Genomic DNA, 121896 nt, shown 5'->3' with positions numbered 1-121896 from the left:
GCACTTCCTGTCCTGTCCACATGGGGGATGTCAAGATATAGATCCTCAATATAAGGCGGGGCCATTGAAACCAGGGCTTTGAGCAGGGCACATAGAAATATGTTATGTAGAACAAACATGCCTCTGACATGTAGAATAAGGAACCATCTCTCTATTCAGGACATTCCTATCTGCAAAGCTCCACAACATTTACAACTGAAACGCAGTGCACCCCAGTGGATCTCTTCTAAAATACCCTCCTCTTGATTTCAATAAGGATTCACAGGAGTCATGATGTATGTACTTTTGTTTCTTTAATAGTCACAGCTAAGAACAGGATAAAAAAAGAATATCAACTTTGTCTTGTTTAAAATAAGAATAAAGGACGTGACTTACACTTCTCTTCACATACAACAGATACACACAGACAGGCTACCATAGAATCAGTGCAAAAATACTCCCCAGGTAAAAACAACTTTAAAAAAAGATTAAAACAGGAGTAAAGTGCATGTTTTTTGAGAAACAGCCCCCTCATTTTAGTTGTAGAAATTACAACTGTTTTAGAAACCATAAATGGGAGGGGGGAGGGGGGGACGCACCTACAGTAACAGACAAACCTCCACATACTTAGCATTCACCTGAATATACACGGACCACAAGTCCACACTAACAGATTACATAGGGTCCAACACAGCTAGTCAGCGCACACACACACACTACAGACAAGGGCCCAAGGGAGACAGTCTGGACCATAGTGCACATGTAGGGCCTAGGCCACCACACACACACATTCTCGCACACATACACACTCATAGACACCCTCGGCCTAGGGCCGAGTACAGTGAGGTCACATGGTGTTGTAGAGCACAGTGGAAGGCCGTTTCTTGTCTGCAGCCTTGCGGAGCCGCCGCAGCGGGTGACTCTTCCCGCAGGGCTGCTGCTGCGTGGTTGTCATAGTGACGTCGGGAGCGCTCTTCGGGGACTGGTTGCGGGTGAGCCGGGGGGAGAGGTCTGTCTCTAGCTCCTCCTCCCCTTGAAGAACAAGAGATGGAGGTGAGGAGGGAGAGGGGGGATCACTCCCTGCATTCTGGGAGCCCCTATCAGTCCTGTCTGGGTCCAGTGGGTACACCCCCCCTAAGGGGGCCCTGGGGGTGATGGGGGGGCTCCGGGACAACACCCGCTGCTTCTTGGAGACATCGTCTAAGCTGGGATGATGGTGGTAGCGGGAGTGAGGGGTGGGCATCAATGGGGGTCCGTGAGGGCTGGCGGAGGTGGGCCGTAGGTCCCAGTCACTCAGGTCATTGGCTGACAGCTCCAGGCAGTCCAGCTTGGCCAGCGAGGCTGAGCGCTTCATCAGGGAAGGGGGCGTGAGGCCCGCCTGGCGGATCCGCGACTCGATCTCCATGGCCCTCTGCCATACGGGCGTCTCCCTGTGATGCTGCCCCTGACCAGGTCTCACTCCAGTCCCCAGTCCCAGGCCCCCCGCCTCGTACAGGAAGGCCTGCAGCTCCCTCAGGGTCTCCTGGATCTTCTCCAGCTCCTCACTGCTGCGTGCCAGGGCCAGCCTTCCGTGGTGGGGCGGGGGAGGGGAGGGGCCATCCGTGTCTGAGTCCTGGGCCGTCACCCCCTCCAGCCACAGCAGTACGGGGGAGTGGGAGGCCTGAGGCAGGGCCATAGATGGCTCCACAGAAGGGCACACGATGATTGGGATGGGCTCAGGGGTGTGGCGGGCGTCTGGGTAGTGAGAGAAGGGAGGGACTGGGGCAATGTCCATGTCTGAGACGACAAACCCTCCCTGCTCTGTCTCTCTGGTTAACTCTGTCTCTCCTTTGGGCTCTGCAGACACAGTGAAAGTCTCGTTCAGAGTTCTTCCTTGCTCAGGAGCAGGGGTAGGCCTATGCTGCTCGGGGCAGTCTGTGGTAGGAGTGAGGAGGGGTGGGCAGTCAGTGCTTGTCGTATGGAGAGGGGAGCACGTGGGGTGGAACTCTGCACTGGGGGACTGGAGAGGGGAGCGCTGGGTAGACGTGTTGCTGAGCGGTAAGTCCAGCTCCTGCCTCAGCCTTTGCTCCAGCTGTTTGGTGGCCCTGCGCACCGAGCCGGCCGGCCAATCCGAGGGAGGCGTGGAGGGGGACTGTGGATAGGAGGAGGGCGAGGTCAGTGGGGTCTCCTCGTCCCGGTCGTCTGGGCGCAGCTGCTGAGGGCTGCGGGGGGCCGGCTGGGTGAAGGAGAGTGGCGCCGCTGCCGGGGGGTGGCATATGGACTCTATCTCCGTGACGATATGGCGGACTGACACGCCGTTGTCGTGACTGGATCGGTCGCTACCGTCCTCCGTATGGGGGGAACTCTGAGATAGAGACGGAACAGAGAGAATAGTTTGAATGTCTGCTTTTAATGATATCTAAGCACAGTTAACTTGGTATTAATGCTGGAGCGTCACTAAAAGCTACCAAAATACATTTTACAGAAAGAAAGAGAATGACGCCACCATTACAAAGTCTGTAGACAACAGCTGTCTAAAAGGTCTGGGGCCGTATCAAGCGCCTCAGAGTGCTGATCTAGGATCAAGTCCCCCTGTCAAGATAATCTTATTCATTGTGATCTAAAAGACAGAACTGATCCTAAAATCAGCACTCCTAGTCTGAGACGCTTGATACATAGGGCCTCTGATAAACAAGCTTAACATATTAGCAATGGAAACTGATCATATGTAAAGGTTCTTCCAATAGGTGGCAGTATTGTACAAACCATCCCCAAAGACACATCATTGTGTTGCTCCCTCCCTATCTAATGGATTAGTGAATTAGATCACAATCCATTCGATCGACTGTCTCCGTTGAGTACTGTAATCTTGTTAAATCACTCAGTAACTCTCAGCAGGGCTGTGGCGCTCTGAAGTCCATAGATAAATGACACTACAGGAGGCTGGCATTCATCATTCAAAGTCATTTCAGTGTAAATAAAATAAAATGGCCGCCTCACCTTTCCCTGCTCCTCTTCCTCGGGGCTTGGCAGTGGTGGCAGTGCTCCAGCAGGGTTCTCGGGGGACAGCGGCTGCAGCTCCTGGCTGGGGCACCGCGACTGAGGCGTCCGCTGAGCCATCTGCTCGGAAAGAGTCTGGGCCTTTCCGTCTTGGGACAGGCCCAGAAATTTCTCGCGGGCGCTGAAGAAGTCGATGCTGTCCGTGCTGAGGTTGGAGGACGCGGTAACGCATGTGGCATCGACGGGGTTAGCGAGGATAGTGTCTGTGTCACCGCCGCCGCTGGGGTTGTTGTTGTCATCGTTGGCGTAGGGTCCTAAAGACAGAGGCGTTATTGGGGTGAGAGGGCTCACGGCCACGGGGATCCCTGGGGACGCCATACTGACACTGTCCCCCCTCTCGCTCAGCGGGTCTGACAGGGTGTCCGAGTCATCGCTGGACTCCAGGGTGGCTTGAGATACGACTTCAGAGCTGCTGAGGTCAGGCAGATCGAGGGCCAGCGATACACACTGGGCTTTCTGTTTAGGTACAGGACTGGACAGCTGTGTGCTCAAACCTAGATGGAGGGATTTGGCCAGTGGCTGGGGGAAGGGAGAAGGAGGGAGGATATGCAGTGAGGGGGGAGGATGAGGGACGGCAGTGACTGGCACCGTCACGGCCACCAGCGCCGAGTTGTCCATTCTCTCCTCGGGCACCACCGTGGCCGCCCGCGGCCTAGGCAGCGGCGGGAGGAAGGGGTCCTGGTGGGGTCTTGGCCCTCGAGAATATAGGTTCTCCCGGGAGTCACACAGACCGTCGGAGGCTGAGGGGCCAGGAGGGTGGGAGTGTGAGCGGGTGAGTCGGACGGGCTCCGAGTGTGTGTCTGAGATGTGGGCACCCTCGGTCTTGTTGTCAGGGTCATTGGCGGCTCCAAGCGCCTGGAGCAGGAAGTGTTGCAGGTAGGGCGTGGGGCCATTGTTGTTGTGGGGGTCCGAGCGGCCCAGGGAGTGGCTGTGAGGGCCCGTTTTACACAGCGGAGATTCGTGGCGCTCTGAGAGGTCGCTGTCCGAGTGGGAGCGCCACAACTTGTTGTGCCTCTGTTTACTGCAGAGAAAGACGGATGAAAGATGAGAAGAAACAAACACAAATCGTACATTTGTCTTCATTCCATCATGTACACTGAAAATAGTCAATGCAGAGCCAGGTGTCTGTGTGAGAGCTGTGTGTGTGTGTGGCCCAGGTTGTGAGAGCTGTGTGTGTGTGTGGCCCAGGTTGTGAGAGCTGTGTGTGTGCGCGTCTGTGCTCTCCTGTGCCTACCTGGCCAGCAGGATACCCTGGTACTCCTCCAGCTGCTTCATGAAGGAAGGGTTGGGCTTGGTGACGGCGCGGCGCTCCTTGACGTAATCGAAGGCCTTCTCCAGGTCCCAGCCGTACTCCTTCATGGCGTAGGCTATCACCGTGGAGGCAGAGCGACTCACACCCATCTTACAGTGGACCAGGCACTTAGCCCCTGCTTTCCTTATAGGGGGACACAGGGCATTGGGTTAGAGGAGAGGGAGTACACAGGAGGACAAAGACAGGCATGCAGAGGACAAACTGATTATGATATACAGTATTGTATCTTGTATTGATATAATGTCTTATGGTATACACCCTTCCAACCCAACTCAACCTCAAAGCCAGTTCCACTGCTTGTTTTCATTGTTGTCCTCTAATCAGGGACTTATTTAGACCTGAGACAACAGGTGGGTGCAAATAATGATCAGGTAGAACATCAAACCAGCAGGCTCCGGACCTCGTAGAGTCAAAGTTGAATACCCCGTTATAGATAACTTGCTAAAAAGAACAATGCTAAAAACAAATATGCAAAAAAAATTAAACTTAACAAAAACAGTTCTAAAATGAAAGAGAATCCTCTTAAAACCTACTTAATAATACTACATTTCATTCGACAGATGCCTTTCAAGACACTCAAGGACACCTAATTAAGTACATCAAATCAGAGTGCTTACTTGGCCTTGGTGATGAACTTGTAGGTGTCGTTCCAGTACTCCAGCAGGTTGGTGGCCTCCTCGTCGTACACGCGGATGTTGTGGTACTCAAACACGCCTGGGAAGAAGTTGTCAATCTCCCGCGTCACGTTGAGGATGTACCTCACACTGAAGGAGTGAAACGGAGAACGTTACTCGTTGTAACTTCTACTCAGTACTGAAACTGTGCTGTAACTATCACAGTAACCAACAGTCTGACATGATCATAGGCAACTCAGAATGGTCTCTTACCCGCTGTTCTGCAGCTCCTCCAAGTTAGAAGCGTTCCACTCAGAGCCCTGGACACAAAACAGAATTCAGTCAAACTCGACAGATTATATTACGGATATCAGCAGACAGACAAACAGGCAGAAAAAGGGACAAAAAGAGCAAGACGACTTAAAAGTAGTGCACTATATAGGGAATAGGGTGCCATGCAGTCCTTGACTGCGTTCTTACCAGGTAAACATGGTCAAAGATCTCCGTGGGGCTGTCCATCTGGCCCAGGATGACTATCATCTCGTTGTCAATAAACTCCTTGAACTCCCGAAGGTTGCACACCATCTGCATCTCCAGCTCTGTGCGAATCTGAAGAACCAGTAAAGAACCCATTAGAACCAGTAGAGAACCCATTAGAACCAGTAGAGAACCCATTAGAACCAGTAGAGAACCCATTAGAACCAGTAGAGAACCCATTAGAACCAGTATGTAACCTGTTAGAACCAGTAGTGTGTGTGTGTGCCAACGTCTTTCACCCACCTCTTTGGAGGTGACATTCTCCAGGTCTTTCTGCATCATGATCTCTCTGAGGCGAGTCTTGATCAACCTCTCCGTGCGCTCCCTCTCTGTGGGCCTGTGGACACACAAGAAACACACACCCTAAGTACACCTCTCAGGACACACACACACATCAGTCTACCTCAGAAGGTTATGGGGGCTCAATTTACCGCTCACCCAGAACAGCTTCACACACACCACACTAAATATGACTTAGAGGAACTCACTAAAGCCACTTAGCGCCTCTGGTTTGAAAAGAGCAAAAACTGTCTCCACATCATACAAATCCACAGAACTCAGTTGAAGTCCAGATTTTATGTTCTTGTTATAATGACGAGTCCCTGCCCTCCCCTCTCTCTCTAACTGCATTTAGAGGACACATTTAGCCACTTGCGCAGCGCTAAGGGCAACATGCCCTGATTAGGTCCCATGAGACCCCCTTCTGTTCTCCCCCCCTCTCTCGCTCTGTTCCCTCTATCACACTCTCTATCCCTGTCGGTTGCCCCTCTCTCTTTCCCTCTGTTCCCCCTCTCTCTTCCCTCCCTCCATCCCCGTCGGTTGCCCCTCTCTCTTTCCCTCTGTTCCCCCTCTCTCTTCCCTCCCTCCATCCCCGTCGGTTGCCCCTCTCTCTTTCCCTCTGTTCCCCCTCTCTCTTCCCTCCCTCCATCCCTGTCGGTTGCCCCTCTCTCTTTCCCTCTGTTCCCCCTCTCTCTTCCCTCCCTCCATCCCCGTCGGTTGCCCCTCTCTCTTTCCCTCTGTTCCCCCTCTCTCTTCCCTCCCTCCATCCCCGTCGGTTGCCCCTCTCTCTTTCCCTCTGTTCCCCCTCTCTCTTCCCTCCCTCCATCCCTGTCGGTTTCCCCTCTCTCTTTCCCTCTGTTCCCCCTCTCTCTTTCCTCTCTCCATCCCTGTCGGTTGCCCCTCTCTCTTTCCCTCTGTTCCCCCTCTCTCTTTCACTCCCTCTCCTACCAAATCACCTCTCTTCACAATTTACACCGCAATGTAGGTCAGTGGCTATGCTCCCACAATAGTCAACATGATTGTGCAGCAGCAGCAGGTGTGTGTTGGGTCTTTGTGTTGTTGTCCCAGTCTGATGACCCGTCATGCTTATTATGATGACACGTCCTTATTGGAACATCAGAAAGAGCCAGGGGTAGCTTGTTTATAGAAACAAAGACTTGATTGACCTCTTGAGGAAAGGGTTTGGGGACTTGGGGCACTTGAAACTTGTTGCACCGTCCAAGAAGAGACCGAGCTACTGCCGGGGTTGGGTTACTGGCTATGCCAGGAGAGTCTGAGCTCTCTGAATAGCACACGCACGTGCCAATGAACACAAGGATAGGGGTCAGGAAGTACACTCGGAATTGGAATCCATTGGAATTTCAGTTGAACACCTGAATTGAAATGGAATTGACCCCAACACACTACAGTCATAAGCACTACACTGTATGCAACTACACACATTCAACCTCTATCGCACATATTTGCAGGGACAAATGTGGGTCAAATCCTCCACGTCAGAGCGAGCCCTCAATACTGAATAAAATGAATGTGTAAAAAGCAAAGGCAAATATGACGTCTGTGTCATCGACAGGTATCTTAGCTTTGGCAGTGACCCCAACAGGATTGACTAACACTCGCATTGTCTGCCTTTAAGTGTGTGTGCAAAGTACCCAAGCCTAACCAGGGTGTGTGTGTGTGTACATATTTCCACTGCATGGCTAGGCTTAAGGCTAGCTGGGACGTTTGATGTCAATGCGGAGGGAGAGGCTTACTCTCATCTCTCCAGTAAAATACCTTTAAACGGTTTGGGTTTGACCTCTTTCCCCAGCCTCGGTGTCACTCAGTCAATTCCTCTACTTAAAATGTCTTCCAACGTGTTCGAGTGCTATTATTTCTACTCAATTACCCCCCCTGTCATCCTTCCATCCTCTCCTTCGCTCCGACTGCCCTCGGCCACCTGCTTCTGTCCATCCGTCCGCTCGTCTACCTATCTGTCTAGCAACTTTTTCCATGCATAACTAAAGCTGTCACGGAGAGCGGGCTATTTTAGACGCTGCTGGCATGCACGCCTTCTGGCGTTATAGATAGGCCCCCCTAAACGAGCAGGAACACCTGATTGCTTCTGGGTGGGGAATTTCCCCGGTTAATACAGACATAAATCTCCGAGCTGCATCCTCTTGCTACAGCAGATTGTTGATATCTCGGTCATGACGAGGTAATGCTGAGAGCTCTGTGTGTGTTTGACCTCTGGTCTCTAAGGCAAAGATCACAGGGGTCCTGGGAAGTCTGCCTGAAGCTGGGTGTTGTGGCAACAAGGGAAGCAGATGAGACTGCACTGGTAATTGGGCAATGTTGTTTTCTTTGGGAGAGAAGTTGGTATGAGTCCAGGTGACCTAACCCTCACAAGACCTCACTACAGTTGCTTAATATGGAAGTGTGTGTGTGACTGACTGGTACACTCACACGTCGGTGAAGATGACGGGCGAGTTGGCGCGGTGGGACTGGACGTCCTGCATGGCGTTCCACTCGTTGATGCAGACCTGGTCAGAGGAGACCTGGCTCTGGTAGTAGCTGACCCAGGTCAGGAACAGGCTGCCAGGGTAGTAGTTGTGACAGCGGGCCACTTCGCACGCCTTGTGGAGCGACTGCAGGGCAGACCTGGGGGGCACAGGGGGAGGTGGAGAGGTAAGAAGAGGAGGGGGAAGGAGAGAAAGGGAGGAAGAGGGAGAGAGAGAGTGATAACAGGATAAACAACAGATAAAAGAGGGGACAAGTCAGAGTAAACGAGAGGGGGATGAGATGACAGGAGAGAAAGGAGGAGTGCTCACCACATGGCCTGGACAGAGACTGGTTTGAAGACATGGACCCTGTTGACCGTGGACACACTGAAGCCCCTACAGAGACAGACAGAGACAAACAGACAGGTTATGTGACAGTCCCACTGGGCAGAAGAACTACAGTTAATGCAGGAAGGAGGAAACGGGTGTAGTATCGCTCTTCTTACCCATCTCCATCCAAGTGGATCAGTGTGTCGCTCCACAGGGGTAGAACCAGCCCCACTGTGCATGAGCTGTAGGAGAAGAATACACAGCTGTTAAAGATGTTACACACACCTCCAAAGAGGTGGGTCTCTCTAACACACACACACACACCGCATGCAGTGGTACTAACTACTAACCTGTCTGAGGAGCCAAAGTCCATGCCCAGCACCACACTCTCCTCTGTGTCCTGTCTCCCATTGGTGGACACCACCACCATGTAGCGCGTGCCCTGAGGCTGAGCGTATGCGCTCTCCAGGCGCACAGCCTTAGGGAAGACGAGAGCGAGAGAGAGAGAGGGATGAGGGAGGGAGAAGAATAACCCCTGATCAATCCCTCTGCTTTTGGAACTATTCATCAGAATAGTTCTAGACTCATTTATCTGCCATGTGAATGAATATGAATGTGAAGCGAGAGTGAGATGACGTACCAGGCGGATGTTGTCTTCTGGCCGCAGCACAGTGAACATGGTCTGCAGGTGCTGCTGGAGGTCACCTGAGGAAGGAAAGAGAAAGAGAGAGCGAGACAAAGAGAGTTCAGTTCACTAGCAGTATCGTACACATTGCACGCCATCTGCTCCTACTCATTACTCCTCTGGGTGAAGTTAGTCCACCTTATGCAGACATACAAAAAGACAGTGTGTCTGATTAAACGCTTCTAGAAACTCCAAATACAGCTCGGAAAAACATTTACATTCAAATGCAGCCGAAGTAACAGAAAGTGTCCTTCACTTGAGAGCGTTTTCCCACAATTACTACTACAAGGGCCAAAAGGACATTTGTCACTAAAAACAAGAAAAATAAAATGCATCTAGGGCTGGTACATCCCACTAACAGAGTTGGGAAAATCTCCTAGCAAACCTAGCAGAGCAGAGAGTAGCCTTCCCACAAGTACAGGCACACACACACTTACAACAATTATCTCTGCCCTTGAGCACGAGGACACTGGTATGGAAAAACACACGCCTAAATAGCAACTCCATGGCAGCATGCAGTCAGTGGACCACCTGTGTCATATTGTAACAGATATGGGGTCAATTGAACTGGACAGCTCTGCTCTGGTGCAAGTGTTGGTTCGCTCAACACTGTAGAATGCCTGCTGCATTCCAATGATAAGCAGCACTATGGTTTGGCCTCATGTTGGGGCAGTGTCAGTTTCCCATGAGTCTGTGTTGAGTATTGGGGTGCATTCAACACGACAATGTTGTGGAACATTTCTATGTTATAAAGAGCTGAACAGACAGGCCTCTCTGACATGTGAAGTAAAGTATCATGTTGGCTCTATTTGTGGCATTTCTATCTGCAACGTTCCATAACTTTTTCCTACTGAACTCACCCCTGTCCTATGGTTGTCTGTTTGTTGGTTGGTTTATTGTCAGTCAGTCAGTCAGTCCATCCATTAGTGGGAGGGCATACCTGTGTGTTTATTCCGCCGCTGGCTGATGTTGGGCGCCGAGGAAGGGGAGGAGCCATTTCCCCGAGGCAGGAAGACGGCGGCGCCCTTCACCGTCAGGAAGCTCTCGCTGATGCTAATTGGAGAGAGAAAACACAGGGTCACAGATGGGCCAGAGACAGACGCTAACAGAACGTTCCGGGCTAGGGATTCACACACACACAGAGCTTTAATCTTCATAAGTCAGTTTGAAGAGCAACAACAGCATGTGGTCCAGGCGGCAGCTACTACTCAGTCTGTGTAGCTACATGTAATAAACAGCCACGTGCACTCCAACACAGAACACAATGTTCCCCTCTGGCCAGGACGCATCCCCCTAACAGCTGGGGGCTGGAGGCTGGAGGCTAGGGGTAGAGCTGAGGGGCAGTTAGAGCCCCCCCACGCTCCTCCCCTGCACAGCTGGCTCAGACAGAGCAGAGCTCCCGCTGTGGTGCCACATAATCACATTAACTATAGTACACAGCACACCATCACACTAGAACAATTGGCGAGGTCACACGATCTACAGGGGATACTAGCTGATGGAGATTGTGTGTGTGTGTGTGTGTGTGTGTGTGTGTGCACGCGTACACGAGTGTGTAGCCTATATCTCCACAACACAGAACATAAACTCTACAGAATCTCACACGGTGGCACACTGACCTTAACTCAAATCATTAAAGGGCGAGGAGACCTACTGAAGACTTAAAGTGACAGGTGACTGATATAGGCCTTGGCTAACAAAAAACACCATGTGCCTCATTGGCCCTCATGTGAAGTGTGTCTTGATGAAGAGCTGCTACTAGGCTAAACCTTCTGTAACAACCCTGCCCCAAGTACTGCTCTACATCTACAGTCAGCCTCATTTCCACCACACAATCACATCTACCGTGGATGATTGGGAGGCACAGAGTCAGTACTGTCTGTGTACTCCGGTCCTTCCTCACAGACAGACACAGGATGGGGAAATTTGCAACGATGAGCCGAATAGCAGAAGCATGGGGGTGACGTGCTAGAGAGGCTGTGCAATCTGAGGAGTGAGGGGACACATCTGGACCAGAAGCAGAACGAAAACAAACCAAGAGCGAGCTCATTTCCCTTCCTGACCCACTCACCCCTGACCCAGCTGTTTCCTCCTTCTACTTCACCCTTCCTCTCTCTTTCGTCATACCTCGCTCTTTCGTCATACCTCGCTCTTTCGTCATACCTCGCTCTTTCGTCATACCTCGCTCTTTCGTCATACCTCGCTCTTTCTTCATACCGCTCTCTTTCTTCATACCTCTCTCTTTCGTCATACCTCTCTCTTTCGTCATACCTCTCTCTTTCGTCATACCTCTCTCTTTCGTCATACCTCTCTCTTTCGTCATACCTCTCTCTTTCGTCATACCTCTCTCTTTCTTCATACCTCTCTCTTTCTTCATACCTCTCTCTTTCTTCATACCTCTCTCTTTCTTCATACCTCTCTCTTTCTTCATACCTCTCTCTTTCTTCATACCTCTCTCCGTTTCACGCATACTGTACAGCTGTATCTAATAATGTCTGAACCATGGGGTTTAGCACACACCCGCACAGGGCAGGAAGGAGGAGGAGGAGCGCAGCACCTCACATGGTGTGTCCAGTATGTTCGTGAGTGCGTGTGCGAGAGAGAGAGTAAAGCATTCACCTTGCGTTTTCCACTACGAGACACTTGAAATTGATGAGTAGCTTTCAGAAACAGACAGACAGAACCACAGGCAGCAGACAGACAGTGCAAAGCTCCAGCAGGCAGCAGCAGCACACAATGCCAAGTGTAATACAACACTGACCCCTTAGCGGAGAGCTTTGCTTTGCACCTCCCGCCAGCGTAGGAATCCAAAACTAGGTAGCCAGACATACAGTACCAGTCAAAAGTTACACATCTACTCATTCAAGGGTTTCTCTTTATTTGTACTATTTTTTTATTTTGTAGAATAACAGTGAAGACATCAAAACTATGAAATAACACATATGGAATCATGTAGTAACCAAAATATATTTGAGATTCTTCAAATAGCCACCCTTTGCCTTGATGACAGCTTTGCACACTCTTGGCATTCTCTCAACCAGCTTCATGGAGGTAGTCACCTGAAATGCATTTCAATTATAAGGTGTGCCTTCTTAACAGTTAATTTGTGGAATTTCTTTCCTTCCTAATGTGTTTGAGCCATTTAGTTGTGTTGTGACAAGGTAGGGGGGTATACAGAAGATATCCCTATATGGTAAAAGACTAAGTCCATATTATGTCAAGAACACCTAAAATAAGCAAACAGAAACAACAGTCCATCATTACTTTAGGACATGAAGGTCAGTCAATACGGAAAATGTCAAGAACTTTGAAAGTTTCTTTAAGTGCAGTCACAAAAACCATCAAGCGCTATGATGAAATTGGCTCTCATGAGGACCGCCACAGGAATGGAAGTTACCTCTGCTGCAGAGGATAAGTTCATTAGAGTTACCAGCCTCAGAAATTGCAGCCCAAATAAATGCTTCAGAGTTCAACTAACAGACACATCTCAACATCAACTGTTCAGAGGAGACTGTGTGAATCATGCCTTCATGGTCAAATTGCTGCAAAGAAACCACTACTAAAGGACACCAATAATAAGAAGAGACTTGCTTGGGCCAAGAAACACGAGTGATGGACATTAGACTGGTGGAATTGTGTCCTTTGGTCTGGAGTCCAAATTTGAGATTTTTGGTTCCAACCGCCGTGTCTTTGTGAGACGCGGTGTGGGTGAACGGATGTTCTCCGCATGTGTATTTCCCACCATAAAGCATGGAGGAGGAGGTGTTATGGTGTGGGGGTGCTTTGCTGGTGACACTGTCTGTGATTCATTTAGAATTCAAGGCACACTTAACCAGCATGGCTACCACAGCATTCTGCAGCGATATGCCATCCCATCTGGTTTGGGCTTAGCAGGACTATCATTTGTTTTTCAACAGGACAATGACCAAACACACCTCCAGGCTGTGTAAGGGCTACTTGACCAAGAAGGAGAGTGATGGAGTGCTGCATCAGATGACCTGGCCTCCACAATCCCCCGACCTCAACCAAATTCAGATGGTTTGGGATGAGTCGGACCACAGAGTGAAAGAAAAGCAGCCAACAAGTGCTCAGCATATGTGGGAACTCCTTCAAGACTGTTGGAAAAGCATTCCATGTGAAGCTGGTTGAGAGAATGCCAAGAGTGTGCAAAGCTGTCATCAAGGCAAAGGGTGGCTATTTTGAAGAATCTCGAATATAACATATTTTGATTTGTTTAACACTTTTTTGGTTACTACATGATTCCATATGTGTTATTTCGTAATTGTGATGTCTTCACTATTATTCTACAATGTAGAAAATAGTATAAATAAAAGAAAAAACCTGGAATGAGTAGGTGTGTCCAAACTTTTGACTGGTACTGTACATCACTGTCAAGTGGCTCTTTACCGTTGCTAAAAATATATTGTCATTTTCTAAATGACTATAAATAACTATAGACTAGACTGCCTTGATCAGCCACTGTACCTCACATTCAAATGAAGCACATGAAATCCCCTTCAGGTGTATCTTTACTGTGTAAGATAAACCCAACAGTCAGATCAGTAGACAAAAGAGGCATTGTTGTCCACTAGCTAGCTAGAACACTCAGTGTAACTGGTTCCAATGTGAAATATTATCCACACCTCAACAACTGATAAGGCTACTGCTGATCATTTCCCCAATATAGTTTGAAACTCATACACGGTCCGTCGTAAATATTTCAGAACTATTCTGACTATGCTACAGTGTTCTGAATCACCACTATGGCTGAGTCCCAAATGACACCCTATTCCCTACATAGTGCACTACTTTTGACCAGAGCCCTATGGGTGCAGACCCTAACAGCGGAAATAACAAGTGTGGCTGTATGATGGTAGAAAGTGAGCCACTCTAGACTAGAGCCACTTTGGCCCTGATTCATGTCTATGGGCAGCAGGACAGCAGCAGAGGGCATTGAGGCCGAGGCGACACTCCGGAATTTTGCCCTGGCTGACATTTTACTGTACAGACATGTAAGGGAATACTCTCCTCTTCCCGCAGACAGACAGACAGACAGACAGACAAGTAGGGAAGGGAGGGAGGGAGGGTCATCTTTTGGCATGCAGCACAGGGCAGTACTTGTTAGGGTACAGACACAATCATCACTATGTAAGGGGCCGTTCTCTGATAGCCTAGCGCCCCACTCTCCTCCCACTCCCAAAAAGATGTGTGTGGGACTGACATCTCCCCCCCCTGTCCCTGCCCATATTAGTCCCACTCTAACTAAAGGAGGGATAAATATAGGCCCAGGCTGCAGAGGCCTGGCCGGCGCTGCTGAAGGCTCTATGAGGTCAAGCCAGAAAGATAAGGGCTGTGGTGGTGGGAGAGAGAGAGGTGGGAGGCGGTGGACAGCAGTGCTGCATTCTAGCACTTCCTAAGGTACAGATTAGGCAATGAGAGACATGTGCATGCATGCACTCACACAGAGATGTGAATTAGCGAGCTATGTTTAAATACAAAGCAAGAGTAACCTAACGGACGAGGGGAGATAATTATGAGAGAGAGAGAGAGAGAGAGAGAGAGAGAGAGAGAGAGAGAGCGAGCGAGACCCTGAGAGAGAGAGAGCGAGAGACCCTGCGAGAGCGACAGAGAGAGAGACCCTGCGAGAGCGACAGAGAGCTAGACAGAGAGAGTGACAGAGAAAGTTACAGAGCAAGGCTAAAGATAAACTGACAACCTGTGAGTGTGTTTCTAGAGCTGGATTGGAGTTGGAGTCTCGAGTCCGAGTTTCCTAGTAAGTTCAGTCAGGCTCAGGACTAATTCCGGTAAGCAGACCTAGCTTCCTCATAGGGCTGCATCACAGGGACAGAGGCATTCAGTTAAAGGCCTCAGGACTATTCTGAGAGGAGTAGCACCACCTACATCTAACTCCAATCCACTGGAATTAAGGTGGGGTTCCATCAACGCTGAGATGTTAGAAAGCAGCCTGTGTTCAAATCAAAACTACGTCCCAAATGGCACCCTATTTCCCTACTCGGGGTGTGAACGTTTAAACATTGGGATCGTTGCCAGTTACAAAAAATCCCTAAACGAAAAACAGTGCATTTATCACAAAACTAACACCAACAGGTCTTGATCATCATCATAAAGGAAAAATTCTACAAATACCTTATGCAACAATGATGTAACATTACTAGGAGGAGATATGAATCTTTCAAATGATTTGCTTGGTTATAAAGCGCTTCGCACTTCTTCGTCGTAAACAGTTGGAAAAATGTCCGAGTGAGACAGGGAAGTGACAGCAGCGAAGTTCTGTATGGCAATACTTTGATAAAGTTAAATGAAAAGGTGGTGAAATAAATGCTAACTTTGCAAGGTGAAATTGAGCTACAGGGGCAGTACAACCATCTGAAAGGGAGTCACCATGAAACCCGTTTCTGGCAGTAGTGAGAAAATCACGGTGCTGATTACAGAAATGATTGCAGTTGATATGCAGCCATTGTCAATGGTAGAGGATGTCGTCTTCACTGCCCTGATAGCAGTGGTCTAAGGCAGTGCATCGCAGTGCTAACTGTGCCACTAGAGATCCTGGTTCGTATCCAGGCTCTGTCGGTGCCGGCCGCGACCGGGAGACTCATGGGCGGCGCACAATTGGCCCAGCGTCGTCCAGGGTAGGGGAGGGAATGGCCGGCAGGGATGTAGCTCAGTTGATAGAGCATGGCGTTTGCAACGCCAGGGTTGTGGGTTCGATTCCCACGGGGGGCCAGTATAAAAAAAATATGTATTCACTAACTGTAAGTCGCTCTGGATAAGAGCGTCTGCTAAATGACTAAAATGTAAATGTAAATATCTAGAACAAAGACCGATGCCATGTCGAAAAACCGTGACGGCCTGGATGGAGAAATTGTACAATGATTGTTCTGCAAGTATAAAGCGCAAACATTCAAACACCATACGTGGCGTTGACGACAGATTGTAGGATTGCTGTCATACATCACAACGAGCCATCACATTGATGAGAAATGGGACATGAAGTCCCATGGGCTAACAACTGAGAAAATGGAGGAGAGGGACACAGCAGAGAACCTAAAACTGCATTACTACCATCGTTTCTGAGGGGTGGGGGACAGCAGTAAGGTGCGCGCCGTCTGGTAAGTTGCCAGGACTGCGGTAGAATGAACTGCATTGCCCCCTAGCGGTCATACGCAGGATCACATCTGAATTGTGAATTCACGTAATTTTGGGATTTTTTCTTATTGTTTAAACAATATAAATGTTTTTGCAGTTTAAACATTAAGAACAATTGTACATTTGTCACATCCCCATTCTCTAGATAGTGCACCACTAGTAGCACCGTCATGGTAACATCTCACTAAACTGCTGATGAACCAGACCTGTAACATCAATGTCTCCTGTTCTGTTTAGTGTTTACCGATGTTCATGGATACTACTAATGACAAACAATCACATCACACACACACAACTTAAATCTGGCTTCCTTGTATGGCTGCCAATCTTTACATACACCCTTAAAGCGAGTCACATTCATATTTCTTTTCCCCAGAATAACAGTAAAGCAGCATATGTGTTTGGTATACAGCGAAGGGGGGTAGCATTCTAAATTATTAGTGGGACAATACCTCTTTAGGATTTCAGGTTTCCAGCAGGTAGCCAAACACTGTAAACCTGCAATTAGCCCAGCCCATGGTTAAACATTAAAAGTATTTCTGACACACAGGCATTCCTCTGTCTATTTCTAGCATGGTTACACACTATTAACAAATCGGTTTGTAAATCAAAATACTGTCAAAACCCAAAGATTTTCTGGATCGGTTGGTTTGACAGAGATGTCGAGGAAAGGAGGCCATGATGCCATCATATAGCCAATAGGTGGTTGTTTGCCCACCCTGAAAAGGCTAAGAGAAAACATACTAAAACCTGGCCAAAGTTTTCCTCCAAAACAAGGAAGTTTGCTTTCTTACATCTGGTGCCGTTTATGGCATACAAGTGCCTGTGCGCGTCAGCGAGAGAGCGAGTATGTGTGTTTCAGATGAAGACAAACAAAGTCTAGGCTATTCAAATGACAAACTAGTCTAGGCCATAAAATAAGGATAACTGCCCTTGTCACACACCCATACAGTGAACTAGTGAGTGAGGAAATACAAGGCATCCACTCCTGAAGTACCCAATGATATCTAATCTCCCCCATAAGCAAATAAGTAGTAATACTACCCATGTATGCCATAGAAACCAGTGCAAAGTGAGTATATGGACAGCATACAACACATTTGCATGTCTTCATTTAGCAGACTCTCAGAGCAAAATGGTCAATCAACGCAAAATCAGTAGGGTCTGACCAACATGGTCTGAACAGCCAGTCATTGTCACAGGGGAATGTGATATGTGATTATTATTATTTTTAAACGTTTTCATTGCAGCTTTGATGGTACGGTATTTGCAACGCAGATATGGGCTTTTTGAGTCAAGCATATAGCGTTGGTTCATCCAAAAACACTGATCAGGTCCGTATTGATGGACTACTACTACTAGCCTAGACTAAAACTATGGAGCAAGGGTGTCTAGGATAGTCCCAACATATTAACACTAACAACTTGACTAAACTTGTATTCATCTGATGGATTTACACCTGTAAATACAAGTACCCTTACTTGAGTGCCTTCCTACCCAACAATCAAAACACATACAAATACAACCCACTAACTACCCTTCATCAGGTAGGTTATTTCTCAGTATTCAAAGCACTCCCTTTAACGGGTGAGTTCTAATCATTCCTGTATTATGTTCACACCTGTACTACAAGCCAGCTATCAAATCAGTCTCTGGGACTGGTCTCACACTGTATAAAACAGAGGCCCAAGTAAGAACACCTCAGCCAATTAGCCTAGTTAGAATGGCTGCAAGCTTCAGAACAAAGAGCTTCAACTCAAAAACATGGATGGATGGATAGATACGCTATAGAATATTTTTTCAGGACACGTAATACAACAACCAGAAAACACATCAGCCAAAATATAATTGATAATAAGCTATAAATCAATTTGATTTAATATATCTCTATGTGTTATTAAAGAAGCACAACATCAAAGGGGGGGGGGGGTCAAGTGAGACTGGCAGGCTGATTCTCTGGCTTTATAGAGCAGACACTGTTGCTTTATATGGATATCTGACTGACTGACTCACAGGATTTGTCAGACCAGTTTGTAGACAGCCAGGTAGATGATTCAGATCTCGCGCCACGCAATTATCAAGGATAACCCATTGTGCTATAATTTCTCAACCAAGAGAGGAAGACCTGTCAAGATTACTTGCATCCTGTTACGTCACTCTCGGGAAATACATGCAGTCAGGATGGACTGTCACACAGTTATTAGAAATGTGTCAGATTCCTTCACAACAATGTTGCAACATCTGAGACTAGTGACAACTGAGCTAAAGTAAATAAATCTGAAATGTATTCATACATCCTTCGATATCCCATGTCCACTACATGGGGAAATTAATCTAGTGGGGAATTATCTTAATTTTAACCACAAAAATGTTCGTCGCAAAAATTTACAACTCACAGTTGGTTGATCTGGTTCTGAGACACAACTCCGTTGTCGGAGAAGTAGGGCATCATCTTCGCTCCGCAGCAGGAGCAGAAGCAGCCCTCCGCCGAGCTCCGGGTGGCAGACACACTACCGAGCGTCATGACTGGACCACCGAACAGTAGACCGATACTTTGATGAGACCGGCGGCGCCAAATATCCTCGAAAAGGCTCACTCCACTCCGACCATGGTCAACACTTATTAGTCCAACGAACTCAATAGATATTCGACAGTATGTTGTCGACCTATCTCCTTCGCGGCATTATAAAATAGGCAGCTAGAAAATAAAGTATCCTGTTCGTAAAATAAAAACGCGTAGCCTATCATACAATTATGAAACAAACGTTTTACTGTGTATCAAGTACAGTATCCTCTAATTGCAACACTGTTCCCATATTCTGTAACACATTCTTGCCGTAGGATCCTTCACGACCTATAATCATTATTTGTCTATGAAGAGCACTCGTGTCCGTCCTCTTACAGTAAAAGCTTTCAACTTCTGAACAGTAGACAGGCAGGCACTACAAACTCAAGTCGTGAGAGGGAGGAGTTGCTGACGTACTTAGAGGGGCCAAATGGAAAGACGAGGGGAGAGCGACAAGGAGGCACAACATATTAGGCACCCCTGCAGCGACAAGGTCGTGGAAGAGCAAGACAGCCATATAATGTGATGACTGACAAGTACACGGAGGTGTTGAGGTAAAGAGTAAAAGTACAGAAGGAACATACGTGTAATTGCCAAAATAAAGGAAACACCAACACAGAGTGTCTTAATAGGGCGTTGGGCCACCATGAGCCAGAACAGCTTCAATGCACCTTGGCATAGATTCTACAAGTGTCTGGAACTCTATTGGAGGGATGAGACACCATTCTTCCCCGAGAAACGCCATCATTTGGTGTTTTGTTGATGGTGGTGGAAAAATCTAAGTCGCAGCTCCAGAATCTCCCATAAGTGTTCAAATGGGTTGAGATCTGGTGACAAGACTGCAATGACATATGGTTTACATTGTTTTCATGTTCTCAAACCATTCAGTGACCACTCATGCCCTGTGGATGGGGGCATTGTCATCCTATGGGGACATAGCCATGGTAGCCAATATAATTTTTATACATGACCCTAAGCATGATGGGATGTTAATTGCTTAATCAACTCAGGAACCACATCTGTGTGGAAGCACCTGCTTTCAATATACTTTGTATCCCTCATTAACTCAAGAGGTTCCATTATTTTGGCAGACCTGTACATACCTATTGCAACCACATGTTCTGTGACAGCTATGTGTTTACCAACAACTGCCTCCTTGGAACTGTGCTTGTGCACACTGCTTCGCCTTACTGAGTACAACCAGACAACTTGTCTCAAATAACACTGCTAAATAACTGAGTAAATTGGATTTGGGAACAGACTGCAAAATGAGCTGTACCTTTGCCATTTCGATCAGATGTAAGAAGGTGAACCATATCATATGGTTCATGGAGTGGGAGACTGATCTCATTTCTCACACTGACCAGGAGACAGTGATGTTACGCAAGGGGCCCCATGAGAGGAAAACCAGGCACTCTCAGTGTCAGTAAGGGACAAGTGCACAAAACTTCTAGACTGGCATACCGTTTTTAAATAGGAAAGTGAGAGATCTATGAAGCAGTGTAAATAGGCTACATGAGGGCACAGTGTTTACAACCCAACTGAGCTTTGTTCCACTCCACTGGGGGTGAGACCATTTGGATGGATTTGGGCTCCACTCGGCTACAGTGGATGAATCTCAATTGTGTTCCTTGTTTCCTCGTGTCCTCTCTCCCTTTTCAAAATGCATTGAGGAGAGGGTCAGATTCCTCCTCTAGGACCTTCTCCTCCAATGGGTTTTGAGGAGACGGCAAGGAGGAAAGAGGACATGAGTCAAGGAAATACAATTGAGACGCACCCAATGTCATATAAAAGGCTAGCTGGTTAAGGGATTGTTATTACCAAGAATGTACTTATTTTTCTTAATTCGACTTAGACAGTTTGTGCCTATTTCAGACTTGAGATAAGTGTGCAACTTGGACCTTTGCATATATCACATATTCATGTAAATGGGAGACGTTAAAATCGGAGCACAGATCTCAAGTGCGAGTACCGATCTTCGCCACTGATCACAACAGTATCACGAGAGCCAAGTGACAAAGCAGACTCTGGAAGCTATTTTAGTGTGTCTAAGTTGCTGTACTATTACTGTACAAACAAGGCAGGCAATTGTACAGTTTTTCCAAGGTCTGCTCTACAATGAGTCCCCAGAAAGTCAACAGCTCAGTCTCCTCTTCCTGCTCCCCATTGTCCCTCGTCTCCGAACTAAGAGAAGCCAGTCCTGGAATTTCACTTAACACGACCTGGCCTTGGATAGAAGAATGAAAGCGGTAATTCGTGTACACAACAAACGTGACGGTTCTGAGAACACAGCTCTTCCTCTGTCCTTTACTTCCTTAATTCCTGGGCCGCTTGAGCCAAAACAAACATTGTATAGGCTAGGCCTACATGGCTAAATGTCCACCTTATAAACAGGCCATAGTCCATTGAAAACTAAGCTATAGCTTCATTTGGTCTCACTCATATTGGAACGCTTCAATGGTGGCGGCCAATGTACTTTCACATGCTCCCCCATGGCTCGTTCCTTGGTTCCAGAGAGGCTAGGTCTGTAGGCTGTATTATGTATTATGTAAATGTGGTGCTGCCTGAGGCTTGGAATAGAAGAAGTCATACTCCAGGGGTCAATTACACCTGACTACAGGGGCTCAATCAGAGGTCACTTAGTCAAAACACTCCATTGATGTTTCCACTCCCCACGGTCCGCCATTACCCAAGACACTACATTACACAGGCAGCCTGTACACACAAACAGGCAGCTACTATGCAAGTTCCCCTTTAAAGTTATAAAACCTAAGTGGCCAAAGAAAAGATGAGAAGACTGGCCGTGACGGCGTGGGACATGGTTACACTCAGTGTTTACAAAGTATGTGTAACACTTGACTCCTCGTGCACTCCGAATAACATGACAGGGAAGGAGACGTAGAAACTCACACATACCTGGGTGTCTTCGGTTACAGGGCATCGTCACATGGTCTTCTCCATTCCATTCAGCCTCCTCTCCGGTCATGAGGTTTAGCCAGTCACCCACTGTGTTATCATCGCAGCCAACGTTCAACCAACCAACACACATTAAAGCACCATCTGTGCGACCAGCATCTGTGCTAGTTATGTGGCACAGAACGTTTTGCACATCTTTTAATAGGCTAGACCACTACTAAATCACATTGTTTTGTTTTGACTCTGGTAATAGGGTCCAACATGTGGGGGCAACATGTGGGTCCGATTGCGCAATGGCTTGTGTCTCGCTCTCTCTCTCTCTCTTTGAATGAAAGTTACCAGAAAAAGGTCACAAATTGTTGCAGGCAGCAGTCAGTCACTGGGTCTCTGTGTACTCCCCCAAGTTACCCCTTAACATCCTGCTCACTACAAGTGAGCAGCTGTTTCCTATAGGCCTGCTGCACTGGAGCTAGTTGGAGGAGTAGTGGGGTCTGAAATGAGACCAGCCAGGACACTTAGCCTACACTAACTGCAGCACTAGTAACAGACCTGGACATAAACGCTACAAGGCCAAGCACAGGGCAGGCTAATGCATGCCCCGTCAAGCTAGTGTTTTTTACTTACCACTTAGCCTATTTGGTTGTTATCTGAGCACCTTGGGACCTAAGTGAAGGGCTAAAAAACAACAGAGACACTTAAGGCACCAGGAATTAAGAGGAAAACAGTGAATCAATCAGGAAAATCATTGTCAGTTGAGGTTAGAAGGGTGGTGCTGGTAGCCAGGAGAGATGTTCCAACTTGACAGACAGGTGTGAGAAACAGGCTGCAATGAAAGACGATGACTCCAGGCCTGGGGTTTGAGTCAGCATGTACAGCTAGCTGGCTGCGTCTGCCATTCCCTTTCCTCCCAGCAACCGGTAATGGGACTGGGTGAACACTGAGCACAGGGTAACCAAAATCCAGAATAACCTGCTCTGCCAGCCACATCTGAGGTGCAGCAGCAGGCACATACACAGATGGGAGTCAACCTGTGCCCCTCCCACTCGCCAAGTGCCCTTTTGGGTTGTGGTAATTTATATATATATTTTTTATAAAAGTTTGTCGTTGTTGTTCTGAACCCATTGCCCGCAAGTCGTTGTGACGTCGTCAAGTTCGCCACCCCGTCCGTTGGTTGCGCCTGTTGGTCTGCCCTGTACAGACCTTGCGTGCGCCCGGTTGCACCTGTTCCCGAGTCTGCCCTGTACTGGGATTGTGCACACCCATTATCCAAACATGCATGGCTTGAGATGTGGTCACCGATCGAGTGTGTGTGTAGCTATCTACCTAGTTTAAATATCAACAGTACTGCCACAGAAGCATAACATTTGATTAACACTTGATTTTCATCATCATCAATATTCGGTCTGGTTGGCGGAAACGCGCAGCAGAGAGGTAGAAAGACCGAGGATCGGCTGCATCATCGACCCTCCGACCCAACGCCATCCCTTCTTCAGTCGGCAGCAGTAACACAGGTAGTCTAGACTCTAGCTAACCACCATATGCTAAAATATCTACATAGCCAGCCATATATCACGAGTTAGAAGATTAGGAATATCATATTATGAAGTTACTTGATACGAGCATTGAAGACAAATCACAATCAGTAAAATCAAATCGAGAGCTAACTTGCAGATTTCATCAATGATCAGCTGATCGCCCACCCTCTTTTCCCGACGTCAATCATGTCTTTAGGAGGCACTGTAACTACATGACCAAAAGGCATGTGGACACCTGCTCGTCGAACATCTCATTCCAAACTCATGGAGTTGGTCCCCCCTTTGCTGCTATAACAGCCTCCACTCTTCTGGGAAGGCTTTCCACTAGATGTTGGAACATTGTTGCGGGGACATAAGAGCATTAGTGAGGTCGGGCACTGATGTTGGGCGATTAGGCCTGGCTCACAGTCGGCTTTCCAATTCATCCCAAAGGTGTTCGATGGGGTTGAGGTCAGGGCTCTGTGCAGGCCAGTCAAGGTCTCCACACCGATCGACAAACCATTTCTGTATGGACTTTGCTTTGTGCACGGGGGCATTGTCATGCTTAAACAGGAAAGGCCCTTCCCCAAACTGTTGCCACAATGTTGGAAGAACAGAATCGTCTAGAATGGTCATTATATTATGCTGTAGCGTTAAGATTTCCCTTCACTGGAACTAAGGGGCCTAGCCCGAACCATGAAAAACAGCCCCAGACCATTATTCCTCCTCCACTTAACTTTCAAATCAAATCAAATTTTATTGGTCACGTGCGCCGAATACAACAGGTGCAGACATTACAGTGAAATGCTTACTTACAGCCCTTAACCAACAGTGCATTTATTTTAAACAAAAAAAGTAAAAATAAAACAACAAAAAAAAGTGTTGAGAAAAAAAAGAGCAGAAGTAAAATAAAGTGACAGTAGGGAGGCTATATATACAGGGGGGTACCGTTGCAGAGTCAATGTGCGGGGGCACCGGCTAGTTGAGGTAGTTGAGGTAATATGTACATGTGGGTAGAGTTAAAGTGACTATGCATAAATACTTAACAGAGTAGCAGCAGCGTAAAAGGATGGGGTGGGGGGGCAGTGCAATAGTCCGGGTAGCCATGATTAGCTGTTCAGGAGTCTTATGGCTTGGGGGTAGAAGCTGTTGAAAAGTATTTTGGACCTAGACTTGGCACTCCGGTACCGCTTGCCGTGCGGTAGCAGAGAGAACAGTCTATGACTAGGGTGGCTGGAGTCTTTGACAATTTTGAGGGCCTTCCTCTGACACCGCCTGGTATAGAGGTCCTGGATGGCAGGAAGCTTTGCCCCAGTGATGTACTGGGCCGTACGCACTACCCTCTGTAGTGCCTTGCGGTCGGAGGCCAAGCAGTTGCCATACCAGGCGGTGATGCAACCAGTCAGGATGCTCTCGATGGTGCAGCTGTAGAATTTTGAGGATCTGAGGACCCATGCCAAATCTTTTAAGTCTCCTGAGGGGGAATAGGCTTTGTCGTGCCCTCTTCACGACTGTCTTGGTGTGTTTGGACCATTATAATTCGTTGGTGATGTGGACACCAAGGAACTTGAAGCTCTCAACCTGTTCCACTACAGCCCCGTCGATGAGAATGGGGGCGTGCTCAGTCCTCTTTTTTTTCCTGTAGTCCACAATCATCTCCTTTGTCTTGGTCACGTTGAGGGAGAGGTTGTTGTCCTGGCACCACACGGCCAGATCTCTGACCTCCTCCCTATAGGCTGTTTCATCGTTGTCGGTGATCAGGCCTACCACTGTTGTGTCGTCGGCAAACTTAATGATGGTGTTGGAGTCGTGCCTGGCCATGCAGTCATGGGTGAACAGAGAGTACAGGAGGGGACTGAGCACGCACCCCTGAGGGGCCCCCGTGTTGAGGATCAGTGTGGCAGATGTGTTGTTACCTACCCTTACCACCTGGGGGCGGCCCGTCAGGAAGTCCAGGATCCAGTTGCAGAGGGAGGTGTTTAGTCCCAGGATCCTTAGCTTAGTGATGAGCTTAGAGGGCACTATGGTGTTGAATGCTGAGCTGTAGTCAATGAATAGCATTCTCACGTAGGTGTTCCTCTTGTCCAGGTGGGAAAGGGCAGTGTGGAGTGCAATAGAGATTGCATCATCTGTGGATCTGTTGGGGCGGTATGCAAATTGGAGTGGGTCTAGGATTTCTGGGATAATGCTGTTGATGTGAGCCATGACCAGCCTTTCAAAGCACTTTATGGCTACAGACGTCAGTGCTACGGGTCGGTAGTCATTTAGGCAGGTTATCTTAGAGTTCTTGGGCACGGGGACTATGGTGGTCTGCTTGAAACATGTTGGTATTACAGACTCAGTCAGGGACATGTTGAAAATGTCAGTGAAGACACTTGCCAGTTGGTCAGCACATGCTCGGAGTACACGTCCTGGTAATCCGTCTGGCCCTGCGGCCTTGTGAATGTTGACCTGCTTAAAAGTCTTACTCACATCGGCTACGGAGAGCGTGATCACATAGTCATCCGGAACAGCTGGTGATCTCATGCATGCTTCAGTGTTGCTTGCCTCGAGCGAGCATAGAAGTGGTTTAGCTCGTCTGGTAGGCTTGTGTCACTGGGCAGCTCGCGGCTGTGCTTCCCTTTGTAGTCTGTAATAGTTTTCAAGCCCTGCCACATCCGACGAGCGTCAGAGCCAGTGTAGTACGATTCAATCTTAGACCTGTATTGACTCTTTGCCTGTTTGATGGTTCGTCGGAGGTCATAGCGGGATTTCTTATAAGCGTCCGGGTTAGAGTCCCGTTCCTTGAAAGCGGCAGCTCTACCCTTTAGCTCAGTGCGGATGTTTCCTGTAATCCATGGCTTCTGGTTGGGGGTATGTACGTACGGTCACTGTGGGGGACGACATCATCGATGCACTTATTGATGAAGCCAGTGACTGATGTGGTGTACTCCTCAATGCTGTCTGAAGAATCCTGGAACATGTTCCAGTCTGTGCTAGCAAAACAGTCCTGTAGCTTAGCATCTGAGTCATCTGACCACTTTTTTTATTAACCGAGTCACTGGTGCTTCCTGCTTTAGTTTTTGCTTATAAGCAGGAATCAGGAGGATAGAGTTATGGTCAGATTTGCCAAATGGAGGGCGAGGGGAGAGCTTTGTATGCGTCTCTGTGTGTGGAGTAAAGGTGGTCTAGAGTTTTTTCCCTCTGGTTGCACATTTAACATGCTGGTAGAAATTAGGTAGAACGGATTTAAGTTTCCCTGCATTAAAGTCCCCGGCCACTAGGAGCGCTGCATCTGGATGAGCGTTTTCCTGTTGATTAATGGCCTTGTACAACTCATTCAGTGCAATCTTAATGCCAGCATTGGTTTGTGGTGGTAAATAGACAGCTATGAAAAATATAGATGAAAACTCTCTTGGTAAATAGTGTGGTCTACAGCTTATCATAAGATACTCTACCTCAGGCGAGCAAAACCTTGAGACTTCCTTAGTATTTGATTTTGTGCACCAGCTGTTGTTTACAAATATACACAGACCGCCACCCCTTGTCTTACCGGAGTCAGCTGTTCTGTCCTGCCGATGTAGCGTATAGCCTGCTAGCTGAATGTTATCATTGTCGTCGTTCAGCCACGACTCGGTGAAACATAATATATTACAGTTTTTAATGTCCCGTTGGTAGGATAACCGTAATCTTAAGTCGTCCACTTTATTTTCAAAAGATTGAACGTTGGCTAATAGGATTGATGGAAGAGGCAGTTTACTCGCTCGCCGTCGGATCCTTACAAGGCACCCCGATCTCCGTCCTCGATATCTCCGTCTCTTCCTCACGCGAATGACAGGGATTTGGGCCTTGTCGGGTGTCTGTATGATATCCTTCGCGGCCACCTCGTTGAAGAAAAAATCTTCGTCCAATACGAGGTGAGTAATCGCTGTCCTGATATCCAGAAGCTCTTTTTGGTTATAAGAGACGATGGCAGAAACATTATGTACAAAATAAATTACAAATAACGCGGAAAAACACACATAATAGTACAATTGGTTAGAGGGCTGTAAAACGGCAGCCATCTTCTCCGGCGCTGTTTATATACACAATACAGTTGGCACTATGCATTCAGGAAGGTAGTGTTCTCCTGGCATCCGCCAAACCCAGATTTGTTCGTCGGACTGCCAGATGAAGCGTGATTCATCACGCCATAGAACGCATTTCCACAGCTCCTGAGTCCAATGGCGGCGAGCTTTATACCACTCCAGCCGATGCTTGGCATTGCGCATGGTGATCTTAGCCTTGTGTGCGGCTGCTCGGCCATGGAAACCCATTTTATGAAGCTCCTGACGAACAGTTCTTCTGTTGACATCGCTTTCAGAGGCAGTTTGGAACTCTGTAGTGAGTGTTGCAACCGAGGACATACGATTTTTACACGCTACATGCTTCAGCACTCTGTGGTCCCGCTCTGTTAGCTTGCTCCTAGACTATACACAATAACAGCACTTACAGTTGACAGGGCAGAAATTTGACGAACTGACTTTTTGGAAAGGTGGTATCCTATGACGGTGTCACGTTGAAAGTCACTGAGCTCTTCAGTAAGGCCATTCTACTGCCAGTGTTTGTCTATGGAGATTGCATGGATGTGTGCTCGATTTTATCCACCTGTCAGCAACGGGTGTGGCTGAAATAGTCGAATCCACTAATTTGAAGGTGTTTCCACATACTTTTGTATATATAGTGTAGCTTGCTTATATAATTTGTGATGAGTGAATGTTGTTGCAGAAATAAAAACAGGCCTATGCTCAATATATATATATATATATATATATATATATATATATGTTAAAATAAAAAAAATCTATACAGAGGTATGTTATGAATTTCTAAAGGCGTTTTTTTACATTCTTTTTTTTAACCTGCCCCTTGAAAGGTCTGTGCACGGCCCTGCACATCAGTGTGTGTGTGTGTGTGTGTGTGTGTGTGTGTGTGTCTACCGACTCAAATCTTACCAGAGCCATGTTGAAGTTAGCAGTTGAAAGGAAATGCCTACCGAAAACAAATGGATAGACAAGGTCACAGAAAGGACCCTGAACATCCTTTAGCCTCTCTTCTCCCCCTCAACAGGTCTGCAGTCCAACAGCCCTCTCCTTACTATTAACAACAATCAAGTAGGCCTGTACTATATAGTATGCTGTCCTTGACATTCATTGCAGTACATACACGTCACACAGCCAGAGCACAGATTAATGCATTACAGTATGTTACACTTAATCAGAGCCGTGGGACCAACAGCTGTTGTGTATTTCCTGTGTGTGTGTGTGTGTGTGCGGCACAGAATAGATGACATTGGCAGTCTTCCCATAACTGGTAAGGACTGAGCAAAACGTTGAACATGGAGTACTGCACAACTTTCCCCATCAAAACGTAGCCTCTAGTTCTCTGACAGCCAATTAGATTCAATGTATTTCTAGTACTGGAATCCTTATGGAGGTGTTTGTAATACATTTAATTTGGGCTTCTTGTTAATTAACCAGCGAGGGGGTCAGGCTGTTTCAAAAAGGGGGTTGGGTGAGTAGGATTTGGGGGAGGAATTGGCAAAAGAGGGAGCCAAATGACAAAATAGCCCAAGATCTGAACACTCTCACAGAGGACATTGAATGGGCAGGGTGGGGGGAAATGACCTCACCATCGCCATAATATTACCTAATAGATAATTGAGCCCACATGTCCTGCAGCATTGGAGTTGCCTGGTGAAGTCAGTGCAAAGCATAATGGGCGTTAAATGTTCTGTTATGGGGTTGTGCTGGCCAAATGCACATAATGTCATGTTGGCTCCTTCTCAGCATGAAGCCAAACAGTTTGCAGTGGTGGACCCAATTTGTTTGCAAACTAGCACCAACTGTAATGGTATGGAGAACGCTGACTCCTACCTTGCATTAGCAGAATTCAATAGACTAATTCCTGACCAGAGAAGTCTAATTAAATCAATGTACAGAAAACACCCTACATTGCAATGGTTAGTTCTACATAACCCTGTCATAACAGTAACATAACCCTGTCATAACAGTAACATAACCCTGTTATAACAGTAACATAAAACTGTCATAACAGTAACATAAGAGAACAGAACATAATAAACAGCATGATAGCAATTACAACAGACTTTATAGTGCTGTCTTGATGCAAGCCGACTAGCTTACCAAAATAATGGTGTTTGCCATGACTGTGTAAAGTTAGGCTTGTTACAACAATCAACTCAGTCATCAAGTAATGCTATGTAATATCATTATCATGACGTTGTTATGAATATATGAAGGTCGTAGGATGGAGAGTTCAGGTGAAATGCTACTGACAAGAACTATACTTGATGTTAGGCCAAGCTAAGGGGAAGTGATACCCAAACCCAGACAAACACGCCCTTGTTTGTCAGTTCCATGTATACTATAGCCAGGTCCTAATAGCCTATAGAAGGGTTCACCAACCAATTTGGCCCGCATGTGCTTTTATTTGGCCCCCCAAGTTTTCTGAGAAAAAACAAAACATATATATATATATATAAATAAAACAAATTGTGGAATTTTCATTGTTGGACATAAAAGAATGCAAAAACACCAGGGAATCAACTCCATGTGATTTTAATTTAAGCAATCTGTTCCCAAGTATTCCCACGCATAGTAGAGAGACAAGTGATTGTATACAAATGTAAGCAAGGTTTGAAATGATTGTTTTAGTCTAACATTGTATCTGTTTGGGATTCTTGCGGTCAATTTGCAGTCTACAAATTATTTGTAATTATGTTCTGGCTCCACGACCATCCGCTCCAGAACATTAAAAAATTTTTAAAAAATCGGTCCGCGGCTGAATCTAGTTGATGATCCCTGGCCTATAAACGATACTATAGGTTAGCCTATAGGCTACTAACCTATAGGCTAATCTATTATAACCTATAGGCTATGTGAACGGGCCATAATCCAAGAGACACTACTGATAAACCCAACTGCCAAGACAAGTGAACCAACACAAACAGGAACAACAATAACAAGAACAGTGACGTCCTGTCCTTCTATAAACACACACTGACGTCAAGTGGCAGGTAACACAGATATCAGATTCAACCATGCAAATATATCAGCAGGAGTAAACAATTGGAGTAGTCATACACGAGTACTACAAACCAACCCAAATACATATATAGGCTAACTAATTTGCATTTCCAAAATAGCCTAGTGTTTTGGTGGTGCAAAATGGCAACCATTACTCCTTTCCTACCTTTCTCTTGTAAGAACCTAAAACTAAGTGTAAATACAAATTCTGACACAACGATGCTAGTCAAGAGCGAGTCTACATGTTGATAGAAATGTCATTTTCAAGATACTTTAAAATATCTTGTGTGAGATATACTGTAAATTGAAAGGAGATATGCAGTCACTCTTGTTTTGTGCATGGGTGTGTGCGTGTATATGTTTTGGCAATGTACAGCCATTATAATGTTCCTGTTCTGTTCAAGTGTTTACTGAGACCCCTCTGTCAGTCATTGTGCTGCCTGGGTCTGTGGCTAAATGAGAGTCAGTTGACTCTGCAGCAGAGTATGTGAGCGGAGTTGATCCAAGAGACATTATTGATATCAAACCAAATGCCAAGACAGCACATCAACTCTGGTCAACACACTCCCCCTGGTGGACAGTAGCCGGAACTACAGCTGAGCTTCCAGAGGTCCAATGACAGATTTGTCTCAGCTGACTCAGGCACTGAACAACAATAATAATTGAGGAGAAATTCAGCTGGGCCTGGAAGGTTGTCAGTGCAATGCCCAAAAATACTTCATAGTTGTTCGATTACAATACGGTGAGATTGTTTTACTGCTAACAGTAGGCGTCAGCCAATCACGTTAGAGTGACTGGTAATGGTCTAGTCTTACCTCCGGGGCTGGGAGCGACGATCATCCTCACCACTGTCTGCCTCCTGCGGAGAGAGCAGAGAACCAGTCAGAAACCATCATGCACGTACACACTCTAACGTATCCATAAATGGCCTATAGTAATGACACATTTACAGACAGACATACATACATACAGCTGCGGTCACATGAATAGACAAGGTTGCTTTTTCACAATAACCGGCCTGAACAAAGAGAACCATATGAATCAAGTCAAGTGACTCAAATGACTAACAATGAGCCAAACAGATTCCCAGTACTACAGCGATATTAGGAGGTGTGCCACTGCCAGACGTTTTGAACAAGAATGACACATCCAGACAAAACAAGCTTTTAATGTTTAGGCTTGTTAGATTTAAGTGTATAGCTATCTATTAAAGGGAGATTTTGCAACATGTTTTGCACCTAGGAAGAGCGAATTAACCTTATTTTAAAGAGGATAATGAATTCCACATCGGCTAAATGTGCCGCTAAATGTCCACTTTCATCCACGTCATGGAGTTGGCCGTCGTGATATTTCCCAAAACAAGGCAGAATAGATAAAGGTTGAAATGGCTGCCGGCCTGTTTTGAAGCGTCCCTCTCTCTCCTCCACCCCCACCCACCCACCCAGGCCAGGCCCAGCAGTCTGTTGTCCCTGCTCAGACAGACAGGCAGGCCATAATCCCAGTCTGTTCTGCTCCAGTAATCCCCAAACTCAGGGAACTTTCTCCCAGGGATCAGGCTGTCAATCCTGGACACGGCAGCTCTAGCAGATCACCCCCCCCCAAACGGTCAGAGAGAGACTGAACTGGGTTAATAAAGCCCAATGCACCACACACTGGCTACATTCACCATGTCCTATACAGACACATGATGTACATGACACACAGGGGATGGTAAGAAGTGGTCCAGAGAATGCATCTTCATAGAGCAGAGCACACACACAAAACCCCAGACAGAGCCCTATACTCAGGAATACAAAAATGCTTACATTTAGGAATAGTCCATGTAAAGAGATCAACTTGTTGGGTTTGTGTGCATGAACATGCACAAATCAAAAAGCAGACATATCAGTTCATGCTGGACTGTCACACTGAATGTAGCCTACTACAATGGAGGCAAAATGCCTTGGTATAAGCCCTCACACATCAGATGATGTAAATCAGCAGCTGCCACAGCCAGGCAAATGACATTTGAGAAATGCAGTTAAGAAACATGGTGATACAGGATAAATATATGACTCGAGGGAGCCACCAATCCCTTTCCAAAACACTTGACCCACTGTTTTTTCAATGGCAAAAGCAACAGAGGCCAATAGGCTGCTATAGAAAGGTGTTTTAGTGGTGAAGTGGCGGAGAGACCCGCAAGCTTCCTCCTCTCCCCGTGATTAAGTCACCATACATGTTATACTATGTACGGCCCGTCTCCATGGTTACCATGCCACCACATGGAGGAAGGGTGTACAGGGGATTGCATCAAGCCAATGAGAGGGGAGGATTTAGTGTGCTACTAGGCAGATTCCCCCGTCCAGCAACCCCTCTCTCCGATTCGATGTTCAGAATACAGAGTAGGCTTAATTAATAGGCGAGTCAATATTTGACACTTCAGTCTGTGCTGATACTTGCCTAAACAACAGTTAGTGGTATGGGTGAAAGATAGGTCTAAATCAAATAGGCTAGGCCTAAATCTTCCTTGCATGGTGTTAACATCTCTGCTAAAAATGTACTTCAAGTTGGAGCATCAGTGTCCAATGGGATATCAGACACGTGGAGCTAAAGGATATGGTAACACTATGTCCACACACAGCAAAGGCAGTCAACTATAATGCTTTTTCATCATGACCATACATCGTTCCAAGGACGCCAGCCATAATAACCCTGACCTCCATGGCATCTTGCTGTGGTAAACACTTGAGTAAATGAGGGATACAAAGTATATTGAAAGCAGGTGCTTCCACAGAGGTGTGGTTCCTGAGCTAATGAAGCAATTAAAACATCCCATCATGCTTAGGGTCATGTATAAATATAGATTATTTTGGCTACCATGGCTAGAAAAAGAGATCTCCGTGACTTTGAAAGAGGGGTCTCAAAGGAGCATAGGGAAAGGGAAAAGGGGGATACCTAGTCAGTTGCACAACTGAATGCATTCAAGTGAAATGTGTGTACCGCATTTAACCCAACCCCTCTGAATCAAAGCAGTGCGGGGGGCTACCTTAAATCGACATCCACGTCATCGACGGCCGGGGAGCAGTTGTTGTTGGGGGTTTAAAGGGTGTGTGTCTCAGTCATCAGATTTCAACACAATTTAACACTTATGGGAGATTCTGGAGCGGCGCCTGAGACAGCGTTTTCCACTACCATCAACAAAACACCAAATAATGGAATTTCTCGTAGAAGAATGGTGTCGCATCCCTCCAATACAGTTCCAGACACTTGTAGAATATATGCCAAGGAGCATTGCAGCTGTGGTGGCCCAACGCCCTATTAAGACACTTTAGGTTTCCTGTATTTGGGCAGTTACCTGTAAATAGGCTATCTGCTCCTTTCACCTACATAACCTGATTTCTCGGTCTGACTGCTCTTAACACATCATCTCTACATTTCTGTGTTGACCTTTGCTTTAGTTGTTTTCATGGCTGTTTCCCTCATGGTCCTCTTCCCCATTTATACTGGCCTAATGTGATTCAGGCATTGACAACTCACACAGAGATGTCACAGCAAGTATTTTTTCTTTCTCTAGCCCCAGACTGCTCTCAATGGGTACATCCCAAATAGCACCCTATTCCCTATATAGTCCACTACTTTTGACCAAAAGGGAATAAAGTGCCATTTAGGACGAAAACAATATCTAGGGCTAGGCCGGGGGTATGCAACCCTGGTCCAGGAGTGCCGCAGGCACAACATGTTTTTGATTTAACCGACCTGGAAGACCAGGTGTGTTGAATTTAGGCAATCACTGAACTGATCAATTAGCTCAGTTGGTTAGGTGTGGTGCCTAGTTGGGACAAATCCCTACAGTACCTGCGGCACTCCAGGAACAGAGTTGCCTACCCATGGGCTAGGCGTCCAGCTACAACTCTTATGTGGAATCATCAGCTAGTGTATCAGCCAGCCAGGCAACCCTCGATATGTCATAAGGAATCTTCCACAATGCGGGTCATCAAATGTAGTGAGACAGCCATGTCATACTAACCCAGTTTTCATGCAAAACATGAGAATAGCTTGAGCCTAGTTGATGTGGAACTCCATTACATTGTTTTAGCTAGGTCTGTTGTAATAAAATGTACACGTTTTAACTCTATACAGTACAAACATTTATGGCAGTGACTGATTGCAACATTATGATCAACTAGCTATGCTTAGGTAAACTTGTCAACAAAGATTGACACTGACAGATAGCTAAGCTATTGATGAGCTGGCTTCTTTGAGCTCTTTAAGACCATGTATATCATTGACTTGGGGATAAACAGGTCAGATATGCATTGGAATTATTTGCATTGCAAAACAGTCACTATACCTTGCTAGCTAACTACAGTGAGGGAAAAAAGTATTTGATCCCCTGCTGATTTTGTACATTTGCCCACTGACAAAGAAATGATCAGTCTATAATTTTAAATAGTAGGTTTATTTGAACAGTGAGAGAAAATAACAAAAAAATCCAGAAAAACGCATGTCAAAAACGTTATAAAATTATTTGCATTTTAATGAGGGAAATAAGTATTTGACCCCTCTGCAAAACATGACTTAGTACTTGGTGGCAAAACCCTTGTTGGCAATCAGAGGTCAGACGTTTCTTGTAGTTGGATTTTGTCCCACTCCTCTTTGCAGATCTTCTCCAAGTCATTAAGGTTTCGAGGCTGACGTTTGGCAACTCGAACCTTCAGCTCCCTCCACAGATTTTCTATGGGATTAAGGTCTGGAGACTGGCTAGGCCACTCCAGGACCTTAATGTGCTTCTTCTTGAGCCACTCCTTTGTTGCCTTGGCCGTGTGTTTTGGGTCATTGTCATGCTGGAATACCCATCCACGACCCATTTTCAATGCCCTGGCTGAGGGAAGGAGGTTCTCACCCAAGATTTGACGGTACATGGCCCCGTCCATCGTCCCTTTGATGCGGTTAAGTTGTCCTGTCCCCTTAGCAGAAAAACACCCCCAAAGCATAATGTCACCACCGATAAATCTACAATAATCGAGAATTTCAACAAGCATTTTGCTACGGCTGGCCATGCTTTCCACCTGGCTACCACTACCCCGGCCACCAGCTCTGCACCCTCCGCTGCAACTTGCCCATGCCCCCCCGCTTCTCCTTCACACAGCTGATGTTCTGAAAGAGCTGCAAAATCTGGACCCCTACAAATCATCTGGGCTAGACAATCTGGACCCTTTCTTTCTAAAACTAGCTGCCGAAATTTTCGCAACCCCTATTACTAGACTGTTCAACCTCTCTTTCGTAACGTCTGAGATCCCCAGAGATTGGAAAGTTGCCGCGGTCATCCCCCTCTTCAAAGGGGGTGACACTCTAGATCCAAACTGTTACAGACCTATATCCATCCTGCCCTGCCTTTCGAAAGTTTTTAAAGCCAAGTTAACAAACAGATCACCGACCATTTCGAATCCCACCATACCTTCTCCGCTATGCAATCCGGTTTCCGAGCTGGTCATGGGTGCACTTCAGCCACGCTCAAGGTCCTAAACGATATTATAACCACGATCTATAACAGACAGTACTGTGCAGCCGTCTACATCGACCTGGCCAAGGCTTTCGACTGTCAACCACCACATTCTTATTGGCAGACTAAATAGCCTTGGTTTCTCAAATGACTGCCTCGCCTGGTTCACCAACTACTTCTCAGATAGAGTTCAATGTGTCAAATCGGAGGGCCTGTTGTCTGGACCTATGGCAGTCTCTATGGGGGTGCCACAGGGTTCAATTCTTGGGCCGACTCTTTTCTCCGTGTATATCAATGATGTCGCTCTTGCTGCTGGTGACTCTCAGATCCACCTCTACGCAGACAACACCATTTTGTATACATCTGGCCCTTCATTGGACACTGTGTTAACAAACCTCCAAACGAGCTTCAATGCCATACAACACTCCTTCAATAGCCTCAAACTGCTCTTAAACACTAGTAAAACTAAATGCAGGCTCTTCAATCGAACGCTGCTGGCACCCACCCACCCGACTAGAATCACTACTCTCGACGGGTCTGACCTAGAGTATGTGGACAACTACAAATACCTAGGTGTCTGGTTAGACTGTAAACTCTCCTTCCAGATTCACATTAAGAATCTCCAATCCAAAGTTAAATCTAGAATCGGCTTCCTATTTCGCAACAAAGCCTCCTTCACTCATGCTGCCAAATGTGCCCTCGTAAAACTGACTATCCTACCGATCCTTGACTTTGGCAATGTCACTTACAAAATAGCCTCCAACACTCTACTCAGCAAATTGGATGTAGTCTATCACAGTGCCATCTGTTTTGTCACCAAAGCCCCATATACTACCCACCACTGTGACCTGTACGCTCTTGTTGGCTGGTCCTCACTACATATTCGTCGCCAAACCCACTGGCTCCAGGCCATCTATAAATCACTGCTAGGCAAATCCCCGCCTTATCTTAGCTCATTGGTCACCATAGCAACATCCACCCGTAGTATGCGCTCCAGCAGGTATCTCTCACTGGTCATCCCCAAAGCCAACACCTCCTTTGGCCGCCATTCCTTCCAGTTCTCTGCTGCCAATGACTGGAACGAATTGCAAAAATCTCTGAAGCTGGAGACTCTTATCTCCCTCAATAACTTTAAGCATCAGTTGTCAGAGCACCTTACCGACCACTGCACCTGTACAAAGCCCATCTGAAATTAGCCCACCCAACTACCTCATCCCCATATTGATATTTATTTTGCTCATTTGCACCCAAGTATCTCTATTTGCACATCATCTCTTGCACATCTAGCATTCCAGTGTTAATACTAATTGTAATTATTTTGCACTATAGCCTATTTATTGCCTTACCTCCATAACTTGCTACATTTGCACACACTGTATATATATTTTCTGTTGTATTTTTGACTATGTTTTGTTTTACCCCATATGTAACTGTTGTTGTTTTTAATCGCACTGCTTTGCTTTATCTTGGCCAGGTCGCAGTTGTAAATGAGAACTTGTTCTCAACTGGCTTACCTGGTTAAATACAGGTGAAATAAATAAATAAAAATATAAAAGTTTCCACCTTCATGTTTGACGGTGTGGATGGTGTTCTTGCGGTCATAGGTAGCATTCCTCCTCCTCCAAACATGGCGAGTTGAGTTGATGCCAAAGAGCTCCATTTTGGTCTCATCTGACCACAACACTTTCACCCAGTTCTCCTCTGAATCATTCAGATGTTTATTGGCAAACTTCAGACGGGCCTGTATATGTGCTTTCTTGAGCAGCGGGACCTTGCGGGCGCTGCAGGATTTCAGTCCTTCACGGCGTAGTGTGTTACCAATTGTTTTCTTGGTGACTATGGTCCCAGCTGCCTTGAGATCATTGACAAGACCCTCCCGTGTAGTTCTGGGCTGATTCCTCACCGTTCTCATGATCATTGCAACTCCACAAGGTGAGATCTTGCATGGAGCCCCAGGCCGAGGGAGATTGACAGTTATTTTGTGTTTCTTCCATTTGCGAATAATCGCACCAACTGTTGTCACCTTCTCACCAAGCTGCTTGGCGATGGTCTTGTAGCCCATTCCAGCCTTGTGTAGGTCTACAATCTTGTCCCTGACATCCTTGGAGAGCTCTTTGGTCTTGGCCATGGTGGAGAGTTTGGAATCTGATTGATTGATTCCTTCTGTGGACAGGTGTCTTTTATACAGGTAACAAGCTGAGATTAGGAGCACTCCCTTTAAGAGTGTGCTCCTAATCTCAGCTCGTTACCTGTATAAAAGACACCTGGGAGACAGAAACCTTTCTGATCGAGAGGGGGTCAAATACTTATTTCCCTCATTAAAATGCAAATAATTTATAACATTTTTAACATGCGTTTTTTTTTTGTTATTCTGTCTCTCACTGTTCAAATAAACCTACCATTAAAATTATAGACTGATCATTTCTTTGTCAGTGGCAAACATACAAAATCAGCAGGGGATCAAATACTTTTTTCCCTCACTGTAGCGACAAGGTGAGAAACTTCACTGGCTAGCTGGCCGGCCAGCCAGCCATTGCCTTGGCTGTGGTAACTAAGCGACAACTTGTCTGGAAACTGGAAAGTTTAACTTTGTATTTACAAAAGTCAAAAGTGTATATTTATACACAACAACGCAGACAGCTAAAACACATTTCAGTTTAACAATTTCTTAGGAACGCATGCGCACAAAAAAAGCAGGACATAGCCAGCTAACTGTAGTACTGTAGATAACTGGGACACACTTTTCACCCCACTTCGGTACAAAATGATTTTCGTAGCAGGTTAGGAGACCATTTCCACTAACCCTAACCCTTTTCCTAACCTTATCCCCAGTCTCCTGCTACGAAAAGGTCACTTCGGTATCGAAGTGCCGTAAAAAGTGTTTTCCCCTAGCTAACTAGTGCATGGGACAACAACCTGCTTGTTAGCTAGCTATATCCACCCTAAACAATAACAGTAGAATTGAGCCTTAAATCCAGTGCTATGACAGACGACCAAGCTCGACAACTCACCGACACACAGGGGCTTGAGGTAACGCTGGGTGTTGGCGAACGCTGAACAGTGACCAGCGCCATTCAAGGTCCAGGAAACGGATACCTTAGTTAGAGAAAGCAGAGGCGGCGAGATGGTCATAATTTGGGCAGATGATGTGCAAGGAGCCCGAGGATATTCGGTCGTTGCTGACTTCCCTCATATTCAATCAGCAGGGTCTTTTGGCGCATGCGATCCACCGGCCAGCTGTCAAACGACATTGTTTAATGCTGCATTCATAACAGCTCGTACATTCGTAAATACCAGCATACGACTGGGAAAAATCCACTTGAACGGCCTTCCAACTTGTAATTACTAGTGGGAAATCAGCTTTGAGCTCCGACTTCTCCCGCATGCTGAACTCTGACGTCACATACTAAGGAAATGACTTCGATAACAGCATTTTCGGCAGTTAAGTGAAACAACAAAACGTTATTTATAAAAAAAAAAAAGATATGTTATTGTGCCTTTTTAACACTATAATTTGTTTGGAAGCATGATAGCTGTACTTTCAGTTTATGGTTGACACTGCTTGTTTGACATTTGTCAATCAAGTTCAAAGCATGTGAATGCACACAACAGTCCCATTCTCCAAATTTACAAGTTGGCCTAGTACAGGGGTGTCAAACGTACGGCCCGCGGGCCGAATCAGGCCCGCAAACGGGTTTAATCCGGCCCGCGAGATGATTTTGAAAGATTTTTTTTCTTTTTCTTCTTTAATTCAATAAAATAAACTGCTGTTCCAATTGCGTCCACTGGATGGCGCAATAGCAATTGTGTTAAGCAAGCAAACTGTTTATACCGGGGCAGAGCAAGTAGGTCAAGCACGTGCAGCCAATGAGCTACTTTGTTTTGCCCGCGATATTTATTACGGCTTTTACTTTTAACATTATGTGCTTTGGCACCCTCATTGCCCCAATATGTCTCTGTCAAAAAATAGAAAAGTGGACACAGAGTGCAGAGTGTTCCAAGAAAAATGGTCATCCTATTTAATCACGGAATTGAATGGGAAAGCTGTATGTTTGTCTCACTCCCTGGGTCAGAAAGCTCATAATTAGCTGGGTCATCGCAAGCACCAGCACCAGTGTAGATACTACCATGACCTGGTAGTATATGAGGAGCTGTAGGTCATGGGGGCATTTGCCAAAGTCGTAGGAGAAAGCAGTTTAGGGACAGGGACTGCACGTCAAACTAATTGCCAAATGTATCCAAAGAGATGAAATAATGAATTATCTGAATTAATGAATACAATGAGGAGCAGGTTACAACATTCTGGAACACGTGATGTTATAATCAGATTCTTCTATTACATCATGTTGGGTCCATATCTTGTGTATGTTTGACAGTGAACAGTAAACCCAATTCACTTTTACAAAGCACAGCTAGCCAACTAGTAGTTTGACTTGTAATTTGTACTGCCTACTTTTGAAAGACGATTTCTTTAATCAAAATGGCACAGCTCTCCCAGAAGGGTGGGCTGTGCAACATGAAGATGTTATTGTTGGCTGTTATTTTCTGTCTCCTTTCGCCTGTTGCTGCAAATGTGTTGGTGTCTTCAGAGCACAAGACTTTGATGCCAGTGAAGGACCACCCTATTCTGAACAACCCTGATGCTACAAAAGAACAAGTTGATAGTTTACGGGTGAAAGACTATTCTTCTCCAGGTAATGTGGGCCAGTTGACAAAAGGATATTCCTCAAAAAATGTCAAAGACCCCCCGGACTTTGTAGAGCCCCTGATTTCTGCTCCAGAGCACAAGCCGTTGATGCCAGTGAAGGACCACTCTGTTCAGAACAACCCTGATGCTACAAAAGAGACCAATTTTAAGTCATTGCTGGAACAACTTGAGAGTTTACGGGTGAAAGACGATTCTTCTCCAGGTAACGTGGGCCAGTTGACAAAAGGATATTCCTCAAAAAATGTCAAAGACCCCCCGGACTTTGTAGAGTCCCTGCCCCTGATTTCTGTTCCAGAGCACAAGCCGTTGATGCCAGTGAAGGACCACTCTGTTCAGAACAACCCTGATGCTACAAAAGAGACCAATTTTAAGTCATTGCTGGAACAACTTGAGAGTTTACGGGTGAAAGACGATTCTTCTCCAGGTAACGTGGGCCAGTTGACAAAAGGATATTCCTCAAAAAATTCTAAAGAGCCCTCGGAGCTTGTAGAGCCCCTGATTTCTGTTCCAGAGCACAGGCCTTTGATGCCAGTGAAGGACCACCCTGTTCAGGACATCCCCAATGTTGCAAAATGGACCAAAATGGTGCAAGTGGACCAGATGCTGGAACAACTTCAGAGGATGAAAGATGATACTTTCCCAGGTAAAGCTAAAGTCCCACAGATGCTTGTGGAGAAACGTATTCCTTATCTACAGGCTTACAAGCAAAAAGCATTGCAAGGTGACAACAACGTCTTCAAAGAAAATCTTCAGGCTCCAGCTCCAAAAGCTCAGAAGAGCACCCTGAAGATCAAACCCAGAGTCAACATATTGACTGACCCTTCTTACTCCGAGCCACTTGTGAAGGTGAACCTGATTTTGGGGCTCGTTTTCTATGGCTTCATCGTAATAGTGGTTCTCTATGATGCTGTGAGAATCTCCAAGGAGGCTAGAAGGCGATCTGATGCTATTGCCACTGCCAGGTTGAAGAAAAGGGAACCAGCCACCGCTGAACCACAGACACTGGCATCCAGAGTTCGGGAGAGCATCTCTTCACGGTTTGGTTTGAAACAAGCATCATCCACACCACAGTGTGCCCCCATTTCTGACGATTCTGCAAAAGAGTTGCAGAAGTCAAAGGAGTTCATCTCCACTAAGGACAAATCTGAGTCGGAAAAGAGACCTGGAAAGAGTGCTGTCAGCCTGAGAGAGTGTGAGCCGCCTCTGCCTAGCATCCCAGATAACTTCCTTGTGCCTGACTCTGAGCCTGCCATCCAGGTGGCATTGAACCCATTCGACACCAAGCTAGCCAAAGTTGTATCTGACAATGCTGAGGCATCCAACTACGAGGCAACCGAGAAGCCCTGCTACACACAGTCTGGGCTCACTGAGGTTTGCGTCAATTAAGACTGAGGACTACTCTTAAACCAAGTGATATTGAATAAAAGCTGCAGATATTACATCTCCAAATGAGATCACATGGAGACTGCCACCTTTGAAGACTTCCATTTTCTGTTTGTAATTTAATTTCTTTAGAATAGTAATAAAAATATATTGCATTTAAAACATATGTTTCAAGTTATTTTTGGGGTATTTTGATTTGTTGTTGTACTGTTGTGTTGTAAATGCAATAGGCAACATTATTTAATTTATAAAATAATATATTTTTCAGAGAAAAAAAATAGTTAAACATTAAAGAGATTCTTCTGTACTTTTGTATACTTTTTTGCCAGTAGTTCTGAAAGTAGCACTCACGAGCCAAAAGTGTTCCCCGAGAATTGCGTACTACGTCACATATGTGCAGATACAGTGCCTTCAGAATGTATTCATACCCCTTGACTTAATCCACATTTTGTTGTGTTACAGCCTGAATTCAAAATTTATTAAATAGATTTTTTCACACCCATCTACACAACATACAGAAATATCTAATTTGCATAAGTATTCACACCCCTGAGTCAATACATGTTATAATCACCTTTGGCAGCAATTACAGGTGTGAGTCTTTCTAGGTAAGCCTCTAAGTAGTATATTCCCATTTGTTATAAAAGCAGCAAAACCATGCTGGAATCTATCCGGCAAGGATGGAAGAAAAATTATGCGGTCCTACACGTTTGAAAATTACATTTTGACATGAGGCTCCTCTCACCAAATAGCTAATTACATAAGTCAATGGTTAAACGGTATGCAGCTGAGTGAACTGCAATGGATATGAAAAGGCAATACCCTCTGGACACAAACTGCTTGAATCAACGTTGTTTCAACGTAATTTCAACCAAAAATGTCAATGTGATGACTTTGAATCAACGTGGAAAACTGATTGGATTTGCAAAAAAGTAATCAACAAGGGATTTTAGTATTTTTTTCACCCAACTTTTAACCTAAATCCAATGACATGGTACATTTTTTGTTGGTTTTACGTTAGTTGACAACTCAACCAAATGAAAATCAAAACTAGATGTTGAACTGAGGTCTGTGCCCACTGGGTAGTTCCTGTGAGACTTCTGTAAATGTACAGTGCCTTCCAAAAGTATTCATACCCCTTGATTTATCCCACATTTTGTTCTGTTACAGCCTTAATTCAAAATGGATTAAATATATTTTTTTCTACACACAGTAACCCATAATGACAATGTGAAAATATGTTTTTAGAAATGTTTGAACATTTATTGAAAATGAAATACAGAAATATATACTTTACATAAATATTCACACCCCTTAGTGAATACTTTGTAGAAGCACCTTTGGCGGCAATTACAGCTTTGAAATGTCTTGGGTATGTCTGTATCAGCCTTGCACATCTGGATTTGGCCTTTCAGATTTTCTCAAACTCTTAAATTAGATGGGGAGTGGCAGTGAACAGCAATCTTCAAGTCTTTCCACAGATTTTCAATGGGATTCAAGTCTGGCTGGGCCACTCAAGGACTTTCACATTCTTGTTCTGAAGCCATTCCAGTGTTGCTTTGACTGTATGCTTGGGGTTATTGTCCTGTTGGAACGTAAATCTTCGAACCAGTCTAAGGTTATTATTATTATTATTATTATTAAGGTTGTTTGTACTCTGAAGCAGGTTCTCATCAAGGATTTGCCTGTATTTGGCTCCATTCATGGTTCACTCTATCCTTACCAGTCTCCCAGTCCCTGCTGCTGAAAAGCAACCACCATGCTTCACGGTAGGAATGGTGTTAAGACGGGTGATGAGCTGTGCCTGGTTGTCTCCAGACATAGCGCTTTTCATTCAGAACAAAGACTTCAATTTGTCTCATCAGACCACAGAATGTTTTGCCTTATGATCTCAGAGTCTTTCACGTGCCTTTTTGCAAACTCCAGGAGTGCTGTCATGTGCCATTTTCTAAGGAGTGCCTTCCGTCTGGCCACTCTCCCATAAAGCCTAGATTGGTGAAGCGCTGTAGAGACTGTTGTCCTTCTGGCCATCTCAGCCAAGGAACTCCCTGACCAAGGGCCTTCTTGCCCGGTCGGACGGCCAGCTCTAGGCAGAGTCTGGGTAGTTCCATATTTTTTAAATTTTCCAATGATGTAGACCACTGTGCTCTTGGAAACTTTCAAAGCTCTAGAAATTGTTTTATACCCTTCCCAGATATATGCCTCATCACTGGGACTTCATGGTATAGTCTCTGCTCGTACTAGTGACCCGCAGTGTCTGTCATTATACCCTGATGAAGACAGCTTGTCTGTCGAAACGTTGGTTATTAGGATATAAAATTATTGCACCTGAGCTCCTAGAGTGTGCGGCTTTCCTTTTCTTTTTCAATAGTCTCTGCTCGGACATGCATTTCTTCTTATTTGTTATCATGCCGTTTGCACATTTTGTTTATGCATGCCGCCACCTACTGTGTGCTAGTGTGTGTGCAATCACGTTACATTTGTGATACAACAAATATAAAAAGGAGGAAAAATAACAAATTGCACCACCAACCAGCCCTACAACGGTATACCACTATTTAAAAAAAAATAAGTCTCAAAACATCTTACAACACCCTTTGCACTAATCTTACTCTGGCCACTTCAACCTGCCTCTGTCGCACTGGACACTTCCGATCCCCAGCAACATGTGTACCTCTACAGTTGACACACAGGTTTATCCACCAAAACTACACAATCCTCTGTCCCATGCCCTCCTGCACACTTCCCACATCTTGGAATCTTCCTCCTACACACTGCTGCGACATTACCATAAATGTTGCACCTGAATCAATGCAGTGGATAACTGATATATCCTAACATTACTTTCTCTGGTAGAGACTCTGACTCAAAACTTAAAAGGACTGACAGTGACTCCTCTGTTTCACCATGCTCCTCACCTGATCTGCATCGCACCAAACGGTGGGTGTCACAAACACCAGGAATTTTCAACTTCAATTGCTCCACCTCCATACTTAACGCTACCCCAGAAATCACTCCTTCCAGTGGTGCCCTGTTCATAAGAGCAAGAAACAGATCTTGAAGTTACGTGACACGGAGTGCCTGTTCCCTCTGGGCAGAAGAAACACAAACAAATATCACAAGTCCACTACAGGTTACCGTCACTGATTCAACTGCACCCAACTCATTTCTCTTTCATGAAACCACAAATGGATCCGCCAAAAGGTAAGTGTCTAATTTCTCCATAAATTTCACTCCTACTGGACCAGATTCTTCTTTATCATGTCCAACGATGCCAAGCTCGGGTTCCACGCTCTTCATCACACCTTCAACCTCACTTAACTCGCCCTCATGCACTTCCATCTCCCCTCCAGAACTCAGTCTGGCTCAAGGCTCACTCTGTTTGCACTTGACACCAATCTTCTTCGACCCCCTATCTCTATTTTTATCGCCATCTTCCTCAGATGCAAATCCAATCTCTGCTTTCCTCATTCTCTTCAACCTCCTCTTCCTATGCCTCCATTCATCCTCAGAAAACCACGTTTCTGTGTCCCTGTCCCAATATTCCTGTTGTTGTCCCATGATTCCTCGTACGACATCCCGCATACATGTCTCTTGACCGAAGCAGCACACTAAGCAATGTTTTTACATGCAATTCTTCTTCTTATTCTTCCTTGGGTTTTATGGCGGACTACAACCCAAAAAGGTGTATTGCCGCCACCAACTGGACGGGGTAAAAAAAAACGGTAAAAATAAAATACTCCATGCAACTCCTCCGCCGAGAAGTTTTTCAGTCCCAGGAACCGCTCCGCCATAGCCACAATGATATCTATTTTCCTGAAAATCCTCTCCACCTTGGTAGTGCCATTAATCACCATAGCTATAAAGGCCACAAAGTCCACCTTCTTAACCTTTTAAATATCTGGGTCCTGCTGGTGAAAGGCAACCCCTGAAGGCCTATCCACCACCATGGACTCTTCGGGAGCACCATTTGAACCCTCAACCCTTTTAACAGCCGCTGCATATGAAATGCTCTGGACAGCCCTGACTTTGGCCACCTCCTTCTCTTTTACCCTTGTCAGGCATTCAAAAGACGTGGCTTCATGGTTCCCACCCCAATTGCAACATGTCACATTTTCATACCTTTTAAAACACATTATATTATATTTTCTACAACTTGGACATCTCAGCTTCTCCCTTCTGCAAACACTTGAAACATGTCTAAAAGCTTTACAGTGATCACACTGCATTGGTCTTGGGATAAATGATCTGACTCTGTAGTTTATATACCCCAACTGCACTTGAGTAGGGAGAGACTCCATATCAAAAAACAAAAGAACAGATAGACTCTTCACTTTTTCTTCATTCACCACACGATTTATCCGACGTGTGTCAATCACTCCAGGAATATTTTTAATCTCTGTAACATCGACTTCCCACGTGACGCCAGATATTACCCCCTTTGATTGGTGCCCTGTTCCGAAGAGACACATACGAGACGCAACACACTTTCCTTCTGATCCTCAGAAGTACAAAAAAATCTAAACAAACCCGCCTCTCGTTATCGGCACTTTACCCAGCACTCTCTCCACCAGTTTGGATATCTTAAATGGATTCTTCAAGATTGGTAATCCGATCAGCTGCTCCTCATGAATAAACCGTTCTCTTACAAGATAAGAAGAGATATTCTTTTGGACAATAGTTAAATTCTCCTGGATTCCACCACCATTAGATTCAAGCTCCACATCAGCTTCCGCCATCTTTTCCTCCAAAACCCCCACCTCTGACATGCACTGTCAACTGTGAGACCTTATATAGACAGGTGTGTTTCATTCTAAATCATGTCCAAACAATTGAATTGGCCACATGTGGACTCTAATCAAGTTGTAGAGACATCTCAAGGATGATCAAAGGAAATTGGATGCACCTGAGCTCAATTTGGAGTGTCATAGCAAAGGGGTGTGAATACTTGTTTTCACTTTGTCATTATGGGGTATTGTGTGCAGGTGAGAAAAACATATATCAATTGAATTCAGGCTGTAACACAAAATGTGGATGAATACCTTTCTGAAGGCACTGTAGCTTTTTCAGAAGGATTTTTAAAGAGAGCTTTTCAGGGAGCTTTTATCCAGAGTTTCAGGTCATTTTACAGAATGTTGGTTTGAAAAGGAAATGTGACTTCTGTCACATCCCAAATACCATGCCCTAGCCTGCACTTCCTCTTGTATGCAACCAAGGGGAAGAAATTGGAAAAGAAAACACAAGAACATCTTGTGCAAAAATACTGGCGCCAATGTATTTTCCAAGTAGACTCCACGTCACAGTATGTTGACAGATTATGTTGAAACAGTGGGATGGGCCCAGTTGGATGGGTTTAGCCCCTCTTGAGGTTCTTGAGAGAGCGGGGAAAGGAAGTGAGAGAAGGGAAGAAGTCCATTCAAGCAGCAGCAAGGGATAAAAAAATAGACTGAATGACACTGAAGAGGTACATTGACAAAAAATAAAACAAACATGTACCTGGGCGAAAGAGAGGCTATGATAGAGTAGCAGAGGCACACAAGGTCTTAGCTCATGGAGTCTGAGCTCGCTAAACATATTAAGAATCTCACAGATCAGTTTCATGGGCTTAGTTGCCTCAAATGCAGAGAACAGAATTGGCACATCGAAACAACATCCCTGTACCAGACAACAGGTCAAGAAATGGAAAGGTAAGTGATATTGAACAGTGAGATCTATTTATGAATGTAGGCATACATTTAAGATATACAATATACCACACCCCCATTACATGAATTAAACTTTGACCTTCCAGCACCATCACCCACTGTCACAGGACACCATCACCCACTTACCCCAAGGCAGCTCAACTTACCCTGACCCTATGCTCAACTTACCCCCTACCCGGGGTAAGTTGTGCCAAGAGACTACTTTTTTTGGGACAATCTGTGTTTTCAAAACCGGTATGTTTATATGAATTCTGATTATTTCCAGGGATACATAACATCCTGAAATATATGTAGATATCGTTGTTAGAAATAATACTATATTTCCCCTATTGTGAAAAGGCCTACCAATTAAGTGTCAAAATAAAAGGGAGGGAATCTATCATATGAACCACACACTGCTCTGCAGTGCAGCTGAGCTGAGCGATGAGGTCATGTTTCAGTGGCTGTGACTCCTCCCTCCCTCCCTTTGCATCATCTCATTATCAACAAGTGATCTTTCTCCTTCCCTTAGTGACCATCAAACAGAGACCTGTGCCTAGCAACCAGCAGACGCCACCCCTACACACACTGGGGAGGGTGTTGTTGGCTACAGGGGTAGATAGAGATTTGAGGTGCAGAGATTAATTTCCATAGGGTTGTTTATTGACTGCCTGCATTTCCACCATCCTTTGGGAATTGTACTCAAGGGGAGAGAAATGTGAGGATTGGAATGTTGTCAATCCATTTCACACACAAGGAGAACGAGAAAAGGTAAACAAGGAATCTGATACAGAAGGCAAAGGTAAAAGAAAACATGAATACATTTTAGTCTAGGTCAGGGGGTTATTTGTGTATTTTGCATAAATTAATCACATTTTGTAGGGTCATTTATTATGCATCAATTACTCTTGGTTATTAACCTCTTAAGCATTCGGATGCTTTTTTTCAATTTTCGCCTAAAATGACCCAAATACCCAAATCTACTGTCTGTAGGTCAGGACCTGAAGCAAGGATATGCATATTCTTGATACCATTTGTGTCACGAGTTACAAAGCCAGAACCCAGAAGCAGACCAGGACAAGGTAAGTTGAAACGAAGGTGAGTGTTTATTTACAAATTCAAGAGTGATGCTGAATAATCCAGGGAACAGAGCGGGCGGCGTTGATTAGTTGTTGGGGGTGCAGTGGTTGATCCCATCATGGCTCGGCAGCCGCCGACCACCAGGCAGAGGTTGGATGAAGGTTCCGGACGAGTGACTGCAGATGGAACAAAACGGAGGTAAATAAACAACAAACCAACAAGGTGCAAAAACAACAAAACTAACGCTAGAAGCTCTAAGACTGATACTCTGGTAAACCTACTGTTCATGGCTAACGATCCGGCAGGGAATGGATGTTAGGCCAGAGCCTAAGAAGGGTGATGATCAGGACCAGGTGTGCAGATTGCTGATGGGATGCAGGTGCGGAAATCAAGAGAGCTCCCCGGAGCGTTCCAGAACCCTCGGGAAACTGGAGATCACGAGCAGAAAAACTAGTCCACAGACAGGACCCGACTCAGACTGCCGGGATCGTTACAGTACCCCCCCTCCGACGAACGCCACCGGGCGGACTCCCGGAGCGCCAGGATGGAGGCGGTAGAAGTCACGGATGAGGTCAGCATCTAGGATCTGTCGCCGCCGAATCCAACTCCTCTCTTCAGGACCATACCCCTCCCAGTCCACGAGATACTGGAAACCCCGGCCCCGCCGTCTGGAATCCATGATGCGTCGCACCGTGTAGGCAGGACCACCTCCGATCATCCGAGGAGGAGGAGGAGGAGGTGGAGGAGGCAACAGAGGACTGAGGAAAACAGGCTTGAGGCAGGAGACATGAAAGGTGGGATGGACTCTGAGCGTCCTCGGTAGTTTGAGTCGAACTGCCACTGGATTGATCACCTTCTCCACCACAAACGGACCAATGAACTTCGGTAACAACTTCCTAGACTCAGTCCGTAACGGAAGATCCCGTGTGGCCAACCAGACCCTATCTCCGATGGTATAGGTGGGAGCGGGGATCCGGCGACGATTCGCCTGGAGCTGATACCGGTCCGAAACTCTAAGGAGTGCCTTTCTGGCCCGATGCCAGGTCCGGTGGCAACGACGAATATGGGCCTGAACAGAGGGCACTGAGAGCTCCTTCTCCTGAGAAGGGAACAAGGGAGGTTGGTAGCCATACAGGCACTGGAAGGGAGACATCCCAGTGGCAGATGTAGGGAGAGTATTGTGGGCATACTCAACCCAAGGCAACTGAGAGACCCAGGAGGTGGGGTTGGAAGAGACCAGGCAGCGTAGCGTGGATTCCATCTTCTGGTTGGCTCTCTCCGCCTGACCATTGGATTGGGGGTGAAAACCAGATGTGAGACTGACTGTAGCTCCAATGGCCAAACAGAAGGACTTCCAGACAGCAGAGGTAAACTGAGGGCCACGGTCGGAAACGATATCACTGGGCAAACCGTGGACCCTGAAAACCTCCCTAACCAGGATCTCGGACGTCTCCGAGGCAGAGGGAAGCTTGGCAATTGGCACAAAGTGGGCGAACTTGCTGAATCTGTCCACGATAGTCAGAACGACCGTGTTCCCCTCAGAAGCGGGCAACCCAGTGACGAAGTCCAGGGCCAGATGCGACCATGGTCGCCGGGGAATAGGAAGGGGGTGAAGTAGTCCAGAGCTGGGCCGATTGGTACTCTTATTCTGCGCACACACTGGACAGGCAGCAACAAAACCCCGAGTATCCTCGGCCATGGCAGGCCACCAAAAAGCGTCTGCGAAGAAACGCCATCGTCCGAGCCACGCCAGGGTGACAAGCCATCTTGCTGGCGTGGGACCATTTGAGGACAGCAGGACGAACCGACTCAGGCACAAACAACCGACCGGGTGGACCGTTACCGGGACCGGGCTGAGTCCGAAGGGCCGCCATCACCTCCTCCTCAATCTTCCACATAACTGCTCCCACGACGCAGTTCCGGGGGAGAATTGTCTCGGTCTTGGACCCACTCTCCTCCGTCTTGGAGAACATCCGGGACAAGGCGTCCGCCTTGCCGTTCTTAGATCCAGGTCGGAACGTCAGGGAAAAATTGAATCGTCCGAAAAACAACGACCACCTGGCCTGACGGGGAGTTGAGACGTCTAGCCGATTGCACGTAAGCAAGATTCTTGTGGTCAGTCCAGACAATAAACGGTTGCTCCGCCCCCTCCAACCAGTGGCGCCACTCCTCCAAGGCAAGTTTCACCGCGAGAAGCTCCCGGTTACCCACATCGTAATTCCTCTCCGCAGGCGAAAGGCGACGAGAGTAGTAGGCGCAGGGATGGAGTTTACTGTCCGTGGAGCATCGCTGCGACAGGATGGCGCCAACTCCCACATCAGACGCGTCCACTTCAACGACGAACTGACGGGCCGTGTCCGGTTGAGAGAGAATCGGTGCGTTGGTGAATCGCCTCTTCAAATCCAGAAACGCTCGATCCGCCTCCGGATTCCACTTGAAGGTCCTGATACTGGAAGTCAAGGCAGTTAACGGAGCGGCCACACGGCTGTAATCCCGGATGAATCTGCGGTAGAAATTCGCAAACCCCAAAAATCTCTGGAGCTGCAATCTCGTACCGGGCTGGGCCCATTCCAGAACCGCTCTAACCTTCTCCTGGTCCATCCTAATCTCTCCCCTGGAGATGATGTACCCGAGAAAGGATGTCGTGTGGGCGTGAAACTCGCACTTCTCGGCCTTCACGAACAGGCGATTCTCCAACAATCGCTGCAGAACCTGCCGGACATGCTGGACGTGGTCGGAAGGTTCCTTCGAGAAGATCAGAATGTCATCCAGGTAAACAAACACAAAGAGACCGATCATATCTCTCAGGACGTCGTTCACCATACTCTGGAATACCGCTGGAGCATTGGTCAGTCCAAACGGCATCACCTGATACTCGAAGTGACCCATCGGTGTATTGAAACCCGTCAACCACTCGTCCCCCTCTCTGATCCGGACCATGTGATACGCATTGCGTAGGTCTAGCTTGGTGAACACCGTAGCACCCTGTAAGGAGTCGAAGGCAGAACTCATCAAGGGCAGGGGATACTTGTTCTTGACCGTGATGTCATTCAACCCCCGATAATCAATACACGGTCGAAGAGAGCCATCCTTCTTACCCACAAAGAAGAATCCTGCCCCCAGGGGTGATGACGAGGGACGAACGAGACCAGCAGCTAGGGACTCCTTGATGTAGGTCTCCAAAGCCTCACGTTCAGGTCGGGAGATACTGTATAACCTTCCCTTGGGGTAGACAGCTCCAGGGAACAGGTTGATGGCACAATCATATGGTCGGTGGGGAGGGAGTGACAGAGCCTTCTGCTTACTGAAAACTTCCCCAAATCGTGATATGTCTCGGGAACCAGGGACAAATCTGGGGGTTTAGCCTCAATCACCTGACTGGGAACCGAATGGGAACAGGCAGTCTTGAGACAGTTAGCATGACAATCAAGGCTCCAACTCGTTACCTTGCCCGTCACCCAATCGAACGTGGGATTGTGTTCCTTCAGCCAGGGGTATCCAAGGACCAGAGGAACATGGGAAGACGGCAGAATGAAGAATGAAATCATCTCAGAATGATTCCCCGACAACAGCATCTTAACCGGTTCAGTCCTCATCGTGATACGTGCCAGACTACTGCCGTCCAGAGTGGTAGCTTCAATGGCTTCCGGCAATTGCTCCTTGGAAAGCCCCAGCTGTTCCACCAACTCGGCATCTAGAAAGCTTCCATCGGCACCTGAATCGATAAAGCGTTAATCGCTAAGCTCTGATTCCTGTTCATAAGGGTAGCCGGAAACGGGGTCTGACAGAGGTATTGAGAGGTCGAAACTGGCTCGCTAAAAGTCCTCCCAACTTTAGCGAGCCGCGCAGTTTGACGACCGCCGGGAACCAGTGGCGAGGTAATGTACCGAACCACCACAGTAGAGGCAACAGTTAGTCCTACGTCTGTGTTGGCGCTCCTCCTTGGTTAACCCGTGCCGCCCCACTTGCATGGGTTCAGAATCGGGAGACAGAACCTCTCCACTAATCCTGTGTGGTGGCCGATGATCGACGTATTCTGATCCAATCCCCGACCCGACTGGAACCTGAGAAGCTGATCGGTTGGACGGAACCCCTTGCTTCTCCCTCCTTCGCTCTCGGACTCGATTATCCACCCGAATAGACAAGGCTACCAAGCTGTCCAGGTCACTAGGCTCCGGATAGGAGATCAACTCATCCTTGAGCTGCTCCGACAGACCCTGGTAAAAGGCCGCTTGCAGAGACTCCTCATTCCACCCACTCTCCACAGCCAACGTCTTGAACTCGATCACGAAGTCGGCCATGCTGCGAGTTCCTTGGCGAAGCGAAAACAGGCGCCTAGCTGCGTCCCTCCCTCGGACGGAATGGTCGAAGAGCTTCCTCATCTCGGCCGTGAACCCCTGGTATGAAGCCATGCAGGGATCCTGTCGTTCCCAAACGGCTGAAGCCCACTCCAGCGCTCGACCACGCAGCAACTCAATCACAAAGGCTATCCTAGCCTTGTCTGTGGCATAAGAGTAGGGCTGTAGATCGAACACTAATCCACACTGCATAAGGAAGGAACGGCATCGTCCCAGCTCCCCCTCATATTTATCCGGCGTCGGAACCTTGGGCTCACGGAAGGACACAGCTCCAGAAGCGGCAGGCGAGATGGGTGAAACCGGTAGTGGATCCTCCACCGGAAACTTGCGTTGGTTCTGGACCTCCGTCAGACCGGTAGAAAGGTTCCGAACTGACAACGCGATCTCCTGTAGTACCGTGCTATGATGGCCCAACATCTTCTCCTGATGGGTAATGGCATGGCGAACAGAGTCCAGGTCCGCTGGGTTCATTACTGGCCGGATCGTTCTGTCACGAAGTTACAAAGCCAGAACCCAGAAGCAGACCAGGACAAGGTAAGTTGAAACGAAGGTGAGTGTTTATTTACAAATTCAAGAGTGATGCTGAATAATCCAGGGAACAGAGCGGGCGGCGTTGATTAGTTGTTGGGGGTGCAGTGGTTGATCCCATCATGGCTCGGCAGCCGCCGACCACCAGGCAGAGGTTGGATGAAGGTTCCGGACGAGTGACTGCAGATGGAACAAAACGGAGGTAAATAAACAACAAACCAACAAGGTGCAAAAACAACAAAACTAACGCTAGAAGCTCTAAGACTGATACTCTGGTAAACCTACTGTTCATGGCTAACGATCCGGCAGGGAATGGATGTTAGGCCAGAGCCTAAGAAGGGTGATGATCAGGACCAGGTGTGCAGATTGCTGATGGGATGCAGGTGCGGAAATCAAGAGAGCTCCCCGGAGCGTTCCAGAACCCTCGGGAAACTGGAGATCACGAGCAGAAAAACTAGTCCACAGACAGGACCCGACTCAGACTGCCGGGATCGTTACAATTTGAAAGGAAACACTTTGAAGTTTGTGGAAATGTGAAATTAATGTAGGAGAATATAACACATTAGATCTGGTAAAAGATAATACAAACAAAAAAACATGCATTTTCTATATATATTTTTTTACATCATCTTTGAAATGCAAGAGAAAGGCCACAATATATAATATTGCAGTTTAGGCGCAATTTAGATTTTGGCCACTAGACGAGAGCAGTGTGTGTGCAAAGTTTCAGATTGATCCAGTGAAGCATTGCAAAACTGGACTATTTTGTATCAAGTCTGCCCAAATGTGCCGAATTGGTCATTTGATACATTTTCAAGTACATAACTATAGAGAACATACAAAAATGATATGGTAATACAAAATGTAAGTTTAGACACTCCCAGGAATGTCATACATGATGGATCATTAGCTTATACACTAACTTTCACACATCTAGATGGCCTGGCGGGGTGGGTGTGGAGCCAGAGACAGCAGGGGTTCAAACTGTAAAACCTAGTTCCTACATTTGAATATAAAAATTGATTTTATCAAACAAAACTATGCTACATTTTATCTCTGGGACCCTTAGGATGACAAATCAGAGCAAGATTACTGAATGTAAGTACATTATTTACCTTCAGAGGTGAATGTATCAAACCAGTTGCTGTGATAAGTGTTTTGTTGTTGTGCACTCTCCTCAAACAATAGCATGGTATTTTTTCATTGTAATAGCTACTGTAAATTGGACAGTGCAGTTAGATTAACAAGAATTTAAGCGTTCTGCCTATATAAGACATGTCTATGTCCTGGAAGGTTTGCTGTTACTTACAACAGTCATGCTAATCACATTAGCGCACGTTAGCTCAATCATCCTGTATACGGGACACCGATCCCATAGAGGTTAAAGTATTTCCTGCACAATTGTGGCATCATTCTATGTTTTTTTGTTGAATATAAATATTGTATTGCACATAAATATCTATAACAACCTCTAAAAATGTAAATACCTATCTTAAATACCTTATTTCTCAGAGAAAATGAATGAGTGCAAAATAGCCTACAAGCTCCACCCCCTTTTCTGCCAAAGATGCCCACCAATCAGATCAGTTGCCCCAGTTTTCTCCTCATTTTTACATTTTACAGCAGACCGTCTATCCTCTCTCCATCTGAGGAGGGAAAGGGGGGATGAAAATGGAAGGGTCTCAGGAGGACCGAGAGGGGTGGGAGAGCACTCTGGAGAGACAGATCACCAGCCGAGGGTCAGAGCTGGGGCGCAGACTGTACTCCCACAGGGAGTGTGTCCGCAAAGCTCAACTGACCCAAGGGGCGTGGGCCTTGACTGACCCTCTTACCCAGTACTGGCTCAGTCAGGATGGAGAACAATCCATGGATTCTAGGTTAGAACACTCATCTTCCCATTCCCCAATCTGATGTAGCTCATACAGCAACAAGAACAAAACTCTACCATGTATTATTCATGAATGTGTGCTCTGCTCTGTCTTTGCAGGATTTACATGCTGGAGAAGGTCTTACCATCTCTGGTCCCATGTGTCATGCAGCTCCTTAGAGAGGCAGAGCGGAGGGGAGAGACTGAGGGAGAGGGAGGAGAAGGGGAAAGGAGGAGGGGTGAGGTTGAAGAGAGTTCATCTCCATTCAGTCCCCTGCTTTATCTGGGCCATTGCTTGATAAGGTCCTCCTCCTCCCCCTCTCTTCATCCCCCTCTCAATTCCATCCCCCTCCTTTCTGACCGAGAAGAGGCAGAGGCAGCCCAGTACCGCCTGGGGCTGGAGCTCACCCTGCAACTGCTACAGGCACCAGGCAGCCGGTGGGATATATTCATCACCCCTGAGAAAGAGAGGGTGCGAGAGAGGGTGCGAGAGAGAGAGAGAGAGAGGGAGAGAGGGTGATAGAGAGGAAATCACAGATGGGGTGCAATACCAAAGTGAAGACGAGGAAGAGAAAGGAGGGGGGAGAGGGAGAGATGATTGCATATGGAGTAGTGACAGAATGATTGATGGCATCTCCCCCCCAACCGTATTGCTCCTCCATCTCCATCAGTGCAGGCTTGGTTAGGATGCTACTCTACCCTAATAAGAACCAAAGGTGACAATCTACCCATACGCCCAATGCTTATACCCTGATTGTTTCATTAAATTGGTATTTGTATTCAATAGAATAGCAATATGCTGGTGGAGATTGTTGATGGTGGAACATACAGTGTATCTGGGCCTCCATGTGCCTATGCTCATTCCTTGGATCATTGATTGTCACAGCCCATAAGGCTGCTCTCACCCCACCAGAAGTACTGTAGTACCTATTTCTCTCATGTCTCAAATAATCTGGCACACCATTATTCAATTAATAAACATATACGGTACCCCTCATTTGGTTACACTCTCTCTCACACACAGAAACAGAGAGAATAGAGAATTGAAGACTGATGATTGTACAGCATTTTAATTAGTAAGCACTATAAAGACCATGATGAAGGCTGTATTCTACTGTATTCTGTCAACAAGAATCCAAAACTAAATATACAGTATGTATATGCAATTGCTGTGTAACCCACCAGCACTGAGTACTTTTTAAGACAACATTGAGATGTAAAGTGACTGGTTCTTCCACTGTGTTCTACTAGAGTGCTATCATTTTGCAGCAAAGCAATAGGTCACACTTTATTTGGATAGTCCGGATAGTGATAGGGTTAGTACAGTGAGGGAAAAAAGTATTTGATCCCCTGCTGATTTTGTACGTTTGCCCACTGACAAAGACATGATCAGTCTATAATTTTAATGGTAGGTTTATTTGAACAGTGAGAGACAGAATAACAACAAAAAAATCCAGAAAAATGCATGTCAAAAATGTTATAAATTGATTTGCATTTTAATGAGGGAAATAAGTATTTAACCCCTCTGCAAAACATGACTTAGTACTTGGTGGCAAAACCCTTGTTGGCAATTACAGAGGTCAGATGTTTCTTGTAGTTGGCCACCAGGTTTGCACACATCTCAGGAGGGATTTTGTCCCAATCTTCTCCAAGTCATTAAGGTTTCGAGGCTTACGTTTGGCAACTCGAACCTTCAACTCCCTCCACAGATTTTCTATGGGATTAAGGTCTGGAGACTGGCTAGGCCACTCCAGGACCTTAATGTTCTTCTTCTTGAGCCACTCCTTTGTGGCCTTGGCTGTGTGTTTTGGGTCATTGTCATGCTGGAATACGCATCCACAAACCATTTTCAATGCCCTGGCTGAGGGAAGGAGGTTCTCACCCAAGATTTGATTGTCCCTTTGATGCAGTGAAGTTGTCCTGTCCCCTTAGCAGAAAAACACACCCAAAGCATAATGTTTCCACCTCCATGTTTGACGGTGGGGATGGTGTTCTTGGGGTCATAGGCAACATTCCTCCTCCTCCATACACGGCGAGTTGAGTTGATGCCAAAGAGCTCGATTTTGGTCTCATCTGACCACAACACTTTCACCCAGTTCTCCTCTGAATCATTCAGATGTTCATTGGCAAACTTCAGACGGGCATGTATATGTGCTTTCTTGAGCAGGGGGGACCTTGCGGGCGCTGCAGGATTTCAGTCCTTCATGGCGTAGTGTGTTACCAATTGTTTTCTTGGTGACTATGGTCCCAGCTGCCTTGAGATCATTGACAAGATCCTCCCGTGTAGTTCTGGGCTGATTCCTCACCGTTCTCATGATCATTGCAACTCCACGAGGTGAGATCTTGCATGGAGCCCCAGGCCGAGGGAGATTGTCATTTATTTAGTGTTTCTTCCATTTGCGAATAATCGCACCAACTGTTGTCACCTTCTCACCAAGCTGCTTGGCGATGGTCTTGTAGCCCATTCCAGCCTTGTGTAGGTCTACAATCTTGTCCCTGACATCCTTGGAGAGCTCTTTGGTCTTGGCCATGGTGGAGAGTTTGGAATCTGATTGATTGATTGCTTCTGTGGACAGGTGTCTTTTATACAGGTAACAAGCTGAGGTTAGGAGCACTCCCTTTAAGAGTGTGCTCCTAATCTCAGCTCATTACCTGTATAAAAGACACATGGGAGCCAGAAATCTTTCAGATTGAGAGGGGGTCAAATACTTATTTCCCTCAGTAAAATGCAAATCAATTTATAACATTTTTGACATGGGTTTTTCTGGATTTTTTTGTTGTTTTCTGTCTCTCACTGTTCAAATAAACCTACCATTAAAATTATAGACTGATCATTTCTTTGTCAGTGGCAAACGTACAAAATCAGCAGGGGATCAAATACTTTTTTCCCTCACTGTAGATAGTTAACTGAAATGTTACGGATAGTCTGTAGAGCATCTACATAAGGACTATCCAAATAAATTGTTACCAAACAATATTGTGGGAATTGAATGGATAAGTGTTCAATGTCCAGGGAAAAGCATACCGTTTTGCAGAACCCCTGCAAACGTCCTTATTTAACCCCTGGTTAACCATTCCCATTTTTCCTATGTTCTCCCAGCTTGTCTGAGCTGAAGAGACAGGTGGGGCAGTGCAGGGTGGAGCTGCAGAGGGGAGAGGAGATCCAGAGGCGTACCATGGAGACACGGAGGGAGTGTCTGGCACTACACTTCACTGACTGGAGGCTCCACCCTCTGCACCTGGTATGAACATACCACACTAATAAAGGGAGGAGGGGTTGACATATGAGGAATACAAAGAGCCTCAAGGTAGGGCGTTATATGATGAGGTCCAGGAGTTTTTCCTGACCATATAGGGTCCAGAGTCATATAGGGTCCTCCTGGCCCTATTCATTATGTATATCAGACCAGTACAGTACAGACTTGTACATTGCACCTCAGTATTGATCTGAGATAGTGTCTATCTACCTCTGTGTGGATTGGAGAGAGTAAGAGAAAATGGGATTAGGATTAATGGTGGGGATAAAAGCTTTGGGGGTTTTACGTCAAGACAGACAATAAGACTACAGAGAACCCAGCTTTTAATTAAAGCTGCTCTGTGTTTGGATCAGTGACAGGGACTGGGAGCAAGGCGGAACTCAGAGATGTACTGTACAGAAGGGAACAGAGGAGACAAGCAATCTTGCTCTGTGTTTTAATCCAATTCACTCAACGAACATCAGACAGTACGAAAAATAGAAGTAAATCCATGTAATTTATATTTGTGGGGGGTGGGGTGGGGGGGTGGGGGGGAACCTTCAGCACTTTTCATCCTCAATATTGAGCACAGGCCAGCCTCAGATAAATCTCTCAAAGGCCGCTCCTGTAAGCACTACAAGCAACTATGCTCACTGTTTTTGCTGACCACCCACTCACTGTACAGATTTTTCAAACTCGCAATTGCATTTTCAAAATGAAAACTCTTCGCTATCCATATACACTCTTAGAAAAAAGGGTTCCAAAAGGGTTCTTCAGCTGTCCCCATAGTAGAACACTTTTTAGTTCCAGATAAAACCCTTTTTGGTTCCAGGAAGAACCATGTTGGGTTCCATGTAGAACCCTCCGTGAAAAGGGTTCTACCTGAAACCAAGAAGGGTTCTTCAAAGGGTTCTCCTATGGGGACAGCTGAAGAACCCTTTTAGGTTCTAGATAGCATTTATTTTTCTAAGAGTGTACTAGACGTCTGTAAGCCCACTAACACATGGCTATGTTGCAGGTGCAGAATGCTCTACTCAGCTTCAAGGAACTCCTTCATTCCAAAAGTTCAGGTATGTTCAGGTCATGATGCATTTAGAAGATTATCAGGCATTAGAACCAGTGTACAGGTGTAGGATCTTAACCTTTTACTGCAGTGGGCTAAATCAGGGCCACACAGAGGGATTCTTGGAAGTCTTAAACAAATCTACTTTTAAACAAAGGTATACACCTCACACACATGGTTATGGGCTCAAAAAAAGAAGACAGATATAGAGTTGAAATGTATAACATTTTGAATTTGGATCCCAAGATTACACTTTATATACATCACAGAAGACTGAAATATAACAAAACTGTTTGACATAGAAACACCGGATTTTTGTTGTAAAAAAATAAATAACTTTATTAAAGATGAAATTATATAAAATATTAAAAACATTCCACCCATGAGCCCAAAGAGGGCGCTTTTGGTTATTGACTGCAGGAATGGGATACTTTGAACACTACTGTTGCAGCCAAATAATCCTGCAGCAACAGGATTTGAACATTTAGTCCATAATGTTGCTTGATCGGTGGTTAGGCTATTAGCTGGCTAAAATTAGACTACATGAAAAGTGCAATGCTGTTAATATAACTGTGTGTTAGCGAGGGTTTTCAATAAATGTTTGTAAATCACGAAGCTCATCTGCATTTCCTGCGGTGCAGGAAAATTCTCAACAACAAAAGAGTGATCAAATTAAGATCCTACATCTGTATTTAAGAGGGATTCTTTTTCAGATGATCAGTTGGCCTGGGACCTGAACACTGATGATTCTGGCACACATGACTCACTACAGCAAGACCAATTTGTCCATGTGAGAAATGCTTTATTTATTTTGTATCTTCCCCCTCGCTTGTGATTTGTATAGGCGAGCAGTGCTCAGTATTTATCTTCTGTTATTTTAATCTGTCTGTCTGTCTGTGTCTGTGTCTGTGTGTCTGTGTGTCTGTCTGTCTGTCTGTCTGTCTGTCTGTCTGTCTGTCTGTCTGTGTCTGCCAGTATGCGTGTCAGTATGTCTCGGGGCTCTCTGAGGAGCAGTTCCAGCTGTTTCTGGAACATCTCTCCCTGTGTAGCCGGGAACACGGCTGTGCTGAGAATTTGAGGCACTGGACAGAGACACTCTCTCAGGCCTTCACCCACTGTGACTGTGCTAAGGTGACTGACTGAACCATGCTTAACCACCACCATTAACACACTGCAGTAAATACCATTATTAACTTTTTTTAATAGAACATAATTTCCCATTAGCTCGTCACCTATTTCTACTGCATAACGGATTGTAACTTGTGGTGAAATGATTGCAGAGAATCACATCAAGATTGATGGAGGATGTAATTTAACATAATAAAATCAAAGTGCTTTGAGATCTGATGAAAGTATCTATTTGTTTGTTTAGACTGGGTGTCTGGACAGAGAGAGAGTGTTGGCCCTTCTGCTGAGTTTCTACCATGATCAGAATGAGAGCACACAGGAGTCCATGCATGATCCTAACCACTGTGAGCAAACACGCACACACACACACGTACGCACGCACATGCACATGCACACATGCTAGAATGCATTCATACACATACGCACACACACACACACACACACACACACAAGTATGTTCACATAAGGCCTGAAGGTAAACAATCACAAGTTAATGGTTCTGAATATCTACAAAACTCACACGATATACTACAATGTATCATCTCAATATGTCCATGTATCTCTAGTCCACCTAGTGGACAAGTTGTAGCATTACTCACTTATTGCCTTCACGTTGAAAGGCAAATGTTTACTGACAGAGAGGACATAGACATGTCATTGTTACCATTATTCAGCTTGAATGTTCAAATTTAAGCTAGGAAAACAAGACTCATTGGAGAATCAGTAGTCAACAATAACAACAACAACTGCAACAACAACAACATCCACAATTGCTCTACAGGGCCCTTACAAGAAGACGACCACATGACCGTTGGTCTCCTTGGAAGCCCTGTAGCCATGGAGACAGAGAAGGCCTGTATGCCATGTGATGCTGGACAGGGGGACATGCAGCTTCCATGCCATGAGATAAAGGGGGGAGAAGAGAGGAGGGGAGAGGGAAACAGGGTTACCCCCACAGAGAGCCTGGAGCTGGGGCACCAAACTGCCATACACAGCCCAGAACCTCCAGACGACCGAGCGAACATAGAAGAGGTCATGAAGGGGTCAGGGTCAGACAACCCAGCGCTGGACATAGAGGGGCTATGTGTTGTCGTGGAGTCTGGTCCCCTACCTGAAGGTGATTGTGTTGAATTCCTTGGTTGAGGTTTACATTTGACATTTTAAAAGGAACCAACACATAATGTGATAATTTTGAGGAAAGAGAAACCCGCACATTGCTCTTGCTCGTATCGTATCACTTTAGTCAGAGCAAGAGACTGGCAAGTAAGCTTGAATAAAAAAAATTGATACGAGCAAGAGCAGTGTACGGGTTTCTCTTTTGTTTGAGGTTTGCATTTGGCAAGACACAGAGCATAAGACTACAATGGAGACTTTTGATACAGTCCTCTGTAGCTCAGCTGGTAGAGCACGGCGCTTGTAACGCCAAGGTAGTGGGTTCGAACCCCGGGACCACCCATACACAAAAATGTATGCATGCATGACTGTAAGTCGCTTTGGATAAAAGCGTCTGCTAAATGGCATATTATTATTATTATTATAAAAAGCTCTGAAATCATGATCCTAGCCGTCGTTTGTTCATTCACCATCTATTCTCCACAGAAGCAGAGGATCCTGGGTCGTGCTGGACCATGTGTGCCTATGAAACTCAAACGGTGAGCCGAGGGCAGTTCCTGCAGCTTGTGCTCAGCTTCCTGGGGAGAGCATCCAGTGGCGCTATGGTGGACAGCCTGGCTGGACACATCAAAGCTGGCTACAGAGAGAAAGAGAGCGAGAGACTGCGCCGGCTGCAGCAGGTGATAAGAGATTTAAGAGAGATGAGAGGAGCCAGGGAAGGAGGTGTCTGTGGCCCATAGAAATGGAATGACTAGTGTACTGTACTGTGCTGTACAATAGCCGTGGTGTGGGGGACTTTTCCTGCCCTTCTATTTCTATCCTGTGGACACTAACTTAGCAAGCAGTGGTGAAATACACAAACGGTGCCTAACTGTGTACCTAGGCCTTATGGGTTGTGTAGAATTAAAATAATTAAGGGTACTGTGTTGTCTTTAGTGTAACCAGCAGAAAGAAGAGGACAGGAGGTCAAAGGAGGTGTCGTCTCTTTTCTTCTCCTGGGACAGCGAGGGCAGAGGAGCAGTGGACAGAGAGGAGGTGGAGAGAGAGCTAAGTCTGTACAAGGATGGAGCAGAGGAAGGGGCCTTACAGAGAGGTCAGAGGTCACAGTGACTTGGCTGTGGAGGCTAACCAACATAGTAGAGCCAGCAAGTAAAAGTGGCTGAAATGACGTCATTACAACCACATTATAATGAGAACTGCCGGTAATCTGGTTGTAATGACGTAATTTCACCCAGCTTTCCCCACATAGTCTCTTTTAAAGTAGCAGCTGTGCTATGGGTGATGATTAAGTCCACCACATGTGTGTGCTGTCAATACTTTATCTGTCCATTTCATACAACCTTAACCACACACTCTCTCTTATGTCCCCCCCTGCTCTGTTCAAGCCTGGCAGCATGGTGAGCCACCTCTCTCCAGCTGCTCTGTCCTCTCTCTGGGACAATTCCAGGCCTTACTGAGGGCTTTCCTGGTGGAGCTGCCACCAGAGGAGGGTTCAGGGGTCTGGGCCTTCCAGGAGCTCCTGGTCTACCTGCAGGAGCGGGCAACCCTGCGAGGGAGCAAGGACAGGGGTAGAGGGGCTACCAGGCAGGCCTGGCTGCAGGAGATTGGGAGAGCAGCCCAAAGAGGTTCAGCCCAGATGGAGCCTGTTTATGGAGCTGTGTTTAGCGCCGTGCTCAGAGTGAGTCTGACGTGTAGAATAGTGTAGTTTCACTTTAACGTAATGGCTAGTCAGTAGCATACAGATGCATAAAACAATAGTCAACAGTCTGAAATAGGTAATATTGTATAATATGTATACTGCTTAAAATAAGTCGCTTAGGTGATTTGTGGTTCTATATAGATCCTTTTTTTATCCTTTTGGTCTTAAGTGTGCCATTGAACCCTTTTTGGTTCTATATTGCATCATTTCTTCTTACACTCTTATGGTGAATGTGGATTCGTTGAAGACAGTTTGTGTAGTTTGTCCAGTTGATCACAGTAAAGCACTTTGTTATTGTAAAGCATTCTGTGACAACATGCTTGTCTGTGTGTGGCAGGATGCAGAGGTGAATGCGAAGGGGAAGCTGTTGAGTGTCTCTGTAGCCCTGCTGGAGGAAGAGGAAACAGGCTCCAGGCTGAGTTACGTGGCCTGTACTACTGAGGATGCCCGCCTGGTTCTCAACAAGATGCTCCAGCCACACCAGGCCCCTGTCAGGTCAGTGTCTGGAGATAGCGCTGCCCTTGTTAGCGACACGTCAATCAACCAATCAATCACACAATCAGTCAATTTAGCCTTTAGTATAACTGTCTTACCCATAGCAACATGTCAGCTGCAGCTTGTGTCTATGTTATTTGTTGGTCTAGTCGTTTTAGCCATTAAACCATCCTCTCTAACCCTGTAGCCCCTCTATGCTCTCATTCACTCACTCACTCACTCACTCACTCACTCACTCACTCACTAATGCCATTTCAGTTTCAACCATAGGCAGATCTGAAATGCTACAGTTTCTTATGGTTTTTGGTAGCACAGGAAATTCTTTCAGAACCCTGTTACCTGTTATTGTAGCTATCCTCTATCTCTCTCATTATAGGATCTCTGACTATTTATTTTACTGTTTCTCCCTGCTGTAGTTTCTCAGCCATAGAGAGCTGTAGTCCAGTGCACGTGCCCAGAGTGGGCGTTCACGGAGGGGTCTACCTTTTCGACGAGTCTCGAGCCGCTTCACATTGTTATGGCTCGTTCATCGCCATTCCCATATTGGACCCCCGAGAGCAGGGACGAGCTATTGGGGTGCTGGGTCTCGACACACTCCGAGATTCAAACGACACACACCTGTTCTCACGCCACGAGATAGACTTCTACCAGGTGAGAGGAATGGCTGCTCCCAGATCTGTTTGTGCTGTCTTACCAACTTACCAACATTTGGCTGACAATGGCCATATGCGTTAACAAGACAGCACAAACAGATCTGGGACCTGGCTAGAATGGCTGTATAAAACCCAGGGGGATATTTATATAAAGCTCAAGGAGTATTCAATGAGGAAGTACATATCCTAAAAACACCATTCATTAGCTCATTGGCTTTGAATCAATAATGATATCTTATTTTTACCCAGGGGGTGAGCAGTGAATTCAGCAGAGCTCTCCATTATGTGGTGACTCACCGCAGCATACTGCACATTGTGGAGAGCGCCTCACTCTGGCTACACAGTAGAGTCTCTGCCATTCACAGTATCACCACCTATCTGATGGAGGCTTCAGATGGACAGGTAACTGTAGAGAAGACAGTAACATCAATCCACTAAACGATACTTTCTATACACAGCATTCATACACTAAATAAACAATTTAAACATATATATCACCCACACATTAGCTTAACCACAAATTCAGGTACACAGAAGTGACCAAATAGGAGATCTAACCAACTTTAAGTAGGCTAATAAGCACCATTTACAGGGCAGTGACTACTCTCTGAGGAAGATGATGGTGATGGAGGGAGGTTCTAGTCACTCCCATTGGCTCTCCCCTCCTCCTTCCTTACACCGCTCAGATCACTTCTCCAGGTAAATCATTTGACCTGTTTTAGTCTGTAATGTATGTCTTTGCTAGTACTGCAATACAATGTCAAACCACTGTAATGACACATTGATCTACTAGCCTATGACAGTCTATGGAACTACTGTGGTATTCCTAATTCAGTGTCCATATGAGGTTCTAGCCTGATACTAGATCTGTTTCTGCTGCATATACCAAACATGACAATCAAATCAAATCAAATCACATTTTATTCGTCACATGCGCCGAATACAACAGGTGTAGACCTTACAGTGAAATACTTACTTACAAGCCCTTAATCAACAATGCAGTTTTAAGAAAGAATACCAAAAAAATACCCCCCCACCCCCCCCCCAAAAATAAAAGTAACAAATAATTAAAGAGCAGAAGTAAAATAACAATAGCGAGGCTATATACAGGGGGTACCGGTACCGAGTCAATGTGCGGGGGCACAGGTTAGTCGAGGTAATTGAGCTAACATGTACACTACCGTTCAAAAGTTTGGGGTCACTTAGAAATGTCCTTGTTTTCGAAAGAAAAGCAATTTATTTGTCCATTAAAATAACATCAAATTGATCAGAAATACAATGTAGACATTGTTAATGTTGTAAATGGCTATTGTAGCTGGAAACTGATGATTTTTAATGGCATATCTACATAGGCGTACAGAGGCCCATTATCAGCAACCATCAGTCCTGTGTTCCAATGGCACGCTGTGTTTGCTAATCCAAGTTTATCATTTTAAAAGGCTAATTGATCATTAGAAAACCCTTTTGCAATTATGTAAGCACAGCTGAAAACTGTTGTGCTGATTAAAGAAGCAATAAAACTGGCCTTCTTGAGACTAGTTGAGTATCTGGAGCATCAGCAATTGTGGGTTCGATTACAGAATCAAAATGTCCAGAAACAAATAACTTTCTTCTGAAACTCGTCAGTCTATTCTTGTTCTGAGAAATGAAGGCTATTCCATGTGAGAAATTGCCAAGAAACTGAAGATCTCGTACAACGCTGTGTACTACTCCCTTCACAGAACAGCGCGAACTGGCTCTAACCAGAATAGAAAGTGGAGTGGGAGGCCCCGGTGCACAACTGAGCAAGAGGACAAATACATTAGAGTGTCTAGTTTGAGAAACAGACGTCTCACAGGTCCTCAACTGGCAGCTTCATTAAATAGTACCCGCACCACACCAGTCTCAACGTCAACAGTGAAGAGGTGACTCCGGGATGCTGACCTTCTAGGCAGAGTTGCAAAGAAAAAGCCATATCTCAGACTGGCCAATAAAAAGAAAAGATTAAGATGGGCAAAAGAACACAGACACTGGACAGAGGAAGATTGGAAAAAAGTGTTATGGACAGACAAATTGAAGTTTGAGGTGTTCGGATCACAAAGAAGAACATTTGTGAGACGCAGACCAAATGAAAAGATGCTGGAGGAGTGCTTTATGCCATCTGTCAAGCATGGTGGAGGCAATGTGATGGTCAGGGGTGCTTTGGTGGTGGTAAAGTGGGATATTTGTACATGGTAAAAGGGATCTTGAAGAAGGAAGGCTATCACTCCATTTTGCAACGCCATGCCATACCCTGTGGACGGCGTTTGATTGGAGCCAATTTCCTCCTACAACAGGACAATGACCCAAAGTACAGCTCCAAACTATGCAATAACTATTTAGGGAAGAAGCGGTCAGCTGGTATTCTGTCTATAATGGAGTGGCCAGCACAGTCACCGGATCTCAACCCTATTGAGCTGTTGTGGGAGCAGCTTGACCGTATGGTACGTAAGAAGTGCCCATCAAGCCAATCCAACTTGTTGGAAGTTCTTCAGGAAGCATGGGGTGAAATCTCTTCAGATTACCTCAACAAATTGACAACTAGAATGCCAAAGGTCTGCAAGGCTGTAATTGCTGCAAATTGAGGATTCTTTGACGAAAGCAAAGTTTGTAGGACACAATAATTATTTATATTAAAAATCATTATTTCTAACCTTGTTTTTTGCTATATTTCCTATTCAAACTCATTTCATGTATGTTTTCATGGAAAACAGGGGGGGGGGGGGTCAATGCAAATAGTCTAGGTAGCTATTTGATTAGATGTTCAGAAGTCTTATGGCTTGGGGGTAGAAGCTGTTTAGAAGCCTCTTGGACCTAGACTTGGTGCTCTGGTACCACTTGCCATGCGGTAGCAGAGAGAACAGTCTATGACTAGGGTGGCTGGAGTCTTTGACCATTTTTAGGGCCTTCCTCTGACACTGCCTGGTGTAGAGGTCCTGGATGGCAGGAAGTTTGGCCCCAGTGATGTACTGGGCCATATGCACTACCCTCTGTAGTGCCTTGCGGTTGGTGGCCGAGCAGTTGCCATACCAGGCAGTGATGCAACCAGTCAGGATGCTCTCGATGGTGCAGCTGTAGAACCTTTTGAGGATCTGAGGACCCATGCCAAATATTTTCAGTCTCCTTAGGGGGAATAGGTTTTGTCGTGCCCTCTTCACGACTGTCTTGCTGTGCTTGGACCATGTTAGTTTGTTGATGATGTGCACACCAAGGAACTTGAAGCTCTCAACCTGCTCCACTACAGCCCCGTCGATGAGAATGGGGGCATGCTCGGTCCTCTTCTTTTTCCTGTAGTCCACAATCATCTCCTTTGTCTTGATCACGTTGAGGGAGAGGTTGTTGTCCTGGCACCACACGGCCAGGTCTCTGACAACCTCCCTATAGGCTGTCTCGTTGTTGTCATCGGCAAATTGATGATGGTGTTGGAGTCGTGCCAGGCCATGAAGTCATGAGTGAACAGGGAGTACATTAGGGGACTAGGTACGCACCCCTGAGGGGCCCCTGTGTTGAGGATCAGCGTGGCGGATGTGTTGATACCTACCCTGACAACCTGGGGACGGCCCGTCAGGAAGTCCAGGATCCAGTTGCAAAGGGAGGTGTTTAGTCCCAGGATCCTTAGCTTAGTGATGAGCTTTGAGGGCACTATGGTGTTGAATGCTGAGCTGTAGTCAATGAATAGCATTCTCACATAGGTGTTCCTTTTGTCCAGGTGTGAAAGGGCAGTGTGGAGCGCAATAGAGATTGCATCATCTGTGGATCTGTTGGGGCGGTATGCAAATTGGAGTAGGTCTAGGGTTTCTGGGATAATGGTGTTGATGTGAGTCAATCTCTGAAGCTGGAGACACTTATCTCCCTCACTAACTTTAAGCATCAGTTGTCAGAGCACCTTACCGATCACTGCACCTGTACACAGCCCATCTGAAATTAGCCCGCCCAACTACCTATATTGTTATTTATTTTGCTCATTTGCACCCCAGTATCTCTATTTGCACATCATCTCTTGCACATCTATCATTCCAGTGTTAATACTAATTGTAATTATTTTGCACTATAGCCTATTTATTGCCTTACCTCCATAACTTGCTACATTTGCACACACTGTATATATATTTTTCTGTTGTATTTTTGACTTTGTTTTGTTTTACCCCATATGTAACTCTGTGTTGTTGTTTTTATCGCACTGCTTTGCTTTATCTTGGCCAGGTCGCAGTTGTAAATGAGAACTTGTTCTCAACTGGCTTACCTGGTTAAATAAAGGTGAAAAAATAAACCAAAAAAATTATGACCAGCCTTTCGAAGCACTTCATGGCTACAGACGTGAGTGCTACGGGTCGGTAGTCATTTAGGCAGGTTATCTTAGTGTTCGTGGGCACAGGGACTATGGTGGTCTGCTTGAAACATGTTGGTATTACAGACTCAGACAGGGAGAGGTTGAAAATGTCAGTGAAAACACTTGCCAGTTGGTCAGCGCATGCTCGGAGTACACGTCCTGGTAATCCGTCTGGCCCTGCGGCATTATAAATGTTGACCTCTTTAAAGGTTCTTACTCACATCGGCTACGGAGAGCGTGATCACACAGTCGTCCGGAACAGCTGATGCTCTCATGCATGTTTCAGTGTTACTTGCCTCGAAGCGAGCATAGAAGTAATTTAGCTCGTCTGGTAGGCTTGTGTCACTGGGCAGCTCGCGGCTGTGCTTCCCTTTGTAGTCTGTTATAGTTTGCAAGCCCTGCCACATCCGACGAGCGTCAGAGCCGGTGTAGTACGATTCGATCTTAGTCCTGTATTGACGCTTTGCCTGTTTGATGGTTCGTCGGAGGGCATAGTGGGATTTCTTATAAGCTTCCGGGTTAGAGTCCTGCTCCTTGAAAGCGGCAGCTCTACCCTTTAGCTCAGTGCGGGTGTTGCCTGTAATACATGGCTTCTGGTTGGGGTATGTACTGTGGCGTACAGCAGGTCAGCCACCAGGGGGAGACTCGTCGAGGCCTGGTAACAGATGGAGTATACATCACGAGGCGGTGGCTCCATCTGCTCGACGTGCCAGGTCTCGACGGGCTCCCCGGACAGGACTAATTGGGGCTGATTGGGAGCTGGTGAGTAATTAAGGGCGGATTGCTCACCAGCTGTGCAAGGCCCATAAAGCTGCCAGAAGGGCAGCACACGAGAGAGGACTGGGGGAAGTAAGGTAACTTTGTGTAGTTGGAGACCGTATCCTGGAGAGGGTCTCATGGGGGAGACCTAACCTTTTCTTTTGATTATTTGATTAATAAACACCCTTGAAACCGAGCTAATCATACTCTGTCCGTGTCTGATCTGTGTAAACGTCTTGACCCAACCCCCTGATCTGCCACAGTACGTACAGTCATTGTGGGGATGACGTCATCGATGCACTTATTGGTGAAGCCAGTGACTGATGTGGTGTACTCCTCAATGCCATCGGAAGAATCCCGGAACATATTCCAGTCTGTGCTAGCAAAACAGTCCTGTAGCTTAGCATCTGCTTCATCTGACCACTTTCTTATTGACCGAGTCACTGGTGCTTCCTGCTTTAGTTTTTGCTTGTAAGCAAAAACTCAGGAGGATATAATTATGGTCAGATTTGCCAAATGGAGGGTGAGGGAGAGCTTTGTATGTGTCTCTGTGTGTGGAGTAAAGGTGGTCTCTAGTTTATTCCCCTCTGGTTGCACATTTAACATGCTGGTAGAAATGAGGTAAAACAGATTTAAGTTTCCCTGCATTAAAGTCCCCGGCCACTAGGAGCGCCACCTTTGAATTAGCGTTTTCCTGTTTGCTTATGGCCGTTTACAGTACATTGAGTGCGGTCTTAGTGCCAGCATCGGTTTATGGTTGTATATAGACAGCTACGGAGAATATAGATGAAAACTCTCTTGGTAGATAGTGTGGTCAACAGCTTATCATGAGATACTCTACCTCAGGCGAGCAAAACCTTGAGACTTCCTTAGATATCGTGCACCAGCTGTTGTTTACAAATATACATAGACTGCCACCCCTTGTCTTACCAGAGGCTGCTGTTCTATCCTGCCGATACAGTGTATAACCACCATGCCAGCTGTATGTTATTCATGTTGTCGTTCAGCCACGACTCGGTGTAACATAAGATATTACAGTTTTTAATGTCCCGTTGGTAGGATATACGTGCTTGTAGTTCGTCCACTTTATTATCAAGCGATTGTACATTGGCCAATAGTATCGATAGCAAAGGCAGATTAGACACTCATCGCCGGCTCCTTACCAGGCATCCCGATCTCCTTCTGCGATATCTCCTTTTCTTTCTACTGCGAATGACTGGGATAAGGGCCCTGTTGGGTGTCTGGAGCAAATCCCTCTCGGCCGACTCATTAAAGAAAAATGATTTGTCCAGTTCAAGGTGAGTAATCGCTGTTCTGATGTCCAGAAGCTCTTTTCGGTCATAAGAGACGGTAGCAGCAACATTATGTACAAAATAAGTTACAAACAATGCGAAAAAACTAACGAAATAGCACAGTTGGTTAAGAGTCCATAAAACGGCAGCCATCCCCTCCGGTGCCATTAGGAGTTGGCAAGACAGTACAAACAGATCTGGGACCAGGCTAATGTAGATACACCCTCTCTTCCAGAGACTACCTGTTCCAGTGCTGTGACACCTCACAGGTTGGGTACTATGTGGTGTTTGGGGCGTACAGACTGGTGCTCCCTGTGAGGGACTCAGCTGGGTGGGCCCTGGGGGTGGTGGACATGGAGTTAGAAACCCTCTCATCGGGCCACCAGGGGGGGCTGCAGCCACACGAGCGCAGGGACCTGTCTGCTGCAGGGAAGGCAATGCAGGCTGCATGTGTTCAGCTGCACAGAGAGAGCACTGGGACGAGCAGGCAACACAGACTTCTAGGTGAGAGGCATGGTGGTAGGGAAAGGGGAAAGCTAAGAGGCCAAACTAGAGTACAATAGGACCATAATGATTATTTTTGGTCATAAGCCATATTACATACACTCCTGCAGTTTTTCATGTAACCAATAGCCGTACACAAAATCCACAAAAGTATAATTACCAAGACTTGCCAAGAAATTGGCATATTAAGTCATTGCTAATCTAAGACAATTTTTATCTTCTACAGAGGCGGAGGGCCTGGGAGGGGAGCGGCGGGCGTCCATCTTGTTCCTATGTTTCATGCTGGAGCACCTGCGCCATCGCTGTCTGTCCAGATTGGACCAATCAATTGTAGCGGAGCTCCAGAGCTCCCAGGATGCACCTCACCACCTCCCTGTCAGTCAAGTCGTGAAGGCGGTGCTTCTACTGCTGTACCCTGAAAGGGAGGGCTCTGTCCATACAGACGATTGGTGCCAAAAGATGGTGAGAATTTCACTAGGTTTGAATGCAGGCTTGTCTCTATTTGCATAATGGAAGACAATGGCCCTATTCCGAGAGCATACATTTTGCTTAATCGTAGATCACCAACTGAGCAGACTGACTGATCTAAAAGTAATAATGAGTAGTTATTTATCTTGCAAGGGGATTTGGAGATCAGTCAGTCTGCAGTAGCCGACTGCAATGTAGTTGATCTCAAACATGACTAATGTGTTTTTAGTAGGCCCACTTGATACATCATGAGGATATGTATCGCTTTTGTCTACCAATTACCTTTGACCTTTCGCATCAGATGGTGAGCACTGACCTGCGCCATAGGCTGGCCAGGTTTGACCCCTTAGCCAGGGCGGTGAGAGTGGACAGGGAGCTGGTCCACAGCTGCATAGCAGGTAGGCCTATGACAGACACGCTCCGGGGTGAAGTTTCCCATAGATACAAATCACTGATCCTAACCTTAACCATCAATGGGGGAAATTCAAAATTGACCCCAGATCAGCGTATAGGGGCAACTCCACCGGTTCACCCTACACCTGCAGCCTGGTCTCATAGACTAGACGTAACATAGTAAATGAAAATCTGTGAAACTCGAATTAGTATGATATGTTACTTTTGGTATGGTTACATAAGACAGAAGGAAGGGTGATTGGTCAGGGTTGCGTGTTCACATCTCATCACTGACAAATTTAGCATTTTAGCAACTTTGCAACTACTTACTACTTTTTAACTACTTTGCAACTATTTAGTATGTTAGCTAACCTTCCCCTAACAACCTAGCTAACGTTAGCCACAACAATTGCAATTCGTAACATATCATGCGAATTGTAATACGGAACATATCATATTAATTGTAATTCGTAACATATAATACGAAATGGATTATGAACATCTTCAAATTAATACATACCATACCAAACGCAACATATCACTAATTTGAGTGTCCCGGATTTTCATTTACTATGTTATGTCTACCCCTGAGTCCAGGCTGACACCTGAGTGAGCTGTGACATAAACAAAACCAGCTTCAGATTTGATCATAAATAATCAAAATGAAGCCTTCAGTGTCCTTTTGCTCATTCATTCAGATTTATCAAAGGGGAATGTGTCTGTTTTCATACGTTGTGTCCACATAGTGGAGGGCTTTTAAGTGATATTTAAAGCTGGTTCTTCTTCTGTTTCAGGAGTGGAAAGGAGGGAGTTGGGGCAACATAGATCATTACCACTGGAGGACCTGTATGACTGGGTGTCCATCTGTTTGTCTGTCTGTTCCTACTAGATTCAAGTTTCAAAGTTTATTCGCCACGTACACAGTATACAACAGTACAGTCAAATTCTTACCTTGAGAGCTCTTTCCCAACAATGCAGTGATAATAATAATATAGATAACAATAGAACATTTAAAACATGTGATTTAATTAAAAAAACACACAAGAACAATGATGTGAATTAGAAACATGAGAATGCAAGTGTATACAGGTCAGTGCCAGTACCTTATTCGATTTGCATGGGTTTCTACATAAAAAGTGACTGGTTGCAGGATATACATGTAAACAGGGCTGAAAAGTGACTGGAAGCAGGAATATATAAATACTTATGGTAATACACTAATGGTAATATACATGTAAACAGGAGTAATAGTGACCAGTAGCAGGATAAATAGATACAGTGCCTTCAGGAAGTATTCACACCCCTTGACTTTTTCCACATTTTGTTGTGTTACAGCCTGAATTTAAAATGGGTTAAATTGAGATTTTTTTGTCACTGGCCTAAACACAATACCCAAAAATGCAAAGTGTAATTATGTTTTTCAAAGTTTTTACACATTTATAAAAAATGCTGGAATTAATGTCTTGAGTCAATAAGTATTCAATCCCTTTGTTATGGCAAGCTTAAATAAGTCACATAATAAGTTGCATGGACTCACTCTGTGTGCAATAATAGGGTTTAACATGATTTTCTAATGACTACCTCATCTCGGTATCCCACATATGTAAGGTCCCTCAGTATGTTCAGTTACAGAGTTTAATGGCTGTGATAGGAGAAGACTGAGGATGGATCAACAACATTGTAGTTACTCCACAATACTAACCTAATTGACAGAGTGAAAAGAAGGAAACCTGTACAGAATACAAATATTCCAAAACATGCATCCTGTTTGCAACAAGGCACTAAAGTAATACTGCAAAAAATGTGGCAAAGCAATTACATTTTTGTCCTGAATACAAAAGTGTTCTGTCTGGAGCAAATCCAACACAACACATTACTGAGTACCACTCTCCATATTTTCAAGCGTAGTGGTAGCTGCATCATGTTATGGGTATGCTTGTAATCGTTAAGAACTGGGGAGTTTTTCAGAATAAAAAAGAAACGTAATTGAGCTACAGTAAGCACAGGCAAAGTCCTGTGATATGAATTCACCTTTCAGCAAGACAATAACCTAAAACACAAGGCCAAATCTACACTGGAGTTGCTTACCAAGAAGACAGTGAATGTTCCTGACTGGCCGAGTTACAGTTTTGACTTAAATCTACTTGAAAATCTATGACCTGAAAATCATTGTCTAGCATTGATCAACAACCGATTTGACAGAGCTTCAAGAATTCTGAAAAGAATAACGGGCAAATGTTGCACAATTCAGGTGTGGAAAGCTCTTAGAGCAGGGGTGTCAAACTCGTTTTAGCTCAGGGGCCACATGGAGGAAAATCTATTCCCAAGTGGGCCGGACCGGAAAAATCATGGTATATATAACTTAAAAACAACAACTTCAGATTGTTTTCTTTGTTTTAATACGATCAACATACAACATAAAGCTGGAGCCTGAGGACAGTGTGTCCAAAATAGTACAAGCACAACATCACTATTAATCATAAAACACGTCAAGTTTATTTGAAAATTCTAAAGAAAAAGAACACACAAACACACAATGCCTCAGTGATTAACAGAACTGTTTCACAGATCACAGAACTATATCAGGGTGTCATTTCTCAGGCAGAAATGTAGATAAAAATAATGAAATCCTGTTCCCAAAACAAGTGCAAAAACCACAGAGTCAAGAATAGGTTGAATATACAAATAAAATAAAATCAATTAAAAACAATAGCACATCAACATAAAAACATATAAACATAAAGCTGGAGCCTGAGGACAGTGTCCAAAAGCACAACATCACTATTAATCATAAAACACCTCAAGTTATTTGAAAGTTCTGAGGACAAAGAACACACAAACACACAATGCCTCAGTGATTCACAGAAGTATATCACAGATCACAGAACTATATCAGGGTGTCATTTCTCAGGCAGAAATGTAGATAAAAATAATGAAATCCTGTTCCCCAAACAAGTGCAAGAACCACAGAGTCAAGAATAGGTTAAATATACAAATAAAATAAAAACAATTAAAAACAATAGCACATCAACATAAAAACATATACATAAATCTGAAAGCGTTGCTCAAACTCCCGTAACAGTCCCGTTATTTTATCTTTGAACCGCTTCATGTCTGCCACATGTTGGGTCGCACACACATTTTTCAGACAGGGGAAGTGAGCTGCATCACCACCGGCAAGTTGCGTCTCCCACAATGACAGCTTCAACTTGAAAGAACGTATGCTGTCATAATACCTGCGTGACAACTTTGTTGCACCCTTGCAGCTGTTTGTTCAAGTTATTCAGGTGCTCTGTAACATCCACCATAAATGCAAGGTCCGGCATCCATTCTGCGGAATGAAATTCTAACACTGGTTTGCCCTTTTCTTCCATGAACTGTTCAATTTCTTCTCGTAAATCAAAGAAATGCCTCAGCACAGCACCTCGGCTTAACCATCTTACCTCAGTGTGGTATGGCAGGCCATAGATGTGGTCTTTCTCTCTGAGAAGGCTGTCAAACTGACGGTGATTCAGGCTTCTGGATCGGATGAAATTAACAGTTTGGATGACCACCTTCATGACGTTATCCATCTTTAATGACTTGCAACACAAAGCCTCCTGGTGCAAAATACAGTGAAAAGTCAAAAAATCACGTCCTCCATTTGCAGATTGCACTTTCTCTCTGAACTTTGTCACAACGCCTGCTTTTTTCCCGATCATTGAGGGCGCACCATCTGTAGCCAGGCTGACAGTGCGGTAAAAATATCAGCTGCTGTCGTTGTATCTGTCATCGGCACCAACTCCACGAACTCCTCGGTGACGGTCAATGTGTCATCAACTCCGCGGATGAAAAAATGGCCAGTTGTGCAACATCTGTAATGTCCGTGCTTTCATCAATTGCAACCGAAAACGCAATAAATGACTTTACTTTTTGCTTCAACTGGCTGTCCAAATCCACTGAAAGATCGGAAATCCTGTCTGCAACTGTGTTTCTTGTCAGGCTGATATTTGCAAAAGCCTGCCGCTTTTCAGGGCACACAATCTCCGCTGCCTTCATCATGCATGTTTTTACAAATTCACCCTCACTAAATGGTTTTGAAGCCACTGCGATTTCATTAGCAATGAGGTAGCTAGCTTTCACTGCAGCGTCACTAATGTCTCGGCTGTGAGTAAACACAGACTGCTGTTTCTTCAGACCCGCCAACAGTTCATTCACCTTCTCTCATCTCCGCTGTCCTTGAAAGTTGTCATATTTGTCGGCATGAAGACTCACATAGTGGCGACGAAGGTTATATTCTTTCAGCACTGCAACATGCTCTGAACACACCAAACATACAGCTTTCCCATTCAATTCCGTGATTAAATAGGATGACCATTTTTCTTGGAACACTCTGCACTCTGTGTCCACTTTTCTCTTTTTTGACAGAGACATATTGGGGCAATGAGGGTGCCAAAGCACATAATGTTAAAAGAAGAAGCCGTAATAAATATCGTGGGCAAAACAAAGTAGCTCATTGGCTGCACGTGCTTGACCTACTTGCTCTGCCCCGGTATAAACAGTTTGCTTGCTAAACACAATTGCTATTGCGCCATCCAGTGGACGCAATTGGAACAGCAGTTTATTTTATTGAATTAAAAAAAAAAAAATAAAAAAAAAAAAATCTTTCAAAATCATCTCGCGGGCCGGATTAAACCCGTTTGCGGGCCTGATCCGGCCCGCGGGCCGTACGTTTGACACCCCTGTCTTAGAGGCTTACCTAGAAAGACTCACACCTGTAATTGCTGCCAAAGGTGATTATAACATGTATTGACTCAGGGGTGTGAATACTTATGCAAATTAGATATTTCTGTATGTTGTGTAGATGGGTGTGAAAAAATCTATTTAATCAATTTTGAATTCAGGCTGTAACACAACAAAATGTGGATTAAGTCAAGGGGTATGAATACATTCAGAAGGCACTGTATCTGCACCTATGTGACGTAGTACGCAATTCTCGGGGAACACTTTTGGCTCGTGAGTGCTAATTTCAGAACTACTGGCAAAAAAAGTATACAAAAGTACAGAAGAATCTCTTTAATGTTTAACTATTTTTTTCTCTGAAAAATATATTATTTTATAAATTAAATAATGTTGCCTATTGCATTTACAACACAACAGTACAACAACAAATCAAAATACCCCAAAAATAACTTGAAACATATGTTTTAAATGCAATATATTTTTATTACTATTCTAAAGAAATTAAATTACAAACAGAAAATGGAAGTCTTCAAAGGTGGCAGTCTCCATGTGATCTCATTTGGAGATGTAATATCTGCAGCTTTTATTCAATATCACTTGGTTTAAGAAGTAGTCCTCAGTCTTAATTGACGCAAACCTCAGTGAGCCCAGACTGTGTGTAGCAGGGCTTCTCGGTTGCCTCGTAGTTGGATGCCTCAGCATTGTCAGATACAACTTTGGCTAGCTTGGTGTCGAATGGGTTCAATGCCACCTGGATGGCAGGCTCAGAGTCAGGCACAAGGAAGTTATCTGGGATGCTAGGCAGAGGCGGCTCACACTCTCTCAGGCTGACAGCACTCTTTCCAGGTCTCTTTTCCGACTCAGATTTGTCCTTAGTGGAGATGAACTCCTTTGACTTCTGCAACTCTTTTGCAGAATCGTCAGAAATGGGGGCACACTGTGGTGTGGATGATGCTTGTTTCAAACCAAACCGTGAAGAGATGCTCTCCCGAACTCTGGATGCCAGTGTCTGTGGTTCAGCGGTGGCTGGTTCCCTTTTCTTCAACCTGGCAGTGGCAATAGCATCAGATCGCCTTCTAGCCTCCTTGGAGATTCTCACAGCATCATAGAGAACCACTATTACGATGAAGCCATAGAAAACGAGCCCCAAAATCAGGTTCACCTTCACAAGTGGCTCGGAGTAAGAAGGGTCAGTCAATATGTTGACTCTGGGTTTGATCTTCAGGGTGCTCTTCTGAGCTTTTGGAGCTGGAGCCTGAAGATTTTCTTTGAAGACGTTGTTGTCACCTTGCAATGCTTTTTTGCTTGTAAGCCTGTAGATAAGGAATACGTTTCTCCACAATCATCTGTGGGACTTTAGCTTTACCTGGGAAAGTATCATCTTTCATCCTCTGAAGTTGTTCCAGCATCTGGTCCACTTGCACCATTTTGGTCCATTTTGCAACATTGGGGATGTCCTGAACAGGGTGGTCCTTCACTGGCATCAAAGGCCTGTGCTCTGGAACAGAAATCAGGGGCTCTACAAGCTCCGAGGGCTCTTTAGAATTTTTTGAGGAATATCCTTTTGTCAACTGGCCCACGTTACCTGGAGAAGAATCGTCTTTCACCCGTAAACTCTCAAGTTGTTCCAGCAATGACTTAAAATTGGTCTCTTTTGTAGCATCAGGGTTGTTCTGAACAGAGTGGTCCTTCACTGCCATCAACGGCTTGTGCTCTGGAACAGAAATCAGGGGCTCTACAAAGTCCGGGGGTCTTTGACATTTTTGAGGAATATCCTTTTGTCAACTGGCCCACATTACCTGGAGAAGAATAGTCTTTCACCCGTAAACTATCAACTTGTTCTTTTGTAGCATCAGGGTTGTTCAGAATAGGGTGGTCCTTCACTGGCATCAAAGTCTTGTGCTCTGAAGACACCAACACATTTGCAGCAACAGGCGAAAGGAGACAGAAAATAACAGCCAACAATAACATCTTCATGTTGCACAGCCCACCCTTCTGGGAGAGCTGTGCCATTTTGATTAAAGAAATCGTCTTTCAAAAGTAGGCAGTACAAATTACAAGTCAAACTATTAGTTGGCTAGCTGTGCTTTGTAAAAGTGAATTGGGTTTACTGTTCACTGTCAAACATACACAAGATATGGACCCAACATGATGTAATAGAATAATCTGATTATAACATCACGTGTTCCAGAATGTTGTAACCTGCTCCTCATTGTATTCATTAATTCAGATAATTCATTAATTCATCTCTTTGGATACATTTGGCAATTAGTTTGACGTGCAGTCCCTGTCCCTAAACTGCTTTCTCCTACGACTTTGGAAAATGCCCCCGTGACCTACAGCTCCTCATATACTACCAGGTCATGGTAGTATCTACACTGGTGCTGGTGCTTGCGATGACCCAGCTAATTATGAGCTTTCTGACCCAGGGAGTGAGACAAACATACAGCTTTCCCATTCAATTCCGTGATTAAATAGGATGACCATTTTTCTTGGAACACTCTGCACTCTGTGTCCACTTTTCTCTTTTTTGACAGAGACATATTGGGGCAATGAGGGTGCCAAAGCACATAATGTTAAAAGTAGAAGCCGTAATAAATATCGCGGGCAAAACAAAGTAGCTCATTGGCTGCACGTGCTTGACCTACTTGCTCTGCCCCGGTATAAACAGTTTGCTTGCTTAACACAATTGATATTGCGCCATCCAGTGGACGCAATTGGAACAGCAGTTTATTTTATTGAATTAAATAAAATAAAAAGATTAAAAAAAAAAAAAAAATCTTTCAAAATCATCTCGCGGGCCGGATTAAACCCGTTTGCGGGCCTGATCCGGCCCGCGGGCCGTACGTTTGACACCCCTGTCTTAGAGACTTACCCAGGAAGACTCACAGCTGTAATCACTGCCAAAGGTGCTTCTACAAAGTATTGACTCAGGGGTGTGAATATTTACAGTATGTAAATGAGATATTTCTGTATTTCATTTTCAATAAATGTGCAACAATTTCTAAAAACATGTTTTCACTTTGTCATTATGGGGTACTGTGTGTAGGGTGAATTATTATAATTTTTTATCCATTTTGAATTTAGGCTATAACATAACAAAATGTGGAATAGGTCAAGGAGTATGAATACTTTCTGAAGGCACTGTAAATACTAATGGCAATAAATAATCAGCAGGTAGCCTAGTGGTTAAGTGCATTGGGACAGTGATTGAAAGGTTGCTGGTTCGAATCCCCGAGCTGACTAGGTGTAAAATCTGTTCTTATGCCCTTTAGCAAGGCACTTAACCCAAGTCGCTCTGTATAAGAGTGTCTGTAAAATGTACTCAATGGAGAGCAGTTTAATGGAGTAACACATCTAATCAATTATAATTTTAGCAGCAACGTAGGTTGTGTATGAGTGGGTAGAGACCTTTGGATGGGCATAGAGTCAGTATGGATAGTCTGTGTGAGAGGAGCAGTTGTTAGTCATTTAACAGTCTTATGGCCAGTGGATAGAAGCTGTTTAGGAGTCTGTTTGTCTGAGCCTTGATGCACCGGTACCACCTACCGGACGGGAGCATGGAGAACAGTCCATGTCTCAGGTGGCCTTTCTCAGTCACTGCCTGGCATGTACGTCCTGGATGGCTGGGAGCTCGCCCCCAGTGATGTGCTGGTCAGTCCGTTCCGGTCGCGGGCGGTGCAGTTGCCATACCAGATGGTGATACAACCAGTCAGGATGCTCTCAATGGAGCAGCTGTGAAAGTTCCTGAGGATCTGAGGGGCCATGCCAAATCGTTTCAGCCTCCTGAGGGAGAAGAGGCATTGCCGTACCTTCTTCACGACTGTTCTGGTGGTACTAAAGAGAGTGACCATGTTAGTAAAGGTAAAATAGCCTATAGCATTCTGGACACATACTGTACATGTAGATGATCAACTTACTCTCTCTCTCCCTCTTCTTTTCTTTGCTTGAGAAACTTCAGAGCTGAGACCTCTGGCAAACGAGCAGCATTGTATTGGCAGAAACAGTGACTTTACCACAGTGCCAGTATTTGAACAAGCTCCCTTGTGATGTTCTCCCAATCAAAAGAAAGAGTTTTGATCAGAGTTTATTGCAGATTGCCAATGTTACATGAAACTTGCAATAAAAAAATATACATACTGTAAGAATGTACAGTATGTTTTGACATTGCACTTTGAGAATATTTTTGGACTGAACATTTTGATCATGAGATGCTTGCAATGTGCTGTTTGCTTTTCTGTTATAATTTAATGGATGTGCTTACAACCCCCAGGTTATATGTGTAGGCGTAATAACCTGTTTACAGGTCCGGCTATAATTAACGAATGAAAAGGTAGTTAACTGTAGATATGAATGCAAATCTCTCCAAATTAATGAGAAATTATTGGCTTTAATCAAGCTACTGTTTTAGAGCCATAGACTGCCTCAAGTCATAAAACCAAATGTCACGTACGGCATCTATCACTCCTGTGATCTCTCCTGCTCTCACTCTCTCTCTATCCCCCTCTCCCTCACACCTTTAATGAAAAAGCAGATAGGGTGAAGTTCTTGGCATTCTGGAAACAATAATATTAACTGTGGATGGAGGATTGAGGAGGCAGCAGCAGAAGAGGAGAGGAGAGGGGGACGTGTGTGGAGATAAGATGGTATTCTCACTGTGCTAAAATGAGTTCATTAGGTAAGCGGTGGGTCTGAGAACCAAGCCGTGGCCTGATAAAGGGAACGGCGGTGGGGAAAAAAGTTTAATTTCCTGCCTTCACAGCTCCGACACATCAGGGAGGATCTAGAAGGGCCAGGGCCGGGTATAGCAGCACCAGTGGAGAGGCATCAGGAACCAGACGAGGGAGGGAGGGAGAGAAAGATACCAGGATTCACAAAGCAATCAAATAGAACAAAATGAAAAAAAGATAACTCATTGGAAAGGGAGTGAGGAGAACTCATGTCAAACAAGCCTATCAATCTAGTCTTTTAGTGAGAACGAGGGCTATCGTGTCAAGTACTGCCAAGAGGGGGCTGTCAAATTAACATATGTAAAAGCGGCAGGAGAGAGTCTGGCAGCCTTGTTCATGGGCCAAAGTAAGAGGTTTTAAAAGAAGACAGTGATATGATGTAGAAAACATCACATTGAAAAGGTCCAACTTAAGAAAAACGGAGAAATTAGGATATGAGAGGAGGGTATAGATAGAGGGACAGATGCAGAGATGGCAGGTAGGTAGAGGGGTAGGGAGGTGGTATGGTGTTTAATGTAAATCCAGTTTGATAACGCCAGACATAGAAACAGGAAGTTTCCATCACTCAGGGGATTGGAGCCCAGAGGAAATTGCTACAATAAAATTCACAGAGTTTCTCTCTCTCTGTGTGTGTACGTGTCTGTAAGTGTACGTACGTGTGTACAGGTTTGTTTGCACACGCTGCTGTGTCCTGTCCTTCATCTCATTTAGCAAACAGGTTGGTCTGTATCAACTGAAAAAAAGTGTATAGCAATGGGGAGTAGACAGGACATGACTGTGAGTGTCCCTAAGAGCATGTACCTCTGTGGTACAGGGATCAGGAGACACAATCGTAAACTAAAGCCAAACTAACCACCAGGGTCATATTCATTAGGCACCCAAATGATCCAAAAACCTATTGAAACAGGAAGGGACTACCTGACCTTGTCCAATAAGAAACCCTTGTTTTAGTGTTCCGTTGCAAAGTGTTTTGCTACGGTGTGCCCTGATTAATAAGACCCAAGACTGACCTCTGAACTCACACACAAAGTAACCTACATGCATCTCTCTTTGTGTGAGACTTGCACCTCAGATCATGGGCTTACTCACTAAGTATGGGCTCATGTGGCTTGAAACTCAACCATGTGTGTATCTGTGTGTTGTTGTCTAAGTGTGTGAACATCATGGAGCGTTTACTGAAGCTAGCGGCTGCAGGATTCATCCTTGATGACAGAGACCCCGCCCTGGCCTGTAGGCTGCAGCCATCACACAAGGCCAGCCCCAGGTCAGGTGGCACCACAATAGATGATGTCACCTCAGTGGTTCCACTTTGAACATCATGCTTTGTGACGGACAGACATGCCGTTGTATATGTTGTTTGGCCTGTACACTGCAATAGATGATTGAACTTCGCTGCCGATGCTGCGTAAAGCCACAATCCTTGATTCGTCATTATTCTTCATCAATCAATGGATATATAATTTGTTGAATAGACAGTAAGTATTGCACCTTTAAATTGTATTCTGTAGCTTTTCTCTTGTTCTCTACACTGTGGTCTTGAACTGCTCTCATTCAGGACAACAGTACAGGGTCTGAGAATAATCAAGCATTATCTTTAAAAGACAAAGCGGCGTATACAAACACTCTTATAATCATGAAGTGTGAGCCCTGGAATAGAGGGGAGACAACCGTGAACAAAAGGCTGCAAAAAGAGGGGTAGAGGAAATGACCAAGGGGTGAGCAACAGGACAGTGTGTGGCTTGTTTGTTTTTAACTGAGAATTAATCTCAGAAAGCCAGAACTAAAATGTTGCGTAATTGCTTTAGATGCTTAATCTGTTTTGGGGGAGATGTGTAATGCTGCGTTCATAACCAAGTGGGAAGGTGGTATTTACCACATTTGACTGGGAAAAATCCATTTGAACGCCGCTTCAACTGGTAATTACTAGTGGGAAACTCTATCATCCCTGAGCTTCGACTTCTCCCACATGCTGACCTCTGACGTCACACCTACTAAGGAAATTACTTTGATAACAGCATTTTTGGCAGTTAAATGCAACCACAAAACATTATTTATAAAAAGCAATCTATTAATATGATTTTTTAACAGTATAATTTGTTTACACGCATGATAGCTGGGGGTGTAGTCATTACTGATTCTGTTGCAAAATGAAAGCAAACGGAACGAAACGAGGAGGGACCTACCTGAATTTGTCCAATAGAAACTCTTGTTCTCTTTGCAAAACGCAACTGTTTGCAACAATTTGGTCTAACGGTTACAGCCCTATACTTTTCTTTTAGTTTATTAGCCAATGACCATTTCTCAACGAGTTCAAAGCACGTGAATGTATCCAACTGGCATTTACGACTTCACAACTGGTAATTACCACCTTTCCACTTGGTTACGAACGCAGCATTAGAAAATATACTATACTGAACAAAAATACAAACGCAACATGCAACAATTTCAAATATCTTACTGAGTCAATTTAAATAAATTCATTTGGCCCTAATATATGGATTTCACATGACTCCCCACCCAGGCCCAGCCAATCAGAATGAATTTTTCCCCACAAAAGGGCTTTATTACAGACAGAAATATGCCTCAGCACCCCCTCCACTGATCCCGCAGGTGAAGGAGCCGGATGTGGAGGTCCTGGGCTGACGTGGAAACACATGGTCTGCTGTTGTGAGGCCGATTGGACGACATTGGAGACGGCTTATGGTAGAGAAATGAACATTCAATTCTCTGGCAACAGCTCTGGTGGACATTCCTGGAGACAGCATGCCAATTGCACGCTCACTCAAAACTTGAGACATCTGTGGCATTGTGTTGTGTGACAAAACTGCACATTTCAAAGTGGCCTTTTATTGTCCACAGCATAAGGTGCACCTGTGTAATGAATATACTGTTTAATCAGCTTTTTGATATGGCACACCTGTCAGGTGGATGGATTATCTTGGCAAAGGAGAAACACTCACTCACAGGGATGTCAAAAATGTGTGCTCAAAATATGAGCAAAATAAGCTTTTTGTGCGTATGGAACATTTCTGGGATCTTGTATTTCAGCTCATGAAACATGGGACCAACACTTTACATGCTGTGTTTATATTTTGTCTTCGGAAAGTATTCAGACCCCTTGACTTTTTCCACATTTTGTTACGTTACAGCCTTATCGTAAAATGGATTTTAAAAAATCTATCTACACACATTGCCCCATAATGACAAAGCGAAAACAGGTTTATATACATTTTTGCAAATGTATTACAAATAAAACATAGAAATACCATATTTACATAAGTATTCAGACCCTTTGCTATGAGACTCAAAATTGAGCTCAGGTGCATCCTGTTCCATTGATCATTCTTGAGATGTTTCTACAACTTGATTGGAGTCCACCTGTGGTAAATTCAGTTGATTGGACATGATTTGGAAAGGCACACACCTGTCTATATAAGGTCCCACAGTTGACAGTGCATGTCAGAGCAAAAACCAAGCCATGAGGTCGAAGGAATTGTCCGTAGCGCTCCGAGACAGGATTGTGTCGAGGCACAGATCTGGGGAAGGGTACCAAAAAATTTCTGCAGCATTGAAGGTCCCCAAGAACACAGTGCCCTCCATTATTCTTAAATGGAAGAAGTTTGGAACCACCAAGACTCTTCGTAGAGCTGGCCGCCCGGCCAAACTGAGCAATTGGGGGAGAAGGGCCTTGGTCAGGGAGGTGACCAAGAAACCGATGGTCACTCTGACAGAGCTCTAGAGTTCCTCTGTCGAGATGGGAGAACCTTCCAGAAGGACAACCATCTCTGCAGCACTCCACCAATCAGGCCTTTATGGTAGAGTGGCCAGACGGAAGCCACTCCTCAATAAAAGGCACATGACAGCCCGCTTGGAGTTTGCCTAAAGGCACCTAAAGACTCTCAGACCATGAGAAACAAGATTCTCTGGTCTGATGAAACTAAGATTGAACTCTTTGGCCTGAATGCCAAGCGTCACGTCTGGAGGAAACCTGGCACCATGTTTTTCAGCGGCAGGGACTGGGAGACTAGTCAGGGAAAGATGAACAGAGCAAAGTACAGAAAGATCCTTGATGAAAACCTGCTCCAGAGCGCTCAGGACCTCAGACTGGGGCGACGGTTCACCTTCCAACTGGACAATGACCCTAAGCACACAGCCAAGACAATGCAGGAGTGGCTTTGGGACAAGTCTCTGAACGTCCTTGAGTGGTCCAGCCAGAGCCCGGACTTGAAACCGATCGAACATCTCTGGAGAGACCTGAAAATAGCTATTCAGCAACGCTCCCCATCCAACCTGACAGAGCTTGAGAGGATCAGCAGAGAAGAATGGGAGAAACTCCCCATGTGTGCCAAGCTTGTAGCGTCATACCCAAGAAGACTTGATGCTGTAATTGCTGCCAAAGGTGCTTCAACAAAGTCCTGAGTAAAGGGTCTGAATACTTATGGAAACTGTTTTTGCTTTGTCATTATGGGGTATGTTGTGTAGATTTATGAGGAAAAAGTCAAGGGGTCTGAATACTTTCCGAAGGCACTGTAGAACAAGGAGCAGAAGCAGGGAGGTAGTTCCACTCCCCCTCTCTCTGCAGTCTGAAAGTTTGAAACCATGAAGTGAGGAATTTGTGTATGGAGGGCAATGAGTGTCGAATTTGGTCAACAGAAAATGGTATTGCTAATTTGCTATGTGAGGCTTATTTGATCAAATAGAAGTTTCATAATGGTTAAGTTGTAACGAATGCACTGATTTAAGTGGACGCACATGGCATTTTGGCAACTTTGGGGGATAAAATGTTATATCGGAGTGTTGTTCGCACGCATATCTGCCCTCTCATTGGCTAGAATGGTCCCACTTGATCTCGCCTCCTCCCGCCTGCCTTCCATCTTTGAGGACGTGAATTTCCATTGTTAGAGCGGTCCCTCGACTATCTTGTCAATATAACAGAAAATCTTTGACCCACCTCTCGATAACTAATTACCCGCCAATCACCCACACCTATGAGCAATCACTTATCAAGCCTAGCTGGTGCTTCAAGTACCTGGCCCTAGCTACTGCCCCTAGCGGTGGGATGTGTTTAGTGGAAAATAGATTGTCTAACTGTGCCCTCAGCACTAAACTACTTCATTCCTAAAACAATCTCAGAAATGAACCCAATTCAAATATTACAATGCTACAAAACATACAATGTTACAAAACATAAAAAACTGTGTTACAAAAGCATTGGGGGAAAAAAATGCAAGAGGCATAGCTACTCATTTACATCTTTACTTTATTTATCTATTAATTCATATATATTTATATCTTTCTTCTATACAGGTTTATTTCTCAATACAATATTTTACAGACGTACATAGATCATACATTATATAGGCTCGAGAGGTACGAGGGAGTGATTTTAACATCATCTTCATTGGATATTTTGGAGAAGAACAAGACAAGTTGAAGCACAGGTTACACACATTGGCATGCACACACTGACAGAGTTGACAAAGTCTGACACTGCTACTTCTGCTCATAATGTACACACACACGTATGCACACGCACACACACTTATGTATGCACGCTCGCACACACACATGCAAGGTGTCCTCTGTAGCTCAATTGGTAGAGCATGGCGCTTGTAACGCCAGGGTAGTGGGTTCGATCCCCGGGACCACACATACGTAAAAATTTATGCACGCGTGACTGTAAGTCGCTTTGGATAAAAGCGTCTGCTAAATGGCATATTATTTATGCACGCTCACACACACGCACACCAATCCTGAGGTAAAATACCATTTCAAATCATTTCAAATACTTCAGATTTGATTGCCTGGTTCAAATGAACCAATAGAACAGTCGCAAACCTGCAAACCCCGCCCATCTGGCACGAGGCAGGCCAAAGAAAACACTAAAGTATTTGAAAGATTCCCTATAGTATTTGAACCCAGGTCTGAGGCACACACAAACATAATCCGTTCAAATAGAGTAGACAGGTATTCACAGAATAAAGAGATATACACCGATACCAAGACTCTCTTAATAAACACGTACGTCATACTTTTACTCTCATTCCAACACACAACAGATTATTAGGTAGAAAGTAAAGACAGATACCTATTTTTAGACGCATCCTTGAGGACTGAGCGATGGAGATGAAAATAGTTGTGATCGATATTTGGTTCCCACTATAGGCAGTTGACACGGAAATTGTGTTTTACATATTAAGAAACTAAATCAAACTAAATCGGCATGTCAGTTTATAGTAAATTAGATAAACAAATACATGAAAGCATACATAGATTTGACAGCAATAATAATTATTTAAAATAAATACACATCTTATATTGCAATAATATAACCAACGACTCCTTCTGATCTGCACAGGGTAGGTTCTCCTTCTGATTTGCACAGGGTAGGTTCTCCTTCTGATCTGCACAGGGTAGGTTCTCCTTCTGATCTGCACAGGGTAGGTTCTCCTTCTGATTTGCACAGGGTAGGTTCTCCTTCTGACCTGCACAGGGTAGGTTCTCTTTCTGATCTGCACAGGGTAGGTTCTCCTTCTGATTTGCACAGGGTAGGTTCTCCTTCTGATTTGCACAGGGTAGGTTCTCCCCACGTTCCTTCCATTTTTGTCTGACACACACACACACACACACACACACACACACACACACACACACACACACACACACACACACACACACACACACACACACACACACACACACACACACACACACACACACACACACACACACACACACACACACACACACACACACACACACACACACACACACACACACACACACACACACACACACACACACACACACACGCACACACACAAAATCACCCAGGCACAAACACTCTTACACACAACATGCACACACACCAGAGCCTTCCATACTGCAGCTAAAGAATCCCCCCACATACAACTGGACAAAGCCTTGTGTTCTCTTCTGAACTTGTCTCTATGTTCCCCAACAGCCTGGATATGCTTACAGAGCATAATCAGTACTGTAGTGCATCATGCTACACCAACATACAGCGCTTCACAGTGTGGAGACGCTCCGACACTCAACAAGGCCCTTTATAGTTTCAGCCATCCCGTTCCCATTCAGAAACACTGACAAGCTCCCACCAAGTCATCCTAAAACATGACAACAGCTCACATCTGGAAATACCTGTAGAAATATCCATGTAATATTTGGCTTCATTTAGAAATGTAAAAAGATACCTGAATTTTGCAATCAATGTCCAGCTAAATATCTGAATGCAGAACTCATGAAACAAGGATAGAATATCAAATGGAGCAGTGAGATTTGTTTGTGATATAAAAATTGTTTAGTAGACCTGACAGAGTAGACAAGGAAGTGTGTATGTTTATGCCTCATATTGTATGGATGGATCCCAATTGTAATGGACAGGTATAGACTTTAAAGGATGCATTATGTGTCAATAACAGTACACATGTCATTGTGCTGTGGCATCTAAAACCCTCTGTCTGGTGGCTGAAATGCTCTGACCAGCGTGGGCCAGTATGAAAACAGTGATGACATTAGCCGTTAACGGTTAGCTAACAGAATGAGCCAGGAGGGAGATGACGGAGGAGGTGGGATGCTGCAGACAGTGTGGCCCAGCGCCCCACCTCAGCCCTGGGGTCAGTAGGATGGATGGGGTGCCTTTGTGCTGAAGTCTGCTGTGGGAGTTCTGGAGGAGAAGTGGGGGAGGGGACGAACCCTCCCTGGTCCTGCAGTTGTGCTCTATATCCAGCAGAGGGTGGTGTAGTCCACCTGGCCTGGTCAGACCACTTGATCAGACGGTGTGGGTGATGATAATGTCACTGTGAGGCCCACTGGGTACAGGGGTGATGCCCTTCAGGAGACGCTAAGGGATAAGGAAGGGAGGGACAGAAAAGAGAGGGGTAGTTTGAGCGCAAGAAGTAGTGCCTGGTATAACTGTGGCGTAACCCAACAGATCGTTCTTATTGAGTGCTGTCACACAGACTTGATGTCCTTCTGACCTCGCTCTGTTACATCTGTCTACGCTCACTGGCCGCAGCAGTAGGTTAGGCATACAACCCGCACACACGTAACACACACTAACACAGATGTATGACCAGAACACACACGTAACACACACACACCCCTCTGCTGACACTGTCTTTCAGTCCCATTGTGTGGTGTGGCACTAGGGCAAACACTGGGCTTACTGGATGACAGGTTTATCAAATGCAGGGAGAGGAGGGAGGAAGGTGCTGTGTGTACCATGTCTGTCTGTCTGTCTTCTCAAACAAGGAGCTGTTTTCTGGCTTGGCAACGTGACAGTGTGCAGGTGCCGCGGTGTCTGTCGCTTGTCTATGTTTGTGTGTGTGTGTGTGTGTGTGTGTGTGTGTGTCTAAACCGTAAGGTCTGGAAGCCGTCGTGGCTTGTATTCCTACTCTCTGCATCTCTCCCTTTGATTGTGCCCTCTGTTATTAGCCTGGTGATGGCAGGGGGACGGAAGGGGGACTGGAGGGGGAGAGGCCCACCCCAAGCCCTCTGGTGGCTCTTACCTGTTTAAAGGTCCCTTTGGTGGTGAGCAGGTGGTACACCATATAGGCTGGTACACAGATGAAGGAGGACACTCCGATGCAGTAGCCCAGAACAGTGGTCCAGGGTGGGTAGATGTAGTCAAACAACTTCACCTCCGGGGGGAACGCTAGGAAACTGATAATGATGAACTGAGGAGAGATGAGACATAGAGGAGGTGGTGTTTCGAACAGGTATATACAGCTGGTGTGTGTGTGTGTGTGTGCGCGGGGGGTCTCACCAGTAGGAAGATGGGGCAGATGGCTACCCAGCACACCCTCCAGAACAGTCCAGGGGAGAAGCCCAGCATCATATGGACATCAGCGCAGAAACGACTCGTGCCTGAAAATGGACACAAAGACACACAATTAAACACATGCACACACACTTTAGTGTCTCAATATGGAATAGAAATCAATCAATCGACTTATCAATCCATTGTCTTTATTGTCCCAAATGAGACATTTCTAGTGCAGTCAGGTTACAAACCAATCATATACACACATCCATTAAATCAACAACAAAAAAAGATGACTCCAAAAATATCAGACTATGTGACTATGTGGGCCAATATAATTGTCAGCTGTTTACCATAGAACCAGGAAACGGCGATGACTTCTAGGAAGACCACAGTGATGACAGCAGGTCCCGTGGCGTACTCCTCAAACAGTTTCACCACAAACGCACCTCCCTAAAACACAGTTCCAGAGAAACGCATGGGTGTTGGGAAACAAGCTATAGAGCCTATAGAGACTATAGCTATAGAGACATTTATACAGTAAATACTGCTGATGTTCCACTTTAGCTTATTTTCCACTTATTTCCCACCAGCATCGCTTCATGACATTTAGGAGATTATGGACATTGCTAAATAACCAGCAAAAAAACGGATTGGATGAAAGGACAACACCCTGGGTAATGAGCCAAGTGGACGGAGGCTGGGTGGAGTGGGACTGAGGCTGGGTGGGAGTGGGACCGAGGCTGGGTGGGAGTGGGACCGAGGCTGGGTGGGAGTGGGACCGAGGCTGGGTGGGAGTGGGACCGAGGCTGGGTGGGAGTGGGACCGAGGCTGGGTGGGAGTGGGACCGAGGCTGGGTGGGAGTGGGACCGAGGCTGGGTGGGAGTGGGACCGAGGCTGGGTGGGAGTGGGACCGAGGCTGGGTGGGAGTGGGACCGAGGCTGGGTGGGAGTGGGACTGAGGCTGGGTGGGAGTGGGACCGAGGCTGGGTGGGAGTGGGACCGAGGCTGGGTGGGAGTGGGACTGAGGCTGGGTAGAGTGGGACTGAGGCTGGGTGGTAGTGGGACTGAGGCTGGGTGGGAGTGGGACTGAGGCTGGGTGGGAGTGGGACTGAGGCTTGGTAGAGTGGGACTGAGGCTGGGTAGAGTGGGACTGAGGCTGGGTGGTAGTGGGACTGAGGCTGGGTGGGAGTGGGACTGAGGCTGGGTAGAGTGGGACTGAGGCTGGGTGGGAGTGGGACTGAGGCTGGGTAGAGTGGGACTGAGGCTGGGTAGAGTGGGACTGAGGCTGGGTGGGAGTGGGACTGAGGCTGGGTGGGAGTGGGACTGATGCTGGGTGGGAGTGGGACTGAGGCTGGGTAGAGTGGGACTGAGGCTGGGTAGAGTGGGACTGAGGCTGGGTGGGAGTGGGACCGAGGCTGGGTGGGAGTGGGACCGAGGCTGGGTGGGAGTGGGACTGAGGCTGGGTGGGAGTGGGACCGAGGCTGGGTGGGAGTGGGACCGAGGCTGGGTGGGAGTGGGACCGAGACTGGGTGGGAGTGGGACTGAGGCTGGGTGGGAGTGGGACCGAGGCTGGGTGGGAGTGGGACCGAGGCTGGGTGGGAGTGGGACTGAGGCTGGGTAGAGTGGGACTGAGGCTGGGTGGTAGTGGGACTGAGGCTGGGTGGGAGTGGGACTGAGGCTGGGTGGGAGTGGGACTGAGGCTGGGTAGAGTGGGACTGAGGCTGGGTGGGAGTGGGACTGAGGCTGGGTGGTAGTGGGACTGAGGCTGGGTGGGAGTGGGACTGAGGCTGGGTGGGAGTGGGACTGAGGCTGGGTGGGAGTGGGACTGAGGCTGGGTAGAGTGGGACTGAGGCTGGGTAGAGTGGGACTGAGGCTGGGTAGTAGTGGGACTGAGGCTGGGTGGGAGTGGGACTGAGGCTGGGTAGAGTGGGACTGAGGCTGGGTAGAGTGGGACTTAGGCTGGGTGGTAGTGGGACTGAGGCTGGGTGGGAGTGGGACTGAGGCTGGGTAGGAGTGGGACTGAGGCTGGGTGGGAGTGGGACTGAGGCTGGGTGGGAGTGGGACTGAGGCTGGGTGGGAGTGGGACTGAGGCTGGGTGGGAGTGGGACTGAGGCTGGGTGGGAGTGGGACTGAGGCTGGGTGGGAGTGGGACTGAGGCTGGGTGGAGAGGAGACTCACGTAGGTGAGGGTGGAGAGGGCTCCCAGGTAGCAGACACACACCAGGCCCAGGACAAACCACTCCCTCCTCCTAGACAACAACTGGGGGAACTCATCCAGCATGGCTGTGATCACCCCCTCCAGACCGGCAAACTACACAGGGAGACAAGAAGGAAGAAACATTAAACTGAAATTGAATTGAGAGGAGAAGCTCAGAGGAGAGAGAGAGAGAGAGAGAGAGAGAGAGAGAGAGAGAGAGAGAGAGAGAGAGAGAGAGAGAGAGAGAGAGAGAGAGAGAGAGAGAGAGAGAGAGGGAGAGAGAGGGAGAGAGAGAAAAGGAGAGACAGATGGAGAGTGATGAGTGAGAGAGAGAAGAAAAATCACAGCGCAGCTATAGAAAATGGCAATAAACAGCAAACCCAGACAGAAAGACCAACAGACACAAACTGTTTCTTCAGCATAATAATCAATTCTGTTGACAGTACCCCCCACCCCCCACGCTATGAGCCTGATTGGCTGAATACACACTCAACACAACCTGAGCCTGGGTTAAATAAATTAGTACACATAATAGAAGTACAATTATGTAAGAACAGAGAACTGATAAAAAAACAGACAATCGATTTGAAAACCAGTCTAATAATTCTGTGTGAATACTGTGTGTGCTTGTTTGTGTTTTGTGTGTGTGTGTGTGTGTGTGTGTGTGTGTGTGTGTGTGTTTGTGCACGCGGATGTATATTTGTATTCATCTGTGTGTGCACGTGTGTGTTTATATGTGCCACTGACCGTGCTGTCCAACCCCAGCATGATGATCATGAGGAAGAAGATGATGGCAAAGAAGGTGGCAGCGGGCATGTTGGCGATGGCTTCAGCATAGATGATGAACAGCAGACTGGGACCTGGCAGAAGAGACAGACAATCAACACGTTAGGAAAGGGTACACATACGCATGGTCGAAATGTGGCATCCTACCTGTCCTCTTTTATGTTTGAAACCACTTAAGGCATTGTAATTATTTTCATACGGGTCCCTGAGGCTTTTATATGTGGTATTGGGTCTTTATCAAAAAGGAATAGTGAGCACTTAGTCCTGTCTTGATGTATGCGAGCGTAACTAGAACCATAGCAGAGAATTTGTTATGCGCTCTCTTGGAACTCTCTTTCTTATGTTAGGATTCTCCACGGTCTGGTCTGTACTCACTTGCCAGATTTCAATTACTGTCTGAACTCAGATAACCTCTGAACTATCTGGGCCTGTATTCCTAAAGCGTATCAGAGTAGGAGTGCTGATCTAGGATCAGTTTTCCGTTAAAGGTCCATTGCAGCCGTTTTTATCTCAATTTCAAATCATTTCTGGGTAACAATTAAGTACCTTACTGTGATTGTTTTCAGTTAAATGGTCAAAAAAGACTAGCTGTTATTGGCAGAGAGGTTTGAAACTCTTTCTTATTGGTCAACACAAATGTACCGCCTGGTGATGTCACCAGGCAGGCCAAAACTCCATCCCACCAAAACAGGCTGAAATTTCAGGTGGTCTTTTCAAACAGTTCTTACACTAAAATGGCATTATCATCATTTTCACAGAAATATTCCAACCTCATAGCGTGAAAATATATATAAAACACAGGAAAATCATGTTTTTGATTGCACTGGGCCTTTAAGATCATATTGAATAAGATTATAAGGGAAGAGGGAGGACACCTGATCCTAGATCAGCACTCCAACTCTGAGACTCTTTATGAATACAGGCCCTGATGTTAAAAAAAGAATCATACAACAACTGCTGCATATGAAAAGTCGATTTTCAATTTGGGATTTGATTGATTGATTTACCAGCATCCTTGGCTACGGTCTCCACGCCTATTTTGCGCATCTCAGCCATGTAGCCGAGCACGGTAAAGATGACAAACCCAGAGAGGAAACTGGTCAGGCAATTCACCGAGCTGGTCACCAACGCATCCCTGAGAGAGGGGGAGAGAGAGAGGGAGTGGGAGAGGTAGAGAAAGAGGGGGGTGAAGAGGGTGATAGGAGAAAAAAGAGTGGATTAACAACAAGATGGCAACGTGGAGAAATACATTCCATACGGCAGATTCATGAACTGATTCTACTGTATGAAGAGAAATGGAGTCTCACTTGTAGCAGTTGTTGTGAAAGGGGTTGTAGCTGGCAAAGGCCAGGAGCACCCCGAAACCTGGCCCCAGAGAGAAGAAGATCTGAGCTGCTGCATCAATCCATACCTGGAGGGAGAGGGGGAGAGAGAGAGAGAGCGAGAGAGGGGTGGATGAGAAAGCGGGAAGTAGACAAACTACAGATAAGGAAGACATCGGGCAGTAAGATTCGGTGTCAGTGTGTTGTATGATGACACAAGATTGTCTGGAAACCTAAACCAATAGTGGGCCAACTCACTGTGGTGCTGAGTAGTTTCCCCCAATCAGGTTTGAGGTAGAAGACCACACCCCTCCAGGCCCCGGGCAGAGTAGCCCCACGAACGAGCAGCACCAGCAGGACAAGGTAGGGGAAGGTGGCTGTCACCCACACCACCTGAGAGAGAGGGGTGGGGGAGAGAGAGAGAGATAGAGGGGTGTGAGAGAGAGATAGAGGAGTAGGGGAGAGAGAGGGGTGGGGGAGAGAGTGGGTGGGTGTGAGAGAGAGAGAGATAGAGGGGTGGAGGAGAGAGAGAGAGAGGAAGGAAGAGAGAGTGACAGAGAGAGAGAGAAGGGCAAGTATGAATAGAAGACATCAGTGAGAAATAGAGTTCACAGTATTTACCTACTGTTAATCTACTGTTTCTCCATCCCTTCTTCCCCCTCTCCGTCCCCCAGCTGTGCTCACCTTGCCAGAGGTCTTGACTCCCTTCCAGATGCTGAAGTAGACAATGGTGAAGATGAACAGGAGACAGAGAGCCAGCTGCCAACTCACACTGCCAAGCTGGTGCAGACCTGGAGACATGTGCACCTGCAATACCTGACGCCTATACGGAACAGAGGAGAGAGGGATGACCGAAATGGATGAGGAGAGGAGAGGAGGGCAAAGAGAGAGGAGTGAGGAGAGAGGTGGATGAGAGATGAGGAGATGGGGGAACAATCAGGGAGAGGAGAGGGATTTTCCGGGAAGAAAGGAATCAGCGAGAAGAGAGAGATGAGCGGGAAAAGAAGGTTGAGAAGAGGGGGATGAGACAGAATAACAGAGAAAGGAGCCATTTATGATCAAGAGAGAATAGGAAAAGCATTCGTACATCTGAGGTTGGCAGGTTGCTTGTAGCAGATATGTGGGAATAATTTGATGGTATTTTGAAAGAAAATAAACAGTTGCTCTTGCCAGTATCGCTTGTGTTTATTTAGCTTAGGTATCAGCCTCACGGCGAAGGCCGCTCAATGAACGCAGTGTGCAACTTTTTATTTTATTTCCAGGGTCATAAAAGGAAGAAAGTAGGCAAGAGATAGATACAAAAAAATTGAATAAACATATTGTAGATACGTGATGCTGACACAACTGAATAAGGATATAAGGTAACTTGGCACGGTGAAAAATGATCGAGCGACAGAGATCTATAGCTAGATGCCAGTTTACCAGTTAAGAAAACATACCGGATGAAAATAACTCTGTTTTTGGTCGAATGACAAGATTTATAAAAAAACATGGAAATTCTGGTGCCAGACATAAGCCAGAGGAGTTTTACCTGCATTAGAATAGAGTAAACCTTGACAGAGCACCAAATCTCTCTTAGTGGGATAGATAGGGGTGAACCAGAAATTCCATAGAAATACAATTACTACAATTACTTAACAGACCCCCCCTTTGTTTTTACACTGCTGCTACTCGCTGTTTATTATCTATGCATAGTCACTTTACAAATGACCTCAACTAACCTGTACCCCCGCACATTGACTCGGTACCGGTACCCCCTGTATATAGCCTTGTTATTGTTATGTAATTTTCTTGTGTTCATTTTTTATTTTTATTTTTTTACTTTAGTTTATTTAGTAAATATTTTCTTAACTCTATTTCTTGAATTGCATTGCTAGTTAAGGGCTTGTAAGTAAGCATTTCACGGTAAGGTCTACGTCTGTTGAATTCGGCACGTGACAAATAAAATGTAATTTGAAGTCAATGATGAGAGCAGTCAGCTTCCCGTGGTCTGAGGGAGTTTTTTCAATGCTAGTAATTCCCTACCTCTCCCTCTCCATCCTCCTCTCCCTCCCCCTCTCCCTCTCCCTAGCAGGAAGATCGGAATCCCGTGAACCAAAAGGTTGTGAGTTCATGTTTATTAATAATTACTGTATAAATGAACATGCACAATGTAAACATGTATGTCAAGCTGTGTCAAATATGTAAGTTGAAAACATTGCATGTTAAAAGCACTGTTTGTGTGTGTGTATGTGTAACCAGTTGCACAGCCTTTTTTAGTTACTGTTGATGCACAAATAATAGTTGAATGAACAAATTGAGCAAACATCATTTTATGTTGACAGAATTTTGGCCTAAGTTCTCAAGTTGGAGCTAGGTTTGGGCCAACTAAACATTTTAAGTTCAGGTAACACTTTAACCAAAAAGTTGACTAAACTAAAAAAGCCTGTGGAACCAGTTACTAATTACTAATTAGTTGAAACAACTAGAATTGTTTTAAAGTGTAGCCATCAACCGGCTGTATACCCTATAGGGAACATCTCTCCTCAATTTAGTACCTACTGCCTCCTCAATCAATCCCTCTTATTTCTTACCTCCATTCTATCTGCCACGTCTTCTCCCTATCTCCCTCCACCTATCCATCTTCCATATCTGCCTTTCATCCACCCATCCAGTCACTGTCCTCTCTGTCTCTACTCCGTCTCTTCTCTATGGAACCTATCATGCCGTCTACCCCTCCCTCCTCTACTGTCCCTGGTATCCCTTTGCTCTTCCCTCCATCCTACCTTGCACTTCCATGTCTTGACTTACGTATAGAACTCCTCGGCGGGCGAGGTGGAGGTGTTGGTCCAGGTGACGTTGCTGTCGGTGGACAGGTAGCGGAGGCAGTTGACCGTGTTCCAGGGGTTGGAGCACGTGGTCCAGGGCAGGGTGGGCCGGAATGACGCCAGGAGGTAATACAGGGCCCACGCCATGATGGTGTTGTAGTAGAACGCTATGTACAGCGCTATGATGCAGATGGCGAAGCCGATACCTTTAGCAGAAATAATAATAACACTTGACTTAAAGACTCTATAGGTACAATGCATTACAATGCAGTTATTATAATGCATTGTCAGACTTGTCATGAGCCTGTATAACCCCTTTATCATGTCCTATAATCCTATATAGATGGTGAAGCTAATACCTGGTGGAAAGAGAGAATGAGAGTTTGTGATGGAGAGAAGAGAGTTTGTGATGGAGAGAAGAGAGTTTGTGATGGAGAGAAGAGAGTTTGTTTTTACGTTAGGATTAACCCAGGTATGAATGAGAGAGGAGGCAGAGAGTGGGGTAGAGTGACAAACGAGGCAAGTGGTGGAACCGGGTATTGAACTGGTTGCACTACCGCTAGACCAGACTCCGACCAGATGAGAAGAGAGTTTGAGATGAAGGTGTGTTCTGTATTGTGGCGTTGGTCAGTTCGGTCGGTGCTCAGTCGCTCCCTCCATCACTCAGAGATCTATACCTATCTATCTATTTTCAAGCTAACTCAAGTTCAACTCAAGTAGGAGTTGACATTTGGAAACAACTGGGATTTACATAACATCATGTTTCTAAGCATGCTGGCATTTCCGTGGGAAATGTGACAATTTCCATAACAGAGAGCTGGACATCATAACATCAAGGGGATGCAGAGGCTTTCATGAGGAATGTGCCGAAGGGGTTGGGGAGTTCATGTTATCTGTCTCTCAGACATTCACTTATCTATCTGCTGTAACAGGCAGCTAGCTGGTCACTGTCTCTCTGGATATGCCACTCCACTCTTCTCCTCTTCTCTCCTGACTCCTCTCCTCTCCTGACTCAAATCAAATACATTTTTATTTGTCACATGCGCCGAATACAACAGGTGTAGACCTTACAGTGAAATGCTTACTTACAAGCCCTTAACCAACAATGCAGTTTTAAGAAAGAATACAGCAACAACAAAAATCACACAAAAAAATACAATATAAAATAATACGAAATAAAAGTAATAAATAATTAAAGAGCAACAGTAACAATAACAATAGCGAGGCTATATACAGGGGGTACCGTTTACCGAGTCAATGTGCGGGGGCACCGGTTAGTTGAGGTAATTGAGGTAATATGTACATGTAGGTAGAGTTATTAAAGTGACTATACATAGATAATAAACAGAGCGTAGCAGCAAAGGGGGCAATGCAAATAGTCTGGGTAGCCATTTGATTAGATGTTCAGGAGTCTTATGGCTTGGGGATAGAAGCTGTTTAGAAGCCTCTTGGACCTAGACTTGGCGCTCCGGTACCGCTTGCCGTGCAGTAGCAGAGAGAACAGTCTATGACTAGGGTGGCTGGAGTCTTTGACAATTTTTAGGGTCTTCCTCTGACACCGCCTGGTATAGAGGTCCTGGATGGCAGGAAGCTTGGCCCCAGTGATGTACTGGGCCGTACGTACTACCCTCCGTAGTGCCTTGTGGTCGGGGGCCGAGCAGTTGCCATACCAGGCAGTGATGCAACCAGTCAGGATGCTCTCGATGGTGCAGCTGTAGAACCTTTTGAGGATCTGAGGACCCATGCCAAATCTTTTCAGTCTCCTTAGGGGGAATAGGTTTTGTCGTGCCCTCTTCACGACTGTCTTGGTGTGCTTGGACCATGTTAGTTTGTTGGTGATGTGGACACCAAGGAACTTGAAGCTCTCAACCTGCTCCACTACAGCCCCGTCGATGAGAATGGGGGCGTGCTCAGACCTCTTTATTTTACCTCTCCTGACTCCTCTCCTCTCCTGACTCCTCTCCTCTCCTGACTCCTCTCCTCTCCTCTCAAGACTACTCTCCTCTCCTCTCCCGACTCCTCTCCTCTCCCGACTCCTCTCCTCTCCTCTCCCGACTCCTCTCCTCTCCCGACTCCTCTCCTCTCCCGACTCCTCTCCTCTCCTCTCCCGACCCCTCTCCTCTCCCGACCCCTCTCCTCTCCCGACTCCTCTCCTGACTCCTCTCCTCTCCCGACCCCTCTCCTCTCCCGACCCCTACTCCTCTCCCGACTCCTCTCCTCTCCCGACTCCAATCCTCTCCCGACTCCTCTCCTCTCCTCTCCTGACTCCTCTCCTCTCCTGACTCCTCTCCTGACTCCTCTCCTCTCCTGACTCCTGTCACGATCGCCTATGAAATACGACCAAAGCGCAGCGTTGGGAGTGAACATGACTTTAATGTTGAAATAACGACAAAACAAAACACGATCCGTAACGTCCTCAGTACATCGACTGAACATAGAACAAAAACCCACAAACAAACCGTGAAACACAACAGTATATATATGGCTCCCAATCAGAGATAACGAGCCGACAGCTGACACTCGTTACCTCCGATTGGGAGTCATTGACCAATCACCACTAAACACAAACAAAATGAAACTCACCCAACCCCAACACCACCAAATGAGATACACCCTGGCTCTAACACACAGTCCTAGAACCAGAGTGTGACAGTACCCCCAAAGCGCGGACTGCGACCGCGCCTAACTACAAGCAAACAGGGGAGGGCTGGGTGGGCATTCCTCCTCGGCGAGGCTCCGGCTCGGGCTTCCCCTCCCCATTTCCTCTCCAACCCCCAAAGTACCCCTGGGCCTGTCTAGCCCCGCTGGCCGGAACCGGACTGACGACACGCGCCCCTGGCTTGGTGCGTGGATCCTGGCTGGACGGCTCTGGCGGATCCCGGCTGACGGCTCTGGCGGATCCCGGCTGGACGGCTCTGGCGGATCCCGGCTGGACGGCTCTGGCGGATCCCGCTGGACGGCTCTGGCGGATCCCGCTGGACGGCTCTGGCGGATCCCGGCTGGACGGCTCTGGCGGATCCCGCTGGAAGGCTCTGGCGGATCCCGGCTGGACGGCTCTGACGGATCCCGGCTGGACGGCTCTGGCGGATCCCGGCTGGACGGCTCTGGCGGATCCCGGCTGGACGGCTCTGGCGGATCCCGGCTGGAAGGCTCTGGCGGATCCCGGCTGGACGGCTCTGGCGGATCCCGCTGGACGGCTCTGGCGGATCCCCGCTGGACGGCTCTGGCGGATCCCGGCTGGGACGGCTCTGGCGGATCCCGGCTGGAAGGCTCTGACGGATCCCGGCTGGACGGCTCTGGCGGATCCCGGCTGGACGGCTCTGGCGGATCCCGGCTGGACGGCTCTGGCGGATCCCGGCTGGAAGGCTCTGGCGGATCCCGGCTGGACGGCTCTGGCGGATCCCGGCTGGACGGCTCTGGCGGATCCCGGCTGGACGGCTCTGGCGGATCCCGGCTGGACGGCTCTGGCGGATCCTGGCTGGAAGGCTCTGGCGGATCCCGGCTGGACGGCTCTGGCGGATCCCGGCTGGCGACGCACCCCGTAGGCTCGGTGCGTTGAGCAGGGACAGACAGAACCGCACTGGGGCACACACACCCTGGGCCCCTACACGGGGATCAGGAACAGGCCGGACCGGACTGGAAACACCCCCAGTACCTCTCGCCGTGCCTCCACACTTTCCATCCCCTTCGCAACCAGTGGCCCCCTTAAACTGGCGGCCATCTCTGCCAACCTCTTGCCTCCTCCAGGCCGTACACCTTCTGCCCCGACGTCGTGAGCCCCCCTAAAAATTTTCTGGGGTCTCTCCTCTCGGTGGACCAGGCCTCCATAGTCCTCTCCCAACCCTCGCTCTTCACGCTCCACCACTCGTATTCCAACTGCTGCTTGGTCTCGTTGTGGTGGGTTTTTCTGTCACGATCGCCTATGAAATACGACCAAAGCGCAGCGTTGGGAGTGAACATGACTTTAATGTTGAAATAACGACAAAAACAAAACACGATCCGTAACGTCCTCAGTACATCGACTGAACATAGAACAAAAACCCACAAACAAACCGTGAAACACAACAGTATATATATGGCTCCCAATCAGAGATAACGAGCCGACAGCTGACACTCGTTACCTCCGATTGGGAGTCATTGACCAATCACCACTAAACACAAACAAAATGAAACTCACCCAACCCCAACACCACCAAATGAGATACACCCTGGCTCTAACACACAGTCCTAGAACCAGAGTGTGACAACTCCTCTCCTCTCCTGACTCCTCTCCTCTCCATAACACTTATAAAAATAGTTTTGACAAGCTTCATTGTGTTAACAAAATTAGTAAAATCCCCCCCCCTCTCTTCTCTTCTCCCCTCCTCTCTTCTTACCCTTGAAAATGGGGCAGATGTGTTTCCAGATGGAGATGCAGCCGCTGCGGTGGAACTGCCCCAGTGCCAGCTCCATGTAGAACAGAGGCACGCCGCCGAATACCGCCATCAACATGTAGGGCAGCAGGAAGGCCCCTGGGACAACAGAGAGGAGACAGAAGGGAGGGGGGAGAGAGAGGGGAGGGGGGGGGAGATAGACAGAGGGAGAGGTGGGGGAGAGAGAGGGGTGGGGAGATAGACAGAGGGGAGTGGGGGGGAGAGAGAGGGGTGGGGAGATAGAGGGGAGTGGGGGGAGAGAGAGGGGGTGGGGGAGATATACAGAGGGGAGAGGGGGAGAGAGAGGGGTGGGGAGATAGAGGGGAGTGGGGGAGAGAGAGGGGTGGGAAGATAGACAGAGGGGAGAGGGGGAGAGAGAGGGGTGGGGAGATAGACAGAGGGGAGAGATAAAGGGGGAGATAGAGAGGGAGGGGGAGAGAGCGAGAGAAAAAAAATAGAGGGTTGGGGTATAGCGAGTAAAAATTATTTCATTCATGAGTCAAAAGACCACTGCGCCTGAGTGGCGCAGTGGTCTAAGGCACTGCATCGCAGTGCTAACTGTGCCACTAGAGATCCTGGTTCGAATCCAGGCTCTGTCGCAGCCGGCCGCGACCGGGAGACTCATGGCCGGCGCACAATTGGCCCAGCGTCGTCCAGGGTAGGGGAGGGAATGGCCGGCAGGGATGTAGCTCAGTTGATAGAGCATGGCGTTTGCAACGCCAGGGTTGTGGGTTCGATTCCCACGGGGGGCCAGTATAAAAAAAATTCACTAACTGTAAGTCGCTCTGGAAAAGAGCGTCTGCTAAATGACTAAAATGTAAATGTAAATGTAAAAATATAAACTCCCCATGTTTCATAGCTGGACTCTTTGCCAGATTTCTACACACCTCATCTAACAACAACTGACAACATCTGGAACATTAAACATTGACCTGTACCTGACCCTAAAGAGCAAGGGGAGTGAGGGGAGGAATTGGAAATGTCAGAGAGAAAGAAATGCCGAACCCTGGAGAGTACCAGGGAGATAGGCTCCAGTCCAGACAAGCCCCTGTCTCTCTCTGTATTTGATTAGGAATTTATATTTGTGTGGTTGACATGAAAGCAAAGATAACTGTTGATTGAGTAGCTGGGACTAGGAGACAGAGAGACAGAGAGAGACAGAGAGAGAGAGAGAGAGAGAGAGAGAGAGAGAGAGAGAGAGAGAGAGAGAGAGAGAGAGAGAGAGAGAGAGAGAGAAAAAAGAGATTGAAGCCCCTCTCATAAAAGCAGACAATTAATAGTGTTGCTTCTATCAAGTGTCTCCCTGTCTCCATCTCTCTCTCTCTCTCTCTCTCTTTCTCTTCCCTCACTCCCGCTAAGCAGAGAAACAGGATATTGCAAATATTCAATAAATTCAATAAAATGGAATCGGAGGCCCGTATTTGATGTGAGGAGGAGAGTTGTAGAAAGGCAGGGAGGACAACAGAGTTCCCTTGTAAACATCTGGGAACATTAGAGGAACATTCATTTATTGTTGTTTTCATTACAGAAGACATAAGGTTTAACGTGTATGTATTTACCCAGTGCTATTTCTATCCGAGGTGTAAATGTTCATTTGATCAAGGTTTTGGTTGGTTTGAATGGTCTGTGTTTTCCAGACTCTGTGTCCGATTTATCCATCTGGTTTTATGGTTCTTTATCTAGCTATATGATTGTGTGAAAAGATGTTGGGTGGACAACTATATTCAAACTATATTCAATGCATTAATGCTTCTTTTTACCAGTATACTGTAAATGGTTTAGTTGTATCTGTCATTTTCCTTAACCTCCCTTTCCCCAGCTACAGATTCTCTCCTTTCCAGTGTTATTTTCTCCCTCAACCTGGGTCGTGTTCATTAGGCACCAAACGGAAGAAAACAGCCTGAAACAAGGAGGGAGTACCTAGACTTGTCCAATAAGAAATGCTTATTTTAGCTTTTTGCAACAGCGTGCTCAAATGAACAGGGCCCTGGTCTCACCTCCGCCATTTTGGTAGCAGATGTAGGGGAAGCGCCACACGTTTCCCAGATCCACGGCGTAGCCAATCACAGACAACAGAAAGTCCATCTTCTTGCTCCAGGTCTCCCGGGGCCGGTCCAGACTGGTCTGCTGGACCACTAGAGTCCTGAGGGCCCCTGCGGGTACACCCCCCGCTACCTCCTTGGGGCTCTGCGCTGTGGACGTGGGGTACCCGTTGGACACCACTCCTGACCCCCCACCAGAGTTCACTTTGGGGTCCCCCTTCTCTGCCAACCCTCCGTCAGCCAGCATGAGTCTGCCGTTCTCCTGAGATGACTCCTCCCCTTTCTCTTTCTCTCCTCCTATCATCATTGACTGCTTCATCTCCATGGTGATGGCCGGTGGTTAGGGGCGTGGTGTGGTTGTTAGCGGCGACGGTGGACTTGTGGCACGGTGTGATGAGGTGCCCATCAGGGGATGAGGGGTATCAGAGTGAGAGAGATAGAGATAGAGATAGAGATAGCGAGAGAGAGAGATAGAGAGCGAGATAGAGAGAGAGAGATAGAGAGAGAGAGAGATAGAGAGAGATAGAGAGAGAGATATATATATAGAGAGAGAGAGAGAGAGCAGGTGTGTCTGGGCCAGGTGGGACACTTGGACTGGCTCCACTGCCTTCTATGACAAACGCCAGTGGGGACACAACCTGTACCAGACTGCAACACAAACACAACATCACTTGTGTTATTTACCATTGTGTTAACAACAAGACATGTTAAGAAATGTAAATGCTTTTGGAATTACTTGTGTCTTTTCCCTCGAATGGTTTGTGCTCTTTTTTATCGGCTTCTCTGGAATATCCTGAGTGGTTAGTTAACACAGGGAATGATGGAGAGAAATGGGTGAAGACACTGAGACTGACTGGTAATATGTCAAGATGAGGTTAAAAGTGCGAAACACTGGGGGAAATGTGAAATCTGAAAGTCCCTGCCAAATAAGGCCTAAGGGGATTCTGCTAGAACACGTTTGTTTATTTTCTTTCTTGACATTGTTGTAACTGCTGAAGCTACAATCACATCTGATTTCTTGGGTCTCTATACCTTTGGAGATGAAATATGAAAGTTGAACTTCACCACATAAATTAGATGAAAAGGGAAAGGATATACAGGCAGCAATAAGATTTGAAAGGAAACAGTTTGAAGAAGTACATAGTTTGATAGATGAAATCAATGTGCAGTCAGTGTGTTAAGGCATTGTGGAACGAGTTGATAGGGTCATACGCGTCCAAAAACCAGCCGACTTCCTCTGATTTTGCTAACGAAAATTGTTACTTCATACCCTGATAACACATATTATATAAGAAAACATGTATCACTGACATATTCTTCTTGTACAGTACTTTGTCATAATATTTCTTTGACAGCATAAGTATAATCAAGATATCATAGTTTAAAACAATTATAATTTCTGAACTTCAAACGACTGGTTAAATCAAATTAAGAAATACTTAAGAAACGTAATGTCTAACTACTTTGTATGTTTAACTCCTTTTTTATTTTTTATGTTTAACTACTTTTTAAATGTATTTTTATGTTTAACTACTTTTCAGCGTGGCCACAGTAGATATTTACCACAGTTATATGCAAAGTATCCAACAGGAGCATTTCTCCTGTCTGTTCCATTGCGTTGCCTGATTTCTTAGTTTAATTTTATTACTGTAACTACCCTTCATTCTGGGGCATTTTAATGTCCATTATTATCATTATCATTTTCATTTCATTTAATCCATATACACATATATGTTAGACAAAGTATGTCTTAGCAATAGACTGAAAAAGTAGTGTACTAATGTAATGTAATATTGGTGTAATGTACAGACTCACAATAAAGTAATTTAATAAAGTAGTGTCCTAGTGTAATGTAATATTGGTGTAATGCACAGACTCACAGTAAAGTAATTTAATAAAGTACTGTCCTAGTGTAATGTAATATTGGTGTAATGTACAGACTCACAATAAAGTAATTTAATAAAGTAGTGTACTAGTGTAATGTAATATTGGTGTAATGTACAGACACAATAAAGTAATTTAATAAAGTAGTGTACTAGTGTAATATAATTTTGGTGTAATGTACAGACTCACAATAAAGTAATTTAATAAAGTAGTGTACTAGTGTAATGTAATATTGGTGTAATGTACAGACTCACAATAAAGTAATTTAATAAAGTAGTGTACTTATATAATGGAAAATTAGGAGAGATTCTTGTATATGATGATTATTAACTGTCGGTGAAACCACATGCTATCCTACTCCTTACTAGCCTTCCTCTTCCACAATGTATTTATTCACATTATTATGAAGCTATTTTCTTCCAACAGAAAAACTAAAATGAAACTGATAAAAGACGTCTCCTGAGAGATGTAGTTTGTGACAGGGCTCTAAATCATACCACGTTTTTCTATGTTTGAATTTCACACTGAAAGACAAAATCATTGTAAAAAACTTGTAGACTGATCAGTTTTAACAATGATCATAAACATAATTAATTAAATATCCACTATATTACATTGACTCAAGATGCACTCACATTTCTTATTTTGCCGTTTGTTTTATTTACAAACGTTGACCACATACCCCTCTTAAGAAGTCCCATGAGTTGAGTAAGAAACTAGTTTAAACTGTGAAAAAGGAAGGAAAAAAAGCTTTTGGAGCTAATCCGCTCGTTTATACTCATTTCCTTCAATTGGAATTTAATGGGAAAGGGAGAGTTAATTCGAATGGAATGCCATTATCCCAATTAAAAGTAATTGTCCAGCAATTCTCCATGGAATTCCAGTCCGTACCCCTAACAGTCATGCAGAATGCTCCTATTAAAGCTGCATAGGGCACCTGGACTGACAACAGATTACATATAGGAGGTGGAAGCAGAGCCTTTGATGGATTTTCATAAATAAAGATGAGAAAACAACAGCTGGAAGAAAGAGTGCCCCACAAATAGACACTGACTGATAACGTGCAGCTGAAGCACTTGGGGTAACAAATAGTTCAAATAAATTAGATAAATTAAACTTGCTCTAAAGTACTGTATTTTTGACTTTCTGGGTTGCCGTACTTACATTAGCTCATCACTGAGTAACATCAAATAACCACTTCATAATCAAAGATATTCCAGCTGAGAATTAAATCATTGAACAACATATTTGAAATATCATTGCGATCAGATCCCACAAGAATCCTACAAGTTCTGAAAATAGGAGCAATTTGGAGCTATGAAGAAAAAGCACTTTTGTCAAAGTTATCATAGTGTAAGCTTGCAAGAAAGGCATTTCACTGTACTGTACACGTGACATTAAAAACTTGAAATTAAAACACTAATATAGGGGGGACTTCCAATGTCCGCCACTGACCACTTTACGTTACGTAAACAAAGATCCTCCAATTCTGTCAGTACAGAAGAACACACACCAACCCACACAATGAGAGTAATAATTCAGCCAACTCTGAGTATTATTGTTCAGTTACAGAGACAAACAACAAATTATGTATAGTTGAAATATTGAGTAGTGGATAAGGAATCAACACAAGCCTTCTCTGGAAGCAAATATTTTTCACAATTTGTGGTTTCTAGAGGGAGTACTTCTTGTTTCGTGTAAGACAATGAGGAACCCAAGCACATAATATTATCTCCATCACTCCACTGTATCTAGTGTCTATGGTGCATGAACTTTGGTCGACATTGCTTCAAATCAGACACGCTTCAAATCAGATAATTCAACTGCAAGTCCACATTACAAGTGACAATTGCTTCAACTTGCACTCTTTAAGGAGTGTAACAAAGTTTTTAAAAAACAGGATGTAACAGAACACACTACCAAATATGATGAGGTAGAAAGAGTATAACACACAAGCTGAAACCCAATGGAACCTTTTTCACTAGAACTTATATGATGCTCTACCGTTGCATAAACTTGCTAGGGTAAGCGTGCGCAAACACATCAAGACAGACTGTTTGCCAAGTAGAGCACTCAAACCTCTTCCATCATCACACTATACACACATTGAAGTTTGGTCTGGCACAAACACAAATATGCATAGAACCATGGAGAAACACACACACACAATGTCCAGAATGCAGCCCTACCGTGCAGTGGTTCCGTAGTTATGTGGGGTCTGTGTCGGGGTGGTACTCATCACCGTCCCTCTGAAGAACACGTACAGACACTCCCCCTACACCCCTGCTGGAGTTTATTACACCCGCTTCCTTCTCTCTCTCTCTCTCTCTCTCTCTCTCTCTCTGTCTCTCTGTCTCTCTCTCTGTCTCTCTCTCTCTCTCTCTCTCTCTCTCTCTCTCTCTCTCTCTCTCTCTCTCTCTCTCTCTCTCTCTCTCTGTCTCTCTCTGTCTCTCTGTCTCGTCTCTCTCTGTCTCTGTCTCTCTCTGTCTCTCTCTGTCTCTCTCTGTCTCTCTCTCTCTCTGTCTCTCTCTCTCTCTCTCTCTCTCTCTCTCTCTCTCTCTCTCTCTCTCTCTCTCTCTCTCTCTCTCTCTCTCTTGTCTCTCTCTCTCTCTCTCTCTCTCTCTCTCTCTCTCTGTCTCTCTCTCTCTCTCTCTCTCTCTCTCTCTCTCTCTCTCTCTCTCTCTCTCTCTCTCTCTCTCTCTCTCTCTCTCTCTCTCTCTCTCTCTCTCTCTCTCTCTCTCTCTCTCTCTCTCTCTCTCTCTCTCTGTCTCTCTGTCTCTCTCTGTCTCTCTTCTTTTACATGTGGGAAAAATGGGCAGTATATATATGGACACATGTACAATTCATTTTTTTTGGGACAACCTAGATACATTTCCAGACATCTGTTAGCTGCACCACTATCTGCCTGTCATCACTGGACTACAATCTATGCTCCTCATCAGTTATGGAATATTGAAGACAAGAAATGGTGGATGATTTACCAAGGCCTTTGTTGGTCTCACCTTACAGAGCCCCTCTCTGTGTTTTTTTAACACAAGCAATCAAAGCATCCCCTCGTCCCCATGGCTAGCCATGACCAAAACACAGAGAATATCCGCAGACATCATTCCCTGACAGACACATTCACAGACAGCCTGACAGAACCTCTAGCGGCTCTATAGAGTCTACAGACTGAAATGTTCAATGGTGATCATTTAGCTGTTCTCATCAACTGAATCGTTTGGCCATGAACTTCATCTGTCATAATACAACCAGGACTGTAGATAAATCATGTTTGACCCTAAACATTAAAGGTAGGGTCCAGAAATAGAAAGCCAGATAGTGTTGCTAGGGGATAAAAAGTCCTGAGAGAGCATGTTGACAAATCTTAAAACTAAGACTTACCCAGAATTGCAGTATGTGTTAGCTAAACCAGATAATTGGTTTTCAAGACAGCATAGGAAGACTTCCAAGAGTGACATTATGAGCGGTTTGCAGAGCTAATATGCTTATCAAGATGTATTTGGCAGTGGTGAAGGGTTTCTTTGAAGGAGCTGTCACTCTCAACCGGACCGTATCCTCCTTCCCCATTGACCTGTTGGCGCCCTCTTCCCCCATTTGCAATGGTTGTCTCATTCCACCTGTCAAAATTATTGCATGGTTTCGCAAACATCTCCAGGCAAAAAGAGGAGTTGAGTTGTAGACTACACATTCCTCTCAAAATAACACAATGTTGTAAACAAAAAGTGAATAATGTCATGATGTAATGGGGAGAGTTAGTTTGAAGTATTGAATGAACAGCATTGTACGTTACACAGCAACGCAGAATAACAACAAATAACCAGTCCAAATGCATCTTTAATCTCACTCAGCTCTCCAAACTAAAAATAACAAGCCAATCACCCAAGCAGTAGGAAGTAGTGTGCGATTGGAACCCATACGCTGAACGATAGATTGAAGGATAGCGTGCTTATCCCCTGGGAAAATCAACAACACACACACACACACACACACACACACACACACACACACACACACACACACACACACACACACACACACACACACACACACACACACACACACACACTAGCAAACAAGACAATAATACAAGCACTTACAGGAAGCAAATCGGAACTACTACTGCCATGGTGCTGTTTGCCATTTGATTTGGCAGTGCCCACCTCGCGCCCTTCCCAACCAACGCAAATACAGTTCACTCTAAAAGCCACACCTTTAGGAAGCCATTAGGTACCAGCAGTCTAAAAGGCCTCTGCTGCATCTGTCTAAAGCACAATCAACTAACACGTCTCCACTCTCCGACCCCCCCCCTCAGAGTCATAGGCCTGTTTCCCATTTCCTTGGTAAGTCCCAGATCAGGTGGAAAACATCCAGATAAAGAAATGTTTGGAGAATGTCAAGCGTGCCATGCCAAGTAGGTGCACTCCCTCTTCTTGCCTCTTCGTTGGAGACGCTCCCCACCTTCTCCCGGTCTGAACTAGGCAGATCAAGAATGGATACCTAACCTCACCCTGCTGGCTAGAAGATAGCAACGCTATCTATTGTTTAATGTCTAAAAGGTCTACTTAATGTAATTTATCCATCATGATTCCATTCATTTATGGTTACTGGGGCCCCTTGATCTCCTGTTGACTTGAGGATAAGCATCTTAACCTTTGAACTATTTAAAGGTGTGTTGACCTAATTTGCATTTCCTCTGACTAAATGTGGTTCCCACATACAAATCAGTCATTTTGGGTCTTGAGCAACCCCGTCTAGCTTAGTGACACTGAGTAATAGCTGTAAAAAAGCTCTACACATCTCCATCATAGAGTAGGAAAGAAAAATCTGGATTTATGCTAGGAGGCTAGGACTCCTAACAGCATGGGGCAAGTCAGCACTCTCATTAATATATGAACTTTCTGACATTCATGTGTGAGCAAGTATGTATCTGTGTGTGCCACGTGAGAGAGAGATATCTAATTTCTAAGGAAGAAGGAAATGTGTAGAGATCAAGGGGAACATAGAAAGGCAGACAGAGAGAGAGACAGAGAGAAAGAAAGAGAGAGAGAGTGAGAGAGAGAGAGAGGGGTAGAGAGCGAGAGGTAGGTAGGGTGGTAGAGACAGAGCGAGGGAGATAATGGCGCCGGAGAAGATGGCTGCCGTTTTACAGCCCTCTAACCAATTGTACTATTATGTGTGTTTTTCCGCATTATTTGTAATTTATTTTGTACATAATGTTTCTGCCATCGTCTCTTATAACCAAAAAGAGCTTCTGGATATCAGGACAGCGATTACTCACCTCGTAATGGACGAAGATTTTTTCTTCGACAAGGCGGCCGCAAAGGATATCCTACAGACACCCGACAAGGCCCAAATCCCCGTCATTCGCATGATGAAGAGACGGAGATATCGTGGACATAGGTCAGGGTGCCTTGTAAGGATCCGACGGCGAGTGAGTAAACTGCCTCTCCCATCAATCCTATTAGCCAATGTTCAATCATTTGAGAATAAATTGGATGACCTAAGATTACGGTTATCCTACCAACGGGACATTAAAAACTGTAATATCTTATGTTTCACCGAGTCGTGGCTGAACGACGACATGGACAACATACAGCTGGCGGGATATACGCTACGTCGGCAGGATAGAACGGCTAACTCCGGTAAGACAAGGGGTGGCGGTCTGTGTATATTTGTAAACAACAGCTGGTGCACAAAATCAAATACAAAGGAAGACTCGAGGTTTTGCTCGCCTGAGGTAGAGTATCTTATGATAAGCTGTAGACCACACTATTTACCAAGAGAGTTTTCATCTATATTTTTCATAGCTGTCTATTTACCACCACAAACCAATGCTGGCATTAAGATTGCACTGAATGAGCTGTATAAGGCCATAAGTCAACAGGAAAACGCTCATCCAGATGCAGCGCTCCTAGTGGCCGGGGACTTTAATGCAGGGAAACTTAAATCCGTTCTACCTAATTTCTACCAGCATGTTAAATGTGCAACCAGAGGAATAAAAACTCTAGACCACCTTTACTCCACACACAGAGATGCATACAAAGCTCTCCCTCGCCCTCCATTTGGCAAATCTGACCATAACTCTATCCTCCTGATTCCTGCTTATAAGCAAAAACTAAAGCAGGAAGCACCAGTGACTCGGTTAATGAAAAAAGTGATCAGATGACGCAGATGCTAAGCTACAGGACTGTTTTGCTAGCACAGACTGGAACATGTTCCGGGATTCTTCAGATAGCATTGAGGAGTACACCACATCAGTCACTGGCTTCATCAATAAGTGCATCGATGATGTCGTCCCCACAGTGACCGTACGTACATACCCCAACCAGAAGCCATGGATTACAGGAAACATCCGCACTGAGCTAAAAGGGTAGAGCTGCCGCTTTCAAGGAGCGGGACTCTAACCCGGACGCTTATAAGAAATCCCGCTATGCCCTCTGACGAACCATCAAACAGGCAAAGAGTCAATACAGGACTAAGATTGACTCGTACTACACCGGCTCTGACGCTCGTCGGATGTGGCAGGGCTTGAAAACTATTACAGACTACAAAGGGAAGCACAGCCGCGAGCTGCACAGTGACACAAGACTTCCAGACGAGCTAAACCACTTCTATGCTTGCTTCGAGGCAAGCAACACTGAAGCATGCATGAGAGCACCAGCTGTTCCGGATGACTATGTGATCACGCTCTCCGTAGCCAATGTGAGTAAGACTTTTAAGCTGGTCAACATTCACAAGGCCGCAGGGCCAGACGGATTACCAGGACGTGTACTCCGAGCATGTGCTGACCAACTGGCAAGTGTCTTCACTGACATTTTCAACATGTCCCTGGCTGAGTCTGTAATACCAACATGTTTCAAGCAGACCACCATAGTCCCCGTGCCCAAGGACACTAAGATAACCTGCCTAAATGACTACCGACCTGTAGCACTGACGTCTGTAGCCATGAAGTGCTTTGAAAGGCTGGTCATGGCTCACAACACCATTATCCCAGAAACCCTAGACCCACTCCAATTTGCATACCGCCCCAACAAATCCACAGATGATGCAATCTCTATTGCACTCCACACTGCCCTTTCCCACCTGGACAAGAGGAACACCTACGTGAGAATGCTATTCATTGACTACAGCCCAGCATTCAACACCATAGTGCCCTCAAAGCTCATCACCAAGCTAAGGATCCTGGGACTAAACACCTCCCTCTGCAACTGGATCCTGGACTTCCTGACGGGCCGCCTCCAGGTGGTAAGGGTAGGTAACAACACATCTGCCACACTGATCCTCAACCCGGGGGCCCCTCAGGGGTGCGTGCTCATTCTCCTCCTGTACTCCCTGTTCACCCATGACTGCATGGCCAGGCACGACTCCAACACCATCATTAAGTTTGCCGACGACACAACAGTGGTAGGCCTGATCACTGACAACGATGAGACAGCCTATAGGGAAAAAAAGAGGACTGAGCACGCCCCCATTCTCATTGACAGGGCTGTAGTGGAACAGGTTGAGAGCCTCAAGTTCCTTGGTGTCCACATCACCAACGAACTATCATGGTCCAAACACACCAAGATAGTCTTGAAGAGGGCACGACAAAGCCTATTACCCCTCAGGAGACTGAAAAGATTTGGCATGGGTCCTCAGATCCTCAAAAAATTCTACAGCTGCACCATCGAGGGCATCCTGACTGAATGCATCACCGCCTGGTATGGCAACTGCTTGGCCTCCGACCGCAAGGCACTACAGAGGGTAGTGCGTATGGCCCAGTACATCACTGGGGCCAAGCTTCCTGCCATCCAGGACCTCTATACCAGGCAGTGTCAGAGGAAGGCCCTCAAAATTGTCAAAGACTCCAGCCACCCTAGTCATAGACTGTTCTCTCCGCTACCGTACGGCAAGCGATACTGGAGTGCCAAGTCTAGGTCCAAAAGACTTCTCAACAGCTTCTACCCCCAAGCCATAAGACTCCTGAACAGCTAATCATGGCTATCCGGACTATTTGCACTGCAACCCCCACCCCATCTTTTTACACTGCTGCTACTCTGTTAATTATTTATGCATAGTCACTCTAACTCTACCCACATGTACATATTACTTCAACTACCTCAACTAGCCGGTGCCCCCGCACATTGACTCTGCACCGGTACCCCCCTGTATATATAGCCTCCCTACTGTTATTTTATTTTACTTATTTATTTTAATTTACTTTTTTTCTCAACACTTTTTTGTTGTTGTTTTATTTTACTTTTTTATAAAAAATAAATGCACTGTTGGTTAAGGGCTGTAAGTAAGCATTTCACTGTAATGTCTGCACCTGTTGTATTCGGCGCATGTGGCCAATCAAATTTGATTTGATTTGATTTGAGATAGCGAAAGTAAGATTAACCAGAAAACACAAGAGGACCAGGGCTGGGAATACTGTAGGGAGGGCGGGAGGGAGCCATGGGACGATTTAATCTCTTCAATTACAATCACTGGCAGCTGCCCTCTATCAGCAAGTTAGGAGCCTAATCTCCCCATCTCCCTCTCCTCCTCCCCATCTCACTCTCTCCTCCCCATCTCACTCTCTCCTCCCCTCCTCCCCATCTCACACTCTTCTCCCCTCCTCCCATCTCCCTCTCTCCCTGCCCTCCTCCCCATCTCACTCTCTCCTCCACTCCTCCCCATCTCACTCTCCTCCCTTCTTATCTCCCCCTCGCTCCATTCCATTGTCCCCCTCTCACTCTCTCCCTTCCCTCTTCCCCCTCTCACTCCCTCCATCTCCCTCCCCATTTTACATTTTGCAGAAGTTCTTATCCAGAGTGACTTAGTCAGTGTGTTCAACGAAGCTAGTTAAAAACTTCCACATATCGTTTCTCTCCCTCTCACTGTCCTCTCCACTATCTTTCAGAGAACGGAAATGTGCCTTTCTGCTTACAACCCAACCCAACCCCCTGAGACACACTCTCTCCCCACTATCTCTCTGTCCGCCCTCTAATTCTTCTCTCTCACCCTCCTCTTCTCCATGCCACGGTCAGTCCTACCAGTCTCTTCTCTCCCTCTAGGCCCTCAGTCTGTCTAGACAGAGTACTTCTCATCAACACAACAGGCTGGGATTGTCCCGGTTGACGCGGCTCAGGGAGAGAAGAGCTCCCTCTGGTACAGCTCAGAGGAACTGCACTCACTCAGTCTCACCATAACAACACAGGGCTGGGATTAAGGGTTATGTTCAGTTTGGGACAAACATATAGAACGTATTGCGGTCATTATAGTAAGCCATACACAACCATGGTATATGATTCGGAAGAGGATGAATAATAGAATAACTAACAGCAATAATCCGATCTGAAAAGTCATAGTCAATCGATCAATAATATAATAATACTTTTAGCAAAAATGTTTATTTTTAATTCACAATCTGTAGAAACAATGAGAATAGAAAGGTTCAGAACTTTTGTAAAACATCACAGTACAGTTGAAATATATATGGCAAATAGAATCCCTATATGGATGGTGTTAAGAGATAGATGGGAGGTGTTGAATGGAGTTGAAGGATGGGACTAATAACAACTAACAACAAATAATAACAAGATAACTAATAATGTAAGCATACTGTGTCCATATCTCACATGGCCTTTCCTATCATTGCTACGCTGACGATACACAACTAATCTTCTCCTTTCCCCCTTCTGATAACCAGGTGGCGAATCGCATCTCTGCATGTCTGGCAGACATATCAGTATGGATGACGGATCACCACCTCAAGCTGAACCCTGGCAAGACGGAGCTGCTCTTCCTCCCGGGGAAGGACTGCCCGTTCCATGATCTCGCCATCACGGTTGACAACTCCGCTGTGTCCTCCTCCCAGAGTGCGAAGAGCCTAGGCGTGACCCTGGACAACACCCTGTCGTTCTCCGCCAACATCAAGGCGGTGACCCGCTCCTGCAGGTTCATGCTCTACAACATTCGGAGAGTACGACCCTGCCTTACACAGGAAGCGGCACAGGTCCTAATCCAGGCACTTGTCATCTCCCGTCTGGACTACTGCAACTCGCTGTTGGCTGGCCTCCCTGCCTGTGCCATTAAACCCCTACAACTCATCCAGAATGCCGCAGCCCGTCTGGTGTTCAACCTTCCCAAGTTCTCTCACGTCACCCCCCTCCTCCGCACACTCCACTGGCTTCCAGTTGAAGCTCGCATCCGCTACAAGACCATGGTGCTTGCCTATGGAGCAGTGAGGGGAACGGCACCTCTGTACCTTCAGGCTCTGATCAGTCCCTACACCCAAACGAGGGCATTGCGTTCATCCACCTCTGGCCTGCTGGCTCCCCTTCCTCTGCGGAAGCATAGCTCCCGCTCAGCCCAGTCAAAACTGTTCGCTGCTCTTGCACCCCAATGGTGGAACAAGCTCCCTCACGACGCCAGGACAGCGGAGTCACTCACCACCTTCCGGAGACATTTGAAACCCCACCTCTTTAAGGAATACCTGGGATAGGATAAAGTGTTCCTTCTAACCCCCCCAAATTGTAAAGTGGTTATCCCACTGGCTATAGGGTGAACGCACCAATTTGCGAGTCGCTCTGGCTAAGAGCGTCTGCTAAATGACGTTAATGTGCCCTTGAGCAAGGCACTTAACCCTAATTGCTCCTGTAAGTCGCTCTGGATAAGAGCGTCTGCTAAATGACTAAAATGTAAATGTAAATGTATAATAAGTATATAGGTTGTATGTTGGGAGCTTTTGGGAAAGAGCACAGTTAGAAAGATATGGCATATAGAAGCAAACCGGATGGACATCATGAAAATGATCGGAGAGGTTGAGAGTAGAAGAAGTTCAGGAGAAAAAACAAACAAAATATAATTATTGTAAAATTGACTGTGTCCATAAAATGTAGATAGTAAGTATAAGCTGGAAGTAGAGGCCTAAGCATTGTTGTTCACTAATTTACCCCAAGCAGGGAAAGGATGGTGGGGTTGAAAAGTAATAAAGGGGAGTATATATATATAAAAACATGGGGGATTGGAAGTGATGCAGACAATTACATTGATGGAAGTTACAATCTATCTGCAATATTAAGCTGATCTACCCCCAAATTTAAAACAAAAAAATAAAACAAAACACAGCAATAATCCCCAGCATATGTGAAGACCTCAAACAAGCACTACCTGGATCATATCAAATAAGCCTACAACAATCAACATTGATTCTCCTTGGTGAGTATACCCAACACTAAACAGCAAGACCATCCAAGTTTGACAGCCGATGATTTACAGATATGGAACCATTACTTTATGGTTGTTTGAGAGGCTGTGAAAAATGTATCATGTTGTTGTGTATGATATCCTAGTTAACATTTTCATTCAGTATTTAATTATATTCCCTGTATACAAACCCATATGAATGTGTGTTAATCTTGGTCCAGGACTGTAGAAAGTCTGTGGAATTGGAGCAAAAGCAATCCTCCTGTAGCAATAGGTCAGTTCCAAGCTGTGGATATCTTAGAATGGTGGGTGAGAGGGAGAAAGAGAGGGTTTGTCCTACCTGGGGTGAAGTGGGGTGCTGCTTGGACCAGCGACCAGCTCTGCTGTCCATAGACGTCCAGCTCACTCCCAGTCCCAACTCAGCATCCCGGAGAGGCAGGGCATGGATACACACTAGACAGAGCTGGGCTTACCCAAGGCCACGTTCTACTTTGCCATGATTAGACACACACACAAAGCTTTAGCCAGTGCAGCGATCCCTTGCTCCTAATCCAAGACGCATATTTCTGAAGGGGAAAGAAACAGCCCGGCTAAGTGGCAGTGGGGCTATCCCTGATTCCTCTAACAGCCACCTGCATTATACTGTCTTACATTGTGTGTGTGTGTGTGTGTGTGTGTGTGTGTAATGAAGCCCCCTTTGTCAGGGTTAAGTCTCTAGGGTAGAGCCTTCCAAGTCCAGTCACTAGAGGACCACAGAGAGAGAGTCAGACACAGAAGACAACACAGTCATTGTAATCATAACTACTTTCACACAGAGATACTCACAATGCATCACTCTTAACCAGAGTGGGGGTGTTGCTGCGAGTACGAGTCACTCCAATCTGTTTCCAAGCTGCAGTAGGTTAATCCCCATCTCTCTCTCTCTCACACACACACACACACACACACACACGAGAAGACGCAGATAAATAAATAAAGCAGAACAATCCGTCCTCTACAGAGGGTTTTATGTTGGTGTGTAACAAAGGCATTAGGACTTTGAACCCAGATAAATCCTTGGTAGTGATGTAAAGTCTCGGTAGTAGTGACGTCAGGACATCTATCAGTCCATAAGAGCCAGGGAAAGTAGTAGAATTGAAGAGTATTAGTCTTGAATAAGAAGGCTATGTACTGTGTGTATTAAGTGTTGAATGAGATTCACCATCCAGACTCCCATCACGATCAGGTCAGTCATCGACAAAGCCCAGAAAATATTAAGTGGAATTTCTTGGAATCTCTCTCTGTGAACGTAGTGGGGCTAAACTACAAAGCTACATATTTGCTGCTCAGTGCTGCCAAGGAAAAGGTACAGCATCTAAAAGCCCCTTAACGGCCTCTCTACTGCATCCCAACCCTGGGCCCTGCTGGCCCCAAAGCCCCTCACATGGAAACTAACTCTGCCTGTGTGTGTTCCTGACGGAGTGTGTTTATGTGTGTGTTCATGACTGTGTGAGTGTGTAACTCTCACCTCTTAAAGCCAGGGGCTCCAGCAGCCTATGTAAAAAAACATTCCATCACCTCCAAACTCTTAACGCTGCTAAACTACCAAACAAACTCAGCAGAGAGATTAACGTCAACCTCGCCAAGGAATAGTGAATCGAGATATGACAGCTTTACTGTGGTGCTCCTCTATTGTGTTTACTCATTCAAGCCTCTGAGTAGGTGTGCTGATCTAGGATCAGGTCCCTCGTCTACTGTATATGTATTTTCCCTTTATGATTCAAAAGGCAAAACTGATCCGAGATCAGCACTCCTCCTCTGAGACTCGAGATGATCCATAGACATGAACCTAAGGTGAGCGTGCTGTCAATATGGACCTGTATGGTTCTCACCTCCACGTGGTCCACTTATGCAGTGCTCCCTACAAACTGGAGAAATCTGCACTGGAACATTCATAACTATGACAAAGCATCAAGATGGATGCTACAGATAACAGCGAGCCAAACTAACAAAGCATGGAAAATGAGTAGTCCAAAGGGGCTTATCAATAACAAGTCTCTTACAGTTGAAGTCGGAAGTTTACATACACCTTAGCCAAATACATTTAAACTCAGTTTTTCACAATTCCTGACATTTTATCCTAGTAAAAATTCCCTGTCTTAGGTCAGTTAGGATCACCACTATATTTTAAGAATGTGAAATGTCCGAATAATAGTAGAGAGAATGATTTATTTCAGCTTTTATTTATTTCATCACATTCCCAGTGGGTCAGAAGTTTACATACACTCAAATTAGTATTTGGTAGCATTGCCTTTAAATTGTTTAACTTGGGTCAAACATTTTGGGTAGCCTTCCACAAGCTTCCCACAATAAGTTGGGTGAATTTTGGCCCATTCCTCCTGACAGACCTGGTGTAACTGAGTCAGGTTTGTAGGCTTCCTTGCTCGCACACGCTTTTTCAGTTCTGCCCACAAATGTTCTATAGGATTGAGGTCAGAGCTTTGTGATGGCCACTCCAATACCTTGACTTTGTTGTCCTTAAGCCATTTTGCCACAACTTTGGAAGAATGCTTGTGGTCATTGTCCATTTGGAAGTCCCATTTGCGCCCAAGCTTTAACTTGCTGCTTCCTGACACCCCTGCCTAACTCTCTCACACAACTCACTCTAGCCTGGCCGCTGTGGGTTGACCTCTGACCTAGGGAAGCTAGCAGAGAGGAAGGGATGGCATTATGCTGGGCCTCAATCACACAGCTAGGACTGGTGGTGTGGATGTGTCTCTCCTGGTGAAAGACTGGGATGGACTACTTACGTACGACGTGACCCTCAATCAGTCCTAACAAAGAGACATTTTAACAAGCTTTAACTTCCTGACTGATGTCTTGAGATGTTGCTTCAATATATCCACATAATTTTCCTTCCTCATGATGCAATGTATTTTGTGAAGTGCACCAGTCCCTCCTGCAGCAAAGCACCCCCACAGCATGATGCTGCCACCCCCGTGCTTCACGGTTGGGATGGTTTTCTTCGGCTTGCAAGCGTTCCCCTTTTTCCTTCCTTGCTGAGCGGCCTTTCAGGTTATGTCGATATAGGACTCGTTTTACTGTGGATATAGATACTTTTGTACCTGTTTCACTTTTCGCACCAAAGTACGTTCATCTCTAGGAGACAGAACGCGTCTCCTTCCGGAGCGGTATGACGGCTGCGTGGTCCCATGGTGTTTATACTTGCATATTATTGTTTGTACAGATGAACGTGGTACCTTCAGGCGTTTGTAAATTGCTCCCAAGGATAAAACATAATTTTTATTCTGAGGTCTTGGCTGATTTCTTTTGATTTTCCCATGATGTCAAGCAAAGAGGCACTGAGGTTGAAGGTAGGCCTTGAAATACATCCACAGGTACACGTCCAATTGACTCAAATTATGTCAATTAGCCTATCAGAAGCTTCTAAAACCATGACATAATTTTCTGGAATTTTCCAAGCTGTTGAAAGGCATAGTCAACTTAGTGTATGTAAACTTCTGACCCACTGGAATTGTGATACAGTGAATTATAAGTGAAATAATCTGTCTGTAAACAATTGTTGGAAAAATTACTTGTGCCATGCACAAAGTAGATGACCTAACCGACTTGCCAAAACTATAGTTTGTTAACAAGAAATTTGTGGAGTGGTTGAAAAATGAGTTTTAATGACTCCGACCTAAGTGTATGTAAACTTACGACTTCCGACAACTGTATGTGCCAACAGGGGAGACCTGGTGAAAAGTGAGACAAAGGCATGACGCAAATGAAGGAGCCAAGCGAGCAAGAGAGCCACAGTGGACCGTGGAGGGGAAAGAAAGGTGGACTTTTACACACACTCTGTGTTTATGTTTGTGTGTATCTCAAAGGTAAGGGACACACACACTCTCCCGCTCTTCTGTCTGACCCCATGGGAAATTTACTGTCCCTGTGTTTGGCCACTCAGGAGGGTTGGAATTCAGGGGTTGGGGTTCTTGGAAACTCAATTGCCGGACGTTCCTTCGTTTGTCGGTTCGGGGGATCTCTGGGAGTTGTAATGATTTAATAGAGGGGTCAGAGGAGTGGGGCTGTGGTAGGCTTCACACGGCTGGGGTTCCAGGGGACTGAGCTGACCCTTACAAAAACCCCAGCTCCAGACACCTCGCCTCCGAGCTCCAGCCAGCCTGTCTGTCATTCCTCATTCCAGGCAGAGCTCACAGTAAAGCTGGGCAGACGGCGAGGAGCAGCAGGGTCAAGTTCATAGGGGGAGCTTGTGCGTAATCACTGATGTCTATCTACATGAACTGAATGTGTCCGAGTTGAGTTCC

At 45.8% G+C, this 121896-nt stretch overlaps 5 protein-coding genes across 8 annotated transcripts; 2 read left to right on the top strand and 3 right to left on the bottom strand.

Annotated features, from left to right (window-relative positions):
• Nucleotides 1–274: 274 nt before the first annotated feature.
• LOC121563445 (protein phosphatase Slingshot homolog 2) lies at nucleotides 275–39341 on the bottom strand. 2 transcript variants are annotated; one of them, XM_041875367.2, is made up of 15 exons: nucleotides 38979–39341; nucleotides 31301–31344; nucleotides 10196–10308; nucleotides 9211–9275; nucleotides 8921–9048; nucleotides 8747–8812; nucleotides 8571–8636; nucleotides 8206–8400; nucleotides 5725–5818; nucleotides 5425–5553; nucleotides 5218–5264; nucleotides 4948–5094; nucleotides 4253–4453; nucleotides 2959–4039; nucleotides 275–2323 (listed from the first exon to the last, which is right to left on the bottom strand). In XM_041875367.2, the coding sequence occupies exons 1-15, from the start codon at nucleotides 39039–39041 to the stop codon at nucleotides 827–829; spliced, it is 3936 nt and encodes a 1311-aa protein (XP_041731301.2). In that variant the 5' UTR covers nucleotides 39042–39341; the 3' UTR covers nucleotides 275–826. The 2 variants fall into 2 exon arrangements, with proteins under 2 accessions (XP_041731301.2, XP_041731292.2); XM_041875358.2 differs by lacking the exons at nucleotides 31301–31344; nucleotides 38979–39341 and adding an exon at nucleotides 18819–19326.
• An 890-nt stretch (nucleotides 39342–40231) lies between these two features.
• Nucleotides 40232–42069, top strand: LOC121557165. 3 transcript variants are annotated; one of them, XM_045215521.1, is made up of 2 exons: nucleotides 40232–40661; nucleotides 40971–42069. In XM_045215521.1, exons 1-2 carry the CDS (start codon nucleotides 40448–40450, stop codon nucleotides 42059–42061), a joined length of 1305 nt encoding a protein of 434 aa, XP_045071456.1. In that variant the 5' UTR covers nucleotides 40232–40447; the 3' UTR covers nucleotides 42062–42069. The 3 variants fall into 3 exon arrangements, with proteins under 3 accessions (XP_045071456.1, XP_045071450.1, XP_045071454.1); XM_045215515.1 differs by having other exon boundaries at nucleotides 40749–42069; XM_045215519.1 differs by having other exon boundaries at nucleotides 40232–41099; nucleotides 41187–42069.
• A 13067-nt stretch (nucleotides 42070–55136) lies between these two features.
• Nucleotides 55137–73918, top strand: LOC121557153 (EF-hand calcium-binding domain-containing protein 5-like). Its single transcript, XM_045211420.1, has 19 exons — nucleotides 55137–55585; nucleotides 55696–55764; nucleotides 58676–58817; nucleotides 59830–59881; nucleotides 60588–60664; nucleotides 60850–61005; nucleotides 61247–61346; nucleotides 61784–62119; nucleotides 62602–62795; nucleotides 63052–63208; nucleotides 63501–63793; nucleotides 64152–64309; nucleotides 64726–64960; nucleotides 65212–65364; nucleotides 65555–65661; nucleotides 71597–71865; nucleotides 72092–72327; nucleotides 72635–72731; nucleotides 73521–73918. Exons 1-19 carry the CDS (start codon nucleotides 55374–55376, stop codon nucleotides 73613–73615), a joined length of 3138 nt encoding a protein of 1045 aa, XP_045067355.1. The 5' UTR covers nucleotides 55137–55373; the 3' UTR covers nucleotides 73616–73918.
• Nucleotides 73919–77872: 3954 nt separating this feature from the next.
• Nucleotides 77873–79189, bottom strand: LOC121567096. Its single transcript, XM_045215507.1, has 2 exons — nucleotides 79077–79189; nucleotides 77873–78682 (listed from the first exon to the last, which is right to left on the bottom strand). Exons 1-2 carry the CDS (start codon nucleotides 79146–79148, stop codon nucleotides 78071–78073), a joined length of 684 nt encoding a protein of 227 aa, XP_045071442.1. The 5' UTR covers nucleotides 79149–79189; the 3' UTR covers nucleotides 77873–78070.
• Nucleotides 79190–89519: 10330 nt separating this feature from the next.
• Nucleotides 89520–105025, bottom strand: LOC121563435 (sodium-dependent serotonin transporter-like). The gene is made up of 13 exons (XM_041875351.1): nucleotides 104486–105025; nucleotides 102453–102587; nucleotides 98060–98282; nucleotides 95954–96092; nucleotides 95528–95662; nucleotides 95255–95358; nucleotides 94955–95082; nucleotides 93909–94021; nucleotides 93144–93275; nucleotides 91317–91416; nucleotides 90967–91067; nucleotides 90710–90877; nucleotides 89520–90042 (listed from the first exon to the last, which is right to left on the bottom strand). The coding sequence occupies exons 1-13, from the start codon at nucleotides 104853–104855 to the stop codon at nucleotides 89971–89973; spliced, it is 1920 nt and encodes a 639-aa protein (XP_041731285.1). The 5' UTR covers nucleotides 104856–105025; the 3' UTR covers nucleotides 89520–89970.
• Between the last annotated feature and the right edge of the window lie 16871 nt (nucleotides 105026–121896).

The sequence above is a fragment of the Coregonus clupeaformis genome, chromosome 5 (genome assembly GCF_020615455.1).
Source record: "Coregonus clupeaformis isolate EN_2021a chromosome 5, ASM2061545v1, whole genome shotgun sequence".
NCBI lineage: Eukaryota > Metazoa > Chordata > Actinopteri > Salmoniformes > Salmonidae > Coregonus > Coregonus clupeaformis.
This window is presented reverse-complemented; position numbering and strand designations above follow the sequence as displayed.

Bases quoted from the DNA above. Each gene is read 5' to 3' on its own strand.
- LOC121563445 (XM_041875358.2), bottom strand. From the start codon at position 18,946: ATGACGCTCGGTAGTGTGTCTGCCACCCGGAGCTCGGCGGAGGGCTGC. The intron at 8,637-8,746 runs GTAAGAAGAGCG...CTGTCTCTGTAG, and splicing joins ATCCACTTGGATGGAGATGG to GGGCTTCAGTGTGTCCACGG. The intron at 8,401-8,570 runs GTGAGCACTCCT...TGTGCCCCCCAG, and splicing joins GTCTCTGTCCAGGCCATGTG to GTCTGCCCTGCAGTCGCTCC.
- LOC121557165 (XM_045215515.1), top strand. From the start codon at position 40,448: ATGGCACAGCTCTCCCAGAAGGGTGGGCTGTGCAACATGAAGATGTTA. The intron at 40,662-40,748 runs GTAATGTGGGCC...TTTCTGCTCCAG, and splicing joins GAAAGACTATTCTTCTCCAG to AGCACAAGCCGTTGATGCCA.
- LOC121567096 (XM_045215507.1), bottom strand. From the start codon at position 79,148: ATGGCAGTGAAGGACCACTCTGTTCAGAACAACCCTGATGCTACAAAA. The intron at 78,683-79,076 runs GAACAACTTGAG...CCAAAAGCTCAG, and splicing joins CCAATTTTAAGTCATTGCTG to AAGAGCACCCTGAAGATCAA.
- LOC121557153 (XM_045211420.1), top strand. From the start codon at position 55,374: ATGAAAATGGAAGGGTCTCAGGAGGACCGAGAGGGGTGGGAGAGCACT. The intron at 61,006-61,246 runs GTGACTGACTGA...TTGTTTGTTTAG, and splicing joins CCCACTGTGACTGTGCTAAG to ACTGGGTGTCTGGACAGAGA. The intron at 62,796-63,051 runs GTGATAAGAGAT...TGTTGTCTTTAG, and splicing joins GACTGCGCCGGCTGCAGCAG to TGTAACCAGCAGAAAGAAGA.
- LOC121563435 (XM_041875351.1), bottom strand. From the start codon at position 104,855: ATGGAGATGAAGCAGTCAATGATGATAGGAGGAGAGAAAGAGAAAGGG. The intron at 102,588-104,485 runs GTGAGACCAGGG...CTGTTGTCCCAG, and splicing joins CTGCTACCAAAATGGCGGAG to GGGCCTTCCTGCTGCCCTAC. The intron at 90,878-90,966 runs GTGAGACCCCCC...ATCTCTCCTCAG, and splicing joins TCTGCCCCATCTTCCTACTG to TTCATCATTATCAGTTTCCT.